The 135,746-nt window shown below is 64.1% G+C and overlaps 5 protein-coding genes and 1 long non-coding RNA gene across 10 annotated transcripts in view; 3 read left to right on the top strand and 3 right to left on the bottom strand.

Moving 5' to 3' along the window:
• Positions 1-55,258, top strand: part of GNG7 (G protein subunit gamma 7) — a 69,989-nt gene extending 14,731 nt beyond the window's left edge. Inside the window, exons 1-4 of one of the 2 annotated variants that reach the window (XM_081286297.1) lie at positions 3,439-3,536; positions 5,475-5,520; positions 50,523-50,636; positions 54,116-55,258. In XM_081286297.1, coding sequence (XP_081142423.1) covers positions 50,556-50,636; positions 54,116-54,241 — 207 coding nt within the window. In that variant the 5' untranslated portion in view covers positions 3,439-3,536; positions 5,475-5,520; positions 50,523-50,555 and the 3' untranslated portion in view covers positions 54,242-55,258. Of the gene's footprint in view, positions 1-3,438; positions 3,537-5,474; positions 5,521-50,522; positions 50,637-54,115 lie in introns of those variants that run through there. The other variant, XM_081286296.1, reaches the window with a different exon arrangement.
• Positions 55,259-79,175: 23,917 nt separating this feature from the next.
• GADD45B (growth arrest and DNA damage inducible beta) lies at positions 79,176-81,153 on the bottom strand. Its single transcript, XM_081287265.1, has 4 exons — positions 80,883-81,153; positions 80,689-80,790; positions 80,112-80,334; positions 79,176-79,860 (listed from the first exon to the last, which is right to left on the bottom strand). Exons 1-4 carry the CDS (start codon positions 80,924-80,926, stop codon positions 79,747-79,749), a joined length of 483 nt encoding a protein of 160 aa, XP_081143391.1. The 5' UTR covers positions 80,927-81,153; the 3' UTR covers positions 79,176-79,746.
• Positions 81,154-91,679: 10,526 nt separating this feature from the next.
• On the bottom strand, positions 91,680-93,885 carry LOC308643920. 2 transcript variants are annotated; one of them, XR_014020846.1, is made up of 4 exons: positions 93,636-93,885; positions 92,874-93,231; positions 92,659-92,778; positions 91,680-92,367 (listed from the first exon to the last, which is right to left on the bottom strand). It is a non-coding gene; the product is annotated as an uncharacterized lncRNA (long non-coding RNA). The 2 variants fall into 2 exon arrangements; XR_014020847.1 differs by lacking the exon at positions 92,874-93,231 and having other exon boundaries at positions 93,636-93,879.
• A 75-nt stretch (positions 93,886-93,960) lies between these two features.
• Positions 93,961-109,245, top strand: LMNB2 (lamin B2). Of its 3 annotated transcripts, XM_081284400.1 has the most exons (14): positions 94,156-94,280; positions 100,230-100,437; positions 100,725-100,861; positions 102,959-103,115; positions 103,189-103,314; positions 103,945-105,447; positions 106,512-106,682; positions 106,752-106,877; positions 107,081-107,301; positions 107,385-107,673; positions 107,751-107,858; positions 108,131-108,250; positions 108,432-108,542; positions 109,001-109,245. In XM_081284400.1, the coding sequence occupies exons 3-14, from the start codon at positions 100,821-100,823 to the stop codon at positions 109,040-109,042; spliced, it is 3,015 nt and encodes a 1,004-aa protein (XP_081140526.1). In that variant the 5' UTR covers positions 94,156-94,280; positions 100,230-100,437; positions 100,725-100,820; the 3' UTR covers positions 109,043-109,245. The 3 variants fall into 3 exon arrangements, with proteins under 3 accessions (XP_081140525.1, XP_081140527.1, XP_081140526.1); XM_081284399.1 differs by lacking the exon at positions 100,230-100,437 and having other exon boundaries at positions 93,961-94,280; XM_081284401.1 differs by lacking the exons at positions 100,230-100,437; positions 103,945-105,447 and having other exon boundaries at positions 93,968-94,280.
• Positions 109,246-110,986: 1,741 nt separating this feature from the next.
• On the top strand, positions 110,987-111,986 carry TIMM13 (translocase of inner mitochondrial membrane 13). The gene is made up of 3 exons (XM_081285903.1): positions 110,987-111,183; positions 111,259-111,327; positions 111,530-111,986. Exons 1-3 carry the CDS (start codon positions 111,064-111,066, stop codon positions 111,626-111,628), a joined length of 288 nt encoding a protein of 95 aa, XP_081142029.1. The 5' UTR covers positions 110,987-111,063; the 3' UTR covers positions 111,629-111,986.
• Positions 111,987-112,089: 103 nt separating this feature from the next.
• Positions 112,090-135,159, bottom strand: TMPRSS9 (transmembrane serine protease 9). The gene is made up of 18 exons (XM_081285902.1): positions 134,852-135,159; positions 132,867-132,994; positions 132,063-132,130; positions 131,820-131,992; positions 130,005-130,052; positions 128,627-128,740; positions 126,708-126,879; positions 123,990-124,264; positions 122,286-122,422; positions 121,427-121,745; positions 119,905-120,076; positions 118,439-118,710; positions 117,821-117,957; positions 116,083-116,464; positions 113,950-114,121; positions 113,116-113,381; positions 112,897-113,033; positions 112,090-112,578 (listed from the first exon to the last, which is right to left on the bottom strand). The coding sequence occupies exons 1-18, from the start codon at positions 134,988-134,990 to the stop codon at positions 112,417-112,419; spliced, it is 3,273 nt and encodes a 1,090-aa protein (XP_081142028.1). The 5' UTR covers positions 134,991-135,159; the 3' UTR covers positions 112,090-112,416.
• Positions 135,160-135,746: the final 587 nt, after the last annotated feature.

Below are 135,746 nucleotides of genomic sequence, written 5' to 3'. Positions count from 1 at the left end.
CCTCACCCCGCTGCACCAGCGTCTCAGGCTGGCCCTGTTTGGACTGGGCAGATTTGTTTTGTTTTTCTGTTTTTGCCCTGAAGACTGAACCCCGGGCACCGAGCCACACCCCAGCTCTTTTTCTTTTAAGACAGGGTCTCAGTAAGTTGCTGAGGCTGGACTTGAACTTGCCATCCTCCTGCCTCAGCCTCCCGAGCAGCTAGGATGACAGGCGTCCCCTCCGAGCCTGGCTGATGTGGAGGTGACCTGGAAGACTGGCAGCGCCCCACAGAGGTGCCGGGTCGGAGTGGACTCTTGTTGGGTCTCGCTGCCCCCCCCCCCCCCCGTGGGCCAAATCCAGGCCACCTGACTTTGTGAATGAAGTGTGGTTGGCACCAGCCGTGCCCCTTCTTGGTGCAGGGTCTGCGGCTGCCTCAGGGACAGTAGGGCACAGGTGGCAGCTGCCACAGGCCAGGAACCTGAGACTCATCCTCTGCCCCTTGATGGAGCCCTTTGTGAGCCCAGGACCAGCTCCTCGAGGGGGACCCAGACGCTAAGTGGCACAGAGCCCCTCCACCCCGCCTCGGGCACGGCTGGACGCCCGCCTGTTCCATCCTGGCGACTCAGGAGGCCGGCACTGGCACCGTGTCCCTGGAGACTCAGACATGAGGCCGCAGCCGGTGGGCGGAGGCTGGGGAGGGGCCGGCTCACCGCAGGCCGGGTGCCACTGGGAGGCGGGACTGTCCCCACCCCCTCCCCGCCTCAGCGTAGCGCTGTGGTTCTAAATGGAAAAGAAATGGGTTTGTACTCACCTTCTTTTCTTGTCCCAGGTTGGCCTCTTCCCAGACCTCGGTGTCTGCCTCTGTGCATCACGGTTCTGACGGGTGGGCGTGAGGTGACCGCAGAGCACAGGGGACGATTCTGCCCCCAGGGAAGGTCAGCCTTGTCCCCGGGGCCCAGGGGGCCTGTGTTCTTATTTAGGAAGAGCTCCTTAGCTTCCTGCCCACAGCAGGCACCAGAATGGCGTCTGCGGGCGGCATGTGGACCAGGGGACACTTGGTGTTGGGTGGAGGTGGGGTCAGGGGGTCTCAAGAACACCAGGAACGTGGACCAAGCCGCTGGCCTGCTGCCCTTTAACCCCGGGTCCTAACGGGGCTCCAGGTCGGGCCTGTGACCACCCTGGGCTCTGGTGCCACCCCCTTGCCCCCCCCCTACACCTGAGCCGGGGGAGTGTCACCTGTCACCCACCCCCCCTGCTCCCCCTCAGTCAGCGCTCCTGGGTGACATATTTAGATGGTTGCTGTGGTGATGGCGAAGGCTGCGGCTGGCAGCCCCCGGGAGGCGAGGTGCCTCTGCTTTGGGCTGGGTGCCAGTGGGGGCTGTGGGACCGAGGCTGCCCGGCCACCCACGTGATGCCCCGAGGAGCCGCAGTGGGCAGGGCTTGCCTGTGGCCAGTGCTGGGTCCCCCTGTCCCTGCCCTTGGGCACCCTCAGAGCAGGGTCTCGCCCTGAGCAGATTCTGCTTCAGGGGGCCTTGGCCACGTCTGGGGACATTGGTGGCTGTCACGACTGGGGTGTCCTGGCAGAGTGGGGGGAGTTTGGGACGCAGCTTGACATCCTGCGGGGCCCCAGTGGTCACAGAGAACCTTCCAGCCTCTGTGCTGGGCCGGGAGACCGTCCCTCCTCTTGGCCCAGCTGCTCTCGCGCTCCTCACCATGGACAGAGCCAGGTCTCAGTGGCTCGTCATCCAGGGGCGGAGGGAGGCGGGACCTTGCAGACCCCAGAGCTGCTGGCTCCACTGCTCAGGAAGGTGGCCGGGGAGCGGCCACCTGGGTGCCTGCGGGTCCCCAGCAGCCAGCGCGCACAGTGGGCCTTCCACATGGTGTCCCCAGGCGGGGACTTGGAGACAGCCTCATGGGCACTTGTCTGGGGCATCTCTCGGAGCCAGAGCCCAGGTGGGCTGGGGCTGCCGTGGCCAGGTCCTGCTGTCCCCTTGCCCTGGCTCAGCCCTTCATGGGGACCTTGGTGACGCCTGGGGATAGGTGGCTGTCATGACTGGGAGGGGGTGGAGCCCAGGGACGCTGCTCAGCCCCTGCAGGACCAGGACTGTCCCGTGTCCCTGGCTCAAGGGCTGCTGCTGTTTTCAAAGGCTGCTCTGGACAGAGGACGGCTCTGCCAGGAGGGGAGGAGGGTGTGCCAGAGATGGCCGTGCCCAGTCTTAGCGTCTCTCTGTCCCTCTCCTTGCTGTCTGCCCTGGGGCCACCAGCTCCATCCCTGTCCCCAGCCAGAGCCAGTCCCTTCCTGCTGGGGAGGGTCTGGGGCTCACAGTGCCAGCTCTGTCCTCTGAGCTGCCACTTTGCCCTTGAGGAGGGCTGCCAAGGTCAACCGAGGCAGAGGGCCTGGGGCATCGCTGGCCCTCCAGGGTCCCTCGCTCTTCAGGCTGTCCCTGTGCCACACAGTGGGCAAGGGTCCCCTTGGTATTGCCCTGGCATGTGGCCCCGTGTGTGAGCCGAAGGCCTCAAAGCTGGCCAGTCCCTGCCTCTGGTGGGGGGCTTGGCTTCAAAACAGGATGCCCGTGGGCACGGGGCACCAGATGCCCTGGCAGAGGGCCTGGTGGGTGCCGCCTGAGAACCGCCTGCTCTGAGCCTGGGATCCGGGACCTCTGCCGCGTGTGGGGGGAGCGCCTGGGAGGGAGGGCGGGCGCCGTCTTGCAGGGGCCTGCCCGTGGGCTCCGGCCCCCCCCCCCCCCCACACCGGCTGCGTATCGGGTCTCGCTCGCTGTGCTCCTGCCTGGCCATCCTCCCCCTCACGTCCTCAGCACCGCGTCCTCTGGTGAGGTCCTAATCTAAAAGGAAGAAAGAAAACGCAGCCCACAGACCAGACGGATTGTCAGCAGCACTTCCCGGGACACAGTGGGGGGCAGGGGAGCACTGGGGTGTCCCCTGACATCTGTTTCCTCAGAGTGACAGATTGTCCCCTCGGGTCACGGGGCTGGTTCTGCCTGGCCTTCCTGCCCCGTTGCACCCGGCCCTGCTCTGGGTCCAACCCGGTTCACACCCGCTGTCCAGCAGGGCCCCGCCATCCATCCTGCCCTGACTCTAGAGGTCCCCCCTCCGGGGCCTGGGGCTCCTCGTGGGAGACACGAGACGCAGACGCAGCGTTTCTGTCTGACTTGGGGGTGGGTGAGGGTCGACGGGACACCCTCCCTCCGCCCGTCCCTCCCTCCGCCCGTCCCTCTCTCCGCCCGTCCCTCCCTCCGCCTGTCCGTCTGCTCTGGGGCTGAGTGCAGACCCGGGGCCTGCAGCAGCTGCCTGGTGGCTCAGGGCAAGGACAGCCTTGAGCTGCTGCCAGGGCTCAGGGACAGGTCACTGGGCAGGAGGGGGGGACAGGCTGGTGAGGAGCGTCCTCTACGTGTTCATGAGACAGACGCTCCCAGCGGTCAGAGGCAGAGGCTACCCAGGTTCCTGTCAGGGGACACACAGCATGTTCTGTCCACTGGGAGAGTCCTCCAGGCAGGAGTGAGGTGACAGCTGAGTGTGGACACCTGAGGACCTCATGGTCAGTGAGAGCCAGACACAGACCAGCCACAGGGGGTCCAGAGAGGACCTGCGGGACAGGGCTGGGAGGGGCCGCTGGTGGGACAGGCTTCTTGGGGTGGCGGAATGTTCTGGGCCAGGCAGGTCTGACTGCGCCCAGCAGTGCACTGCCCTTCCAGCGTCCAGACTGACCCTCCCTCTCTGGCTGGCGCCTGTATCACCCTGTGTCCTGGTGTGCGTGGACAGTGTCCCTGGTGGGTGAGAGGTGCACGATCCCTCCCGCACTGTCCACCAGTCTGCCTGGGTGGGGCCCGCGAGCCAGAGGCCTGGCGTCCCGGCCCCTTCGCCACTGACCCTGCTGGCTGCAGCCCCTCCGCCCGCCCTGGTGTGGACGGGGTCCTGCAGGGCGCGGCCACCAGCTTCCCAGGGCGCCCGGCGTTCCTGTGGCACGGGCGCCACCTGCAGGCAGCGTGGGGGCTGCGCTCTCCTGGCCTTGGGTGCAGAGGAGCCCACATCCTCGGCTGTTACCTGGCCGTGGTGGCCACCTGTGATCCCAGAGGCTCCAGAGGCTGCGGCAGGAGGATCAGAAGTTCAAGGCCAGCCTCTGCAACATAGCGAGACCCTGTCTCCAAATAAAAATGAAAAGGGCCGGGGTCTGCTCAGGGGTGGAGCCCTGGCTCCCCTCCCTGGCACCAGTCGTAAATAAATAAGCAAATACACAAGAGTGACTTTTAATTTCAGAATATGGGGCTTCCGTCCCCCTCAGAACTCAGCAGTCCCTTCCCGCCGGCACCTTACCCAGCCTCAGAGGATCTGTGACAACCAGAGCCCCCTGGGGACACGTTCCCATTGCTGGACTCCACTGTCCTCGGATCTCGTTCTCCCCGTATCCCTTCCCCACCCAGCATGGCACCTGGACCGCGGCTCCTCGGCTGTGCACCCCGGGTCTCCCGACTTTTTGTGACCCGACAGTCTGCCCCCTCTGGCCTGAAAGACCAGGGCTCTGGGTTCTGGGAAAGTACCCAGGAACGGGTAGCCTTTCTCACGTGTCAGATCCCGTGGAGCTAGCACTAAGTGGGCCCCAGCTGTATACTGGGGTTCCTAGGCCACCCCCGGCCTGGCGCCTGCTGGGGTCCCCAGGTCTCAGCACGGGCTGTTCTCCCAGCTGCGGTTCTTACAGTGACAGGACCCAGAGCAGTCAGAGGTGGGAACTGCATGTGGGGGCACTTGGGGACCAGGCAGGGCCTCCAGAGTCTCCTCCCACTTGGTCCCCACAACACACCTGTGGAAAGTCACTGGGAGCTCACAGAGACCCAGCGCCTGGGGTCACTGGGGGACACGCGGCCCTCTGCCTGGCGCGTGCTGAGATTCCCAGATCCAGAGGCGCCCAGAGGCTGAGCGGAAGCCACACTGTTGGCCCCACGGCTCAGGCCCAGGAGTCCCTCCTGTCACCGGGGGTGGAGGCCCCAGGGCCAGGTCCCCAGAGGCCCGGCCAGCCTCATAGCCCCGCCTCAGGCTGCTCAGAGACCTGCTGGTCCCCACCTGCTCCTGGGGACCAAGGCTTGCTTCCCTGGACTCTGGACTTTCTTGGTGACTTGGGGAAGGGCAGGGCAGCCTGATGAGCCGGTCACCTGGGGACCACGAGGCTCCTGTGGTGGACAGCACATTTGGAAACAAGGAAGGCCGTGCAGTGGTCCACCCTGGCCCAGAGTCCTCTTCTCAGACGTGGAGACTTTGTCAACGACACCCTGGGGGAGGGGGACAACGCCCCTCGGCCCGGGGCCCTGGTGTTTATCCTGCCCACAGGCCGAAGCCTCCCACTGGTCCCGCAGAAGGGCCCTGAAGGCAGGAGTGGTGGGCCTCTGGTGTCCCCTGAGGGCATGCCCCTCCCTGCAACCCTGGGCCCACCTCCAGCACCTCCCACAAAGTGGTGCCGGCTCACGCTGTGTTTCTCTTACAGGAAGCGAGCGCTGGTGACGGACGCGGTGGAGGGCGCTCCCACACAGGTACGTGCTGCCACCTGCCCTGGGCTCTCGTGTTCCGTCGCTGCTCGAGAAGGGAGTTGGGCGGCTGTCCAGGTGGCGTCCGCTGTGACCGGCCCTGTGTCGGGGGCTTCTTACCACAAAGACTGTGCATGTTCAGTGGGGAACAGGGACTGTGCGGGGTTCCTCACAACATGTCCCTCTGTGTGTGGAGCCATGGCACTGGTGGGGCTGGTCCTCAAGAGCTCTGGACAGCGTCAGGACAGGGAGCACACAGCTGTGCCGCCTGCCTTTTGGTCATCTGAACTCCACCCCAGCGAGTTTTAAGAGGGAGCTTTTGTCCTGAGTGACCCAACAGTAGTCATGGCCAAGGCCAGAGCTGTCTTTGAATGGAAAGTGTAGTAGAAACTCGTCTCAGTCTGTTTTCTGTTGCTATGACAAAGCACCCAAGGCTGGGTACTTTAAAATGTAAGAAAGGTTCATTCCGGCTCACAGTTCTGGAGGCAGGATCCGGTGACTGTACCTTGTATTGTCTCCCAGCAGGACAGGTGATGTCATGTAGTGGGAGCTCGGGGGAGATGGGGAGTGTTGTGTGCAGAGGTCACGTGGCCAGAGCTGATGCAAGAGACCTGGGTAGGGCCAGGTCACTCTCTTATAGCAAACTGCCCTTTGGCGCTGGGCCAAACCGTCCATCTTGTGCAGCCCACCCTCCCCGCCTGGGACCGTCACCTCCTGGTCCCCTCCCACTCAGCCCACCCCTTAAAATCCCACTGCTTTCAACACTGACATCAAAGAGTCTCGCTGACCACTGTGACGGTCACAGCCTGGGTGACAAAGCTCCTTCAGACCTTGGCGCCCCTCTGTGCCCTGGCAGGAGGGCAGATGGGGAAGGTTCTTTGTGACAGTCACGGGTGAGGCTCGGCCCAGGTTCGGTGGTCACCAGGGTGGCTGCTGGCACAGGAGGGGCCCGGGCCGAGCGCTGTGGGTGTCCCTTGTGTGAAACTTATGGGAAGGTCAAGTCTGTGGGGACAGAAGGGTGGTGGGCAGTGGTGAGGCTGGGACTGTGGTCACTCCACATTCTGCCGCGGTGATGGAGGTGATGGAGGTGACAGACGGGACGGAGGTGACGGAGGCCATTCAGAGCCAGGTGGCACCTGTGGCCCCGGAGCCCCAGGAGGGCGTCCTGGGCCGTGAGCCTGTGTGACGCCACACGAGGCTGAGAATCTGTGCCTTAGCCCACGGACGTCTTCTGGAGGAGGTGACCACGGTGGCCCTGCTGGTCAGGGGAGGACATGGGCACGAGGGCGCGGCAGGGGTACAGCGTGGGGACCTCACGGCGCTGAACCCGCCCGGGAAAAGCCCCAAGAGACCCTCAGCCTCAGTCAGCAGGAGCAGGCGGAGGTGGGAAGGTGACATGGGACGGGGCGCGTGCCTGGTGGGGACAGACCCTCGCTGGGCGGCTGCCGGGGGGAGCATGCGGCGTGGCGGGTTGGCCCTGGCTCTGGGCCTGTGGAGGCCAGGGAGCCAGGAGCAGGTGGTGGTGGCCTCCACCTCCCGAGCGCCACAGGCTGCCCACCAGACCTGACCCGAGCCCTGTCCCCAGCAGGACTCCCACAGAGAGCAGGGGTGGGCGTGAGCTCCGGGGCTGCGGTGACGGCCACATGGCTCCATGGCCGACACAGCACAGAGCTCGGGCCTGACCCTGTGGCCAGGAGCACAGAACGGCCGGCCTCGCTGGGCCGACCCAGGCTCAGAGCCCGGTGCCGCAGGCTGGCCTCACTGAGGCCCAGGGACGGTCCTCATCCCCCTCCTCCGGCGTCAGGCCAGCAGCCCGCGTCCTCAGTCGCGCTGACCCTGGCCGTCCACAGCCCTGGGCTTGGGGTGCACCCTCCGAGCTGGGCAGTTGTCCCTCCTCTAACTTGTCACCTTGGGGCTCTGCGAGCCACGGCCTGGGGCCGCCTGGGGCCCGTGTCTGCAGCCTGTCCACTAAGAGTGTCTCTGCCTTGGCTTCCTGTGGTTATGGGCGGGGCGGCCCGCAGGCAGGTCCACGGGGCTCTGTGAGGCCGGCCTCCCGCCCGTGGCCTCCTCCGGGCACCCTCCCTCAGGCTGAGCCGTTTTCCCCTCCCACCACGGTTGGCAGGGGTCTGTGACCGTGGCCTTCTCCCCTGGTGGCTCCTTGGTCACCCGTGGTGCCGACCTTCCTCGGGGCTTGTGGAAACCTTGACCCCGAGGTGGCTCTGCCCAGGAGGGTCCGGCACACTTGGGCCCGCGTCCTCGGTCTCGGCCCCGCTCCTGCGTCTGCATCTGGCCGCGCGTCTCCTGCGTCTCGGGCCGTCTGAGATGCCGCTGTGCGGGCCTGGCCCGCGGGGTGATGGCAACCCAGCCCCACTCGGGGACACTCGCAGGTGGAGACGCTTGTGGTGGCCATGGCTGGAGGAGGGGGCCCTGGCCTGGGGGGCAGCAGGGTCGCTGTTCAGCACCTGCAGGGCCAGGATGTGGCCAGAGAGCCACGGCAGGTGGCAGCCGTGGGGGACGGTGGCCGAGGAGAGCCCACCCTGACTTCACCTCTGTCCCCAGCAGCACCAGGCCAGCTGCTGGACTCCTGAGGCTCGGAGGGCCGGGGTCCCCATGCTGAGTCAGTCTTTCTGGGGCAGCCTGCAGGTCACCCAGCTGTCACCAAGTGAGGGCCACGGCCACCCTCAGGGGACAGCGCTGCATCCTGCTGTTCTGTTGTGTTACTAAAATGGGGGGGGCTGGGGGCTGGGCTGGGGCAGAGCTGGCCTGGCACGGTGAGGCCCGGGTTCCACCCTCAGCTCCACATAAATAAATTCACAAAATAAAGGTAAAACTAAAAACTAAAAACGTGAACAAAACAGGGAGCTTCTGCCAGTCCCCAGGGAACCCGGCCATTGCCACCAGCAGCCACCGGGGGCAGAGGAGGCCGCGGGTCCTGCAGCCCCCCACGGCCCCGCAGCTCTGCCACCCGCCGCTGGCCCGGCCATGGTGCCCAGCAGAGAGACTCCGGGACACTAGGATGGCGTCCCCCGTGCTGCCGGCCCCTGTGTCACAGCTGGAGCGTTTCCTAGTGTCCACACCCACCAGGGCCCCGAGCCCACCCAGGCCCGGAATGAATGTGTGGCCACGGCAGAGGGGCAGCCGGGGCGTGGAGATGACCCTCGCCAGGCCGGGGTGACCGTCCCCACCCCCAGGTGCCCTGGCCTGGAAAGGGCTGACACCTCTCGGTTCAGGGCTGGGCCATCATCCCTGTCCCTGTGCGGGAGCAGAGGTCTGCCAGGTGGAGGTGTCTGGCTGCCGCTGGCCAGGGGAGCGGGCATGCAGGGTGGGAGGAGGCCACCCAGCCAGGGCTGCCCCCACGCCTGCCCCCCGCCTGTCCCCCGCCTGTCCCCCGCCTACCCCCCCGCCTGTCCCCCGCCTGTCCCCCGCCTACCCCCCCGCCTGTCCCCCGCCTGTCCCCCGCCTGCCCCCCGCCTGCCCCCCGCCTGCCCCCCGCCTGCCCCTGGTGACCTCTGGTGTCGGTGTGACCGGGGCAGCTCCGTTGTTTTCCTCAAAGTTCACGGGTTTCTCATCCGCTCTGTGTGGCCTACCCCCCCACAGGGACCCTGGGTGATGTCCCTGGGGAGCTCCTGGCCTGGAGGGGTGGGACAGGGATGCACCAGGAAGGACCCGGGCCCTGTGGCCGAGCCACTGGAGCTCCTCAGGCCAGGGCTCCTGAGCTGTGGCTTGCGGGCTGAGTGGCCTCTCTGAGCGTCCTCGTCCTCGGGAGGCTCTGGGGGGCCTGCGGGAGTCAGCTGGAGCCTGTCTGTGGCTTGGCCTGGGGAGGGCCACCTTCCGCCTGTCCCGGGGGACTGTGACACACACTACCCTGCTTCTGCCCATGGACAGGCTGTTCCCTGGAGGGACTGCCCAGGCGTACGGGGGTCCTGGACACGCTCTGCCCGGGCAGGCAGTGGTGGTGGCCGGTGCCCAGCCCACGGCGGGACCAGCCGCAGCCCCCTCCCCTGTCTGCTCCGCGGGCACGGGGACTTCCTGACGCACAGGGAGCTCAGGCGTGATCCTCTCCCGCAGGGCACCTGGGTGATCCTGCCCCAGGGACACTGGGCCCTGCCTGGGGACCCGTGAGGTCCTCACAGCGGGGAGTCCTGGCTCCCGCCCACCCTGGTCAGCACAGGGAAGTCCCAGGGGTCAGCCGCGTCTGCCTGGCCTGGCGCTGAGCAGCCGGCCTCCGGTCACTGCGCTGCCTCAGACATCGGGACTTCAGTCCCTTAGCCCTGGAGGGCGCTGTGCTGGGCAGACGTGCCCACCCTCTCCCCCACTCACCAGCTGATGGTGCCACAGCACCCAGTGGCCCTGCGGTCATCATTCAGGACGCACTGAGTCCCCTTCCTGCTCACAGCAACAGAGCACACCCAGGGCAGATGGTGGAGACCAGGGCCAGCTCCGGCCTCACCAGCCTGGGCATGCTGCTGGGCAGCGTCCCAGGCCTCAGAGGGCAGGTGAGCATGGGACAGGGCCTCGGGGGCCCGGGATCGAGGGGTCTCCCCTGGGGTGGCTCTGGCCCAGGGAGGTTTCTGAGTGTAGGGTGTGGACGATCTGGGGGAGGCCACCCACCAGGCCCCGGGTGGCCCCACAGGTGGGCTGACCTGGCCCCAGATGCCCACATGCGGGGGACAGAGGCTCTGGCCCACAAGACTCCCCTCGGGGACTGGCAGGCCGCTCTCTATCTTTTGTGTTGGGGCGTCTCCGTCCCCACCAAGCCCCAGGGACGCAAGCCCGCCCTCCGCCCCGCCCCGTAGAGCCAGCTGGTGTCCCCAGCAGCTGTTGTCACCTCCCAGCTCACCACCGCCAACCCTGAGACGCAGAGGGCGCCGTCTGCCGCCCTGAGCAGGGCGTCCCCCGAGGGGCGGTGCCGAGCCGCCCAGGAGCCCAGGCAGCCGGCCTGTGCTGTCGCTAAGCAACTGCCCCCAGCTGCCTCGCCAGCCGGCGATGCCCAGGACGGTCACGGCGCACTCACGGAGCCCCGGCCCACTCTGACTCAAGGCACACGTGGGGGTGACTGTCACGCTTCAACCAGGGGCTGTGGGGACACGGGGGAGCCCAGTGCAGGCTGGAGGGGACTCACCTGGGTGGACGTGGGGGTCCACGTCACAGATGGGTGGGCGCAGCCTGCAGAGGTGAGGTGCCATCTGCTCAGAAGCGGGGTGCAGTGGAGAGGGCCCTCGGGGCTGGAGAAGGCCAGCCGCGGGGACCCACGTGGCTGGGTGTGTCGGGACAGCTTACAAAAGTGTCCTGTGAGGGCGGGCGGTGGCCGCGCCTGCCATCCCGGAAACCCACCCGGGAGGCCGAGGCAGGAGGATGGGAGTTCAATCCAGCCTCAGCAACTGAGGAAACCCGGCCTCAAATAAAACATGCGGCTGGGCTGGGCTCCGGGCAGGGTACTCGCCTGGCACGTGGGAGGCGCGGGGTTGGGCCCCAGCACCACATAAATAAATAAGATCAAGGCATCTGTCCGTCGCAACCACAAAAAAGTCAGAATAATAAAAAGTAGAAAGGCTGGGGCGTGGCTCCAGGGTAGCTCTGTCCCCAGGACCGAGCGCAGCGGAAAGGCCAGTGGGTCACCTGTTATTGTTACTGGACGCGTCTCTGAGTGGCGCTGGTGAGCTCCGGACCAGGCTGTGGACCTACAGAGTCCAGCTCCGCCGCCCTCCCTGCTCCCCGTGGGGACGCTCCCCGTCAGCGGGACCCAGTTCACACCGTGTCCCCTCCCCATCTCGAGCTCTCTGGTCCAGGAGCCCCGTGGTGCTTGGCCATCAGGTCCTCAGGCTCCTCTGGGCTGTGACAGCTCGGGACGTCCCCGGTCGCCTGACCGTCTGTGGGGCCTGGCCCGCGTTCTGCAGAGGGTTCTCCACGGGGGCTCGTCTGGTTTCAGGGTTAGACCGAGGTCACAAGACCCGGGGACAAATGTGCCCAAGAGGTGCCCCCTCCTCGCCCTGCCAGGGTGCTGAGACCCACAGGACGTCACCGTGACACTGATCTGGACCTCCTGCTGGAGGAGGGGTCGCCAGGGCCAGCCTGTCCTGTCCTGCCCTTTGGGCGCCAGTCCCTCCCTGAGTTCCACTTGCACTTGGGAGAGGGGAACCAAGCCCCGCCTCGTGGGCAGACAACCGTGGTCCACGCGGAACTTCCCTCCGTGACGTCTCCAGTTCGTTGTTAGAACTTCTCTTTTCTTCGGTGCTGGGGATGGAACCTGGGCCTGTGCCCGGTGCGCCCTCCACCCTGACCACCCTCCACCCTGACCGCACCCGGTCACATGGTGCTCGGGGCTCTGACGAGGACAGACACAGGAGAGAACTGGGCAGAAGGGCGGCCCGCGGCCCTCCACCAGTGTCCCCAGCAGGGCCCGCGTGACCTGGGTGCCACGTCCCAGAGCTCTGTGACGTTCTCCACAGAGCTGGCTCCTCCCGGGTGGGCCACAGGGGTGGGCAGAGCCCTGGCACCAGGGCGGCTGGTTCCCACGCTGAGCCTGCACATGGTGTCCGGGCCACCGGCTTCTCCCGTCTCCCACAGACCAGGCCTCACCTGCCACCGCCTGGAGCCCCAGCCCTTGGGTGGCAGCGAAGGCCCAGGCCACGTCCACGTGGCCTGCTTCTCACCTGGGCATCCGGGAGACTCACCTGGCTGGCATCTCGCTGTCCCAGGGGGACCACCACGTCACTCACTTGGTTGTCACCTGAGCTGCCATGTGCCTCTCACAGCCTGTCACCATGCATCCCAGCGTTATCGAGAGCTCGGTCCTGTCCCCATGTCAGTCCAATAACAAGGACACAGTTTTGAGAACAAGTTTCTAGAGCAAAGGAGAGCCCAGGGCTCCCAACCCAGAGGCTGGATTCTGTCTCAAGAGGGGACTCGGCCACGTCACCTGGTCCGGGCCAGTGTTGCAGTCCACCTGTTGATCTGGAGTGGTCACTCCCAAGGTCTTGGGTGCCTGCGTCTGGACTCCTGGGCTGCCGTGGTGGGTGTGTGCTCGGGGCTGGTGGCTGCCCAGGGTGGGGAAGCCATCCCCGGGGGCCGCAGGTGCTGCGCCGGGGCCCAGGGCGGATGCCCCCTGGCAGGTGTGCCCAGCGACTTCCCAGGGCGGGAAGCTGCCCTCCTCCCCCGCCGCCCACCCCCCTCCAGAGGCCTCCTAAGGCGCCTGGTTGTGATGGAGCCTCCCTGAGCCCCCAGGGACCTTGGTGACCTCTCTGACCCCGGGCTTGAGCTGCTCTGGAGGAGGCCCCCGGTGGCCCTGAGTCGCCCTGCCAGTCTGGAGGGAAGCAGACAGGCAGGGTGCCCGCTGTCTTCAGGGTGCCCCATGGCAGAGTCCCAGAGGGACCCCTGGGGGCCAAGAGCCACCTCCACCCGGTGGCCAGCAAGAAGCCAGACCTCCTCCCACAGTGTCCAGGAAGCGGATCCGGCGACAGCCAGGAAGCTTGGCAGGGGATCCCAAGTTCCTGATGTCACCCAGCCCCTCAGGGCCTGTTCTGGCCCATGAGACTCGGAGCAGAGGACCCAGCTGAGCTGAGCAAGTGCCGACTCAGGACTCGGGGGAGCTGCGAGAGCCCACCTGGGCACCACGTGGCCTGCCCGGCGAGCGGCAGTTTGTTACGCGGCACGGCTGACGGAGGCACCGTCCCTGTGGAGACAAGATGCCGTCTGCCTTTCATGTCTCCACTCCCAGGGGGGAGAATCCTAGCAGCAGGAGCCTAGGCATGTCCCAGGGCCACGGGCAGCGGCTGGCCATGCCATTTGAATTAGCCTGTGCACCGTCCGGGCTGGACTGTAGCACCTTAAGGTCAGGGAGCTGGGCCCAGCCCAGCCGGTGGCTCAGGGCTGAGGGAGAGGAGGGAGAGAGAAGAGCCTGGGTAGGCCCCGCCTGACCCGCCCTGCAGGGAGCCACCTGGGACCAGGACCGGCGAGTCAGCCACCTGGGGGTGGGGGTGAGGAAGCCACCGGGCAGAGATCGCCCTTGATCTCCAGGGCAGTGGGGGCCACAGAGATTCCGATCCGCTGCGACACAACCCGAGTGGGAATCTCGCCTCCTCGTGTCAAGTTAGGGAGCCGAGGCGCAGGGAGACCCCAGGCCCCAGACGTGGGGGCAGGGGTCCCAGGGGCTCCGGGTGGGTGGCTCTGGAGCCAGACCTGGGAGCCAGCCTCAGGTGCACCCACCGTCACCGTCTCTCTTTGGTAAAGCCGGGTGATGACAGCCCCCACCACGCTGGGCCGAGGCGAAGAGTAAATCACAGAAAAGGGGGCTCAGTGGACACACCTCTAACTCCAGGGACTGAGGCTGAGGCAGGAGAATGCCAAGTTCAAGGTCGGCCTCAACAACTTGGCGAGGCCCTAAGCACCTCACTGAGAACCTGCCTCAGGTGAAAGTAAAAGAATAGAAAGGGCAGGTGCAGCTCAGGGCTGTCGCCCGGGCTCAATGCCCAGCGCCGAAACAAAGAACAGGTGCATGGGGGTCTGTCTGGAGCCCCAGCCCCGGCCTGGTCACAGGAGGCTCCGTGGAAATGGGGGGCCTGGCGCACCCCACCTCCCGAGGCAGCCTTGCCCGCAAGGACTCGCCCCCTGCACCCCCTCCCAAGGGCACTGCCCCTGGCTTCCTGGTAACCTGAGACATGGGGAGCCCGAGCCCTGTGGTGGGCACAGCCTGGTCCCCAATCCCCATCCAGCGTCCTGTCCTTGAGCGAGGAGAGAGAAGGGGGTGAACACACCCAGGCAGCCCAACAACAGGACCCCGGCTGGGGCCCCCACTTTTGCCCCCGGGGGGTGCCAGCCCTGAGCCGCCAGGGCCCTGGCTCTGTGACGCTGGGAGGGGGCAGCTGGAGGGCTGTGAACCTGACCACCGGGCCCCACCACAGGTCTGCTGGGGCCTGGAAGGAACCTGTGCTCTGCTGAGGCCACCAGGCAGGGCACAGTGTGGCAGCCGCAGCCAAGAGGTGGCCTCCTGGGGTGAGCCTGCAGTGCCTCCTCTGAGCCTGGTGCCTGTCGCTGAGCACTGTCCGCAGGCCCGTCCAGGGTGGCCTGTGAGTATCCCACATCCACTGATGGACACCTGGCCCCTTTGGGCCCAGGGGACAGCGTTTGCTGTGGACGCAGGAGCACGGACGTCTGTCTGAGCCCCTGCTCGGTGCTCTGGGGCTTGCGCCACCTTGTGGTCGGCTCCACACCTCTGCCCAGGCTCTGGGCCTCGGCTGGCCTCTCAGGACATGGGCATCCCTGGCCAGCAGAATCGAGGGCCTGGACTAAGCGTCCCCTCACTTGGGCCCACGTACTTCAGGAGGAGCCAGCTCCGGGCATTGCTGACCACCCAGCGTGCGGTCTCAAGGGACACAGGCCATGCAGGTCCCCCAGAACTATGGGCCTTCCTGGGTTCTGGTCCCCGTGTGTGGTGGCCTTCCCGGCCCGTGGAGCTGGTCTCTGTCCAGTGACAATAATCTTCCGTCAGCAAGAGACAAAAACCCCGGGAAGACGGGGGTCGCTGGGGGCAGCCTGGGCCCCGGGGACCCTCCGCAGTGTGAGGGCCTCAGGGGGTGTTCGGCCACCTTCCTCAGGGCCTGGGTGTGGCAGGAGGAGGAGCAGGCCTCTGAGGGTCCGTCACCCGGCCTCGTGTGCGGACTGGAATCGAACCGGAGCCCGCGGGTCCGAGATCCATGGCCGGACGCACCACCCCTGCAAGGCCCCTGGCCACAGCCTGTGGCCGGCCTCTGCTGGCCTGGTCACATGGACGTTCCCTGTCTCTTCCTCCCACTTTCCCTGGCCACCCTGCTCCAGCCGGACTTGTTTGTGGCCACCTTCTGGCTGTGTCCCTCAGTGGTAGAAGCCCCAGGTGTCCCCTGGGAGGACGTTCTGCCTGTCCCACGGGACTGGACCCACCTCGTGGCCTCTCGGAATCTTCCTGGCCTGTCCCGAGGCCCCACTCCGGATGGTCACTGGGTTCTGGGCTTCCACAGGGACTTGCAGGAAAGCAGGCCACAGCAGTCCTCTGAGGTCCTCAGAAGTGGTGGACAGTCTTCAGCCCCAGGCAGGGCAGGTGGGCTGGGCTCTGTCCTCAGTGAGCAAGTGGTGCAGGAGGGGAGGGGTCAGGACCCCCAGGAGGAGGGCATCAGCCAGGGAAAGAGCGAAGCTGACCACCGGGAGCTTCTCCCCTGGTAAGCCAGGGAAAGAGCTGGCCAGGAGGTGACCCAAGGCCACCACACAGCCCAGTAGGGCCAGCACCGCGGCCACAAGCACGTTCCCTGTGGGACGCCAGCGGCTCAGATGGGTGCCCTGGGCCGCCATGGCTGCCGGGGCCCTGCAAACCCCGCCAGCAGCTGGACTGTCCCTTGGAAGCCGCGCCTGCCCTCCCTGCTTGGGGTCAGCGTCCCTTCAGACCTTCCACCTGCTTCTGTAGGAGGCGGCTCCGACGTCGGCCTCCCTGTGACCTCCTGTTGCTGGCCTTGAGCGCCCGGGCGGCAGGTTCCCGGGACTCGGCCCTGCTGTGGGCCGAGGGCTGTGGGGTGGGTGTCAGCCCGGGGGCAGGCGGGCAGGGCTGGGGCTGGTCCTCGGCGCGGCGCCCGCCTCCTTCGCTCTGTGGAGCTGGTTGCTCTGCTCCCCCAATGAGAGCGCGAAGGACACGCGATAAAGTTCACCCTGTAAAAGCCGGTGACCCCGTGGTTTTTAGCACATTTGCAGATTTGTGCAGCCATCACCACTGATTCTAGAACATTCCACCCACCAAGGAAGCCCCTCCCCACAGGCAGTTCCTCCCACCCCGCCCTGTGCCCGTGAGTCCAGTCCCGACTCTGGACTCACCTGTCCTGGACTCCCCTGTCACTGTCACATGCTGTGGCCTTTGTGTCTGGCTCTCACTGAGCACCAGGTCCTCGGGTCCCTCCACGCTGCAGCTGTGTCACCTGGCTCCTGCTGGTGGCTGAGGGACGGTGACACTTGTTTTAAGAGGTGGTGCATGGTGGACCCTCCATGGTCATCTGATGGTTGAGGACACTGCTCCTTGGTCAGGGCTCATCACGATTGTCAAGAGCACTAGCCACAAACTGGCTGTCGTCTAGAACGTGGACAGCAGGCTGCCCTGAGGGGACAGACTGTAAGTACGCTAGACTCCGCAGGTGTGCGGACCCTCCTAGCCACCCACTCTGCCCGCAGGCTGGAAGCCACCACAGGCCACAGGTAAGCCATGGACCTCACTGCCCATTGCCCTTCCAAGTGGCATCTTCCTGGTGCAGGACATTTGCGCGGGCTGCCCCTCCGCGGACACCTTCCCTGCGTACGACTGACCGCCTGCTCCTTGGGTTGGGGCTCAGATGTGCCCTCTTGGCAAGGTTCCCCAGCCTCAGCTCTTTGCTTTGCACCCCACCCTGTCCCTTTGGGCCATCTCATTTCCTCCAGGGCGTACCCAGTCACAGAGTGCCTCCTACACGGTGACTGAGGGCCAGCTCCCGGGCATCGTCTAGACCAGGGACTGACAGATTCTGACCATAAGGGCCACATGATCAATAGCCCTGGGTTTGTGGGCCAGAAGGCCTCTGTCACCGTTGCCAGCCGCCTTGGAGCACATCGGGGCTGTCACAGTGCACGGGGGCGGGTGACGTGGGCCAGTGAGACCCACAGATCCAGACGGGCGGTGCGGGAACTGGTCTTCTGTCCCCTGATTCAGAGGGTCTCCTGAAGGACCCATCACGATCCCTGCGTGTGGGTGTCTCAACTGGGGTGATTCAGCCCCCAGGGAACATCAGCCACATCTGGGGACGTGTGTGGCTGTCACGCCTGGGGTGTCCTGGCCTGGAGCCGGTGGAGGCAGGGATGCAGTGGACAGGAGTGAGCTGGCCCTGGTCTCCAGGGCCAAGTGGCCATCCAATCATGAAAGCAGAAAGCTGTTCTGGTCATTTGCCATCAAATCATTAAACAGACGCAGGTGTGAGCCCCCCCACGGGCAGCGCCCCCAGCCAGGACCACCCGCTCCCATTGCCATGTGCTCAGGCCCTGCAGGGCCCTTGGGGCCGTGGCCACTGGGTGGCAGCACAGCCTGCCTGCAGCACCGTCCTGTTGGCTCCCAGAAAGCCGCGGTCTAGACGCTGGCGGGTGAATTCCTCTGCCCTGAAGTCAGTGCCCACCGGCGGCCCCCACCCTGCGTCTCGAGCTGTCTCGCCTTGATCCTCCACTGAGTGGCTTAGTAAGGGTCAGGGTGGGGAGCCCGGCTGCCCGGAAAGCAGATCGGGAGAGGGCACCACCTGGCAGGCTGCCCACGCCTGTGGGACATGCTGCGGGGCGGGCAGTCTGAGTGGGCCTGGCTGGGTGGTCATCCTGAGAATGTTCCCGACGCTGCTCCCAGGAGCCGCCGACCCTCCAGGAGCCCAGTGTCTGCTTCAGTGCCGAGGCCGGTGTCTGCACCCCAGCTGGGCTGTCACCAGAACAGCCTGAGGCCCCTGGCCCGGACCCCTCGCTGTCCCCAGGTCACCCCCGACCCCGCCTGTGCTGCCCGAGGCCTCACCCCTCACCCTCCCGCCTCTGCCCTCAAGCTGCCCGAGCTAGCCCACGATGACCATGCTGACCTGCTCTTCCTGGACCCTTCCTTCCCGTCCCCTGAGGGCTACCCAGCGGCCAGGGGCACCTTCTGGGTCCCCTGAACTGTCCTGGTGGCCAGTTGGTGGCCGCTGGCTCTGCGGGGCGAGGCCCAGGTGCTCTGCCAGGACTCCAGCCCTGGCACACTCTTCACCTGGCTCGAGGGGGACGGGGCAGAGCTGGCTGGGGCCAGGCGAGGCCCAGGTGGGGCGCAGAGGGGCACCGTGGTGCCATCTGCTCAGCGGGCAGCTTAGGAGAGACCTTCAGTGCTGCGGAGCCTCCTAGAGCTAAGGAGGACGCCCGAGAGGCCTCCAGCAAGGCTGCCCACGCGGGGACAGGCCTCCAGCAAGGCTGCCCCCGCTGTCCAGGACCTTCAGACCGTCCAGGGGGACACTGCGCTCCGCGGTGCTGTGCTCCTGTCTGAGGAAGCTGAGGCACTGACCCGAGGGGACGGGACCCAGCACAGGGGCTTAGGACAAGGACATAGCTGCTGTGCAGCTGCCAGTTACAGTCATGACGGTCACCAGAGCCAGGCACAGAGGTGCCCCAGGAGGTGTGGCCTGGCCACCGGTGACAGGAAAAGGGGGATCGGATGACTCAGCAGTTCTGCTCGAAAGTGCGTGGGACAGGTCAGAGCACACACACACACATGCACACACACATGCACACATGCATGCACACACACGCACACACACACACATGCACACACACACGCACACACACACACATGCACTTGCACGAGCACACATGCATGCACACACGCACACACATGCACACACACGCACACACACACACATGCACACACACATGCACTTGCACGAGCACACATGCATGCACACATGCACACACACACGCACACACACATGCACACACACATACACACACTCACGCGCGCGCACACGCACGCACACACACACATGCACACACACGTGCACACATGCATGCACACACACGCACATGCACACACACACGCACACACACACATGCACTTGCACGAGCACACATGCATGCACACACGCACACACACGCACACGCATGCACACACGCACACACACGCACACGCATGCACACACACACGCACACACACATGCACACACACGTACACACACTCACACGCACGCACACACACGCACACACACACACACACACACACGCACACACACACATGCACACACACGTGCACACACATGCACCAGCACACATGCACACACACACACGCCGCTCTGCTCATAGCAGCCCTGAAGTGAAAACAACCCAAACGTCCATTGGCGGATGAGTGAATAAACGTGTCGTAATCCATCCACCGGAGTGTCCCTTGGCCACCAGCAGGAGGAGGTGACGGTTGCAGTGAGGACAGAGATAAGGGCCTGGTGCTCAGTGAGAGCCCGACACACAGGACATAGCATGTGGTGGTGACAGGAGACTGCAGAGATGGACGTGGACCCGTGGGTGCAGGACTGGGCTGAGGGGGTGCTGCCGATGAGGATGGGCTTCTTTGGGGTGAAGGAACGTTCTGGAACTAGATAAAGGTGGCACCGTGCTGTGAATGTGCTGAATGCCACTGACTTGGGTTCCGGAGTGGCCGGCCCTGGGCGTGGACGAGGGCTCTCCCCAGAGCTGTGCCGGCCCTGAACCACGCCCCCCGTCTCGCAGGTCTCACTTGGATTTTGTAAGAAGTGTTGGAAGCAGGGAGGCCTCGGAGCAGGCGGGAGGTGACCTGTGGCCACGGTACAGGGCTGGTCTGTGCTGCAGAGGGCGACGGGGCTGGGGGGACGGGGGGCAGCCAGGTGTCTGGCCCCGAGGGGCCCCGTCCTACCATTGAAGGCCTGGGTGGCCCTGGTCCCCGGGCGGACGTGGGGACGTGGCTGCTTAGCGGCTGCTTGGCGGCAGGAGCTGGCCCGGGGTCAGGCAGGGAGAGCAGGTGTCCCAGACCTGCACAGGTGCCTGATGGGGACACGGTGCTGGCTCCGAGGCTGGATCACAAACAGGGTCACTGGGGGGAGCCCCCAGGCTTCCCTGTGGCTACCAGACTGCTGGCCGGCCAGTGACCTGCTCAGAGCGTCCTCCTGGCCCCGTGGCCCACAGCCGGCTCTGGTCCCTTCATGCTGCAGGCCTTAGCTCTGTGGCCTGCGGAGGAAGAGGGGGCAGTGGGGTGGACCTCCCCTGGGGTCCTCCTGCCGTGGAACCAGGGGCGGGCCTGCCCTCCCCGCTCTCCTGGCCTCACCTTTATCAAATGCCATCTGTCACCTGACGGCCCCTGCCTCTGGGTGCGCTAAGCCAGGAGCAGGGCCTGGCCTCAGCCTTCTGGCCCCCGCCAGGGGGGAGCCGGCTTCTCAGCCGCCCCAGTCACTGTGACTGAGTGTCACGGCACCAGGCGAGGACGCCCCCAGAAAGCCCCTCTGTTCCTTGGGGGCTGCCCACCAGGCCCAGTCCTCAAGCCCTTGGTGGCTGGTGGCTGGTGGGAGGGGTCTGGGGAGGGCCAGCCAAGCCAGAGCCTCCTGGGGGTCACACGAGGGACCAGCAGCTCTGCCCTGGCCCGAGGCCTTGCCTTCTCTTGTTGTCACTCTGATCTTTCCCAAGTCTCTGCCTCGGTGGCATCAGGTGCAGGTGACCGTGGCATGGTGGGGAGAGGCTCAGGACCTCCCGCGGGACCCAGATCTGGGAATGCTTCCTGGCCTGCGGCGCCTGGTGCTTGGGAGGCACCTGGAGCCTGGTCCTGCGCACCCTGGACGATGTCCAGCGCCGGAGCCACGTGAGGCGGTGGACAGCCCAAACCCCGCGCAACTGGGTTTCAGGGTTTTGTTTTTTGTGTTTTTTTTTTTTTTGAGAGAGAGAGAGAGAGAGAATTTTTCAATATTTATTTTTTAGTTTTTGATGGACACAACATCTTTATTTTATTTGTATGTGCTGCCGAGGATCGAACCCAGCGCCCCGCGCATGCCAGGGGAGTGCGCTACCACTGGAGCCACCTCCCCAGCCCTCTGAGTATTTTTGTACCAGCGTTGGCTGATCTGTGGACGGGGACCCTGAGTGTCCTGAGGCCACCTGCGCACCCACCCCTCCCTGCAACCCACCCCTCCCTGCTCACCCACCCACCTGCACACCCCCTCTCCTTGCACACCCACCCCTCCCTGTGCAGTCGGCAGTGTGTCTGTTTTGGGAACACTTTTGTCATCCTTAATGGGAATTTCCCTTTGTTTTGCAATGTCCACAGAGCAGCCTCAGTGCGGCCTGCCCTGGGTCTGTCCCTCAGTTGCTTCTCCTCCCGACTCTGAGGGCACACATGCAATCTTGGGGGTGTGGGGCGGGCGTGCCTGGGGGTGCAGCGTGGGTGTATCTGGGGGTGCAGCATGGGCGTGCCTGGGGGTGTAGGGCAGGCATGCCTGGGGGTGCAGTGTGAGCGTGCCTGGGGGGTAGGGCAGGCATGCCTGGGGGTGCAGCACGGTGGTGCCTGGGGGTGCAGCGCAGGCGTGCCTGGGGTGCAGCGGGGTGGCGTTTCCCACAAGCACCTGGGAAGAGGGGTGCAGTGGGCTGAGAGCAGCCCAGAGGTGTCCCCGCTCCGGACCTGCGAATGCCGTGAGCAGAGGGGCTAAGGGTCTGGGGGCGGGAGACTGATCTGGATCATCCAGGGTCCCTAAACGTGGCCACAGGGTCCAGTGAGAGGGAGGCAAAGGAGATGGACACACACAAGGACAAGCCTGTGGAGATGGAAGTAGAGACTGGAGGGATGTGGCCACGATCCAGGGACTCCGGGCCCCGGGAGCTGGGGAGGCAGGAGGGACCCCGCCGGAGCCTGTGGAGGAGCGAGGACCTCTAGGCTCCCGGATTGCAGAGAAGGTCTGCCTCTGCAGCAGCGCAGCCACTGCCCCGGGAGGAGCCCTGCTGGCCAGCCTCTGGGCCCTGTCCCGAGCCCTCCGCCCCGATCTGCATTTCCAGCCTGGGACCTCGCTTTCCTGGGCTTCTCTGCCAGGAGGCCCCGCCGTCCACGCTGCCCCTCCGTCTCCTCGCCAGCCTGGGCAAAGCAAGGCCAGCTGGAGGGGCCGTAGTCCTCTCCCAGTCCTGGCTCTGCCCCTGGGGCTGGACGTCCAGTGAGGCGTCTGACCTCTCTGTAAGTGTAGACGGGGGTGGGCAACGCCCTGCCCTTGCCCCCCGCCAGGCCCTGGGACCTCCGACCTGCTGTGCCGTCCTGTGAGGCCTGACTGTGCCCCAGCCTGACCCGACTGCTCCCCCCGCACCCGTGGCTCTGGCAGCCGTGGGACGCTGCAGCCGTGGCTCTGGCAGCCGTGGGACGCTGCAGCCTGGCTATAAAAGGCGATTCGGCTCCGGGCGGGGGAGGGGCGGCAGGTGGCCGCTGCCCGGCTGCTCGCTCCTGCCGCTGTTTGCAGTCTGGCTGCGGGTCATCCCGGTGCCCAGCACCCACCGGCACAGCGTCAGGAGCCAAGCCCAGGAGCCCCGCCTGCTGTCCAGTGGCAGATCCGCTGCCTTTGCTCTGCGGCTTGGGAGGGCCGCGGCCAGGGCTCCTGCACAGCGTCCCTCCCTGGCTCTCGGCTGGCAGCCCTCCTGCCGGCCAGGAAGAAGGTGACTTGCTGAGAAGCCTCGGGAGCCAGGCAGCCAGGCCAGGGCTGGCCCAAGGGCTTCTCCTCAGAGCCACGGGCCGCGCTGGGACTTCTGCCAAGGGCTGCTCGCAGCCTCTGCGGGGCCTGAGGCAGCTCCGGGATTCTGCGGCCTCTTGCTTTGCTCAGAGTCCTGCATGGGAGAGGTGACACGTGGCCCCAAGTCACCCTTTCTGCAAGTGACTCTCCTCCCCCTTCACTAAAGCCGAGGGGACACAGAGTGAGAGAAGCACCGGGTCCTCACCCCCAGAGAGCTCACCGCAGGGCAGCGCCCAGGTCACACGCACACATGTGTCCAGGACTGCGGCCTCGTCACCACGGAAACAGGAACCCTGGCACCTGGCAGCCAGTGGGTGAATGGAACCAAGGGCCTGGGGGTCTCAGCCGGCGTGTCCGGGCCACCCTGGGGCGGCGTGGGGAGGGCATGTGGCCTCTGGCCTGTTTCTGGTTCTTGGTGGACCCTCGCAGGCCGCTCGCCCGGGCCTCGCTTGCTCTGCGTGAAATGGAGAGACAGGGAGGACGCTCTGTGGGCCCAGGGACCCCGGGGCCTTAGCCAGCCTCTTCCCGCTGCGGCCGAAAGGCTGGCCACCACTGAGGGGGGAAGGGGACGCCCGGCTCGGGACTTCACAGGTCTCAGTCCACAGACAGGCGCTGTCCCTGGGTGGGCGGGAGGCGGGGAGGGCGGGGAGTGTGGGAGGGACGCGGCTCGGTGCTGACCAGGAGGCCTGAGAGTCCACTCTCCAGATAGACATGCACTCCGAGGTGCACCCAGGACCCACCCAGGTCATCCCGGGCCCCCTCCTCGGCCTCACCTCTGCCTCCAGGTCACCCAGGGACCCCCTCCTCAGCCTCACCTCTGCCTCCCCTGCCAGTGACTGGGGCTCCTGGCCAGGGCCTGTGCTGCACTGCTCAGACTGTCAGCCTCCACACTGTGAGCTCAGTTAACTTTCTGTCTTTGTAAGGGTTCTTGCCTCAGTGATTTCATGACAGTGCCACAAAACTGACGCAGGCCTGACCATCCCTGACTGTCCCAGACCACAGCTGCTGTGTTGCTGGGGGGCCACGGGTCTTCCTGCTTTCCTCACTGTCAGCTGCCCCACCCAGGCGTCCCCTCCAGTTGGGCAGGGTGGGCACCTGCTGGGCAGGGACCCCGTGTTGGTGGCCCTCTGATTCTGTAATTGGATGCCCGAGGACAGGCAACTCTACCGAGAAGAGAGAGTTGTGTGGCTCATGGTTCAGCAGGTTCAGGGTCATGGAGCCATCGTGGCCAGGACCTCATGGCGACGCCCTCCTGCTGCCGGTGCCTGGACTTGGGGAAGGCACTTGAGGCTGGGCTTGGGGAAGGCAGGTCCCAGCCACGGCCAGCAAGGACAGGGCCCAGTGCCACAGCCTCAGGAGGCTCCAGGTCCCAGCTGCCTGCGGCCCTGGCCTGCGGGTCCCCCCAGGAGGTGAGGTACAGCCTGGACGGTGGCCTTGACCTCCAAGGCCCCACTCAGCTGCTGCTAGACAGCTGCCCAGAGAGGGGCCAGGGGAGTGGGTGCTGACCTCTGACTGTCCCCTGCTGACAGAGGTGAGACCCAACGGAGCCTGGAGGCGGAGGCCTGGTGGCCAGGTGGGCTGCAGGAACTGGCCCTGCCTTCCGTCCTGGCTGTCCCCAGACGTGTAAGGACGGCAGCGGCTGTGGCCCTGCCCCTCCGTGTGCCACCCCATGGGCTCCCAGGGCTTCTGCCGGGGTCCCTGGCTGTTTTGTCACCGCCCAGGCTGCAGGCCACCTCAGGCTCAGAGTCCCAGCCCGGGACCCCTGCTGCGGGAGCTCTTCCGTGTGCCCGCGTGTCCGTGTGCCCACGAGTCCATGTACCTGTGTCGCGAGGTGGTGGCCCTTCTGCTCTCTCATCCCAGCCCTCCCACATGGGTCCCCACGGTGCCAGAGGCCTGTCCCCCGAGACACCCAGGAGCTGGGGCCCACCCACGGCTGTGCACGGCCCTGGGCAGCCCTGCACACCAGGGGGACCGCGAGCTCACGTCCTCCTGGGGGAGGGGGCTGCAGAAGCCAGACCCTGGCGCCTGGCTGGGAAGGGTGATGCGGCAGGCCGAGTGACCAGATGACCCAGCCTGTCCACTCCGAGGAACGTGACACCGGCACCGCCTGGTTCACGGCAGCAAAAGTCGCGGGTGCCCCGTGGAGGTGCCCAGGTCCCCAACTGGCACCAGGGTCCAGGCAGCGTGGCCACAGGACGGGGCATGGCCATCGGAGTGGCACCCGACACCGGCTGCACGTGCCTGGACCTGGGGCGCGTGCTCAGTGACAGCAGCGGCACCGCAGGACCCTGCAGGGCACCGGGCTGCACGCTGGGCCCAGCCCTTCCCGCCAGGCCCTCCTCACGCCCCCTGCCCTCCCTGACCCCCTGCAGCCTCCTTGGGCTCCCGTCTGTGGACTGCAGTGGCCCCATCTCTGTACCACTACGTCATGTGTGTGAGTGTGTGTGAGTGCACGAGTGTGCAAGTGGGAATGAGTGTGTGAGTGCGTGTGAGTGCATGTGTGTGAGTGCACGAGTGTGTGGGCACGTGTGTATGAGTGTGTGTGTGTGTGAGTCTGCATGTGTGAGTGTGCGTGTGTGCACACATGCATGTGAGTGCGTGAGTGCGTGTGTATGAGTGTGTGTGTGAGTGTGAGTGTGTGTGCCACAGCTTTAAACTTGTTATTTTGAATAATCAATGAGAAGAGAGGAGAGGCTAAGTTGCAGCCTCCACCCAGCCTCCAGCTCAGCCTCAGCACTGGGCTCTGTCGGCTCTCATGTGCACTGGTGGCCACGTTGGGGGCCTGGCACATGGTGGCCGGGACATGTGCAGCCAAGACCCAAAGAGACGAGGACCCTGCAGAGGGGAGGGCAGAGTGGGCAGCCTCCTGGAGAGCCAGCCTAGAGAGCAAGAGGACCCACAGCAGGGGCCGCTGTCCCCCAGTACCCAGGCGGTCACACCCTGCAGGGCTCGTCCCGGCCCCTCCAGACCCTCTGCTCTCGCATGAGACCACCAGGCCCACAGAGGTCAGCGGCCCACACAGGTCCACCAGGCCCACAGACGTCCACTAGCCCACAGACGTCCACTAGTCCGCACAGGTCCACTAGCCCACACAGGTTCACTAGCCCGCACAGGTCCACTAGCCCACACAGGTCCACTAGCCCACAGACATCCACTAGCCCGCACAGGTCCACTAGCCCGCACAGGTCCACTAGCCCGCACAGGTCCACTAGCCCGCACAGGTCCACTAGCCCACACAGGTCCACCAGGCCCACACAGGTCCACTAGCCCACACAGGTCCACTAGCCCACAGACGTCCACTAGCCCACACAGGTCCACTAGCCCACACAGGTCCACCAAGCCCACACAGGTCCACCAGGTCCACACAGGTTCACTAGCCCACACAGGTCCACTAGCCCACACAGGTCCACTAACCCACACAGGTCCACTAGCCCACACAGGTTCACTAGCCCACACAGGTCCACTAGCCCACAGACATCCACTAGCCCACACAGGTCCACTAGCCCACAGACGTCCACTAGCCCACATAGGTCCACTAGCCCACACAGGTCCACCAAGCCCACACAGGTCCACTAGGCCCACACAGGTCCACTAGCCCACACAGGTCCACCAGGCCACACAGGTCCACTAGCCCACACAGGTCCACCAGGCCACACAGGTCCACCAGGCCCACACAGGTCCACTAGCCCACACAGGTCCACCAGGCCACACAGGTCCACTAGCCCACACAGGTCCACTAGCCCACACAGGTCCACTAGCCCACACAGGTCCACCAGGCCCACACAGGTCCACTAGCCCACACAGGTCCACTAGCCCACACAGGTCCACTAACCCACACAGGTCCACTAACCCACACAGGTCCACCAGGCCCACACAGGTCCACCAGGCCCACACAGGTCCACCAGCCCACACAGGTCCACCAGCCCGCACAGGTCCACCAGGCCACACAGGTCCACCAGCCCACACAGGTCCACTAGCCCACACAGGTCCACTAGCCCACACAGGTCCACTAGCCCACAGACATCCACTAGCCCGCACAGGTCCACTAGCCCGCACAGGTCCACTAGCCCGCACAGGTCCACTAGCCCGCACAGGTCCACCAGGTCCACACAGGTCCACCAGGCCCACACAGGTCCACTAGCCCACACAGGTCCACCAGGCCCACACAGGTCCACTAGCCCACACAGACGTCCACTAGCCCACACAGGTCCATTAACCCACACAGGTCCACTAGCCCACACAGGTCCCCTAGCCCACACAGGTCCACTAGCCCACACAGGTCCACCAGCCCACACAGGTCCACCAGCCCACACAGGTCCACTAGCCCACACAGGTCCACTAACCCACACAGGTCCACTAGCCCACACAGGTCCACTAGCCCACACAGGTCCACTAACCCACACAGGTCCACTAGCCCACACGGGTCCACCAGGCCCACACGGGTCCACTAGCCCACACGGGTCCACCAGGCCCACACGGGTCCACTAGCCCACACAGGTCCACCAGGCCCACACGGGTCGTTCACAGGGAAGGCAGAAGGGGCTCTTGCTGGGATGCGCAGCCATGACAGAAGGCAAGCCTGGGCCTGCCCACCACCCCCTGCCCTGCCCCAGGTCCCCGAGAGTGGGCCCTGACAGAGGCAGGGGTTCAGCGCCTGGTGGATGGGGGAGCCCCTTCCTCCTGAGCAGCGTGACCCCTGCCTGCAACTCCACACATTAGCACAGAGAACACCCGTCCATTTTCACAGCTGCGTGATATTCCACTGGTGGCTGCAGGCAGAGGCCAATGCTCCTGGCCCCGCAGATGCTATCAGTGCAGCGGGGACCGTCTAGGTACGACTGCCCTCACCATACTGGTGCTGGCCAGGCTCCAGCAGGAGCTCAGAGAACAGGGAGGCCTACAGGGACAGGAAGCAGGTTATCGGCTGCCAGGGCTGGGGAGGGGACAGGCGCCTGCTGCAGGTGACGGGGTTCTGGTCGCGGGCACTGTAAGGGTGGGTGTGCCGCTCCCTCCTGACCCTGGAGGGCAGCGTCTCCACCCCTGACTGTCCCTCCTGCCACTACCCTGCTCCCGGGGAAGGCCCCGCTTTCCAGGGGGCTCCTCCGCCCTGCGGGTGCCCACCTCCCCCTGGGCCTGCGCCCGCCCAGCTCCGCCTCCCCTTGGCTCCGCTGCTGCGGCCTCTGCCGCATCTCTGCTGGTCGTCCCCCGGTGTAGGAGCCTCCACCCTTTTGGGGTTCGGGAAGGGGGCAGGTGGGCATGCAGCCTGCCGGACACTGACCACTGTGCCCGAGGGGCTCTGGACGTCACCTCAGTAACCCTCATGCTCGGGTCAAGAAGGCAGGCCAGGGGCACTGCCCAGGGGACCCTGGCCATGTCTGGGGACTTGTGTGGTGTCACAACTGGGGGGCTCCTGGCCTGGAGTGGCGGGCACCTGAGGCTAGGGCACTGGTCAGTGCGGGCAGCACCCAGGCTGGAAGCCTGGCTGTGCAGCTGGATCCGAGGGCAGGTTTCAGGTGACCAGAAATCGTGCTCACGGTCATCTTAAAACAGGAAGAGGCCGCTGCAGGTGTGTGTCCCCATGGGGCTGGACAGGGCTGGTCACTCCGACGTCCAGCCGGGACCTGGGAGTCTGAACCCCGGGGTGGAGGGTGTGCTGGCTCCCACAGGAGGCCCAGCGCTGCCCGAGGGAGGCCTGGAGGGGACGCCCAGCTGCCCGGCGACTTGAGGGCCCTCAGCTCCTCGTGGGGGTCCTGAGGTGGAAAGAGAAAGGGGGAGGGTCTGACTGTAGGTCCCCAGGAGAGGCCCTGGGGGCATGTCACAGCTGACGGGTGACACCTGCAGCTGTAAAGGACCCAGAGACGGAGAGGCCGAGGCCAGGAGGGCAGCTCTGCACGTGACCCTTGGTGAAGCTGACCCAACAGGGTTCCCTGCTCGCTGTGGACATGGGGCTGGATGGCTCCCTGCAGGACACCAGTGTCCCCCCGTACTGCAGTGTCCCTGGGGGACAGGATCACCCTGGTGCACCTAGTGACCTGGTGACCTAGAGATGCAGGTGCTGCCTGACCTCCTGCCTGTGCGTGCACACCCCCAAGTGAGCACCTGCCCCAGTCCCGCATGGAGGACTCCTTCCAAGTGAGAAGCACAAGGTCAGCGCCCGGGGGCTCTGCGGTCACCCCCTCCCCAGGGCCAGGACCAGGGGCTCTGCGGTCACCCCCTCCCCAGGGCCAGGACCAGGGGCTCTGCGGTCACCCCCTCCCCAGGGCCAGGACCAGGGACTCTGTGGTCACCCCCTCCCCACAGAGCCAGGACCAGGGACTCTGCGGTCACCCCCTCCCCAGGGCCAGGACCAGGGGCTCTGCGGTCACCCCCTCCCCAGGGCCAGGACCAGGGGCTCTGCGGTCACCCCCTCCCCAGGGCCAGGACCAGGGACTCTGCGGTCACCCCCTCCCCAGGGCCAGGACCAGGGTCTCTGCGGTCACCCCCTCCCCAGGGCCAGGACCAGGGACTCTGCGGTCACCCCCTCCCCAGGGCCAGGACCAGGGGCTCTGCGGTCACCCCCTCCCCAGGGCCAGGACCAGGGACTCTGCGGTCACCCCCTCCCCAGGGCCAGGACCAGGGGCTCTGCGGTCACCCCCTCCCCAGGGCCAGGACCAGGGACTCTGCGGTCACCCCCTCCCCACAGAGCCAGGACCAGGGGCTCTGCGGTCACCCCCTCCCCAGGGCCAGGACCAGGGACTCTGCGGTCACCCCCTCCCCACAGAGCCAGGACCAGGGGCTCTGCGGTCACCCCCTCCCCAGGGCCAGGACCAGGGGCTCTGTGGTCACCCCCTCCCCAGGGCCAGGACCAGGGGCTCTGCGGTCACCCCCTCCCCAGGGCCAGGACCAGGGACTCTATGGTCACCCCCTCCCCACAGAGCCAGGACCAGGGACTCTGCGGTCACCCCCTCCCCAGGGCCAGGACCAGGGACTCTGCGGTCACCCACTCCCCAGGGCCAGGACCAGGGGCTCTGCGGTCACCCCCTCCCCAGGGCCAGGACCAGGGGCTCTGCGGTCACCTCCTGCCCATCCAGCATGAGCAAGGAGGCGGCTGTGCCTGTGAAGAATAGAGGCCCTGCCAGGCCAGGTCAGCAAATGGCCTCACCTCACCCACCAGTGTCCTGAGAGAAGAGGACCAGCTGCAAACACTGTGTCTTGGACCCGGCCAGGTGTGACTTCCACACAGCCCCCACAGGTGACATCTGAGTGACCAGGACAGGGGCCGGGGTGTAGCCCAGAGGGGAATCAGAGCAGGACACTGACACTGGAACTGCCCAGCTGTCAGCCAGGTCAGCCCCAGAAGCACTGCAGAGCTCCTGGCCCCTGGCCAGCCACTGTCTCTGGACCCCGAGGACCACAGCACCTAGTCCCCACACGGGGGCAGGAGCCCCAGGAACCTCGAATCAGAGCCCCCAGACGGTGCAGGTGGCAGAGCTAGGACTAGAGCGCCTGTGGACACTGGTGCTTGCAAGACTCAGCCTCCCAACCCCTCTGAGCAGATGCTGGCCCTTCTAGAACCTTCTAGAATTGTCTGGGAAGTTCTTCCCTCCATCTGACTAACATCTCATACTGCAGCCATCCTCTGGAGTCTGCAGCACCCTTTACGCTTGGTTTCCTCTTCCACATCTTTGGTCACCTTTGGTCAACTGTGTCTGAAAAGATCAAATGGACAATTCCAGAAAGAAGTACTGAAGGGTTTTAGCTTGTGCTCTGTGCTGAGTAGCATGATGAAGATCTCACGCTATCCTCTGTTCTGCCCCAGTGTGAGCGATCCTGTTGTCCACTGTATCCGTGCTGTGTGGGATACCCTCCCACTAGTCATCTCGGTTATCAGGTCAGCGGTAGCTACAGCTCAGGGTTTGTGTGCCAGTGATCCTTTTTATACTTCATACTGGTCCCAAAGCTCCAGACAGGGATGCTGGCGTTTTATTAGAATCATAAATCACATTTTATAATTTTGTATTTTCATAATTATTTTACTTTTGGTGTTATTTCCCGTCTGTGCAACACCTGACTTACGTGCTGAACTTCGTCACAGGCGTGTAAGTGTGGGAAACCCCCGGTCCACCCATGGTGTGGTACTCTCCAGCCATCCAGGGGGGTCTTGGAACCATCCCGGAGGATGAAAGGGACGGCAGCATCCGAACCGGGAGGCCAGAGGGGAGGGGTGCAGGGTGCTGGGGCTGGGGGAGCCGCCGTGCAGGAGTCACAGCGGTGCCCCCACAGCATGCCTGGAGCTTCAGAGTGACCCATCCACTAGAGCTGTGCTTTTCTCAGGTGTTGGCCCCAGGACCCGCAGTGTGACACCCAGGGCTGGAGGCCCGCCCAGCTGGGCACACTGCTCGAGGCAGCCCTTGGGAAGGCCACGGTGGGGGGTGGACAAGACCCAGGACTCGTTCTCTTCCCTTTTTCTTTCTGTTCTGTCTGGTGCCGGGAGTCGAGCCAGGGCCTGGCCTGCTGCTGACCTGCATCCCGCCCGCTGCCCCTGTGCTTTTGCCCCAAATTCAACTTGGGAATTGATGTGGGGGAGAAGGGGACAGAGGCGGACCCAGGAACGGGGGTGCGGTGTCCGCGGCGCCGTGATCTCCAGGAGGGGAGTGGGGGAAGCAGCCTGGATGGCCATGATGGACCGTTGGTTGATCTGAACTGACGGACAGCGTGCAGGACAGAGGCCGGCACAGTGGCCACGCTGGCTCGGTGACGGGTGGGTCCTGGGACTGGAGCCCCGGCGAACCCTGCACCGCACAGGCGCAGTCGGGCTGGACGCCTTCCGCGGCGTCGGCTCCCCCAGCCGCAGGGGCCTCTGTGCGCCAGACTCGCGTCCGGGTTTCCCCAGGCCTTTCAGGAAGGGGGTCACCCAGGGTGACTGTCCCCCAGGGCACCGGGGCCTGGTCTGGGACCTTGGTGGCTGTCAGGACTGGGGTGTCCTGTCATGGAGTGGGTGGAGGACAGGGACACCTCCCAGAGCCCTGCCGTGTCCAGGATGTCTGGTCACTCTGCCGAGGGAGCCCCAGGCGGAGAGAGAGCCGCCCAGCCACCCACTGGTGCCCGAGCCCCTGAGGCCGCAGCCCCCGAGTCTCAGCCTGGGGCCTCTCTGGGCCTCGCCTGAGCCCTGGGCCCAGGGAAGCTGAGGGAGGCCGTGGGAGGCCCTGGCTCCAGCCCGGGAGCAGGCCGCGGGCCGCCTGTGTACAGCTGGAAACCCACCGGTTGTGGGAACGGTGAGTGTGCACAGGAAGAGGGGCCGGCCCACCCGGAGGCCACAGGGGACCTCAGGGCGAGGGAAACACCTGGACCTTGGGAGCGGGGCGGGCCTGCAGTGGGTCAGGAAGCCAGGCCTGGTGGACCTCTGGGGCAGCTGCGGCACAGTGATCCCCTGGACAGGGCCATGCAGGGCATGGCAGGGCGGCCAGCACCCGGCCTTTCAGGATGAGCGGCGTCGGGTGGGGTGCCGGCCTGGCTCTGGTCACCGGCCCCAGGCCTCTCTCGGTCCAATCGCAGGAGGCTGGTGCAGGCTGCAGGGCAGGGCTTGCCTGGTCCCGCCGTGCCGGGGGTTGGGCACCTTGGCGGGGGCCACCTGGGCCTCACTCACAGAGACCTCAGTGCACCCCCCGTCCGGCCCATCTCTGGAAAGCAGCAGTGCCCCAGCACCCCCCTGGGCTGGACACGGCGGCCTTCCCTGCCCACTGCCCTCCTGCCCTCTGGCCGTCTCCCGGTCAGCCTCCCTCAGAGGTCACTGGTTGGCCCCTAGCTTCGTGGCTCCTTGCTCTCTTTCCCCGACTCCAGAAGCCACCAGCCTGTGCATGGGACTCGGGTCCTGGGCTTCTGCTGCCCCTGCCCCTGTGGACTTTGGCACAGCTGGGGCCCGTGTCCTCAGGGGGACAGCACAGGCTGTGGACCACAGCTGACCCCCTTCCCCGCGGCCATCCAGAGCATGGAAAGCACCACCCAGGCCCTGAGTGGGCAGAGGCCAAGCCCCGCGGTGGGGGACCCCCTGCCCTGCGCAGGGAGAGCAGGTGAGGGAGCCCACCTCCCTGGGCCGGACGCTCCTGCTTTTCAGGGAGAGACAAGCCAGGGCAGGTGCTGACCCTGGGCACACCCCAGCTCCTGGTCACCAGCCCTGAGGCCTCTGTTGACCCGGGACACGGGGAGACACCCTGGGGGCAGCCTTGGATTCAGGGCCAGAGGCCGTGCACCTGCTCTGCGCTGTGGGCGGTCCTGCCTGCTCCCCGGGAGCCGAGGCCTGAGGAGGCATGTCCTTGTCCTCCTGTGGGGCTGCGGCTGGCCTGGGGGGGGGTGTCCCTGTGAGCCGAGTGGTGTGATTCCAGGACCGTGTCCCTTGCGCTTCAGGCGCACAGTTTGGGGCACGGACCTGGCAGGTCCCTCCCTCCTGCTTGTCACCTGACTTGAGCGTCCGCCTCCGTCCCTGGCTCTCCCTCCTCAGCCTGGCTGAAGCTCGGCTGGTTCCGTCACCTGTTCTGTCCCGCACTCCCTGACGGAGCCTGTTCGCTGCCCCTGCGTGAGCGAGTGTCTGGTGGCACTCTCCTGGCTCCCTGCTGGCTGCGGTGGCCTCAGGTGCTGGTATCTCACGGGCCACGGGGGAGGGAAGGAAGCCCGGGCGGTTCCGTGTGCTCCGGGGCTGGGGGCTTCACCTCCTCCAATGCCATCTGAGGGCTGCGGGCACCGGGCCGACGGGCCACGGCTGCAGCTTCTGGCTGGGGCTGCAGCCTGGGGCCCTCGTTAGCTTCCTGGGGCCACCACCCAGGAACCACCTTTTGGGGGACATGGTTTAGGTCAGAACACCCCAAGCCCTGGCTCGGGGCCCACCGCAGGTAGAAAGTGCCACTTCCCATCCTGCTGCTCATGGGGACGGGCCCGGCCATCTGGGCCCAAGAGTAGCCCATGGGTGAGAAGGCTGGGCCCACACCTGCCCTGCTCTGTGCTCTCGAGCATGGCCGGGCTGTCCACCCCGGCCGGGCTCCCCGTGAGCCTTCCTGTCCAGGCCCTTGTGTCTCCTGGATCCTGGAAACGCCCCCAAGAGGCACCCTGTGATGTCCCCGCTGGGGGTGAGGCTGGGCCCAGCTACTGCCCCCAAGACCTGGCTACTGTGTCTGGGTGGGACAAGGCCAGCTGTGGTCCCATCCACGGCTCCCGTCCTGCTGTCCAGCGGAGCCCGCCCACTCCCTAACGAGCGTCCCCCAGAGGCCCTCAAGCAGCCGCCGCACGTTGTCGTCTGGGCAACAGTGGGTCAGAAGCTCACTGGCCACTGGCTCCAGCCTGCGCTTGGGCCTCCTGGGCCCCTGAGGTGCGGGGTCTCTGCTTGGTGCAGCTCTTCAGTGGGACCAGTGGGTCGGATGAGGCCTGGGAGTGGCTCCGCGGCAGGGCATTTGTGTGGCACGCGCAAGGCCCCTGCTCAGTCCCAGCAGCGGAGGGCTAAAGGAAATCCCGCAGGTCCCGCCGTAGTGGGCGCGTGTGTGCATGTGCGCGTGCCGGACTGGAGTCAGGGCCTGGAGCACGCTGGGCCACTGCTCTGCACGGAGCCTCACCCCAGCCCATGGCACAGTATCGCTTAAAACTCCAAACCAGCGCCCCTGGGGCTGCGGCTGGGGCTCAGGTAGAGCGTCCCCTGGCCTGCGGGAGGCCTGAGGTGGACCTCAGCACCACCTAGAAATGAACCCTGTACTGTGTCCACCACAGCTGAAATCCACACAGAGGTCTTTAAAGAATCAGTGCCCCCTAAGTCACAGTGAGACTGGGGTTCCACATGGGCGTGGGGAGCTGGAAGGGCGCCGCCCCACGCTGCCCAGCCTGCGCTGCCCACCCCGCGCTGCCCGCCCCGCGCTGCCCGCACCGCCCGGTGCCCTCGGATCCCGGCTGGCGCTTCCTCCCAGGTGTTATTCTGCCTTAATCTTGGGGTTTTGTGACACTGCGTGACAGCAGGCCTCCTCAAGGTCCGAGCTTTCTGCTGTCCCTTAGATTTGCTCCCGAGCCAAGTGCCTGACGCAGCACCGTGTCCTAGCCCAGCCCCCACGCCTGACGGTGACAGTGACAGTGACGACAAGCGGCTTAAGTGAGGCCGAGGGCGGGGGGCCACGTGCTGGACATCTGTGTGGCTCCTTTTACCTTCAGGCGAAGACTGGCCCCCCCATTCTCCTGCTGGGAAGGCCAGAGCTCAGCTGCCCGAGGGTGGATGGTAGGGGCCTGGGCTGCGGCCAGGGTCGGGTGTCATCCACGTGCTGCCCGAGCCGCAGGCCACGTGGCCACGTGCAGGGGGATTAGGCGGCTACCTCGCAGCCCTTGCCAGAGGGTGAGATTGAGGTCCCTGGCAGCGACATCGGGCATTCCCGCTGGACACGGCGACGCCCCCGGCCAGCTCCCACATGCGCACTGGGCCAGCTGCCCCGCCCTTCCCCCAGCACAGCCCCTTGGGTGCACAGGTCACTGCAGGCCCCTCCTGTCCCCGCTCAGCACCTTGGCCTGGAGCCCACCCACCTGGCCCTCTTCTGGGCAGGAGTCCGTTCTCCGAGGAGCCCGGAGCAGCCTGCTGGGCCTGGTTATAGCTGAAACGGTCAGTGGAGGAGACCTGCCCTGCTGCTAGAGCGCCTGGTCTGACACCCCCGGGTTGCCCAGCCACCTGCCCTGGCCCCTGGAGCCCTCAGCACCACTCTCCTGGGGGGCCGAGGGGCGCGGCTTGAAAGGGAAGAGCTAGTTGTAGGTGGTCCCTGCACAGTGCAGCTCTGGCACCCACAGGCACAAGCCTGGTGGCCACCTGCAGCCCAGCTGCCAGAGACCAGGTGGGGGGCCACAAGTTCAAGGCCGGCCTCGGGCGGCTTAGTGAGACCCTGTCTCAAAATGAAAACCACGGGCCGGGGCTGGGGCTCCGAGGCAGAGCGCTTGCCTGGCCAGTGGGGCCCTGGGTTCAACCCCAGCACCACCTAAAAACGAACAAGTGAAACACAGGCCTGCGTCCATCTTCAGCTACCCAAAAGGAAAAAACATTAAAAAAAATGAAAAGGGCTGGGGTGTGGCTCAGTGGAGAACACTGGCCCCTGCCAAAAACAAAAACCAGACAGGAGCAGCCCTGGTGTCCGTCAACAGTGGACAGACACACAGACGTGGCACGTCCAGGGCCTGGAATACTATGCAGCCTCAAAGAGGAGGGACACCACCGTGCTCCCCATGGACAAGCCCAGAGGACAGCGTTCTCCGTGGAATAAACCAAAGCGGGTGCGTGAGTGCTGCTGAGCCCCGACAGGTGCCGCGACAGCATCACCCTGGCCCCTCCTGGTTAGGAAAGAGGCTGGGACCAGTGTGGCCTTAGTGACACCCGGCCCCATCCCGCAAAGGGCTGCAGGCGGTTGCAGACACCGGGTGGCCTCACGTCCAGCCTCGTCGGGGGTGAGCAGGAGCTCTACTGTGCAAAAGCCACCTGCTGCGATGCTGCATGGGCTGGGGCCACAGTGCTGGCCACCCCGGCCTCCTCCACAGGCCACTTACTCCAGCGAGCAGCAAGAGGGGGGAAGGCTGGGCCGCATGGCCTCGCTCGGCCACCAACCTCAGGACGCCCAGCCTCCCTGCAGAGGCCCCGGGAGGACCCCACAGTGTCCACCAGGGGCTGCCCAGCCTCCCTGCAGAGGCCCAGCCCCCAGGGAGACCCACGGGCAGCCCGTCCCCTCCCTAGGAGCCTCGGGGCGTCCAGCTGGGTTGCATCTGCACTCAGGAGAGGCCGCATCCTCGGATCGGGGCAGCAAGAGAGGACGTGCAACCTGCCCTGGTCACACCCAGAAGTCCATGGGTCATCAAAACCTCATCCTCACCCAGTCTGCACAGGTCACTGTGGGCCCCGCGTGTCCCTGCCCTGGCTGCTGGCTGACCCTGGCCAGTGGCCTGAGTCCCCCCACACTGGTCAGCCGGGCAGGGTGCGGTGGACGGGGCTCCTCAGGAGGTTCCACAGGCACGGCCGATTTCCAGCATCGCAGTGCCACTGTGCCCTCCCGCCCCGGCTCCAGGAGGGAGGCCCTGCCCGCATCCTGCCCGCTGTCCGCCGCCCGGTTGGCAGTTGCACCCTGGCTGGACGCTGGTCCTCTGGCCTTCCCTGTGTCAGGGTCCAGCTTCAGCCAGACAAGGCCAGTCTGCCCAGGTGCCCTGACACCCTGGTCTCAGCGCCTGGTGGGACCCGGCGTCCCTCGGGTCTTGGCCTTGACACTGAAGGTGGCAGCCGCAGCAGGAGCAGGTGGCTGGCAGCCACTTTGGTACCAGCTTCTGGAATGTTCTTGGGGTCAGCAGAGAACAGCCCCCGGGCACCTAGATCCTCGTCCCTGTGGCGTGGCACCTCCCGGGGCAGAGGGCTCTGAGGTGGGATCAGGGGAGGCCCTGAGCAGGGGTCACCCAGGGTCACCTCAGGGTCCTCCTGAGAGGAGGCAGCAGGGTCAGGATCAGGGGGCTGGACGACGCTGCGCTGCTGGCCCTGGAGCTGGAGGAGGGGGACGGGACTGTCCCTGGGCCTCGGGAGTCCAGCTGCCACACTGGGTCTGGCCCCCCAGAACTGCGAGAGGGTAGATGGTCGGGGTCCTGTCACCCACTTGGGTGACCTGCCGCAGTGCTGCAGTGTCAGGAGGACCCCGAGCCGCGAGGGGCCACAGGAAGGGCCTTAGCGAGCCTCTCCTGGGTGCTTGTGATGGGGAGCTCCCCGAGGGCACGGCCTGCAGGAGTCCGACCTGCCCTGGCCGAGGCGGGAGGCCTGGCACAGCCCCGAGTGGGCGCTGACGAGGCCGCGTTGGCCCTGGCCCTGGCACAGGGCCCAGGTGACAGCCCTTGCTCAGTGCTGGGAGGCTCCCAACAGGAGTGACACGCGCCGTGGGGCTCCGCATCCTGGCCCGACCCCGGGCCCGGGCTGACACACTCTCACATGACACGGTCATCCTTCAACGCCACCGAGCCAACGGGGAGCAAAGGCCACCCTGCTGGCCGCCGTGGCAGACAGACGGCAGCCTGTTCTCCAGCTCCGGTCACGCGCACCAGCTGCCCCGTCACCCTGTCACCCTGTCATCGCAGGCCGCAGTGACCGTCAGGCCACTCACTCCTGGGCGGGGGGCTGCCTCTCACCCTGGCGGGCCCCTCACCCCCCTCCTCTGGCCACAGGGACAGATTCAGCTGACTCAGGGACCTCGCTGGCGGGAGTCACAGGACTGTTCTCCAGTTTCCCCTTGAATCCAAACCCACTGCCACCGGCCCCCACCAGGCCACCGTCCCCACACCCTGCCCCTGGACTGCGACCCTGGAGACGCTGCGGGGGATCCCCAGGCTCTGGGTGTGGGCGGGGCCGGGGGTGCTGAGCACCCGCCTGTGGGCTGAGGAGGTTTCTAGGTCCCGAGTCTTGTCCCTGCCCCCACAGCCCCGGGCACTGACTTCAGATGCCCGCCTGGTGCCCGGGCTCTGCACCAGCCCCTCCGTGACCTCGAGCTGGTGGCCCTGCTGGCTGGGAACAGAGGGTGTGGCAGCTCCAGGTGACCCACCAGGACAGGTGCCTTCCGGGGCTCTCTCGGATCACCGTTGCGCCTACTCCTGGTGCTAGGGGCACCGTCGCAGAGTCTAGGCCACGGTCTCCCCCTGGACGCTGTGGACGCTGGGGCCAGGCCATTGTCCAGTGGGTCCTGGCACGCAGGGTGCTGAGCAGGTCCCTGGCTGCCACCCCAGGCGTGACACACATGTCCAGTCCCTGGGGTAGGCCTGGGGCTGCTCAGGAAGAGCCGGGAAAGTGCATGACCAGGTCAGAAACCGCTGGCCAGACGACCCACCCGGGGCCCCAGGAGAAGGTGGCCCTCCGCGCCCCAGGCTGCCCCGAAGCTGCCCGAGGGGCCGACTGCTCCTGGCCACCCCTGGCGCCGCCGCCCCTCCCTGCGCCCGTCTTGGTGGACCTCGTCCTGGGTAAACAGCTGGCCCCTGTTCCCGAACCCTGGGGCCGCAGCAGGGTCCTCCATGGCCGGGGCTCCGCGTCCCTGCCTGGCCGTCCCCTGGCTGCCGGGCTCTTGTTTTCCTAACTTTCTGATGACCGGCAGGGGCAGGCGGGGCAGGCCACAGGGCCTGGGGGGCGGGCAGGAGCAACCTTCTGGAAGCTTCCAAGTGAGGTGAAGGCAGCCCCGCTCCCTGAGGACGGGGAGTCGCTGCTGCCCGTCCCCTCCCCAGCGCCCGGGAGGTGGCAGAGCAGGCCTCGGGCAGCTGCAGAAAACCACCCGCAGGGAGCCCGGCCATGTGAGGCGACTTCCTGGGCCACACGTCACCCTGGGAGGCACGCGTCACCCTGGGAGCCTGTTTCAGGAAGCACCAAACCCGCGGCCACAGGTGGAGAAGTCACCCGCAGCTGCCCTGGTGTCAGTGCCACAGCTGCTCCTGGGCCTGTGCGGGGGCAGGGGCCACACAGGCTGGGGGCTGGCGCGGCGTCCAGCCGCGGGCTGTCCCGCTACGTGAGCCAGACGAGCCCAGGGAGGGCGCCAGCAAAATGCCAACCCCCGCCGGGCGCCGTGACCACGCCTGCCATTCCAGTGGCCCGGGAGCCTGAGCAGAGGACCGCAAGGTCCAGGCCAGCCCTTCAGGGCTGGGTGCAGCCCAGTGGTCAGTGCTTCCCTAGCATGTGCGAGGCCTGGGCTCCATCCTCAGTGTTGAGAAAAGCAAGTCGCCTCCCCAGTGGGGACACCCCGTGACGTCACCCCAATCTGTGCCAGCCGCGGCGCCAACCGTCCACACTGCAGAGCAGAGCCCACACACCAGGGCTGGTGGCCCTCGGCTCCGGAGGCCTGGCATCGGGCGTGAGGCCGGGTCCTGTGCCCAGGGTCTCCCCAGGCCCGTGGAGAGGTGGTCTGTGCCGCCCACTCACTGGGTGCGTGAGGTCATCCTCTAAGTCCATTCAGACTGTTCCAGAATTTCCTGGTTCTGGGCCCAGGACCGGCTTCCTCTGCTGGCTACCCATTCCTGGAGGCTCCCCCATTCCTGAGCATGGGGTCCCCTACCCTCAGGGGCAGCAGCCAGGCGTCCTGACCAGCCCCTCCCGCCTCCTCTCTGCAGGGAGGACTGGCCCTGCAGCGTGGCCTCCGTCCTGAGAGCTGGCCTGCCTGGGGGCCTGCCCCAGGGCCACACTCAGGGGAGGGTCACTGTGTGCGTCTGCCTGGGGGCATCTGCCAGGGGCCCTCGCCGATGCCCTTGCCGAGGGTCCTGACAACCTGTGAGCTGCCAGGCCACCCACCCCTCAGGAGGTGCGAGTTTCCTGTGCTGCTGGCTCAGGCCCCTCCCGAGCTGGGGACACCACTGGGGCTGAGAGCAGCGGAGCCCAGGCCCCGTCCCCGGTCCCTGACTGTCCTTTAACAGGAAGCGCAGGGAGATGCGTGGAAGGGGCGCGTCCCTGCTGGAGAAGTGGCTCAAGCCCCAGCGACTGCCCCCAGGGGACCCTGGTGTCAGTTCTGGACTGCCCTGGCCTGGAGTGCTGCTGGCTGGGGACACTGCTCGGCACCTGCAGGGCCCAGGACCCACCCTGAGAATGACCCAGCTCCAGTTCCAGTGCCTAGGGAGCCCCTGCCGTCACCCACCTGGGACCCTTGTGATGGGGCTGGCCCCCACCCCCAGGCCTGGCCTGTCTCAGCAGGAGGCTCTGGTCCTCTGGACCTTGCTTTGGGCTGGGCCAGGCTGCAACCTGCCCAGGGCCAGCTGCCCCCACGCTGCGCTGGGCCCAGGGAGCGCTGGGCCAGAGCTGAACACCCGCAGCCCCAGGGCCCGTCCCTGGCAGGAAGCGCCCGGGAGAGCCTGGTGCAGCCTGCAGCCTGCGGTGGGCTGTCCGCCAGCTGGGACCTGCCCGGCTGCCTCCTCTGCTGCCAGCTGGGACCCTGCCCTCCGCCCCTCCCGCCGGCCGCTGGGCTGCCCGCAGGACATTCTTCACATTCCTGTCCTGGCCGCCCTGCCAACTCTGGTCTCTCGTTCCCTCTCCTGTGAGAAGGCAGCCGGGCAGCGGCTGGCGGGTGTCCTGCCGCGGAGGGGAGGCGCTTTCCCGCTCCAGGAGCTATGCCTGGAATCCAGGGACGGCATCTCTGTGTCTGGCTGTCGCGGCTTCCTGTGCCGCTGGGAACCCCCGCGGGTGGAGGTGGCATCACGGGCCTGTGTTCCTCAGGTCTGGTGGACCAGGGGCCGCCTGCCTCTGGCCAGCGCCCTGAGCCGTGGGCCCTGCAGGGCTGAGCCACACCAGCTGGCCGGAGCCTCTCTGGGCGCCTGGTCCAGAGCCTCAGGTCTCGGCAAAGCCAGAACTGTCCAGGCCTGCCGCCTGCCTCCTGGCTTCATCCCCAGTGCCAGGCAGCCCACCCCAGCAGGTCTTGGCACCTGGCGGCCAGGCGCCCACCCTCTGGGCCATGTGGGCACCCAGCAGTCTTAAGAATCTTGGCTGGGGCTGGGGCGTGGCTCTCGGTGGAGGGATCTTGACCCTTGACAAGACCCAGAATCAAACTGCCCTTGGCCCCGTCTCTCCCCACCCCCACCCCGGGCACCGCCAGGACAGAAGCAGGACGTGACTTTCCCTGCTTCGCCCGGGAAAGCAGGGAACCGGAGGTGCCCTGGTGGGCCGTGGCACCTGTCCAGGAGCCAGGGCTCACGGAGCTCAGTGGGCAGCCCGGTCAGAGGGTGGCAGGAAGAGCTCTCTGACGTGGGGAAAACCCAGGTCTCCGAGAGCCCCGGCCACGCGCAGCCAAGGGCCAGGGCGGGGTGTGTCCCCAGGCCTCCCTGGGGTCCCCGCGACCTTGGCCTGTTCCCCAGGCCCAGCACCTGGGCTCTTGGCTCTCCAGACACTGGTAGGCTCTACTGAGAGCCATGCTGTGACTCTTCCTGAGGACGTCCCGGGTCCCCTGTGCTCGGGTGCAGAACACCTGTGGGTGCTGCGGCCTGTCTCCCCAACCTGCGGTGCAGAGTGGAGCCCGGGGCCTCACAGGTGCGAGGCAAGCGTCCACCGCTCAGCCCAGCCCAGCCCAGCCCGCTAACAATTTATAAGAAAAAGAGCACACCAAGCCTGGGTGGCCTGAGAGGTGGCCTGAGAGGTGGCCTGAAGGGTGGCCTCCTCGGGACAGGTCTCCTGGAGAGCTCGTCCAGGGAAGAGCAGTGCTTCACCTCGGCAGCTGCGTCTGGGTGCAGCCAGCGTCCGGGAGATGCCCAGGCACAGGTGGCCCATGCTGACCGGTGGGGCTCCTCTGGTCTGTCCCCCGAAAGGCCTGGTGCAGCAGGGCTGGCCCAGTTCCTCAGGTGTTCCACGTCCTCTGGAGGGGGCCCAAGTCCACAGAGGTGCTGGGTGCCGCCCACCTGGGGACATGAGTGTTGTGACAGTATCGCTGGGACGCTGGGCCCCTTGGTAAGACCTGGTCCTGCGTGAGGCTCTCGGGGGCCGTGAACCTGGGGCGCCAGGCTGTCGGTCACCAGTCACCACAGTTCACTGCTTCCGACTCTGTGCCCCTTGCCCTGCGCCGGGGCCGTCGCCCTGTCCTGTCACCCCACCTGCGGCTGCTCCCCACCCCCCACGTGCCCTCTGGACCCCCAGGGGTCTCCCCTTCACCCACTTCCTCTTCTTTCCTCAAGTTCTCCTACTTCAGTGCCATCTGTCAGGCGGTGGCACTCTGTGGGTGGCCGGGGTGCTGACCCCGCCCAGTCGGACGTTGGATTTGCAGATTTAGAGAGAGGTCATTTGAGGCCCCGGAGGACATCCTCTAGAGTGGGGCTCAAGGCTACTGGGAGCCCATCCCGGGCCCCAAGGGCTGCCCGCCTCCCGCCAGCCCTGGCTGCAGCAGCTCCCGCCATGGGCCGCCTGTCACCTGGTGGGGTTGGTGGCCATGCCACAGGGCCTCAGACAAGCCCTCCCGTGGGGAAGCAGCCTGGGCATCCTCCTTCCCCGAGCACGCTCCCGACCTCCTGCAGGGGCCTCACGTTCTGTCAGGATCCCCCCCTTGCCCTCAGCGACTGTGGCATTAGCTGACCACTGGTGGGCAAGGCAGCCTGGGAGAGGTTTGTCAAGGCAAAGGCGGGCCTGTCCCTGCGTCCCTCTGCTTTCTCACGGGAGAAGCCAGACTGTGGGCGGAGCCGGGAGTCCTGTGGCCTCCGAGTTCTAGACCAGCCTCTACTTCAGGTAGCAGTGGCGCCCTCAGCCCTGAGGGGGGCGCTGGGCAGACTGGCGCCTGGGACGTGTCCTGCAGGTCCTGGGGCCAGGCTGGGCCGAGTCTGCTGCTCCTGGCCCAGTCACAGGACCCGCAGCCCCTGGGAGGACGGCGAGTGGAGGGGGACCTCGGGCGAGGGAGGGACCAGAGCACTGGGTGCGTGGTCCCAGGCGCAGTCTCTGGCTCTGGTGTGGCTTCTTGCTCTCTGGTGTTCGAGGACCTGCGCTGGGCCCAGGTCCCCAGGCCAGGTGGGCCGTGGCGCCCTGCCCGCCCCCGCCTCCAGGCAGCTCAGGGAGTGGCCCTGGGGCCAGCCAGCAAGGTCTCCCAGCAGCTTCCCACCAACCTGCCTGTCCACATTCATTGGGTGCAGATGGCCTGGTCACCTCGCTTTCACTCCGGGCAGCAGCGGTGCCTGTGCCTGGTGGTCGTCACGGGTGGACCCAGGCAGGGTTCAGGCCCACGCTGCCCGGGGCAGCACCAGCCCCAGGGTCCCCGCCTCTGGAGCCGCTGGTGGGCTGGGCCCTGGGCAGCAGTGTCTCCCAGTTACTAAGGGTGGCGATGCCCGCCCGCTGCCCCGAGAGCTTGGAGCGAGGCTGGAGGAGTTGGAGGCCAGCCTGGGCAACTTCTGCAAGACCCTGTCTCAAAACAAGTGGTTAAAGAGGCTGGGGAGGACCGCTGACCGTGCTGGAGCAGGGATGGTCAGGCCACGCGGTGCCCCTGAGCGGACCTGGAGCAGCTGGCGTGGAGCAGTGTGCCCGTGGGTGGCGGCACGTGATGGGGCGTCGGTGTGGGGACTTGGGAAGAGCATCGTGGACGGGACCCAAGCTGACAGCGGCGGCCACCATGCCGGGGTGTCGTAGTGGACACACCACGGGATAACGTGCGGCGGCCCCATCCCCCTGCTGGGTGGGGTCCTCGCCCCTTTTCGGGGACGTCAGGTCAGCCACGTGCTGGCCAGGGCCACGCAGACCACACTGAGACCCTGGGCCCCCACTGCCCGGGACAGACCTCTGCTCCAGGGCTGCCTCTTGCTTCTGTTTCACAGCTGACCGAGATGTGGCCAGTCTGCGTCCCTGTGGGACAGCTCAGGGGCCCCGTGGCAGCAGAGGCAGGGGAGGGTGAGATGGCTCCAGGTGGCTGGGGACGGCCTTTGCCCCTAGGCCCACAGGGCCTCCCTGAGCACCAGGTGGTGGAGCGGCTGGACCGTCCCACACTCCAGCCCAGCGGGGGCTGGTCAGGTCCTGGTGGGCTTCATGCAGCCTGAGTCTCCCAAGTCCCCTGGAAGCGGCTCCTTCCCTAGCTGTCTCCCAGGCCCAGAGGGGCCCTGCAGGGGCCAGCAGCCACCTGCGCGTGGCCTGGAGGCAGGGTCTGGCAGGCCTTGTGACCGTCCCCCCCCTGGTCCTGCACCTCGGCCCTGGGGACCAGCCCTGCCCTGAGGGCCCACCAGCGGTTGTCAGGCTCCTGGAGGGGAAGAGGCTGTGGCCAGTCAGGGGACACCTTGTGGCCGCCTTCTTGTCCAGGCTGGCCAGCGCAGCTGTTCTGCCTGGGGCCGTCCCTGTCCCACCCTGAACATCTCGTGGTGAGGGACACAGCCCAGGGGCACTGGACAGCCAGCCACACTGTTGCTGACCTAGGAACCTTGCCCCAGCCCCGCCGTGGGTCTCTGCACACCAGAGTGTGGAACTGGGCAGCCACCTGGCCTCCCTCACGCCCTGGGCTGGACCCCGGGACCCTGCCCACGTCCAGCCAGGGAGATGGGAGCCCATGGGCCGCCTGAACCTGAGTGTCTGTCCCCGCCTTGCTCACAGTCACAAACCTGGAAGCCACCCTGTCCCCATGGGTGACTGGACTCCCATGGTGCTCTGTTCCTACAGCAGATGCCACTCAGCCAGGAGAAGGGCCCAGGCAGCCCCAGGGGGCACACGGGACCTGGGTGGCCAGAGGTGCCCAGGCCACTCCCTGTGTGGACTTCCTGCAGAGGCCACAGAGGACAGAGGGGAGTCTCCGGCCAGCTGAAAAGAGGCCAGGTGGGGTGAGCTGGGGACCAGGGGACAGTGTCGGTCACCGCCATCTGTGCCGGCGAAACCTGTGGCTGTGTGGCTGCAGGTGACCCTCGAGGCCCTGCCGCTGCAGGGAGCTGGTGACAACCCCGCTCAGCCTGGGGCCTCCGCCCGCCGCCCTCTCCTCCCAGTCAGCCACCCACAGGGTCTGGTCGCCCTACCTGGCCCTGCGGGTGCCTGACCCCAGCGCGGCTCCTGGGCCAGGCGTGGAGATGAGCCGGCTGACCACTGCGCAGGACAGAGGCCCGGCCAGCGGGGACGGAGCTGTGGATGGCTCGCTCTGGGGGTTCCTGGAGTGGTTCTGGCCACAGTTGGCTGTGGGCAGCTGAGACTGGAAACCCAAGCCGTGGGCCAGGAGGGGCAGTGGCTCCTGCAGGGCCTCCATCCCCAAGGTGACCGCACGCTGTGCTCCGTCCTGCCCACCGTGCTGGCACCTGCTGGGTGCCTGGCCCTGCACCTTCCAGGAAGCCTCTGGTTTTGCCCCCGGGGTCCACCCCGGAATGGACAGCAGAGACGAGGTCACTGTGCGAGACCAGGGAGGCCAGCGCGGCCTGGCTGCAGCGGGATGGGGGATGGCCCAGCTGGTGAGCTTGGGCGCGGGGGGCCAGCGGGACGGGCCCCTGGCCTGCTGTACCCATCTTCCTCATCCTCTGGTCAGCAGTGCAGAGGGCCCCTGCAGTGCGCTGGCCACGCCGTGTCCCGGCCGCTGCCTTGGTGCTCTGTAGTGCTGACGCATGTCCACCCAGGACCGCTGCTGGTCTGGATCACAGTGGCTCCAGCGTAGCTTCTCGGTGACAGAATCGTGGGGGCCCCGCATTTTCTTTCTTTTTTTTTTTTTCAGAGAGAGGAGAGGGGGGATAGAGAGAGAGAGAGAGAGAATTTATTTATTTATTTTAGTTTTTTTCGGTGGACACAACATCTCTGTACGTGGTGCTGAGGATCGAACCCGGGCCGCACGCCTGCCAGGCGAGTGCGCAACTGCTTGAGCCACATCCCCAGCCCCCCGCATTTTCTTTCTGCAGCTCCATGTGAAACTTCAATGGGGACGGGGTCCTGGCTGTGGGTGGAGGCCAGGGACACTGCTCAGCCCCAAAGCAACCGGCCGCCCCTGGACCATGACCCGCCGGGCCCACAGGCCCCTCTACCCCCCAGGGCCCGCGGGGCTGTGTGCTGTTGGCCCTGACCCCCGCCCCGTGAGCTTGGGCCTGGAGTCCGGTCCGGGACTGCTGCTCTAGGTGGTCAGGGCCCTGGGCGGCCACCTGGCCTTTCCGTGGAGGCCTGAGGGGTGCAGCTAGCTCCCTGCCCTTTGCCCCGAGGCCAGCCTCGGGCAGCAGCGCTGGTCAGAGCTTTACTTTTAGAGAGTGGCCCTGGGTCGAGGGAGCCTGAGCGCGTCTGTCGGGCAGGCGGAGGCCACAGTCAGGAGCCTGCGCCCCTGCTGACCCCTGGCCTGGCCCCGTGGGCCCTGCTCCACCCTTCCCACCGGCCCTGAGGCCCTGCCCACTGCTGGGGCCTTCAGAGGCTCCACCAGGCCCGGGCAGGCCTGGCCAGGTGGCTGCCCGGCCATCACGTGCCTGGGCCGGGCAGCTGGTGAGGAACGCGCTGCTGACTCAGGCTGCACGTGCCCATCCCTGGGGGCATGGCTGTCCTGAGTCAGAGGTGGCCGGTGACACCAGCCGCAGCGGGCAGTCAGGAGGGGCGGCGTGCATGGCCCTGATGCAGGCGTCTGAGTCACACCTCAGGTGCGTGGTGCAGGGACACAGACGTCCATGTGTGTGCACACGAGCACGTGACCCGCTCTGACCACGTACAGACATGCCACGCACACACACACAGGCTGTGCACACGGCTCTCGTGCCACGTGCCCACGTCACGCCCATAAGCGCACACACACGTGCACACTCGCCCTCGCACACACAGGGTGCAGCCTGCTGGAGTGCTGGCCAGTCCAGAGGGGGCCTCGGGAGCCACAGCCGCAGGCCCGGCTCAGGGAGGGCGGCGCTAAGGCCTGCAGCTGGGGACCTGTGGGCTGACCCAAGGCGTCATGCAGCAGCAGGCCCCGCACCAGAGCCCCAGACCAGGGAGGCCGCACTGCCCCAGGGTCACATGTCCCCCTGACAGCAGAGCCTTGGAGGGAGGCCTGTCGCCCCTGGGCAGCCGCTGGGCAGAGCCACCAGGGGCGTCCAGCAGAGCCAGGGGCGGCCTGTGCCTCCTGGGAGTGTGTGGTGTGTGGTTGTGTCACCAGGTGTGGCCGTGCATGTCCTGGGCACCGCAAGCGCACGTCCCCCTTCCGAGCTCCCCCAGGGCCCTTCTCCCTCCTTCAGCAGGGGCCTGGCCGTGCCCTGGCCCTGGCCGCCTGCCGAGGTACTGCAGGTGCAGGGGCACAGACGTCCGTGTGTGTGTGTGTGTGCGCGCGCTCACAGGAGTGGCCACTATGCGCACACACTCATGCACGAGCGCGCACACACACACACGAAGTGCGGGGGCCGGGCTCTCCCTCCCCCACCCCCCACCCCGGAGTCTCTGTGGGTGGGAATTTCTGGGAACCTGGAGGTGCCTTCACTTGGGAACAGCCTCCTGGCCTCGCTCAGCCCCCTGGCCAGTGTCTGCCCAGGGGAACTGGGCGGGATGGAGCTGGCCTCGATGCCCAGCACCCAGGGGCGCCCACCCCAGGCCCTGTGGTGCCCGCCCCCACCGACAGCAGGGACATCTGGGGTGGGTCCTGAGCAGCATCCCAGCCCCACTGACTGCAGGCAGGACACTGCAGTGTGACACCACGCTGTCCCCAGGTGTGGCCCCGTGGTCCTGGGACAGTGTCACCCTGCTGAGATCCCTGGGTCAGCGCTTACCAAACAACAATTGGATGGAAAAGTGGGATTTTTGCTGCCTAAATAAACAGGTGACAGGCGTTCCCAGATCAGAGATTGAGCCTGTGTCCCCGCAGCTGGGGGACCACCAAAGGGCACCACCAGCCACCCCGGAAGACACTTGGGCAGTTTCTTAAAAAAAAACACCCACACATTCACCGCGTGGCCCAGAGATTCCACTCATCGGCATCTGTCCCAGAGGCGCAGAGATGTTTGTGGGCACCACACAGATGTCACACAGCTTTACTCAGGACGGGCAAGAGGCAGACCCAGGGCTGGGGGTGGTCTCAGCACCCAGGGGTCTCATCCCAGCACAGAGGTCCTCTGCAGGGGGTGCTGGCCCCTGGTCTGCTGTGCAGTGGAGTACTACTCAGCACTGTAAATGAGCAGCCTGGGGGCGCCAGTCCCAAAAGGCCACACTCCAGATGTTCCTTCTCCTCACACAGTGTCCTGAGATGGTGGAAGTGTGGGAAAGGAGAAAGTAGCGGGCTGGGAATGTGGCTCAGGCAGTAGCACGCTCGTCTGGCATGCGTGTGGCCCCGGGTTCGATCCTCAGCACCACATACCAACAAAGATGTTGTGTCCGCTGAGAACTAAAAAATAAATATTAAAAATTCTCTCTCTCTCTCTCTCTCTCTCTCCTCTCTCCTCTCTCCTCTCTCACTCTCTCAAAAAAAAAAAAAAAAAAGGAGAAAGTAGCGTTTTCCAGATGTTGGGGATGCAGCTGGGCTGGGAGGGAGGGTGAGGGTAAAGGCCAGCCGGGGAAGACCGTCCTATAGGGCAAAGGATCTGCGCTGTGTCCAGGCCACCCTCAGGGAATGTGGGTGGGGACCCACTGGTCTCTGCAAGGGGACAGAGACCGGCTCTGGCATCACTTAAAATTGCACGTAAAACCCAACGAGCGCAAAATTACCAATGTGATTTTAAAATGAGGTCTTGGGCACAGTGGCCACACCTGAAATCCCAGCGGCTGGGGAGGCTGAGGCAGGAGGATGGCAAGTTCAAGGCCAGCCTCAGCAGCTTAGCAAGCCCCTGTCTCAGAATGGAAGAGAACCGGGTAAGGTTGGGGTGCTCAGTGGTGGGGCTGGCCTAGCCTCCCTGAGCACCTGGGTTTGATTCCCAGCACCAGGAAGATAAAGATCCAGGCTGGTGTGCGGCTCGGTTGTTAGGCAGCCCTGGGCTCCATCCCTGGTACCAAAAGCATAAAAGATAGTAAAGATAAATAAATAAGCAAATAAATAAAATGGATCCATCCAGGGCAGCCTGGGCACAGCTAGACTCACAAATGACATGGAAGGCTGGGTGCAGCTCGGGGCAGAGCTTGCCTGGCTGCTTGAGGACCGGTACCATCCCCAGCGCCTCTGAGTAAGGAAGAGGAGAGAGAACAGAAGTGTGTGGGGGGGGGAACTGACCGCCCAGGGCCTCACCAGCAGAACCCTGTGACAGCAAAGGACTGACCTCAGCAGGCAGAGAAGCCCCTGGGCCCAGAGCCACCTCCCCCTCCCTCCGCTTCCCCTCTCCCTCTTTCCCTCTCTCCCTCTTCCTCTCCCTGTATCTCCCTCCCCCTCCCTCCCCTCCCCCTCCCTCCCCCTCCCTCCTGTCCCTTCTATATTACACCCCTATCACTCCTAGGGATGCCAGGGCTGCTGCCAGGTAGACAGGTGTGGTTTGGTGCAGTGGGGACAGCCTGGTGTCCCCCTGAGCTGGTTGGCTGAGGTCCCCCGGGGAGGCTGAGGTGGCTTCACTGGGGTCTTCTGTTCAGGCAAAAGGCCTCTCCCTCAAGGGGGCCATCCTGGGGTGACCAGTGTCCCCCAACGTGTCCCCCAATGGGACCTCATTTGGAATCAGGCGTTTGCCAATGTCATCAGAAGGAGGCACAGGAGAGTGGCCTGTGCAGTGGCAGGCGTCCCTGGGGAGGAGCCCCTGGAGATGGCCCCATGAAGAGCGGCAGAGACTGCGGCCACAGGCCCGGGGCGGGGTGCTGCGCTCCAGGCTCCTGGGCCAGCGAGGGCAGCCCCTGGGGCCACCTGGGGCTGCAGACCCAGGACACTAGCAGGACCTCTCGCACAGGCCCTGTGCCAAGCCCGGCCGTCCCTGCAGAGCTGAGTGGACCCTCTAGCCGGGGACCTCAGCTGGTGCCTGGAGCTGCTGGTGGAGCCCCGCACCGAGGCCACCTTCCGGGAAGAGCCAGCCCTCCCTTCCCCATCGGGCCTTCCCCATCGGGCTCCAGGACAGGCGGTGGTCAGCCGTCCAGTGCTGCGTCCTGGGGAAGCTCAGTTCCCTGTGGGGTGCGCTGAGGGAAGGGGGGAGGGTGAGCAGGCCCGGGGACCTCCTGCCCCAGGGGCCACTCTGCTGACTAGGGACGCCTGGTCACAGCTGGGAAGCCGTGCCCAGAGGGTAGAGGCAGCCCCTGCTGGGCCAGGAGGCCCCCGAGGAGGACCCGCCATGTCCACAGTGCCCAGGGGTCCCCGGAGCAGGGCAGAGGTCAGAGCAAAGTCTGACCCTGTCCCCACGGTGTCCCTCCTCCAGGACAGCTCTTCTGCAGGGAGCAGCGGGCAGCCTTCTGGGAGGGGCTCCCGCCTCTCCTCCCTGGGCGTGGCCAGCTGGCTCACTCCCTTGTCCCCACAGCTCCTGGACGTTGGCCCAGGCTGATGGCAGACGATGTCAGCCACCAACAACACAGCGCAGGCCCGCAAGCTGGTGGAGCAGCTCCGCATCGAAGCCGGGATCGAGCGCATCAAGGTGAGCCAGGGACAAGGGACACCCCAGCTGGTGGTGTGGCCCCCAGGCCCGGCAGGGGGTGGAGGTCTGCTCTGCCCCCGCGTCTGGCTGTGTGACCTGGGGCCACACACTCCAGGTCTCTGAGCTTCCAGTTCACAGCAGAAAGAGCAGCAGACGTGACTGTGAAGACCTGGCTGCAGAAGGCCATGGGACCCCACAGGCGGCAGGAGGCCCCACCCACAGGCGGGCCCCCCGCTGGGTCAGCTCTGCCTCTGGGGAAGCTTTGCCTTTCCTCTAAGGGAAGAGCAGGACCTTGCAGCCGGTCCCAGGCTCAGCCCCCAAAGGCCAGAGCAGAGCGGGGCGTCCAGGCCTGTCCACGGGGCAGAGTCTGCTCCGTCCCCGGGGCACAACTCAGTGGCCATTGGTGGGGCCACAGGACAGGCCACAGCTGCCACTGTCCAGTTCCAGGACATCTGAAGCCTGTCCCCACATGCAGCCCCTGTCCCCTCCCAGTCCTGCGCCCACAGGTCCACGTCCTGCCGCTGGCCTCTGCTGTCACTGGTCACGCCGTGGCCTGTGCTCTCACTGAGCCCTGGGTCTCGGCCACCAGCCCTGTGCTGTCACCCGGCTCCTGCCTGGTGGGGACGCTCAGGGGTGGGGAGCGCGTCAGGTGGATTTCACGCCCACGCCTCCCGGTGCCCACCGTGGCCCTGCTGGCCAACAGGTGGACAGTGGCAGTTCTCAGGGGCGCCTGCTCCCCAACCTGCATCCCCCTTGCAGAGAGCACTGTGGGGCACTTCCCAAAGGCCTGACGGGACACAGGCCCTGTGGCCAGCATGGCCCCGGAGGGTCAGCTGTAGCCTCCTGCTGCACTAGCCAGAGCAGGGCCAGCGGCCAGGCTGCCAGGGGGCAGCCAGACCCCGCCTGCCTCTGCCTGGGGTCTCGCGAGGACTCGGATCCTGCAGGATGACGCTGTAAGGACACGGGTGTCAGCGGCGTCCTGCAGTCAGCAGTGCCCCGCTGCCTGTGTGGCGCCTCAGAGGGCTGCGAGGAGCCGGCCCGTGGGCGGGCGGCCAGGCCGGAGCTCAGGGCTGGCGCTCCGGGAGGGAGGTCTGTGGCAGGACCCTTCCCGGGGCTCCAGCTGGGCTCCAGGCTTCGGCTGATTGGCCCAGGCCCACCCTCACCACGGAGGGTCCCCTGCTTCCCTCAGTGTCCCACCCTCACCACGGAGGGTCCCCTGGTTCCCTCAGCGTCAGCGACTAGAAGGATCATCAGAGCCGGCGCAGTGGCTTCACCTGCCAACCAGGCCGCTCGGGAGGCTGAGGCAGGGGGATCACAAGTTCCAGGCCAGCCCTGGCCACTTAGAAGATTGTCTCAAAATTAAATAAAAGGGACGGGGTGCGGCTCAGAGGTCAGTGGCCTGGCCGGGTGGCCCCGGGCTCCGTCCCCAGCCCCAGACCGACAAGAGCTCCTCACGTGTAGGAACCTCGTAGCAACATCTAGTGCTGACCAGCCGCGGGCCCAGGGCTGGCCAGGCGGACAGCTGCTCTGACCACCATGGAGTCCTCCAGGCCTCTGTTCTCAGGCCTGGGAATTCATGGGGAAGGTGACTGGCCTAGGGCTCCCTGGGGGACACACAGACTACCTGCTGGCCAGGCGGGAGGGGCAGTTGGAGAGTGCCCCCGGGTCCTTGCGCCAGCCCGGATCCAGCCAGGAGGTCAGGGGCACCTCCCACGGGCGTCCGAGTCCCAGAGCCCCCCACAAGGACGGACCTGAGCATCAGAGCCTGCCCCGGGGCCAAGAGAAGAGCCCCCAGCTGGCCGAGGTACTGACTCACCCTGCCCTCTGATGCCGGGGAGTCCAGTGCCCTTTGAAAGCCGTGGCCGGGGCACCTGTTCCCCGTCCTGCCTGGGGCTGCCCATCCCCCAGAGCTGCGACAGAACCGCAGAGTCCTGGCCGCAGACCCGGGGCCCAGCCGGCCCGGCACCCCCGGGGCCGAGGGCGCCCTCCTGCTGGGGCCACGCACCAGCTCTGCAGGGTCTGGAGTCCATTTTGGGTGCTGAGGTTGGCTCTCTGACCGGACTTCTGGGCGGTGGACCCACAGCCACGGTGCTCCCAGAATGGCGATCAACACGGTCTGTGGGCAGGAGCTTCCCGCTGGGCAGCTTGGCGGAGCCCAGCAGGCTCCGGGGACGGGGCTCAAGCGTTCTCCGGGTCCCAGGATAGGCGAGGACTGAGAATAGGCGGAAGGCCTCCCGGACAGAAACCAGAGGCTGCGCGCTGGGTGCAGGGGTGCAGAACTGTCACCCAGTGACTCTGGAGGCTGAGGCAGGAGGAGGGCAAGTTCCAGGCCAGCCTCAGCAACTTAGCAAGAGCCCATCTCAGAAACTAGAAAGGGCTGAGGGCGGCTCAGTGGTCCAGCTCCCCCGAGTTCAATCCTCAGGACCAGACACACAGCAATTGTTTAAAAAAAAAGAAGAAAAGGAGCCTGGGGAGGTCCCTGGGTCCCCTGAAGTCACAGCACCACCAGGCTGAGATCCAGGACAGGCGGACGTGATCCTGGGGACCTGGTCAGGCCACCTGCAGCCCAGCCCTGCAGCCCTGCTGGAGTGAGCACAGTGAAGCAGACAGAGAAACAGGGAGTGTGGCCTCGAGGCACGTCCCCCCAGTGACCAGAAGGGCCAGCCCCATCAGGGCCACCAAGGCCCTGGGGGCTTCAGGCTGCAACAGAAAGATACGATTCAGAAAGGACCCACAGGACCCACTGGGTCGTGCCCACACCACGAGGTCCCTCCCTGGGTGGCTAAGTGTCGCCTGAATCCAGAGGCCCATCTCCCCTGGTCCCTCTGCTCACCGCCCAGTCCTGCCTGTGGATGCTCAGCTCTTCATCTGTGAGGCTTATTTTTAATCTTTTTTAAAAATGTGGTAAAAACCCGGATGAGGGGCTCAGGAGGCTGAGGCAGGAGGATCTCAGTTCAAAGCCAGCCTCAGCCACCGTGAGGCGCTAAGCAGCTCAGTGAGACTCTGTCTCTGAATACAATTCAAAGCAGGGCTGACCTCAGTGGTCAGGGCCCTGAGGTCGATCCCTGGTACCCAACAAAGTAAACCGGGCCAAGTCGCCCCGCGTAGACTTCGCCCTGGGATCTCCTCTCTGTTGCGGTGCGGGGTGGGACCAGGCCGACGCCGGCTGGGCGTGCTCCTCTGCTGAGTGCACCCAGCCCTTTGATGACACTGGATTCATTCACAGTGTCATGCAGCTGTCACCTGTCCAGTTCCAGAACTCTGACCCCAAAAGCAGCCTCCGTCCCTCCCAGCCCACGTCCCGTCTCGGGACCCTCCTGTCACTGGGGCACACCTGTGGCCTGTGTGTCTGGCTCTCACTGAGCGCCAGGTCCTCGGGTCCCTCACCGCAGCTGCCGCCTGGCCCCTGCGGGTGGCTCCCCGGTGTTGTGGCCAGGCCGTGTGCCGGCCCTGACCGGCCCTCTCTGCTGCCCACCCAGGTCTCCAAAGCCTCCTCGGAGCTCATGAGCTACTGTGAGCAGCACGCCAGGTCCGACCCCCTGCTGGTGGGCGTGCCGGCCTCTGAGAACCCCTTCAAGGACAAGAAGCCCTGCACCATCCTGTAGCGCCCGCACCAGCCACCGAGCTCAGCCCAGACCCGAGCCCTGAGAAGCGCTGGGCTGGCGGCCCCTCCAGGCCACGCTGGACGCACAGCCCTGCCTGTCGCCAACACACACAGGCCCGGGTCCGTGGCCAGCGGTGGTCCAGGACCCTCAGTGTCACGGGCTCAGTGAGGAGGCCGAGAGGGTAGCAGTTCCCTCTAAGTGGGGCATCTACAAAGAGTCCACGCTGGGCTGCCGGGACGCGCCTCGTGTGACGAGCGGAGGTCAAGTTGGGGTGGGACCAGGCTGACATCATGAGATTTGGGGGCGATATTCCTCCCTTCCATTTAAAACAGTGTCACTCCCCACGCTGAAACCCGCTTCTCCTGGCTGACCCAAGCTGAGCTGTGGGAGGATGCACAGGTGGACTTCCGGGGTGGGGAGGGGCTCGTCTGTGAAACGCACCCTGTGATGCCAAATGTCACTCCCTGTGTGGCATTTGCTACTCGGCCCCACCCTGTCCCTGGGGGCCCACCCGGCACAGACAGGCTTTGGGGATCTGAGGTGGGGGGTGGTCGTGGGGTGCTGTGCTGCTCGGTGGCGCTCCCTGGACCGTCCTCATTTATTTACCCAGTCCACGTGGCCATTTTCAGACAGAAGTGCAGGCTGGGGGTCTGGGCCTGGTGGGTGCAGCCCCTCGCACGGAGCCCAGGAAGCACCGTCCAGTGACCTCAGAGGCCAGGCCTGTGGCCCCGGGGAGACCCAGGTAGGGCCCATGCGCCTGCCTCCCCGCAGCCTGGGGAGCTTGGGGTGTCAGGGGCGGGGCTTTCTAAGGACGGTCACAGGCGCAGGCCCGAGAGGAGCCCTGGGCACCCTCCTGCCACCCTGCAGCCACTCCGGAGCTGTGTGATAAGCAGCAGGGACCTTGGTGGCCCCGGGCCCAGGAGCCTCCAGTGGCCGCCTCCCACCACAGCACCGGCCCAGAAGCAGGGCCAAGAAAACCCACCAGGCTGCCCCTGTGACCCGACAGACATTGGGGCGCATGCCCCTTCAAGCCAGTGGGGCAGGGCCCGCGGCCTCCCGAGGCAGCCCCCTCCTGGGCCGGGGGCCGAGGCCTCCTGTTGCGGGGGCCGAGGGAGAGGTCACTGGGTGGGACACAGGTCAGGAGACGTGGCGGGGGCCTGGGCGGCCCTCCAGGTACCTCCCCGCGGCTCCCAGAGGGCACAGGCGCAGGGCAGGCCTGTCCAGCTCCCGGCTCTCTATGGCTGGTCCAGGAGGCCGGGGCTTAGGGTCTGCCGCCCACTCCTGTGGTGGGCCAGAAGAGGACGGCCGGCCTCTGCCCCACCCGGCAGGTGGCGGGAAAGGCCAGGGCCAGGGCCGGGGTGGGCGGCAGAGGCCCCAGAGCGACCTCTCGAGGGCAGCAGGGCAGGGCTGTGTCCTGGGGGAGACTGGCCCCCGCTTGACCGCCTTGGTCACCGGGAACAATTCACCCATTTCTCTCAAAAAGAAGCCTTAACCCTGGAGCTGGTGTCTGTCCCTGCATGGCTGGCCTCTTCCTTTGTCCCCACTGTCCAGGTCCCCAGCCACCAGTCTCCCAGGAGGACAGGAGACCCCGGCCCCAGCATTGGCAGCCCCCCGTGGCCAAACCCCTGTTCCCCCCACCCGCCCCGCCAGGGCAGAGGATGGGCACGGGGAATCCGAGCCTCGGCCCACGCGACGTCCCCACAGCCGTGACCCCAGGGAAAGGCTGGGCAGCGGGACACCCTGGGCAGAGGGTCAGGGTTGACCGGGCCTCCGGGCTCGGCCACACCGAGGCTTCTCCGGCCAGCGGGTCCCAGCGCCCAGCCCTGCAGGGCCTCACAGGGTTGGGACATGCTCTGGCCTGGAGGGAAGGACAGGCTGCCTGACTCAGGCTCCTCATCTGCCCGCCTCCTCCTCCAGGTGCCCCTGCCCTGTCCCCAAGCAGGGTCACCAGGTGCCCACGGGTTGGGCCTCAGGGAGGTGGCGACTGGCAGGACCCCAGCTTCCTTCTGAGCTGGGGCCTCTCCTGACCCTGCAGGTGACTCCCAGAGCTTCCAGGACAGCCTCCCTCGCAGCCAGGCTGCCGCTGGCGCCCTGTAGGACACGTCCCCCGCACTGCTCTGGGCACCTCAGGTCCCTCGAGTGCGTCAGGGGAAGAGCTCTCAGGAGGCTCCGCGGCCCACCCACCCAGAGGGCAGGCGCCTGGGAGCAGCGGGCACTGTCTCCCGGCCTGCTCCAGGGTGCCCGGCCAGCGAGGGCGCCCGCCAGAGGGGTCGCCGGCCTCAGGATCCGCATCCAGTCCCTACCTGGGGAATCTGAGCGGTCCTGGCCATCTCAGTCCCCAAAGGTGACCCCAGAACAAAGTGGCCTCCAGGGATGGCGGATGGCAGATGGCAGAAGGTGCTTGTCTGTCTTTCTGCCCTGTCCCTTTGATGGTCCAGCAGCGGCCTCCTCCAGGCAGACACTGGGCCCCCAGGCAGCTCATCCCAGCTCCTCTGGCTGGTCTTTAACTGACCCAGTCCTGCCACCCCAGCTGGGGGACGGGACAGGACAGGACCTCAGACCCGGCTGGAGCCGGGGACAGGACGGTTACAGGCCAGCCAAAGCTCTGCCCCCGGCTTGCGGAGCCGCCCAGGCCCAGTCCCAAAGCCTGGGGACTCGGGTGGTCCCAGCCCCTCCCGTCTGGACTCTGTTGCCAAATGCCCCAAAGACCCTCGTCCCCAGCAGCTCCACTCGCCCAGTCCCTGGACGTTGGTGGTTTCTTTCTGTTTTCTAAGACCCAGGCTGTGCCACACCCACTTTCCGCCTGTTTTGATACCGTGTGGAACCCTGGTCCAGAGTGACTCTCACTCAATAAAGGCCCAGTGCTTCTCCCCTGGCTCGGCTCCTCCCTGCTCCCTCCCTGGTCAAGCTGGTGAGGGCCCGCGCCACCCCCTCCTGTCACCGCTGGGTGCACACAGGTGGCCTTGGGCCCCAGGGGCTTTCAGGTCTGTGGCAGGGGCTATTTAAGGATCTGCACACCTGCACACGGGGGCTCCGGTTTGGGTGGGGGGCAGCGCTCTCCTCGGGGCACAGGAGGTGGGAAGGTCCTCAGCCTGCCCTTGGCTTCCTGACCCGTGGACCCCACTCTCAACACCAAAGTCTGACTCCTGGGCAAGATGCCAGGTGGGAGCCACCGTCACCAGTGAGGCTGAACAGTACAATCTAAACAGGTCACTCTGGCCACTGAGCAGGGAGCAGCTTCTCTGTGTCACACGCTTGCGCACTGCACTACCTGAAGACGATTCCCAAAGGCGGACGGCAGCTCAGAGTGGAGACCGTGGCCAGGGCAGCTGCCCTCGCGGGTGTGGGGAGCAGGGCCCGGAACACACGGCACCTGCCTTGACAACAGACCGCCACCACAGGACCGGGAGCGAGCCCATGTCCATCCATAGCTGAGTGGGCACACGTGTCCCCTCCCAAGGAGGGAGCCCCCGCTCAGCCTGGGAGGGAGGGACAGCCTGACATCTGCCCCAGCAAGGACAGACCTGGGGACAGGGCACCCCGTGCAGAGAGCCAGTTGTAAGGGGACACAGGCTGCAGCATCCACCCAAGAGGTCCCTGGGGTCTCAGATCCACAGACAGGAAGCAGCAGGCAGGAGTCAGGCTGGGAGGGGCAGTGGTCAGTGCTGAAGCGGCAGAGCTCATGTGGGGAGGTGGAAAGTTCTGGAGGTGGTGGTGGGGTTGGCTGCACAGCCCTGTGACTGTGCTCCCTGACTCTGAGCTCTGCATATAAATCTTGCATCATGCATATTTTACCATAATAAAAAACCAGTTCCTACAAATTAGAAGGAAAATGCTAAGAATTCAATAGACAGACCCAGAATATGTGCAGCGAACACATGCAAAAGCATTTACCAGTCAGGCATGGTGGCTAGCCCTGTGATCACTGCAACTCAGGAGGCTGAGGCAGGAGGATCAAAAGTTTTCAAGGCCAGCCTCAGCAATTTAGTGAGACCCTGTCTCAAAATAAAAAATAAAACTGGAGGGGTAGCTCCCAGGTAGAGCACCTCTGGGTTCAACCTTCAGCACCAAAAATAAATGTAAAAATCAGTATTGACTCATAATTGACTGAAATGATATCCTTTTGCTTCAAAATTCATCCAGATTAACAAAAGCTGTTGGGTTCCCTGCCTGCTAGGCGGGATATGGGCTGTCCCCTGCTGCCAGGGACCTCCAGAGGTGAGGGCTTCCTAGGAAGTGCGTGAGAACCCAGGAACATCTGCTTCCGAGAGTGGGCGATTCATGACACTGACCTGCAGCACAGTCAAGAGCAGCCATGATTTATTTCACTGTGACTTACAGTCATAGACTTGGGTATGTGCAGCCTTCAAAACGTTCATGATTTTAAATCTGAAAATCACAGAACGTAAAGTCACCCTTTCAACTCAGGAGGCTGAGGCAGGAGGACCCCAAGTTCAAGGCCAGCCTCAGTAATTTAGCAAGGCCCTGTCTCAAAACAACAAAAAGGGCTGGGGATGTGGCTCAGTGGTTAAGTGCCCCTGGGTGCAATCCCTGATACCAAAACACATTTAAAAATAAAAATTGAGTCGTCATGAAATCATGACCGTCTAGTTCTAGAACAATCCATCATCCTCAAAGGAGTCCCCTCTGTGGGGGGCCGTCATGCTGAATGACTAGCATTTCCTTCCCATGATTGAAGGAGGCTCTGTCGGTCACTTTCGTAGTGGCCCAAGACGATGCCCAGATCCTCCAAGTAGCAGCATGTGTCTTCGTGTGCAGGCATGGCCTCCCGCAGCCCGGGGGTCGTGACTCGCGGCCCTTGTGACCTGCCCCTCTTGGCCAGGAGCCCCATTTAAGGTAAGCCGGGTCTGTTTCTTGGTGTCCAGGAGATTCCCTCAAGTGACCTTTAGTTCAGCTGCCCGCGCTGGTCGAGGGCGGCACCCCTCCTCAGCCCTGTACCCACAAACATGTCCTGCCCTGGACTTGCCTGCCCTGATGTGTCCTGTCGCTGGGTCACACCTGTGGCCTGTGTGTCTGGCTCTGGCTGAGCACAGGTCCTCAGGTCCCTCCACGCTGCAGCTGTCACCTCCAGCAGCGCAGCGTCTTGCTGGCTCTGACTCGGACCCTCCTGCCTCCTCTCAGGAGGACCCTGTGGTGACCCTGGGCCCTGATGATCAGGGCGGACTCATCTTGGCGTCCCTGACTTAATTCCACCCGGAGAGTCCCCTCTGTCCCATGAGGTGACATCGCAGGTAGTGAGGGCCGCCTGAGGGCGTCGGGGTGCTTTCCGTCAGCTGCATCCTGGGCTCCCTAGGGGCAGGGCCAGCGGGAGGGTGTGTGCTTTGTCCCTGGGTAAGTCTGGCTGGTCCACGTCTGGGGGTCTACCTGGACAGCAGAGTCGGGGGAAGGGCAGGTGTGGGAGGGCATGGGGGAGTCAGCCTGGCTTGGTGAGCCGCTGGCCTCACCTGGGGACTCATTCCCACAGACTCCCCAAGATGGCATCCTGGGGCCAGGTGGGTGGGGACGAGGGGAGGACAGACCCCTGGCTCCCCAGCAGCAGGGGTCACCCTGCACTGCCCGGCATGTCTGCCGAGTGCAGGGCCAATGCCCAAGGGCAGGAGGTTGTGCCTGTGACCTGGTCCAGTCCACGCTGGTGCCCCATGTCCTCCATGCACAGCTGGACAGAAGCTCTGCAGGAGGCAACGGGCCTCATCTAGTGGTGGCCGCTGGTCCACAGGCTCCACAGGAAATGAAATGCAGGGCCCTTCCCAAACACCAGGAGCATCTCAGGACGATGACGGCACAGCCTTGGACGGCCGAGTGACTCACAGGTCACACGCCCACCAAAACCTCCTTCGGGCTTTCGGAACGGCTTTGTGTAATCTCTCCCAGGACAACGGGGACATGTCACAGTGGACTGAAGCAGTTAACACGCAGCGTCTCAGATAAGGCACCTCAGCCTGGTCAGGGCTGGGCAGGAGGCCCAGGGCGGTGCCAGAGGCTGGTGTCTGGGGACAGAGCCGGGGAGAGGAGAGTTCTGGACCAGGTGGGGAGGGCCGAGCGGCCTGTGGATAGAAGGGCACCTCGATGTTGGGTACAGTTCACCAGAAGGAGGCAGAGGCCTCTGCCAAGGTCCATGAGGGACCAACGCTCGAGCAGGGGAGCCTGGGACTGGGGTGCTCGGGGCCCGGGGAGGCTGCAGCGTCCTGGTACACCTCTCGCGCTGGCCAACCCCAGGGAGCTTTTCCGGGAGCCACCCAGGTGTCAGCGCCAGGGACAGCAAGGAAAGGAGCGAGGAGGAGCCCCGCGCAGCCAGCGCCTGAAGAGAGGCGGCGGCGGACCCAGGCTGCCCGCAGCGCCATGCCCCGCGCACTGTGAACGCCAGGGCAGACCAGCGCGGGCAGCGTGGGAGGGGAGACTGCCCAGAGACTGCGCATCCCAGTCCCGCACTGTGGCTTGGGGTGACAGGACCTCAGCAGGTGGCATGAAGCACCTGAGGGAATCGTCCTGTGTCATGCTGGTGCCCCAAGTCCTCGCAGGGCCCATGCAGGGGGAAGCAAGCACTCGGGGTCAGAGGAGGGGCCTGGAGCGAGGCGGGAGGGAGGCCACCGGCAAGGAGGGCAGAGGGGCCTGACAGCTGGACAGACAGAAGAGGCAGACCCCACGGGAAGGCCTCCCGCGGCGGTTCAACCTCAAGACTTCCCGGAAAAGGCAGGATGGTGGCCAAGGGGTCTGTGGTTGCCAGGGTTGGGGAGGAGAAGGGAGAGGGTGAACAGGAGGAGTGCAGAGGGCTCCTGAGCGTCGCCGTCCTGGTGGACACAGTCTGGTATCCACGGGGACAAGGAGCAGCACGAGTGGGCCCTGACGGGAGCGTGGACGGGGCTTGTGCGCCGCAGAATGGACAGCTACCCCCGCAGGGCAAAGAAGGCCCGGCCTGACGAGGCCTGGGGGGGTCCAGTGGCCTCCCTGACTGGGTCAGTCTGCACTCCGTGGGACCCGCCGCCAGCTTCCATCCCTCGGGGGAGCCTCCCTGTCCTCAGACCCTCCTGCGGCCAGTTCCCGTCCCTCCTGGCCAGGGCAGGTGTGGCGTCTGGGCAGCCAAGGGGGCAGGCTGGGATTCAGCCTCCCCCAGGGATCCAGAGGGATGCAAGAGAGATCCCTGGAGGGGCCCCAGGCAGCAGCGACACCCCAGCCATAGCGGGCCAGCGCCCTGTCACAGGGAGTCTCAGTGGAGAGGGTGACGCGAGGCCTCCGGAGCCAGTCTCGGTCGAGCCCTCCTTCTCCTCGGGATTTATCACTCTGGGAAGAGCTCCAAACCCAGATTGAGAAAGGCCCCCTCTCTGCCAAGAGGCTGTCCCGCCTGCACGGAGGCCGGCCAGGGCGAGGCGGAGGCCGGGCCACCCACAGGTGTCCAGGGTCCTGATCCGCTCACTTCTCCCTTCCAGTCCTAGGCAACAGCCCTGCAGGCCACCCCAACGCCGAGGTCCAGTTCCACCCAGCCTCAGAGATGAGGAACCCGACTGGGCAGCTGGGGGTTCTGCAGCCAGTGGGGGTGTCCTCTCCGAGGACAGGGAAGCAATGGACTTCAGGGAGGAGAAAGATGAGTGTCTACCCCAGGCACCTGCACAGAAAGCTCTGCCTGCCCTTCCAGGTGGTCCCCGGCCCACCCCAAGAATCAGAGGAATGTGCGACCCCCACAACCCTTCCCCACCCGGAGCCACAGGAGCCACCTCTGGAAAACAGGTGTTCTAGGCCAGGTCCTAACGTTTCAGGGGTCAGAGTGGCGGCTGCCCATCAGAAAGACGCGCAGCAGGTTGGCTGGGGGGGGCGGGGAGCCAAAGCCCTATCCCTCGGGTCAAGGGAATTTGCTGGTCAGTAACAGCCCCAACTCAGGACACAGTGGAAGCTGCCCTCTTCCCAACACGCTGCGGTCATGTCTCTCTGCCAGCCGCGTCCTGGCCACCTCTGGAGCCGCGGCTGGGAGCAGAGTGAGGGGGAGATGTCCCTCTTGCGGGTCTCCTTCCTGGCCACCCTGGGGGAACAGCTCTGGGAAGCTCCCTACTCCAGAAGACACCTCAGCCTGGGAGAGCTGCCTGGGCTGGTCCCAGACCAGGGCCCACCGTCTGCCCACAGTCGAGGAGGGCGGAGGAGGAGGCGGGAGCAGGGCTGAGCGCCCCTGAAGTTCTGCACCCAAGAGGCAGCAAAATCAAACAGGAACAGGCAAGGCCGCCGTGCCACCAACCTAGCCCTGGGACGGCCAGCCGCGTGGCTCCGTCCCGGTCTCCTGGTCTGTAAAAGGGAGATGATTGACGCTGCAAGGCTGCTGAGAGGCAGTTAATGAGGACAAAGTCAATCACCAGCATCAGGGAAACTGGCCGAGGTCTTCAGATTGCAGTGTCCTCAACGTCCACCGGGCGGCCAGCACCAAGGAATGCCGACCCTCACTCTCCTCTGCACGCCAGGAGCCGGGAATCCCATCTGCTCCCAGACCCTTCCCCACGCACAGAAGAGCAGCTGCCCAGGCAACCCGCACCCCGAAAACAGGTCTTAAAAGACAAAGATCCGCTGCCAGCCTCAAAGGTGGCTGCCCCCCCGCGGGGAAGGGTCAGCCCAGGAGCCCTGCAGGCGCACAAGCCCACCCTCCTGCAGGCGGCCGCCGGCCAGCGCTTCCTCGGCTTCCGGCTGTTTTCTCCGAAGAGCCCGCGCTGGCCAGAGGGCGTCCTGCTTCCTTTCTGCGAAACCGGGGCCTGGCCGCCAGAGGACCCGGCCCCTTTCTCCGAAGGGGCCTGGCTGGGTCTTGGCACCTCTGCCTGCCTCCCGGGCTGGCCTCAGACCCTGCCCAGGGACGCCTGAGAGGCCAGGGATGTGGCCTGGGGACGCCCGAGAGGCCAACGGTCGTGACCTGGGACACTTGAGGGATGGGGAGCCCGGTGGCCTAAGGGCCACTCGAGCGGTCAGGGGCTGGGGAGCCCGGTGGCCTAAGGCCACTGGAGGGGCGAGGGGGCGGAGTCTGGGAACCTAAGCAATGCCCCACCCCTCGCGAGGCTCCGCCCCGTGCTGCTGCGCAGAGGCTCCGGGAGAGGGGGGGCCAGTGGGACCTCAGAACCTGGCCCCAAGACTCGGCTGCTGATTGGTCCATGGCCCGCGATGCTAAGGCGGAGGCACAGGCAAGAGGGGCGGAGCCTTACGTATTCTGGGGGCTGTAGAATGGAACCAGAAGGGTGCCTGTGTACCTGCGCCCACTTTCCTTTCTTCAGGGGCACTCCACTGACCACTGAGCCACATCCCAGCCCTATTTTGAATTTTATTTAGAGACAGGATCTCACTGAGTTGCTGAGCGCCTCACCATTGCTAAGCTCCTGCCTCAGCCTCCCCAGCCGCTGGGATTGCAGGCGTGCACCCCGGCACCAGGCCCTGCACCCACTTTCATCCAGTCCATGAGCTTGTTCATTGCTTACAATTAGATCCCTTCCATGATGAATTATAACGTGGTCTACGCACACTGGAGTAATATTCTGCTATTTTTAGTGAGGTTCAAATATTACATGGGCATATTAAACTTTTTTTGGTATGTTATTTTCTAAATATTACATGGCACACCAAAAATTACTTGTTTCTCAAGATTCAAATATATTTTACTCAGGAGCCTACTTGTAAGCATTTGTCCCTTATGTGACCACACGTCCATGCTGACCTCAGTCCTGCAAAGGTAAGCTCCAGGACGGCAGGCACCCCTGGGGCTTTGTTCCTCTTGGCAGTGCCCAACAGGGTGCTGAAAGAAGGTGGCTGAGGCAGACTCAGGTCACTCAGAGACACCCATTTCTAATCCCTAGAACCTGTGAAAAACGTTAGAGTTTGCAGATGGGATTAAGTTAAGGACACTGAGATGGAGATCGTCTTGAATTCTCCGGGGGCCAATTTCATCATGGCAATGGGGACAGTCGGACGATAATTCTATGAAATAGGCCCATTGTGCTGACACCTGCCCACTTCCTTTTCCAAGAAGCAATTGACCTGCAGCCCTGCCTGGCTTAAGTGGACAGGCCATGTCACATCCCTCGGCAAACGACCTGTTATCTGCAGGAGAAATGCAGGCCCAAGTAGTGTTGAAAAGAGGAGCCCAGGTTACCCTGAAGGGGCAGACCTCTGTGACTCTTTTCACAGACCAGATCCCAAAACTCAGGGAGATAAGGATAATGCCTTCTAACCATAAAATCTCTAAGAACCTGTGGTTAAGAATCCAATTAGAACTGGTCAGCCTGGGCCAAAAGAACCCCAAACACCCTACAGTTGTCACGGCAGCGGGGACCTGAAAGTCTGATGTCATCTTGCTATCGGTCAGAAGTCAAGAGGTGGACCTGGATGCCCTGGAAACTTCTCTGGGATCCCAATAAAGTGAAGTGCAGGAGAAGCACACTGTGTGTCTCCTCTCTGAGGGGACTGCTCTCTCCCTTGAGAGTGTCCCCTTTTCCTATTTCTTTAATAAACTCAGGCCTAGTACTCTGACATGTCTGAAATCTTTCTGACTTGATCACAAGAATCAGGTGTTTCTGGGGTGGGGGGGAGTCTTCACACTGCCTCAGTTTCCTGGAAATCCCAAGCCCTTCACAGTGGGGTCTTCATAGAGGGAGGCCAGAGGGTCCGTCTGGGAGGGGCTGGGAGACACTGAAATACCCACTCTGAAGCTGGAGGCCGCGAGCCGAGGGTGGCCCTGCCTCCAGACTGAAACAGACAGCGCCTCCCAGACCATCGTGCAGAATCTGCTGCAATTTTGGACCCTAAAGGCTGGGTCCTTTCCCTCTCAGATTGTGGAACCAGGAATGAGGCCCAGCATGACTGGGCAGAGCAGGAGAATTTTATTCTTGGCCAAGAAAAGGAGAAGTGGGAGATAAACTTGCAAATCAGCTTCCCGCCCTGTAAGGGTCGGGGGTTTCAGACGCAGGCAAAAAAAAAAAAAAAAAAAGAAGGGGAGAGAAAGGCTCATAAAGTCATAAAGGGGAGGAAGCTTATGGATTCCCTGGACCTTAGGTGCCACTTCTTTGCACTCCTACTGTGGACCTCACCAGTCACCATCATGGTACTTGTCCACTATCAGGGCAGGGGCCCTCTAGCATGCACATGAGATCATGGTGACGGTGATGTCAGACCTCGTCTGGTGGCCTCGCTGTTCCTATCCAGCCAGCTTCAGCCAGCCCACATGAAGAGGGACAGAACCCTGTCAAGGATGAGTACAATCAGGGCCAGGCAGAAATTCAGCAGGCCACCTAGACGTACACACAGTGAGGACATCAAGGCAGGGTAAGAGCAGGAGGATGGGAATCAGAGCCTGAAGGAGCCAGGAGCTCAGCGATATGTTCACCTCTAGGGGCTGGAAAAAGGGACAAGGACAAGGACTCTCCCTTGGAGCTTCCAGGAGGGACAAGCCCTGCCCACCTCTTGGTTTTTAGTCTGGAGAGATCGGTTATGGGCTCTGACCTCCAGATTGTAAGAGAATCGATTCATGTTATCTGAAGCCACTGAGTCGGTGGGGCTTTGTTACTGCAGCCATAGGACACTCATACAGTGCCCAGAAAACATCTGTGAGTGCCAGAAGGCCCGGGAAGAACACAAAGGCAGCTCTGGAAACGTGGGTCAGAGCCAAAAAAGTCAGGAGCCTGGCCTCCCATGTGTCATTTGTCATGAGACCCCGGGCCTCTGAAATCAGTCCAGGCCTTTGGTTTCCTGATCCGTAACCTGGGGTGGCTCTGCCGGCCTCGCAGAAGATGAGGAGGAAGGAGGCCCCTCAGCTGCGGCCAGACCTCGCTCAGCGACCTCCCTGGGACCAGCCCCTCCACTGCCAGGGCTTGTGCATTCGCAGACTCACTGGGTTGTGACTGTCACCCTGTTTCCTGAAAGGAGGCCCAGGGAGGTGAAGTAGCTGCCCCAAGGTTACCCAGCTGTTAAGGGGGGGAGTGTGCAGAGGAATGAAACCCTCAGGGAGAGCCCCCCTGGCGCCCCCAGCACCCTCTCTGCCCTCAGTTTACCCTCACGGTGCAGCTCTTCCCACTGGGGCCATCCGAACCCCCAATCAAGGGATGCCTGCCAAGATTAAGATGTTTTCTCAGCAGGCAGACACGTGACAACCCAGAAAGGAGGTGAAAGGTCAGGCTCTGAGAGCCCCACCCCGGCCCGGGCAGAAGTCAGGTGTGAGGCAGTCAGGGATTCCTGGAGACCCAACTTCTCACTCACCTGGAACAAGGACTCGCCCTTTAAATCTTCCCTTACCTCTACCGAGAGATCTGGGGGTCTCCCCACCCTGGGGCTGCCCCCAGGCTGGTTGTCCCGGCCAGCCCGGTTCTGTGGGAGGCCAGCCACCGGTCAGCCGGAGGAGCACGAGGACCGGGAGGAGGCGGAGAGGCGGGGCGGGCAGCCAGGGTGGAGGAATCCCCAAACTGGCTAAAAATAGCCAGGGAAATTATTCCAGCACCTTCCCAAAATAGAAGGCAGCCTCCAACAAAAGGCCAGCGCGGGCTGGCAGCAGGAGAGGGGCGGCTGAGGAGAGGTGGCGGCGAGCCACCCCTCCCCAAGACAACACCCAGGCCCCTCTTTGACCTTCCCCACCACCCTCCTCCCAGCCGTTGGGGTGCGGAGGTTGCGCAGAAAGCCTGGCTGGGCTACCCAGCTCCAGAGGAGGTGGGGACCCCGGAAAGTGGAGCCGCCCCTTCTTCCTAACGCCAGGTCCAGGCCCTGGGCTGCCGACCTGGGAAACCAACCGGAGGGCCCAGGCTACCCAGGCTAAAAATAGGTCTAGCCTCCTCCCAGGCTATATTTAGTCTGTTAGCCTTGGCGTCCGCACTAAGGCAGCCGGTGGGCACACCCCGCCGGGCAGCTCGGGTGCGGGCACCGCCTCTGGCCACCACAGAGGCCAGAGATGGGGCGAGACCCACAGTGTGGACAGAACTGGCTTCAGCTCCCGGCTGGCTGGGTGGCACAGGACACCCACAGGCTCTCTCTGTGCCTGGCTGTGCAGAAGAGAGGGTGACCAGCGGGTAGTGGGGGGTCTGGATTCCAGAGAGCTCTAGAAGAAGGATGCAGCACCTCTGGTCACCACACCCTGCGGAGATGAGACCTGAGCCCGACTCTGTGCCAGGCATGCGCTGGGGGGTGGTGGTGGCAGTGCCTGGGCCACAGTTTCCCCGTGAATGAGGAATCACATCGCTCAGCCCACGGCAGACCCCCTCCTAAGCGCTCTTCACGTGTTGTCACTACAAATAAGTTAGTGTCACTTTCATTTTCCCAGTTCCCTCCCGCGCAGGCCGGCTCCAGTAACGCAAGGGGCTGACGTCACCGCAGCCCGGGTCCAGCCCCCCGCGCGCCCGACGCAGGCCGGCGCCGCCGTCACGGGCGTTCCTGCGCCAGGGAACCCCGGCCCCCGCGCTGGGGGCCGTGGAAACCCGTGACGCCAGCGCGCGCCGCCGCAGGTCTTCCGGCCCGCGCCGGGGCAGGCGGAGGGCGGGGCGTCCTCGCTCCAGCCGCGTGCGCGTGCGCGTGCGCGTGCGCCGCGCTCTCCCACCCCACGCGTGCACTCCCGCGCGCCACGCCTGCACCGACGCAGGAGCGTGCCTGGCGTGTGTCGGCCTGCACGAGCTCGCGGGCTTGCGTGTGCAAGGCCCGGGACCCCCGGGGCACGAGCCCACGGGGACGCACAGCGCAGGGCTGGGAGGAGGAGGGCAAGGGGACCGCCCGGCCCACACCCTGCTCTCCCGGCCCCACACTGTCTCCCTGCAGGTGCCCGTGGCCTGTGGGCGTGGGGCCGTCGCGATGACGGGGAGGCTGTTCATGTCTCCCCGCCAGTCTGGGAGCTAATTACCGTCAGGACGAGACGGGTTGGCTGGAAAGATGAACAAATCGCAGTGTCTGCAGCGCGTCTGGGTCTCCAGGCCCCTGCGGCGACGGTTGTCGGTGCCCGGGCGGTGGGGAGGGACGCCGCGCTGGGTGGGGTCCAGGACGACCTTGGTGCTGCCTGTGGGAAGGGGACCTTGGGCTCCCGCGCGGGTCCTAGAGGGACTAGGTGAGGGATGGTGGCCCAGTCTGGTGTGTGTGAGCGAGAAACGGACAAGTGGCAGGCTAGTCTCCTGATAAATAAAATGGGTCTAATAATAGTACTTACCCCATCAAGTCCTCGAGGACCTGGCAGCCCACGCCCTGAATTATCCACGAGTAATCAGAATTTCGGTCCACACCAAGACCTGGCGTGGATGCCCATAGCACTTCTATTCCTCCTCACGGAAAACCGAGAACTTTCCAAACCTCTGTGCTCAGGTGAGCCCGTAAACCGAGGTCCAGGTTGATGAACGGAATGGAATTCTCTTTAAAAAGTACTGTGACGGGGAACAGAGCGACCTTGAAGACGGACCAGATCCCAAAGGCCACAGCGTGTGACTCTATTGATAGGAAACGTCCAGCCCAGAAAGTGGACTGGTGGATGCAGGGCTGGGGGAGAGGACCACGTGACCACTACCCTTGGGAATGGGGTTTCCTTTTGGGGTAATGGAATGTTCTGGTGTTAGACAGTGGTGAGGCTGCACAACCCTGTGACTGTGTTAAAAACTACTGCACTTGTGCATTTTAAAAGGTGAATTATGTTATGTGAAGTTTACCCTTCTTTTAAAGGATAAAAAAAGAACTTGATACTTGCAATATCGAGAGTCCCCGATGCATTATGCTGAGTGGAAGGACAGACTCAGAGGCTGCATACAGACTGGGGATGTGACAGGTTGGTAGCATGCCTGCCAGCAGGGTTCCTTCCCCAGCTCAGCAGGAAGAGGGAGGGGGAGGAAGGGAGAAAAGCAAGACTACTCACTTTGTGATTCTGCTTATCTTTCTGGAAAAGGCTGAACTGCAGGTCAGTGGTGGCCAGAGGCTGGGTGCCAGAAGGGACACACTACCAAGGGAAGGGAGGGGACTGCAGGACATAGAAAGCCCTCACATCTTGACTGTGATGGGTCTCCCTGTGGACGTTGGTCAGGACTCATCAAGTTGTACACTTGATGAGTAACTTGATGAGTACACTTGTGTAAGCTTGCAATTTATGAGTTATGCCTTAATAAACCTATCTTTAAAACAAACAAGTGTACGGTGGTGTTTTTAAAAATGCCTGATACTTAGCAAAAGAGCAAAAACACAAGGGATCTCCTTATTGTTGCCATTGTTGTGGATGTGCGTGTGTGATGTGTGTGTCCAAGCCCCATGAAACTAGGTCCCCAAATTGGGAGCATAAATACCTGGGACGCCCAGAGTCCTGGAGCATCCCTCTCCCGGACACCAATACACATTCAGTAAACCACACACCTTCAAACCCACAAACACAGGAACACACAAGCCCATAAAAGGTGCACACACACAATGCACATGTATATAAACACAAATTCACATATATGCATGCCCACAGGCACCTATCAATATGTAAGTACAGACACACAGTAACACACCCCAAACGCAAATATACCCATGTTCATGCAAAAACACACACGTGTACCTGCATGTACACATGCAACACACAGTTGCACAACACACAAACACCCATGCCAGCAGGGCAGGGTTTCCGTCTGAAGGAAGGGAACAGCATCTACTGCAGGAAGACCAAATGTGACTGTATCCCAGCCTGGGTCTTTGCTGGCGGCTGCCAGAGCATGTCTCTTGGTCTGTCTGTCCAGGTAGGTGTCTCTAGGTTGCCTGCCTCTGTGTCTGTCTCCAGGGCCCAGCAACACCCCTCCTCCCACCCTGCTGGCCCCACCCCCTCCTCCTAGCAGGGTCCCCCACCTTCCTGTCCCCACCCTTGTGGCCGTGGGAACCTGCCGCTGCTGGCTGCAGGGAATGTGGACAAAGCTGGGGCATCTGTTTCTCATGATCTGCCTCCTCCCTCCCCAGCTGCACAGGAAGACCCTCCCCTCTCTGGGCCTTAGTTTCTCTCACTGTGAAATGGAAGGTTTCTGGGGGTGTCTGGCACCTCTTTCCAAGGGTCCCCACCCTGCACAGCTGGCCAGCCCTGACTCTATGTTGTCTGGAGCTTTCTACAGGCCACAGTCTAAATCCTAGGAGAATCTGAAATAATGGAAAATATTTACAGAGAGGGGTGTGGGGCTCACCATGCCTGGGAAGCCCTCCAAACACAGTTCTGGACACCCTGTGGCCTCAGGAGGGGAGACCAGGAGAGGGAGAGAAGAGGAGAGATGGTGTGTGCTGACCCTGGAGGAGGCGTGCAGACACCTGGCTCTCGTTTCTGCAGGTGAGTGAATTCATGTGAAGCCAGCTGCTTCCCGACCAAGGCACCAGGGAACCCACAGGTGTGTGCAGATGGGATTCATCCTGCCCCTCCCTGCCTGTCCAGGGCATCAGTTCCAAGGATCTTTTGGTTTTCCACGGATGTACGAGTGCCTGGTGCAAAACAGACATTCCGTAGACACTTGCAAATTGACATGTCCATGTTTTCACACACTTGTCCACTAGACAAACAGTGACCAACCATGGACTGTTGGGCACTCGAGACTCAGTGAGCAAAGCAGAAAAGTATCTGTTCTGTGGAATGTGTGGATGGACATGCCCACCCCCATTGTCTGTGTTTAATATTCAACATACAAGTGTGAGCCTGCATGTATGAGCACACACGCTGGTGTGCAGGGGGCATCGTTGACACCAGCATGGCTCGTGGGACTGCACATGCACACACACACACAAATGTGTGTGCACAGTTCCATTGTGGCTCTGGTGCAACGGGCATGTGCAGGCCGGGCCTGGCTGTTCCTTGGATACCAGCCCACCAGCCCAGCCCATCTTCGAGAGTGCCCAGGGCCAGGTGGGGTTGGGCGGGCCGGAAACCTCTCCCAGCTGCTGTGCCCAGTTTCAGGGAAGCCAAGGACTGGCACCCTGCCGATGGAGACTGCCTGCCCTTGCACCTGCCCCCTGGGCTTCCTGGAAGGCCCCAGAAGCCCAGCCCCCAGCCCTGCTTGCCTGAGTCTACCTCCCACACCCACAAGGAGGAGTGGTCTTCAGTCCCCCAGTTCCTACACCTCAAAGCCCCTTAAAGTCAGAGCCAGGAGAGATTCTGAATGTGTGTCCCAGGTATTTTTGCCCCAAATCTAGGGGCCAAGTTTCACAGGACTTGGACACACACATTGCACACATGGGGTAAACTGAGGCACACAGAAAGGCACCTTGGAGGGGGTAATGCCCTGCATCCTTTTCCCCTCCCAAATTGGCACACGCACACTTCCACAGGGTGAGTGGATCTCTGGGCACAGCGGGAGTGTGCAAGCTTGGGGGTCCGAAGTAAAGTGCCCCCTCCCCCGCTGTGCATTGAACTTGGCCTCCCATGCATGCAAAGCACACACCCTATTGCTGAACTGTGCCCCAGCCTCACAATAAGCATTGAACTTAGAAATGTGTGCTGTTGGACTAGGTCAGAATGCAGGTGCGCGTGCATCAAGGGCTTTACCCACGTGAGCCTGCAGAGAGGGGGGAGGCTGTTTGAAAGTACAGGGCGTCTCCCTCAGAGTCATTTGAGAGTCTAATGTCAGGGTCTGGGCACACTAGGTGTTTGCATGCCTGAGAGCATCTGCTCTTTGCAGGAGTTTGTTTACAAGTGGATGCTAGCACACAGTAGGTGTTGCATGAATTATGCGGGCGTCTGCATCACATAGGCCTTGCATGCTAGAAAGGGACTGTGCAGAGTGGGTCCTGCACGCCTTCAGGGGTCTGCACACAGCGGGCGTTAGTACGCAGGAGAGGCATTGCACACAGTAGGTTCTAGGTGGCGGCCGCAGCACCGTGCAGCTGAGCACGAACCCGGGCTCCGCGCCGCGGGGCCGCGGTCTCCCCCCCCCCCCCCGCGCGCCTGGCCGGGCAGGTCAGGCGGCTACGCCGGGGCGTTGGGCGGGCGTCGGGGCAGGGAGGCTATTCCGGGCGCTGGCGCCGTGCCCGGGCCCTGCGCGCCAGGCCGCCCGGGGAAGGCGCCGCTCACAAAAGGAGGGTCTGTGCAGACGCCCCGCCTTCGGCCAGGCCGCCCGCCGCCAGGGGCTGGGGGAGGGAGACGCCGCCGGGACCGCCGCCGGCGCGGACCCCCCCCACCCCGCCCCACGGCGGGGCGGCCGCAGACACCGCGCCTGGCGGGCACCAGAGGGAGGCTGGCACAGCCCAGCACGGGAGGGGGTCAGCAGCTGGCGCTGGGGGCTCGGAGCGCACAGGCTGTGCGCCCAGGGCGCGCCAGAGGAAGCGCTGGTGAGAGTGGGGGGGGGGCTCCTAAGGTGGGGAACCTAGGAGACAAGACCCTGCATTTCGCCGACTGGGGATCTCTCTCTCCCAACCGCCTCTGTCTCCAATTATCCAGTTTAAGGAACGGGGAAGCCGGGGTCCTGCTGGGGAGGGCCTGGGTCACTGCCCGCTCCTCCCCCGGAGTGCCCGGCGAGAGGGTGCGGTGGAGGAAGGTGCAGCGAGGTTCCCGCGGGTTTCACCTCGCCACGTGGGAGGACCATTCGGCTTTTCCTTTATGGATGGGGAAACGGAGTCACGCCTGCTGAGTTGCCAAGGCCAGTCAGTGGGAGAGAGGAGAGTCAAACCCGAAGCTCCACCGCGGGCCCTCCCTGTAAGACCTGAACTCTGCCCTTCCACGCCGTGGAGCCATCCAATGGGCATTCATGGCGCCAGCTGTGTGCGAGGTGGCACAAACACCGCCCCACGTACCGCTCGCCTGTGATCACAGGCTTGCTCCCACGTGTGCACTCACGTCTGGAGTTGGCACACCCAAGTGCACGGGGCTCTTTGCTTAGCGTCCTGCGGCGCCCCTCACCCCCAGAGCCTGGGAACAGCCGCCCCAGGAGGCGGGGGTGGGGTGGGGTGGGGTGGGGTGGAACAATGCAGGGAAAGAATAGGGAGGAGGCGAGAGGAAGCCCCCTGCGGCTCCTCCCACAGCTCCGGTGTGGCTGGGACTGCAGCCTCCCAGCATCCCTGGGCAGAGGAGGCAGCCCTTGGCCTCTGTGCCCCTGGGGGTCATTCAGGGTCTCTGGAGGCAATCCTGGTGGGAATGGGTCCCTGGACAATTGCACAGTTGTTTGTCACAGGTGCAATGTCCCGTCCTGTGGACCTCACCACACTGTGGGTTGGGGTCCCACACTGGTCTATGAGGTCCCTCCTTGCAGATTTCCAAGGCCCCCTTCCTTCAGATACACCCAACCACACCCTAACTTGCCTCCCTCCCCAGGGTCAAGCATTGGGGTCAGGACATCTAGCAGAGTGGGCACCCATGGGGGAGAGAGGTTTGGAGGGGATCCCGTGGACAGTAGCTAGGAGCTGAGAAACTGGGGGAGCTCTGGGGCCTCGGGGCCTCGAGGACTCTTGGTGCAAGGTCGTGGAGGGAGGGACCTTGGAGAAGGACAGAGGACAGTGTGGGGATCCCCAAAGGCTCTCCCAGGTCCTCTGGATCCCCTGCACCCTAGAAAGGGGGAGCTGCGTCCAGCACAGAGGTGGATCCCTGGGACACCAACAACCAGCCAGATTGCAGTGTGCCCAAGGACCTGAGAACCACTGCCCGGGCCCAGGACGGCTGGCTGGAGCCGGCTCAGTGGTCAATGCCTGCCTGATGCCCCAGGCCCTGGGTTCCACCCCAGAACCTCAGAAACACACACAAACAGGGCTGGTACTCAGCAGTGGCAGAGCGCATGCCTCCGTGTGTGAGGCACCGGATCCCATCCTCAGCACCACATGTAAAAATAAATAAAATATATATTTTTAAAAGATAGTTAGGGGGCTGAGGTTGTGGCTCAGTGGTGGAGCACCTGCCTAGGCACTGGGTTTGATTCTCAGCACCACATATAAATAAAGAAAATAAAGGCCCATTCACAACTGAAAAAATATTATTTAAAAAAAGAGTTAAAAAAAACAAACAAAAAATAATAATAAAAAAAGTTGCAGAGGACGCAGGAGTCTGAGGATGGACCTGGGGGTACAGAGAGATGCCATGTCCCCTTGGCCACCCTGGACAAAGCCTGGGTGATTCCCTGCCCTCCCCCCCCCCCCCCCCCCCCGCAGCTCCACTATCCCTCCACCTAGGTAGGGCTTTCTCACAGGCAAGATCTCGGGACTCCTCCATGTGAGTCCCAAGTGGGAGGACCAGGCACCCCAGCAACAGCTCTCAAACATGGGGGCTAGAGCTGGTGGGTGAAGAGTCCCTGGATCCACCCTCCCCGGAACAACAAGCCCTCGCACCCTGGTTGGCCAGTGGCGGCCCAACAGCCACTCTGTTCCCTGCCTCCCTTGGGCGGGGCCTGGGGGGCCTGCAGGGCCGGCCCCTTGGAGGTGTTTGAGCAGGGCGCAGAGGACACCTCTGATCCCTTCAGTGTGCATTGAGCCCCTGCTGTGTGCCAAGGCCTGTGCCATGGCAGGAAGACAGGAAAGAGCACCACAGTGGGGTTCCGTGTCTGCTGAAGGTGAGGCCTCAGGCATGTGCCAGGGCACTGCGGGTGGACTACATCCCGCCAGAGGAGTCAGGGCTCTGACACCATGTGACTTCACACAAACTGCGTTTCTGCCACCTTAAGGAAGGTGAGATCATTAGGTGGACCCGAACCCCAGTATGGCTGGTGTTCTCATAAGAGGGGGAAGTTGGGCTGGGGTGTGGCTCAATGGGTAGTGCTTGCCTGGCAGGTGGGAGACCCTGGGGTCCACCCCAGCACTGCCCCCAAATGGAGGGATGTGGACAGTGGACCCTGAGACCATCACATGCAGAGGCAGGTGGGCGTGATGCGCAGGGAGAAGACGGCCACCCACAAGCCAGGTGGCACCTGAGGCCACCAGACACTGGGGGAGGGCTGGGACAGAGTCTCCCCACAGCCCTGCCTGCCCCTTGACCTTGGACTTCTGGCTCTGGAACTGAGAGCCACAGGATGCTCACGCAGGGGTGTGGTGGTGTGTGTGTCCGTGTTCATCTGCAGGCCTGAGTTCTGGTGTGTGCTGTGCCTGTGTGTGAGGAGTGTGTAAGGAGGCCCCCATGCCGAGAGCCCAGACCACACAGACGGCCTTCAGGCCTGTGCCTGGGGCCACTTACTCTCTACACAACACAACGGGCACCTCTGCCCCTCCTGTGGGTGTCCCCCAGACACCGGCTGGTCAGGAGTGCCCACGCCAGGGCTCACTCCTAGAGGCCGGTGTGCCCCGTGCAACTGCAAGGTCCCCTCCCCAGGGACAGAGACAGGCAGGCAGGCAGACATGCAGGCCTGTGCTCAGCTAGGAAGTCCCGGGCGCCGCCACACTGTGCCTCCCTAGAAGAGCCAACGTGGAAACTCCACCACCCTGAGTGCAGGACGTATTTTAATTAATGCTCAGGACCCCCAGGAGCGGGCCCAAGGATCCACATCCCCATGGCATAGGTAGGACACTAAGCCCAAGGAGGAGGAGCAGCTTGCCAAGGTCACACGACTGTCACCTCCACAGGGTCACATTTTCCGAGCTGGGTGGTGTTATGGAGATGGTCAGCATCCAGCACTCGAAGGCCAACATGTGTCCCTTAGGGACAGAACAGTCCGTCCCTGCCAGGACACAGAGGTCATGGGTGTGTTGAGCTCCCCTTGCAAGTGGCTGGAGTCTGTGTCACACATTGTGCAGTGCCATCGAGTGCCAGGCCCCAGCTAGGTGCTAGGGCCTGGGCGTGAGAGGAAGGACCATCTCCCAGACAGGACGGGGACCCCAGGTGCAGGCGGGCGGCTCCTGGGGAGGAGCTTCCTTCTGGGATGACGCTGAGGATGATCTGGAGTGGGACGGTGGCTGTGGCTCACCGAGGGTGCGCCAGATGCCACCACGCGGTGCGCCCTAAGAGTAATGCAGACTGCACCTCAGCACCGTGGGCAGTGTCTAGCACACCCGAGTCTGTGTTGTGTGTTGGTGTGCGCCACAAGGAGTCGCTTACCCCCCTGCACACACACAGAGACACACACACAGAGAGACACACACAGAGACACACACACAGAGACACACACAGAGACACAGAGACACACACAGAGACACAGAGACACACACACAGAGACACACACATGGACACAGAGAAACACACACACGGACACACACAGACACAGACACACAGACACAAACACACAGAGACACACGGACACACACACACACACACACACACACACACACGGCAGTTCTAACTTGGCGTCACAAGGCCCTGGTTCGTTACTCATCCAGCTGCCGTCCAGCCGTGGTGCCTCTCGGAACGCTGTGCTGCTTACACCCTGCAGGTCACTAAGGCCTAACAGGCGACAGGGGCACAGCAGGCCCGCGAGGCCATCCACTGCAAGGTGTCCCCCGGTGTCTCCACCTGGCTCTGTCTCACGCCCCCCGCCTGGCCCAGGGATGTGGGTACGATGTGTGCCTCATGATGCGTCCACAAGGCCACCCCCGCTGCCCTGGAGGGGGTCAGGGAAACACCAAGAAGCACACAGACGGCTCAGGCACGGCTGGGGAGTCCCCCTGTGCTGATGCATTTGTCCACTACATGTGATTGTGTGTCCATGCACGCGGCCTGGTGTGTGGACATCTCATCTGTAGGACCCTGTGCTAAGGGAGGCCGTGTCCCTGACACACCTGCAGCGTGAGCTCAGAGAGGCGAGTTAGTCACCTGCCCAAGGCCGTGGGTGAAGCTGGAGTTGGAACTCTCTGCCTGGAGTGTGTGGGTGGGCGTGTGGGGGCCGATGTGCGTTCACCTGCGGCGGGATGAGCAGGCATGTGTGCGTGTGTCTCGCTCCTGTTTGCCAAAGAACACGCACAGTCTCCCAGCATCCCGTCCTGAGGGCAGGAGCCCGGCCAGGGCTAACCTGCAGCCGGAGCCGGGTGGGAGCCCGAGGTCCTGGCCAGCCTGTGGCCCTCCACTCCAGCCTCAGCGTCTTGTAGGAAATGGGACAACATCTTCCTCCTGGGACCACAGTCAAGTTTAAAGGGGCTTCTGGGGTCACCTGGGGAGGAGTTAAGAAACGGGCACCATCATTAGTCATTAACTCGAGGAACAGGCCACACGTGGGGTTGGCAGGAGGACCCTGGGACAGTGTATGGATGACAGTAACTGTAAGGTAGCAATGAGGAGAGAATTCAGCCCTAAAGCTGAGCTGTGCTTCTGCTTCTGCATTTGGGGCGGTGGAGACAGCTGGGGGCTTCCGGGGGTCCGCCTTGGAGCCTCACAGTCTCTGCAAAGTGGTGGAACAAAACGCCAAAACTTGAAAACAAGACAGATCCGAGCAGTGTGGGGGCCGGATCCCAGGCATGAGGACCGACCAGGAATCCTCACCCTGTCCTGGTTTTTAATTTTGAAATTTTGCTTGCCACGGATTTCCCCCTTCATTTGAATTTTTAAAATATTGTCTGGAGACGCTCATCTCGCCCCGAAGGCTGCCCTCTCCTGCTCATTCAGGCTCTGCCAACTCCCAGCGGCCACAGGGATAGAGGATGATTCTGGGTGGCCTGGGCTGGTATCGCTCTGCCTGCTGAGGGCAGGGATCACAGAAGGAATGAAATATTGAAGCCGGTCAAAGAACCAGGGTTTCACTTCCTCAATAGTCAAGTGGGAGATTATTGTCCCCATTTTTCAGAGGGGAGACCAAGACCCTGAGAGGTTGCCCCTGGTTGAGGGCCCCACCACTGGGGCCCTGCTGTGGTGCTCACACCCGACAGGAGGCCCAGGGTGAGAGGGTCAGAGGTCACAGGGCCCTTGTGCAAGGCCAGGGTCAGGGAGGACAGGGCAGGTTCCACGCCACAGGTGGAGCCAGCAACACCAGCCACCGGGGCCTGAAGGGAAGCCTGGAACTTGGGACCCCCGACCCTCCACCCCAGTCCTCCCAGGCCCCCAGGAGCCTCTCAGTCTCCTGCTCCCTCTCCCCAGGTCCCCTTCGCTCACTGGCTGCTTCTGGGGGTCCCCCAACCCCCCTGTCTCTCGGGTCCCCAGCTCCGCTGTCCCCAGGCTCTGGAAGGCTCACCTCCATTCTCCCCGCCTGCACCTCCGACCGGGACCCCTCCCCTGACCCCCACCCCGCCCCTCGGCCGGACCCCGCCGCCCTCCCCCGGCTCCGTCCACCCCTGCGCTCCTCCGCCAGGACTTCCCCCTCCTCCTCGCGGGGCCGCCCCGCCCCGTGACTCCCGGGGACCGCCGGGGCTTTCCTCGGCGCCCACGCCGGGCTGGGGAAAGGTCGCGGCCAGCGGCCGGGCCTCCCCGCTCCTCCCGCGCCCACCTTGCAGACGCGGGGCGCGAGGACCGAGGCCGGCGCGGGTGGCGCGCCCCGGGGCGGGGGAGGCGCCCGGGAGGACCGGCGACGGCTTGCAGTTTCGGTTGGGAGGCAAAGCGCACCCGGTGCCAGGCCCAGCGGGCCGGAGGCCGACTTCCTGGGGTACCTTTTCTCCTTGTTGATTTTACTTTGGATAAATTTTTTTTTCCTTTGGTGCAAGTTAAGAGGCCGCCCGGCGAGGAAGACGACCCTGGGGGGTGGCTGGGGACAAGTCGGTAGCTCGGGCCGCCTCGCTGTGTGGCCCCAGGTGCCCCCGTGACCCCTCCGGACCTTGGGTTGTGGGGGCTGCAGCCAGCTCCCCCCCCCCGCCGCCCCGGGGTGCGTCAGTGCGCCCAGGGCTCGGCCAGGCTCCAGGACGGCCGGTACCAGCGGTGGCACGGCGGCCAGGTTTCGTAATAAACCGGTCTCTTAATTGCTACAGGGTAGAAGGGGAAAAAAAGGCCAAGATTTGCTGGAGTTGGGTGGTGGCGCCTGCTGCAGAGAGAAGAGGCACTGTTCCTGCAAAGCCGGGAGCTCTAAGGGGGACTAAGTCACACTTCCTGGTGCGCGGGGGGGGGGGGGGGGGGGGCGCCGGGCTCGCAGCGCGGGGGGCGGGGCCGTCTTCCTTCGCAGAAGCGGAAAATACACACCAGGACCCAGAGGCTTGAGACATTTATTACAAGGCCATCAAAGAAGTAAAAATCTGTCTGAGCATCAGTCTCTCAGTGGTTGAGTAACGAGTGCACGTAACACATGGTCTCTGTCGCTCGCAACCTGGGAGCTCAAGGGCACAGCGCGGCATCAGCCCTAGCTCCCACGAGGGTGTGGGCCCTCAGTCCTGCCAGCCACGTTCTGCAGATGTCAGCCACAGTCTCAAGGAGGGTGGGGGACAATAAGTCTCACCCAACCCTGCAGTGTAGAGTCCAGGTCCTCCACGATGGGGGAGGCAGCAGTTCCCCCTCCAGCTTCTGCTCAGGAGACCTGGTCCAGGGTCCCCTCTCCTGCTCGCCTGGGTCCCCTCTTCTCCTCTCGAGGCCGCCTCTGGCGCTGTTCCTGGATAGCCGCCGGGTGGCCGCACACTCCCCCTCCTGGTCCTCAGTCTCAGTGACTCTGCCCCCGATGGTCAGATGGGGTGGGTGGTTCTGGGGGATTTGTTCTGGGGGGGAGGGTCAAATGTGTTTTATTTTTTTGGCAGCAACTCAACAGGTCCTGATGCTGGGAAGGGCCTCAGCGCTCCTGGAGAGAGATATAGGGGACCCACTGGTTATTGCCCCGGCTCTCTTCGCAGTAACTGGCTACCTCCACCAAGCCGTGGCTCTTCCAGGCGTCTGAGTGAGGGTTCTGTGGGAGGAAAAAGGAATGGTTTAGTGGGAGCCCCAGGAGGAGATGGGGAGACTCCCTCTCCTGGGGCCCCTTTGGGGAAAACAGGCCAGCTCAAAATAGCTGCCTGGGTGATGAGGCCAGGGGCAGGGCTGCCCACGGGACATGCCAAGCATGGCTGAGCCCTGAGCTGGTACAGGACTGGTCAGCCCCACTTTGTTGACAAACATGGGCCCAGGTGCCCTGCAGGGCGGGGAAGAGACCCAGCTCACCGTGACCAGGAGGCAGTGCAGGTCCCGGGTTTCAGTGGTGTCCTGCACCTCAGTGGGCTCTCCTAGAAGCTGTGCTAGCCGCTGCATGCCGGACACCCTCATAATGTCAATGTCGTTGTCACAGCAAAAGGACTGGATGAGGGTGAAGTGAATTTGCAGGGCGATGTCATCCTCTTCCTCCTCATCAATAGCCAAGAGACACAGGACCACGCTGTCAGGGTCCCTGAGGGAGTTGAAGAGAGAGAGAGTCAAGTGAGGATCATGGAAAGGCCACCAAGCACGAGGAGTTTGCAAGAGCAAAGAGAAACTACAGGATGTGGAGACTGGCATCCGCATGCTGACTGGAGAGGGGGGCACGAATCAAAATATGGAGAATAGGACGTTCAAAAGGGGGGTTGCAAGCCATGCACTGTCATGTCAGGACGCTGCAACTCCTATCCCCCAAAAAGCAGAGGAACCCCGAATGCATAGTGGGGGGGGGCACTCGCTAAGTCTCAGCCCTGAGACAGGGCATAGGGAACTGCAAAGCAGAGGGGCGCCCCCACTGCACCCAGCCCAGGAAGGGGGTCTGACTCACACATTCATCAGCTTGGCTGACTCGTACACCCCCACCGTCAGGCGGTCCTGGCGCTGCGCGGCCACCAACAGCTCCTCCACCGCTGCGGTCACCGTCTGCATCCTGAAGCCAGGGAGAGGAGAGTCAGCGCCGGGTGGGCCACCTAGCGCCGCCGCACAGTCCACCCCTCAGGCGGCGGGGCCCCAGCTACTTACTTCTGAGCTGCGTTGTCACACGCCACGAGCTCTTCCAGCGTCATGTTGCAGTTATAATCCACAGTGGACGCAACCCCACGACAAATCCCAAGGAGAAATTGCAAAACCGGAGCCAGAGAGCCCAAACCTTCCCACGGAGCAGGAACTGTCCAAGAACTTCGGGAAGTAAAAGAATTCCTTCAGTAAAAATGGGTGAAGAAAAGACAGCAAAAGTCCTCAGCGAGAAATAATCCACGAGGTTGAAGATCCACGCTCTGTACCCTAGCTCGGCGATTTGAGCCCGCGGCCACCGGCGCCGCTTTTTATAGACTTGTAAGGCGGGGGCGTGGCCACGACGAGACTACTCTTCCCTTCTATTGGCGGAAAAACAAAGGCCAGAGCAGCAAGCGCTTCGGTTGGCCGCCGCCGTGGAAGGGGCGGAGCGCTGCGCTAGGATGCCCCACGTGGGGGCGAGAGCTGGGAGGAGAGAGCGGGGTGGGAGCCCGCGAGTGCCAGAAAAGAAAAAAAAAAAAAAAACAGAAGTTTTCTCCAGATTTCCCGGCAGCCGCGCCGCGGTTCGGGGCGCGCGCGGGATTTCCAGCGCGCGAGGCTGCCTGGACTTTCGCGGGGCGGGGCGCGGGGGGGGGGGACCTGGAATCCCCTCCTTATCCCCGGAGAGTCCCGGCCTGAGCCTTTCCAAGCTGTGCTGGGGGATCGCATGGGGAAGGCGCTCAGTTTGCGCACTGATCCCTCCCAGGAGGTCATTAGGTGGGTCTCTCCGGGCCGTGGGTACCCCACACCCAGGGTGACTTGACTTCTCTGGGGAAAGCGGCACCGACCTCATGGATGCATTGTGTAAAATTACGGGCATACAATAAGCACCCCGTAAGCTTGGTAGTTCTCAGGAGGCCTCTACAAAAGCGGGGGCTGCAAAGGCAACCTCTGATCCCCACCTGTCCCCTCAGAATCAATGCACACCGGCCTCATGGGGCTGGAGGGAGCCTTAAGTGTACACGGCGCTCAATAAATGTCATCTGGAGGTCGCGATAGCACCTGGAAGTCCCCAGATGCAGGGGCTGCAAAGCCCTGGGCACCCAGGGGAAGAGACCGGGCGCCCCCTCCGCACCCGGGGCAAGTTTCAGGGTGGGGTGCGCGTGGGAGGCGCAGGTGGCGCGGCGGGGAGGCGCTGTGCTGGCGGATCCCGCCCCCTGCCGGCCGCCTCTCGGTCCACCCTCTGACCGCGTCTCGCCACCCGCCTGCGAGGAGAAACTGGGCCCGGGAGAAGGCCTGGCGAGCGCGGTTCTGGTTTGCGCTGCACGCCAGTGACTGGGACTTGGTCGCAGTGATGATGGTCACTTTCGTTTCCTCGCCCCCAGGTGGCCCTTATCGAGACGTGGTGTGTAACCGACCCCTTCCCTGTGTCGCAGAGTCTTTATTTGATCCAGGAGCGGGGAAGCCGAGGCTATGCTGCTTATGCAAAAGGGGAAGCCGAGGCCTGGAGAGGCTGTCGCAGCCCAGTCGGAGCCACCGTGGGGGCCAGGCACTGCACGAGCTAGGCGGGCAGACCCGCGTGGGACTGTCTCCCACGGCCCCTCGGGGGCTCCCAGTGACTCACATCTGCGTCCCCTCCCCCGCCATCCTCCGGCCTGGCCTCGGCCCGGCGGCTCGGTTCCCTCGGTTCCGCGGCCCGCGGGTCCAGCTGACGCATCGCGCCGCCTCCGCGCCGCCCACCGCGGGGGTGCGAAATGTCCCTGGCGCGGCGAGGCGCGACGGCGCCACCTGGTGGCCGCCGAGGTCCCTGCGCCCGCAGAGCCGGAAGGGCGGGGCGGGGTGAGGGAGGTGAGGAGGGTCCCTGCACTATGGCCTGAGGCGCCTATTTTCTATTTTGTAGATGCAGTGTTTTATCTTATTATTTTATTTTTGTAATAGAGAATTTTTAAATATTTATTTTTCAGTTTTCGGTGGACACAACATCTTTCTTTGTATGCGGTGCTGACATTCGAACCCAGCGCCCCGCGCATGCCAGGCGAGCGCGCTACCGCTGGAGCCACATCCCCAGCCCCTGCAGTGCTTTATTTTATTTTTAAAAATTTTTAATTTTTTGTACCAGGGATTGAACTCAGCGGCATCGACCACCGAGCTCCATCCCAGCCCTATTCTGTATTTTATTTATTTAGAGACAGAGGCTCACTGAGTTGTTAGCGCGTCCTGTTGCTAGTCTGGCTTTGAACTTGAAATCCTCCTGCCTCGGCCTCCCGAGCCGCTGGAATCACTGGCGGGCTCCACTGCGCCCAGCTGATGCAGTAATTTAAAAAATCAAATATGCAAACTATTGCCTGGGAATGTTTATCATTACTTTTACTATTACGGTAAAATATACATAAGAACATTCCTGATTTCAACCGTTTCTAAGTGCAAATCAGCATACCAAAAATACGGTCACAATGTTGTGTGACCATCGTCACCAGCTCTACCCACTTGTGCCTGCTAGGCAAGTGCCCTCCCTCTGAGCAACACCTGTGCAGGTAGGTGCGTTCCCATCATGCCTTGCAGACTCAAGGCTCATGCCCTGTCCTCAGTCCCTGGACCCTGGACGGCCTTTCCATCCACATGGAGTTTCCTATTCCACCGGTGGAGAGGAGGCACAGTGCTGTCTTTTTTTTTTTCCTTGAAAGAGAGAGAGAGAGAGAGAGAGAGAGAGAGAGAGAGAGAGAGAGAATTTTTAATATTTATTTTTTAGTTCTCGGCGGACACAACATCTTTGTTGGTATGTGGTGCTGAGGATCGAACCCGGGCCGCACGCATGCCAGGCGAACGCGCCACCGCTTGAGCCACACCCCCAGCCCCACAGTGCTGTCTTCTGTGACTGGCGTGGGTCATCCGCAGGACACCTGGAAGCTCATCCATGTGGCCCGTCGGCCAGGACATCCTTCTGCTCCAGGGTGAATGACAGCGTTCCATCCTTTGGAAGGACCACCTTGTCCCTCCGTGGCACTGGCTGGCTTTGGACTACTGTGGATGCCTGCTTTTGTGAATAAAGTTTTGTTAGACCCAGGGCCGGTGTGGGGGCAAAGCAAGCCAGGCACTTGTCTTGGGCACACAAGTTTGGTCCTCACGGTGAATTTTTCTTTCTTTTTTTTAATATTTGTTTTCTAGTCATAGGTGGACATAACACCTTTATTTTATTTATTTTTATGTGGTGCTGAGACTCGAACCCGGGTCCCACCTGTGCTAGGCGAGTGCTCTACCGCCGAGTCCAGCCCTGAGTGTTCTCCCCAGTGGGTGCTGAGGAGCGAACCTGGGACCTCACACAGCACCAGCCCTACCCTGAGCCACCCCCAGCCCTGATGGTGATTTTTGAAAATTCTGCATCACAGCATGATCCTGGGGTTGAGTTGTCACCCCCCCCCCCATGTTTCACCATAGTCTCTGCCCTGAAATGCCTCTGGGAGCCCGACGAGAGGCCACCCTGTCACCTCTGGGACCCGAAGCCCACCCTCCACCTGAATGGGAGTCTTGCAATTGAAATCTCTTGCTGCTAAAATGGAGCAGCTCAGCCCCGTTTAAAACCCGATGGTGGGGCTGGGGATGTGGCTCCAGCGGTAGCGCGCTCGCCTGGCATGCGTGCGGCCCGGGTTCGATCCTCAGCACCACATACCAACAAAGATATGGTGTCCGCCGAAAACTAAAAATAAATATTAAAAATTAAAAAAAAAACCCGATGGTGTGTGAGCGTGGGCACAGGAGTGAGGGCCCTTCCCTGCGGCAGTGCTGGTGTAATCCTGGGGCTGGCACAGCGGGTGGAGGCTGGTTCGGGGCACTCTGAACACGCCAGAGCCCAGGCAGGGCTGGGGAGAGGGAGGCTCTGTCAGGGGCTGGACAGGGATCGGGCTGTGGGCACCATAGGTCAGGGCGGCCAGCAAGGCCAGCTGCCGAGGACGCTCAGGGCTTGGCTGGCGCAGGCCGGATATGGCATGGGGTGCGGGAGCCGCTGGGACAGAGGCCAGGCCTGGGGAAGGCTGTTGGGGCTGCTGTGGGCGCCCCTGAGAAGGATCAGGGACATTCCCCTTTGAGGCCCTGCTCCACCCTCTGTGTCAGGCTGCCCAAGGGCAAGGGCCTCGGGGGAGTCCCGTGGGATGAGAAGAGCTCAGAAGGGGTCCTGGGCCAGGTGGGGCTGGGGGCAGAGCGCTGGCCGAGCCCACCGGGCCTGGGCGCCCACCCGGCATGTGCCAGGCACTGGCTTCGGTTCTCAGCGTATAAATAAATAAAATAAAGGTCCCTCAACAACTAAAAAGAATATCTCCAAAGTGCTCTCAGCTGTCGCTGGACACGATATTTTACTTACTGGTTTCTACGTGGTGCTGAGGATCGAACCCAGGCCCTGGCACGTGCCAGGTGAGGGCTCTCCCCCTGGGCCCCAGCCCCGCTCCCTGAAAATACTTTTTTAAAAAAAGAATATTCGCCGTCATGGCTGAGTTTTGTAGGGCCACCTTGACACGGTGCCCCCGCAGAAGTACTTTGTCCCCTGACCTGGTTCGTAAGACCCTGCCTGTGCCACCCAGCCCAGCTGAGGGTGCCCCTGCCAGACAGATGGCACCTGCTGGGGGAGGCAGGGTGCCTGCAGCTGGGCGGCTGGGACTGGAGGACAGGAGCCCCTTGGGGTGGGGCTGGAGAGGGGCTGCAGAGGTGGAGGCCCGCCACCTCACAGAAGGAAACCGTCCTCCTCTGTCCCCCAGGTCCACACCGGGGTGCCCAGAGAGGGACGTGGGTGTCCACGAGGCCCCGAGGCTGAGTCCTCAGGATCGGACCTGTGTCCTTCTAAGAAGAGGGATGGAGACCAGAGCTTGCTGGCCCTCCATGCTGCGAGGACACACCAGCAGGCCATCAACCAGGAAGAGCCCTTGGTGGGACCCGGGTGGGAGGCCCTTGACCTTGGGCTTGGCTGCAGAGCCGCGAGAAGTCATTCCGGGTCTGGAGGCTGCGGAGGGGGGAGGGCCGCCTCCCAGCAGCCAGCGCTGACCGGGACAGGAGGGATGCCCTGGGGTGACAGCGTCAGGACGTGGCAGGGCAGGGCCTGCCCAGGCTTGAGTCCCAGCTCCTGCCGACCAGCTGTGTGGGCTTGGGCACCTGGCTGGCCCTCACTGTGCCTCCGATGGCCCCTCTGCAAAACGGACGTGGGCACCGTCTCTGGAAGGTCCTGACGTTCAGGGCGTCCAGTGGGCTCCTCCCTCCTTGCTGGGGGCCGTCCACGTGAGGCGCCACCTGGCCTCAGACCCTGGTGGGCGCTGACGAGCAGGGCAGGAAGGGGGTTGTCAGACAGGTCCAGCACCCCAGGAGCTGGCAGCGCGTGGCCGCTCGTGACCCATGCGCTGTTGGAGCCAGAGCTGAGATGAAGCGGCCCCAGCAGCCCCCGACCGGACAGGGGACAGGACACAGGGGTCCTGCTGCGACTGGACTCAGAGACCCCCTTCTTTGAAGCCTCCAGTCTGCGGTCAGGCCACCTCGGTCCCCTCCAGTCTGACCATGTACACTTCTAGATGGCAGGTGCCGCGGCCACCCTGGCCACCCTGGCCACCTCCTTAGGACCCCTCCCTGAGGAGCGCGGCTGCCCTCTCTGGTGGATCCTCTTGCTTCCCTGCCCCTTCCTGCCCTGGATCTCCTTCTTGGAATTTGCGAGACAAAGAACTTAGGAACCCTTGTGTCTCCAATGTGGTACTCATGGGGGGGCATGGGGCTCCTTCCGAGGGGGTCAGGGTGGCTCCTCTGGGAAGGTGACATTTGAGCTCCACCTGGTGGCTGGGGAAATCCAGGCTTGAGGCTCTGAGGGAGGCACACTCTCGGCAGTGGGCACAGCTGCACAAACCCTGGGGCAGGAGGGACGGGGCTGTGTTGGAGACCCAGTGAGGAGGGAGGGAGGAGAGGGAGGGCCAGCCTGGGGGGCTGCAGGGGAGGCCTGGGTGGGCCTCCGGGTGTGGCCAGGAAGCCACTGGCCAGTCTGAAGTAGGGAAGGGTGGGCTGTGACATCATGTTTTCTTGTACAGATGAACAAGACGGGATTCCTGACCCCAAGGAGAAGTTTCCGGGTGGGGGTGACTCATCCTGTGAAGGTCCAGACGTTTGTAAGGCAGGAGGGGCTGGGAGGAGGTGGGAGCGGCATGCCAGGTGGTGGGGCGGTTGGCGGGGCCTGGGCGCTGCAAGGCTGAGGCTCCCTTACAGGGTAGAGTGGGGAGACTCGGGCTGGAGGTTGGGCCAGTGTCCGCCAGGGGGTTGCCTGGGGATGGGGAGAGGCTGTGCGCTGCGAGACATCTGAGGACACCCTCCTACCTCCGCCTACCACGGGCTGTGTGTCCTCGAGTTGGTGACTTAACCTCTCTAAACTCCTTCTTTTCATGGGAAAGTCAGGTCGTGGGAAGGATCACTCAAAATGGTGGTTTTGTTTTGTTTTGTTTTTGTTTTTGTTTTTTTTTAAAGAGAGAGAGAGAGAGAGAGAGAGAGAGAGAATTTTTTTAATATTTATTTTTTAGTTCTCGGCGGACACAACATCTTTGTTGGTATGTGGTACTGAGGATCAAACCCGGGCCGCACGCATGCCAGGCGAGCGCGCTACCGCTTGAGCCACATCCCCAGCCCCTCAAAATGGTGTTTTGAGAATGGCTTTGGCATAGGTGTTCCTATGCCTTCCCCTCTGTGGCCACCTGAAGTCACCCATCCCTCCCTGGACACCCTTAAGCTAACCCCCACCCCCTGGTTCTCCCTGCCACAGCCACTTCCAAAAGCTGAGTTGTGCCTTGTCCCTCCTCCACGCACCCTCCAGAAATACAGCACACTGCAGACCTTCAGATGCGTCCTCCGCGTCCTGGCCGGTGTCCTCTCATCGCCCCCCCACCGTGGCCTTCCCCTGGCCACTGCAGCGGGTGGCCCTGGCCGGCCCTCACACCTGGCCCTCATACCCGGCTCCTCTGTGGTCCTCTGGTGCTGGGCGGTGAGCGGGCCTCCTGCTGCCGAGCGGCTGCGCTTCTCTTCCTCTGGTTTTTCTTCTCAGCACTGAAACCACCAGAGTGACCGCTGAGCCCCTGTGGGCAGGCAGCCCCGCCCAACCTCCCTCTGCTCTGTGCCCTGTGCCTGGGGCCCGAGGCTGAGTCCCGACACACTCCAGGTCCCAGCAGGCATTACAGGGTCCCTTGGAGACCTAGAGGAAGGAGAGGCAGGACCTCCCAGAGACACACCAGGGGACAGCGTTGGAGAGGGACCCAGCCACCCATCAGCGAGGAGAGCAGGACAATGTCACAGCTGGTCAGAGTCCAGAGGACGCTGCGTTATAGGTGTCAGGATGCCAGGATGGACTCCACTCCGCAGAGGCACAGTCCTCCGGGCTGCCCCTCTCTCTCTCTCTCTCTCTCTCTCTCTCTCTCTCTCTCTCTCTCTCTCTCGGTGCTGGGGATTGAACCCAGGGGCCCTCGGCCACTGGCCACACCCCAGCCCTATTCTGTATTTTATTTAGAGACAGGGTCTCACTGAGCTGCTTAGGGCCTCACTTTTGCTGAGGCTGACTTTGAACTCAAGATCCTCCTGCCTCAGCCTCCTGAGCCACTGGGATGGCGGGAGCGCGCCACGGGGCCGGCTTCTCTTTTTGAGACAGGGTCTTGGCTAAGTTGCTGAGGCTGGATATGAACTTGAGATCCTCCTGCCTCAGCCTGTCCAGGAGCTGGGATGACAGGCATGTGCCACTGTGCCTGGCTTCTTTCTTTCTTTCTTTTTAATATTTCTTTAGTTGTCAACGGACTTTATTTATTTAGATGCGGTGCTGAGAATCGAACCCAGGGCCCACACATGCTCGGCGAGCGCTCTTCCCCTGAGCCCCAGCCCAGCCCTCTCTTTTAAATATATTTTTTAGTTGTAGTTGGACACCACACCTTTGTTCAGTTAGTTAACTTTTATGGGGTGCTGAGGATGGAACCCAGCTCCTCTCACGGGCTGGGCGAGCGCTCTACCTGAGCCAACCCCAGCCGGCTTCTGCCTTTATTTCCTCTTTCCTTTGTTTCTCTCCTGGATGGGGGATGAAACCCAGAACGCCGGAAGCCCTGCACCCCTCAGCTACATCCCCAGCCATCTTTATTTTGGGACAGGGTCTCCCCAGATTGCTGAGGCTGGCCTCCTACGTGCCGTCCTCCTGCCCCAGCCTCCTGAGCGTCTGGAATGACGTGTGGCTGCCATGCTCAGCGGACAGTTTGGATTTCTGTGGATGTGAAGAGTTTGACCGACTGCCTGGTTGGAGGGTCTCTCTCTGCAGACAGGGTTCAGGGCTTCCCTGGGCCCTCCATTCAGCGCAGCTGACCGAGTTCACAGGCCCCACGACCACTCCTCAGGTCCTCTCAGCACCCAGAAAAATGGTCCATCTATGTTCACGGTTTTATTGTGGCTACAGGATACAAATTCCAATTGACCGAGGAAGGCCAGGCACCAAGCCAAGTCCGGGAGGGTCCCCCGGGGGAGCGTCGGGTCACTGTCCCCAGGAGTCCTCCCCAGCAGGGAAGCCCAGCCTGGCCTCCACCCGGCTGAGCTCTTGCCTGGAGGCTGGTCCCCAGAGAGCCTGGCCCCAACCCTCGTTCCTCCTATTGTCAGATGGGACTGTCCCAGGCCACAGACTCCAGGCCAACGGAGACATACCCCTCAGAAGGGACATTCCTGGGGCCTAGAAGTCACCTCCCAGCAGCTGGGGACAAAGGCCAGCCTTGGGGAGGCTGGGCGGGAACCTCCTGTATTGTCCTTGGTGTTTTGCAACGTCCACACTTGTAAAATCCCTCCAAGACGACGAGGCAGGCGGGACTCCAGGACGGGGACGCGGTGTGCTCCTGTGGCCGGCAGGGTCCAGCGATCCTCCCTGAGTCGACACAGCGGGGCCACGGGTGCCCAGAAGTTGGGTCCAACATGGTTCCAGACGTGTCGGCGAGGGGTTCAGGTGACGCGGTGACTGGGGAGGGCCTCCCTGGAGTGGCGGGCCTCGTCCACCCAGGTAAAGGCCAGATGGAAGGAAGGGGCTGGTTCTCCCTGGAGCCAGAGAGCCCCCCTGCCCTGGCACTGGAGAGGGGACATCCGCTCTGCCCTGCCCTCAGACTCCGTGGGTCTGAGCAGGGTTCATCCTCTGAAACACAGCGGGAGTCCAGTCCGCTGTGGTCAGGAGGGAGGAGCTTCAACCTGACCACTGTGTTCAGAGGTGGCCCCGGGGCGATGAGGGTTGGACAAGGTCACTGAGGTGATTGGTGTGGAGCCCCCCCATCGGATCCTGGTGGCTTTATAAAAAGAGAAAGGGGAGCCCGGTGTAGTGGCCACACCTGTCGCCCCAGCTGTTCTGGAGGCTGAGGCAGGAGGGTCCAGTTCAAGGCCAGCCTGGGCAACTGCATCCAAAAAGGGCTGCCGTGGAGCTCGGCGGTGGCTGTTACCTAGCACGCACGAGTCCCTGTGTTCACACCCAGTCCTCACACACGCGCACACACACGTGTGCCCCCACATGCACCTCCACACACGCACACACGTGAATGCACTCAGACACACGCATGCACAGGCCCTCACCCCGCCGTGGCCGGAGGTGTGAGACTCAAAACACCTGTTTCTATCTCTGTCCCGAGGGGGACAGAGCCCAGGCACCCGACCCCGAGCCACGTCCCAGCACCTCCTAGCATTTTGTTTTGAGAGGTGTCTCAGGAGCCACGGTCCTCCTGCGTCCAGTCTCTGGGGCTGCCCGTGGCCCTGCTGCTGGCCTGGTGTCACAGGGGAACTCTGGGTGGTTTTGGTGGGTTTCCCTGCGATGACAAAGGCCAGGGCTTCCCCAGACCCTCTCTTCAGGTGGCGAGGCCCCCGAGGGCTGCAGCTCTCAGCCCAGCGCCTGGCCAGGAGCACGTCCAACAGCAGTGTGGACAGTGGGGGCGGCCCTGAGCCACCAGGCCCAGCAAAGCTGCTCCTCCTGCTGACCCGTGTGCCGGCGACATAAGAGTGTGCTGCCTCGACCACTCAGGCCGGCCCCTTACCCAGGGCCTGAGCTCAGCTGGGACCCGCCCTACCCACGCTCTCATTTTCCTACACACACAGGGGAGCGTGGGAATGAGGCCCAGAGACCAGCAACAGTGATAAACAGGACAGTTTCCTCCAAGTAGAAATGCGTTTTCTCCTCTGAAAATTTTATCGCACTGAACTCACCTCTTCCTGTTGACCCTGTTGACCAGGACCACCGCGGGCGTGCGGGCGTGTGTATCGGGGGCTGCTGGTTATGCAGCACCAGCTGATGGATACACAGGTGTGGCGACACGCTGTTTCCTCCTTTAATGTCCTCCCCGTGGCAGTCCTCACTGTTTAGGGCTCTCCCCTCTCCTGCTAAAAGTCCTGCTCCCATCGCACACTCCCAAGGCGGTCCCTGCCTTTCTTCCTCACGCGAACTGCCTTGGCTCGCCACGGGCTTGGCTACTGATCATGTGTGTCCCGCTCTTCCGCCTCTCTGACCCCACACAGGGGGCACTTCCCTCCAGGCTCACCAGCCCAGCATCGACCACCTCCGATGGCACCTGGGATTACAGGTTCCCACCCAGGTTCCTGCATTCTGACACTCAGGCTCCGGAATCTGGACCCCCCAAATGCAGACCCCAGAATTCAGGTTCCATCAGCCATGCGACCAGCACGCTAGCTTCATAATAGAGGTTCGAAACATAGAAATGAACTAGTGATTTCAAATTAAAGAGACATGACTCTCGTTACCTTATTTGCCCAGTTCAGAGACTGCTCCTCCCAGCTCCTCCCTCCAGCCACAAGAGGCCGGCGAGAGAGGGGGAACACGCCAGGGAGTGAGCTTTTATTAGGGAACAAAAAATTCAGAGGAAAATTCCATCCAATGAAGGTCGAGGGGGGCAACATTCCCAGGTCAGGGTCAGTGATGGGTCTTGAGGTCAGTGGTCAGGCACACCCCCACACAGACAAGCCCTGGCACCTGCCGCAGGGTGGGGAAGGCTCTGACACAGTGTGTCTAAGCGCCTCACACCCAGCCAGGGAGGTAACTATCATGGGCGAGAACGGCTTCCCACAGTTCTAGGCTCCAAAATCAGGGTCCCCAAGACCCAGACTCCAGATTCTGGAACCCCAAGACCTAGGACTTCCGCATGAAGGCCTGGGTCTACACCAGATCCAGGATCCACTCCTCCAAGATCCAGATGCCAGAATCCAGGCCTCCCAGAGCTCCGGGCTCCGGAATTCAGATCCTGGAAGGCGATCTGGGCCGGGAACCAGCAGCAGCCGTTGGCCTGGGATTTTGAAGATCTGGCACCAAAACTCAGCCCTGCGTGGAGCAGAAGCACTGGGCCGGGCCGGCACCTGCCAGTGTGGGCACCTGCCTTGGGGACAGCTGTGCTCCCTGGCAGGTGCTGGAGCTGCACCATCTGCCCAACACCAAGGCCGCAGCCCTCCGTGGTGCCTCCTGGGACTTGGAGTCCGCCTGGGCGCAGCCCGCATCCAAGGCCTGGCCCTGTGGGGAGGGGACGAGGGGTCACTCAGACCATTGGACAGGGGCACCAAGCGCAGCCTGCCAGTGTCCTTGGAGGGCTGGGTGGGCAGGGTCCGGTTCCCAATGTGTCATCTGCAGGGTCCACACCAGGGACAGCTGCACTGTGACAGACATTTTGCTTGTCATGGCAGGAGGGAGGTGGCTCTGCCATCAAACAGGTGGAGCCCGCTCACACCCCACTGTGGGCAGGTCCCCTTCACCCACCCCCTGCCAGCAGCGCACAACTGGAGAAAGCCCACTGTGGAGACTGACCTCTCAAGTCGAACCTGCAGAGGCCACAGCGGTGGACTGAGCTCCCGCCTTGGGTCCCTGAGATCCGGCCACACAACCAAACTGCACGTCCCATCAGCCAGTTTCCCCCAAACCCAGGAGCTTCAAAGCAACCAACCCACAGGGCCCAGTCAACCTGAACAGGCTGCTGAGCAAGCCCCTGCTCGGACCCCGCAAGGGAGTCATTTTGCACCCACCAGGGCCTCCTTTCTGCAGACAGGACTTGACTCCCAGGCGCCTCTCTATTCAGATGGCTGCTGGCAGAAGCCAATGACATCATCCCACTGGATTCTGTGACGTCCTGCTCTTGGCCCTCCTTGCTGGGCCCTTCTATCTATGGCACTCTGTGACCTGTGGCTTTTCACGTCCGGCCTCTTCCCCTGAGCATGTTTGTGGGGTTCCTTCACCACCTCAATTTTCAGGAGTCCAATGAGGTAGTAAGGCTAGACCGGTGGGGAACCAGGCAGGAGTCAGCAGCCCAATGTCCCACAGTTGCTGAGGTGGGTTTGGTGGCTGGATGTGGCTCCCCTGTTGCTTTGAGTTGCCACCTAAGAACTGTAGATATTGGCGGGCTGCGACGTGGTAGTTGGATGCCTGCACACCCCACATCCCATCAAGTCGGGATTCAGAGCGTTTCATCTTTCCCCCTGGTACCGGGGATGGGACCCAAGGCTCTCCACCACCCTGCCACACCCCCAGCCCTTTTCTTCCGGAGACAGAGTCCTGCTGAGCTGCCCAGCAAGAAGGCCCCCTCCTGCCTCCCCGGGGAGCCGGGTGCCGCTGCCTGGCCTCCCGGCCTCCTGACCCTCCGCGTTGGGCGTCCGGGTCCCTCTCTCCAAGTCCTCCATAAAATGCACCATGTAAACGGTGCAACTGCCCCTGTTTTTGTGCTGGCCATCCACCCTCCCTCTGCCCCTCGCCACCCTGCCCTGGCCCTCAGTGACCCCTCTCCCCAGTACCGGCTGGGCCTCGGCACCGGCCAGGAGCGACACTGGCCCAGCTATTTTCGCTTCCGCACGTGAGAACATGCAGTATTTCTTGGCCTTCCTAGCGCACCTCCATGAACTGCTCCAGTCCACCTGTTTTGCGGGAGTGGCTCTTTAAGGAAGGCCTCAAGCAAGCGGTCTTTCCAGCGAAACCCCCGAGGGAGCAGGCGGGAGACTCCCAGCGCTTCCCCCGGGTTCCCGGCGCCCGGAGACTTCAACTCCCGGCGTGCCCCGCGCGGGGCGGTCGGACCACAACTCCCGGCGTGCCCCGCGCGGGGCGGTCGGACCACAACTCCCGGCGTGCCCCGCGCGGCGGCGGGCGGCGGCGGCGCCATCTTGCGCGGCGCGGATTGAATGAGCGCGCCGAGCCGGGGCCGCCGTCGGGAGCCGCGCAGGCCGCGAGCCGCCGCCGCCATGGCCTCGCCGCTGCCCGGCCGCGCGGGCGGGCCCGCCACGCCGCTGTCGCCCACGCGCCTGTCGCGGCTGCAGGAGAAGGAGGAGCTGCGGGAGCTCAACGACCGCCTGGCGCACTACATCGACCGCGTCCGCGCGCTCGAGCTGGAGAACGACCGGCTGCTGCTCAAGATCTCCGAGAAGGAGGAGGTGACCACGCGCGAGGTACGCGGCTCCCGGGGCGGGGGGCCTCGCGGCGGTGCTGGCCGGGGCTGTTCCGGGACCTGCGGGAGCTCGAGGGGCGGGCCCCGGCCGGCGGGCCGCGGGGTCTCGGGGGACCGGCCGGGAGCGACTGCGGCCCGCGGTGGTCGGGGGTGCCCCTGGTGAGAGGGGCGTTTGGAGGGGTCCCTGAGGGACAGGGGCAGAGAGCAGACCGCGCACCGGGGAGGAGGCCGTCGGGGGACTCCCAGCAACAGGTGCCGCGGGGCAGGGGTGCAGCCCGGGCCGCCCTCCAGGGAGGGGTCCTGGGGGCTTGGGCGCGCCACCTCGGTGGCCCGGTAGACCCAGGTGTGCAGGAGGAATCTGGGCGCTGCACTCTCCTGGGGAAACGGGGCGGCCGGCCTCTGGGACCTGGAGGGAGGCTCCACAGTGGTCCCGGAGCTCAGGGACTTTGGAGGGACCCTGGGGTGGGAGCTGGGAGGCTGGAGTGGGTGGGCCTGCAGAGGGGTGGGGATCTGAGGAATGGGCTCTGATGGGGACTCCCCGGGTCCCATGGGGAATCTGGGTGGCGCGGAGCTTGGCCTGGAGGACAGCACTGGAGGGGTAGGCACTGGGTGTCCATCCAACCCAGAAGGAGGCTTTGGGCTCTGGAAGTTCTACCCTGGGGGTGGTGAGGGCTGTCTCTCCAGGGTCCTGGGTGGGGTCTGTCCTGGGGTGGGGATGCTGTCCCCTGCCATCCCCTGGAAGCTCTTTTCTCCCTCCCATCCACCATTCGCAGTCCAAGGGCAAGTCAACACAGAGGGCAGGAGCAGCACCCACTACTTAGTTTCTGTTCTGAGGTTTGGGTCCCTGAGTCCCAGGGTCTCATCCTGAGAGCTGCCACTGAAACCTAGATTTACCAGGGGCCCTGCCTTCCCCCTCTGGAGTGGGGGTGAAGTGGGGGGCTTCTGGGGAAGCTGGGTTAGGGCAAGGTGGGTTTCTGGGAGCTACCTCCCCTGGGGTGGTGGTTAGTGGGGCCACAACAGAATAGGTGTTTTACAAAATGAAGTAATAACACAGGACAGTGCCCAGAGGCATGTATATCCATGTTCTGCTGGATGGAGCTGGGTGCAGGGATGCTAAAACACAAAAAGCTGCTTGGTGGAGGGGAAGGAGCTGGAAGGGTGGTGGTGCCACCCTTGGGTTGCCCATCCAGGTTCCCTTTTGTTTCCCCGTCCTGTGCTGGGGATGGAACCCAGGGCCTTCACGTGTTGGTCAGGTGCTGACCACAGACTGCTGAGCTGCATCCCTAGCTCGCTCTCTCCTTTTTTTTTCCTAATTTTTTTTAGTTGTAGATGGACACACATGCTTTTATTATGTGGTGCTGAGGTTGGAATCCAGTGCCTTAGACATGCCAGGCGAGTGCTCTCCCACTGAGCCCCAGCCCCCAGCTCTTTTGGAGACAGCATCTCCCTAAGTTGCTCAGACAGGCAGTCCTTCTGCCTCAGCCTGCCCAGTTGCTTGGGATTACATGTCCGGCACCTGCTTTTTAATCTGCATGACTGGACAGGCTTCAGCCTCTTTGAGCCTTGGTTTTGCCATCTGTCCAGTGGGGGCAGAGTTGTCCCAACTTGGCAGGGCCACCCCCTGGGCAGCACATGCTATCCTCAGGACAGGAGCCTGGTTCCTGCCTGGCAGAGTGGCTTGGCATTCAGGGTTGCAGCTGTCTCTTGTCTTTGGACCTCTGTTGTCCCACGAACCTCTGGGTCTGGCAAGCATACAGGAAGTGCTGTGCTGGCCCCCACTGGAGGTCTACCCGAGGGAACCTGATCCAGCCATCAGTGTCCAGGTGTGGCTTTGGTGTTTGTTTCTCAGTCCTGTAAAGGGGAGCAAGAGGCGCTGTGCAGGGGGGGTGGGTGACGTGCTGCCTCATCCTTAGCACTAGCTGCAGTGTTGGGGAGAGCTTGGGGCTGATAGTGCCCCTGTCACACTATAGCTGGTAGTGCCCCTGCAGGGATGCTGGGGGCGGTCCTGTGGGGTCCAAAGGCTGTGGACCCACTAAGGAGTACTGGGGTGCCATGCAGTGTGCCCGCTTCGCCTCTGCAGCTCCTGGCACTTGGTGGAGGCTGCCTCCAGGGCCAGCTTGGCAGACTCTGGGGACCAGAGGTTGTCACAGCGGGGGGCCATGCTGCTCAGACCAGGATTGCCTTCCACAGTGTCAGACTCAGACCTGGATGAGATGGGATTAGGCGTCCCCTGAGGGTGCCTGCAGAGCTGTAGGAGCTGGCAGGCAGGGCTGTGAGGTGTCTGAGCCCTCCTGCCCACACACCTTGTGCACACCTTCCGCTGTCCTTACAGAAACCAGTGCTGGGCTTGGTGTGGATTCTGGACCTGCCCCGGGCTGCCTTGGTTGGTGTTGTTTTGGTGGAGTGGCCAGTGCCACTATGGGTGGCCACATGCGCCTGGCCCTGCAGGCTCCAGATCAGAGTTTGTTGGAGAAGGATCTCGGGGTGGGGGGGTATGGGAACCCGTGCCTGTGCAGGTGTGGGGTTCCCAGATGTGGGGGCGGTGCTGCAGGAGCTGGGAGGAACTTGGCCTGGGCTTTCTCCCCCACCTGGCCTGCCCCGTGTTCTGCTGGGGGACTGGGGCTGGTCTCCAGTGACTCTCCAGCAGAGGCGCGCCACCCTGTGTCCATGCTGTCCAGGGAAAGAAAGCCCACTGGGTTGTCTGGACCCCACCTTCGGGCCAGTGCATGCTCCCACAGTTGCTGGGATTCCTCAAGCATGGCAGGATCCCGTGAAAGACAAGTCAAATGGCCAGTGTCCTGGTGTCCAGGGCAGGGGGCGGGTGGCCCTGCCAGGAGCGCACCTGTTTCCACCCTCCTGGCTCTGCAGGTCGGGCCAACCATAGGGCCTCCATCTCCTCCACTCAGCTGTGGCTGAGGGTGGAGCCACTGCAGGCGATGCAGAGTGGACAGCCGGCAGAGCCCTGTGCCCATGGGGCTCCCTGTGCACCTGGAGAGGTGCCGGTCTCCTGTGGCTGTCCAAGCAGGTGGGGCGGAGATGGCCTCATCAAGGCAGCGTGGCTTGTGCAGACCTCTGATGGCCTCCCCATGCCCGTTTCCGCCCCAGGGCCCTGTCTAGGACCTGACATGCCCCGGGGCATCCCATCTCCTTGGATTCTTCTGTTTCCCAGACTCGTTTTGGGTGCCCTGGACAGCCCTAAACAGGATGGGTCAGGGTTTGTAGGTTGCCCTCGCTCGTTGGGGGAGGTAGATAACATTTTGGTGGAATGTTTTTTAAAATAAGCAAAATTTGAAAACCCATGATGAATAAAGTTATCAAAAGTCTAAACACACGCATGTCCGAGTTGCTGGTGTGCCCAGCGCTGAGCTTGTCTTTGCTGGTAACTGGTGGCCCACGTCCTGGAGTGGTGAGGGAGTGCAGGACTGGGGCGGTCCAGTGGGCAGTGTGGGCACGGAGGTGATGTGCGCTGATGCCGTGTGCCAGCTCCGCCATGTAACAAGGCCTGAGGACAGGATGGGTCCCTAGTGACCTCAGACCTCCTACTAGGCCACCCTTTAAGGTTCCATCCTCTCCCAGTAGCTCCAGTCTGGGACCAGGCCTTTAACACATGGGCCTTTGGGGACATTGGGGACCTAACCTAGCACCCTTCTCTGGGTGCTCTGTCACACCACCCCTGGGCTGGGAGGTGGGGTTGGGGGCAGAGAGCAGGGTTGTGCATGTGCATGTGCCTGGTTGGGGCCGGAGTGGCACTTTTGTCAACCCAGAGCTCATTCTCCAAGTTAGCTCCCGGGAAGGAGCTGAGGGTGGCCCCAGATGGCCTCTGGGCAGAGGCAGGGAGAGGGTGGCCAGAGCCTCGGAGGCCGGGCGTGCTCTGTCACCCACACCATGTCCCGCAGACTTGACATGCCCTGAGCCCAGGGGTCCGGAGGAGGCCCTTCCTGTGTCTGGGCAGTGGGCCTGGCCACCCTGGCATGGGGCGGGGGGGGCTGGAGCTGCTGCCGTCAGTCCTCTCCGGGTGCCCTGGGTGCCCTAGCTTGGCCTTCAGAGTCCACTCAGTCCCAAGCAGCCTGGCTCCATCTGACCCCACAGCTGTCAGCACAGGCCCCGAGGTCGCCACGTGGGCTGAAGCCAAGCACGGTCCTGCTGTGACGCAGCCCTGCGTGTGCGCTCGCCCAGGTGAGCAGGGCTGCATCCCAGCGCCCAGGGACAGCCCTCCTCAGTGACCAGGTCTCTTACTTTTTGTCCTGGGTGTCGAATCCAGGAGCCCTTAGCCCCTGGGCCGCACCCCAGCACTCTTCATCTGGAGTCAGGCTCTCACTGAGGGGCCCAGGGAGTCCTGAGCTGCTGGGGCTGCGGGAACGCTCAGCCTCCGAGCCGAGCCGCTGGGAGCACAGGGTGTGCGACCGCACCCGGCCTCCAGTGCCGGCTTCTAGGACCTGCTCCTCACCCCAAGGAGAAGCCAGCCTTCCCAGCCCTGTACCCAAAGGCCACATCCTGCCTCTGGACTCTCCTGTCCTGGTGTCTCCTGTCACTGGGTCACAACCATGGCCTTGTGTATCTGGCTGTCCTCAGGTCCAGCCATGCTGCAGCTTTGTCACTTTGCTCCTGCCTGTGGCCGAGGGACGCTCCAGGTATACGGGCCATCTGCCCGTCTGTCAGTGGACGCCTGGGCCTCAGGCTCTGGTGGTTGTGAGAGCTGCCCAGCGAGCACTTGGGGGGTCTCCTGGCGGGTGCTCTCCCTTGGGAGGTGCACCCTCGGGGGGGCAGGGGGCTGCTGGGTCAGGGGCTCCCTGGCTTCCCAGGGAGCTGCCCCGTCCCACACCTGTGGCTGTCAGTCTTCGTGACCGACGGCCAGCGGGTGTGAGGTGGAGCTCGCTGCGGTCGGGCTCACATACTTCGGAACACATTAGCGCGTAGCTTCGCGTGTACAGCAGGGGACAGGGCACGAGGGCCCGCAGGCAGCCAGTTCTGCTCCCCTGGCACACAGGGCTGGGACGGGACTGAGGTGGCTGCCTGCAAAAGCCTGTGTACCCAGTACCCCCACAGGCCCCCTCTAGGGACGGCGTGGGTGGCCTGGCTCCAGCCACCGGCTGGTGTCCCCAGCGGCTGGCTCAGGTAGCCTGGAGGAACCCTGCTCCTCCCTGGCCTGCTGGTGGCTCGTGCTTGTCTGTGGAGAGGTCTCTGGTCCCAGGGCCCAGTGAAGGCAGGGCCAGTGCCGAGCCAGGACCCCAGCCTGAGGACACCAGCGCAGCCGCGGGAGGGAGGCGGCCCGCTGCCTCCAGAGGGTCCTGTCTTGTCAGCTTTTGTGCTGCTGCAGCCGAAAGGCTGGCACACTGAGGGGGAAAGGGGACGCCCGGCTCGGGACTTCACAGGTCTCAGTCCACAGACAGGCGCTGTCCCTGGGTGGGCGGGAGGCGGGGAGGGACGCGGCTCGGTGCTGACTAGGAGGCCTGAGAGTCCACTCTCCAGATAGACATGCACCCCGAGGTGCACCCAGGACCCACCCAGGTCACCCGGGGCCCCCTCCTCAGCCTCACCCCGCCTCCAGGTCACCCAGGTCACCCAGTTGGGGTGAGAACACTGATGGGGGAAGGGACTCATGACCCATCGTGTCCCCTCTGAACCTTCTAGCACGGTCTCACGTGAGCTTTCGGGGACCCCTCACCTCCAGACCTTAACAGGGCCCATGTCCCCCCGTGTGGAGGGACACAGGCCCCGCAAAGCAGCAGAGTGGCTTTGTGGCCAGGTACTTCTGGAGAAGAGGCAGTGTGGTGTCAGACCAGTGGTGCCGAGCTCAGGCAGTGGGACCCAGGACCAGGTTTGGGGACGCTGGTGGCTTTCATGATTGGGGAGTTACTGGCACGGAGTGGACGAAGGCCAGGGACACTGCTCAGCACCCTGCAGTGCCCAGGACGGCACCTCAGAGAATGACCTGGGCCCTTGTCCACAGTGCCCAGGGGTGACCCTTGGTCATGTGTTCCCCCAATTCTTGGATTTTGGAAGCTGAGAATGTGAAAAATGTATGTGACGTGGCCGTGACTGCTGCCCAGGGGCTCGAGTATCCAGAGGCGGTTGGTCCTCGCTGTCCCAGGAGGCCGGCTGAGGCCTGTTTTCCTGTGGGTCAGGTTCCCTCTGGGCATGTGGTGCTCCGGGCATAGGTGAGTCCAGGGCCTCTGGGCGCCACCTGTCCCCTGAGCTGGGGTGTGGGAAGGGAGACAGATCATTCCAGAAGGGGTCACAGTGGGGGGGCTCCTGGGCCCTGGCTGTTCAGCTTTCCTGCTGGAGAGTCTGCCCCTTGCTGCCCGACAGGGCACTGGGCCCCGCGTGAGCCGGGTGACGTGGGGCAGCACCCTGGCCGCCGCTGTCTTGCCGGGTGTGCTGTGCCTGGGGCAGCTGAGGGCCTGGGCGCTGCGTTGCGCTCCCCCCACCGTGCGCTGTCTCACAGGTGAGCGGCATTAAGGCGCTGTATGAGTCGGAGCTGGCGGACGCCCGCAGGGCCCTGGACGAGACTGCCCGGGAGCGCGCCCGGCTGCAGATCGAGATGGGCAAGCTGAGCGCGGAGCTGGAAGAGGTGCACAAGAGGTAGGAGGGCCGGGGGCTGGCCTGTGGCCTGGACACTAGCGGGTGACTGGGCGGCTGAAGCTGGAGAGGGGGGCCGAGGCGACCTGGTCTCACGCTGTGCACAGCCTCACTTAAACCAGGGACACGCAAGGACAGTAGCTCCTTGGACAGGCCCTGTGTCACAAGGTCCTGTTGGCCTCCGGCGTGTGACCCTGGGCTTTTGGGTGGGGGGGCTTGACTTCCCTCAGTTGACAGCTCTTACTGGAGTTGGGCTCTGCAGGCATTTCTGTGTCACCACCCACAGGTCCCAAGTGCTCTGAGCAGGAGCCCGTGGGGTGTCTCCACCCCAGAGTGCTCCCCCCAGAGCTGCTCCTCCCCAGAGCTGCTCCCCCCAGAGTGCTCCCCCCAGAGTGCTCCCCCCCGAGTGCTCCCTCCAGAGCTGCTCCCCCCCAGAGCTGCTCCTCCTCAGAGCTGCTCCCCCCCAGAGCTGCCCCCCCCCAGAGTGCTCCCCCCCAGAGCTGCCGTCCTGTCCTCCTGCTTTGCCCCAGGCCTGGGTCAGCTTCAGAGGCACTTGTGGGCTTTTGCCGCTCCTTGCTGGTAGGAGGGTCATGTGGCCTCCTGGAGGGAGTTGCTCATCTGGGTGTCCCCAGAATTGGTGGTAACTCATCCACCTGGTTTGGGGATAGGCAGCTGGTGGCCTGAAGAAGAAAAGTGCTGCTAGTGGCCTGAGAGCCCGTGTTATGTCCAGGTTGAACTGTAGCCCAAGTAGTCACCGGGGGCCTCGTGGCCAGTGGTGCCTGGGCCCCGTAAGTGGTATGTGGGGGTTCCTATTCTTCATGGTGTCCCTTTGCCAGGAGAGGTTACCTTCCAGGTTGGCCCAGGCACCCCTCACCCTCCTGCCCAGGAACCAGGGCTCCAAGGGACCTTCTGAGTCCTCCCAGTGACCACGAGCCAGAGTTCAGGCATGAGCAAGGACAGATCACCTGGACCTTGCACGTTCCATTTGGTATCCCACCCGTCCCTCAGCTGGCAGCTGACTCCAGGTGGACACTGGGTGGCCATCAAGCTGCCCACCTCCGGGGAGCCTGCTTTGTGGTTAATAAGCAGGTTTGAGCCAGGTGCAGTGGCCACGCCTGTCATCCCAGCCACCCAGGAGGCTGAGGCTGGGGGGTCACAAGGTCTAGGCCAGCCCCTAAGATAGAAGGACTGGGTGTGGCAGAGGGAGACCCCTTCCCAGCCTGCAAGGGCTGGTTCTGCCCTGCGCACTCGCTGTGTGGTGTACACTGGAGGGGTCTGCACCACCTGGGAGCCACCCCATGGCCCCCGGACTGTCCACTTCAGCCTCTAATCTTGGCCCAGGGTGCTGCCCAGTGACAGAGCCCTTGCCTGGTGTGCGTGAGGCCCTGGGTTCTGTCCCTAGCACTGCAGCAGCAGCACTGAGTTTTATAGTATGTGAAGTTCACCTTAATTTGGAGGAAAAAATTGCTTTCAAATAGTAAATACCCTGGGCCTGACTTCTGACCTCTGACCTGGGTGTCCGTCCCCTGACCGCAGTTTCCTCAAGCTTTATGCCCAGCTTCCCTCAGTGATCACGACTCATCTGGTCACTGTCCCCAAACTCAGTCACCTTCCTAACAGGTTTGGTCTGGTGTTTTTCTTCTGCTAACAAATCAGTTGCCAGAGATCCATGGTGACAAAGGCAGATGGCCTCACGGAGGACGCCACCAGTGGGCCCGGCTCCTGGTGGCCCCAGGGAGCTCTTGCACCTGGTTGGAGCTGCGTCAGCCCCTTGGTGCTCAGAGGAGGGGCTGCCGCCATGGCCAGAACCCTGCTCTCTGCAGCGGGCTGCGGGACCTGCCCTTCCAGACCTGACTCCTCTGCTCCTGGCCGCCTGGCCCGGCTCCATCCTGCAGCCCAACCTCTAGTGCCACTGCTTCCAGTGGTGGGGGCCGCTCTGCGTGGCCTGCCCGCCACCAGCCCTGAGAGGCACGGCGTGTCCCGTGGGGGTTAGGCCAGGGCCAGGTCCCCTGCGTGGCCTCTCTGGCCCCTTCAGCCGAGGGCCTCCTCATGGCAGATGGCCACGCTGTCCCCTGGCTCACCTGGCCTCTTGACCTGCAGTGCCAGCAAGAGGGAAGGCGAGCTCTCGGTGGCCCAGGGCCGCATGAAGGACCTGGAGTCCCTGTTCCACCGGAGTGAGATGGAGCTGGCCGCCGCCCTCAGTGACAAGCGCAGCCTGGAGAGCGACGCGGCCGAGCTCCGGGCCCAGCTGGCCAAGGTAGACCCAGCTCCCAGGGCCGGGGCTCGCGGGAGGCGCAATCAGCACGTCCTCAGCCGCCACTCTGTCCCAGGCCGAGGACAGTCACGCCGTGGCTAAGAAGCAGCTGGAGAAGGAGACGCTGATGCGCGTGGACCTGGAGAACCGCTGCCAGAGCCTGCAGGAGGAGCTGGACTTCCAGAGGAGCGTGTTCGAGGAGGTGAGTCCGCCCGCGCCCCGGCCGCCGCCTCACTCTGTAAGGACACTGTTGTTGGACTGAGGCCCCGAGTGGTCCAGAACCCACCTGCTACCTGGGTCCTGCACAGAGACCTCTTGCCACCCAAGGCACGGCACAGGCTCTGGGGGTTGGGCCACCATTCACCCACCCCAGGGCCCCTCTCCCCGCCCAGCCACCTGCTCCCTCCCCACCACCTCCTAACGTGGTTCCTGGCTTCGTAGGACACTGGGGACAGGGGGCCTCAGGCAGATCAGCCAGGCTCCTGTGTCCTCTGGGGTGGGGCTGGGGTGCAGGGTCTGGCCCCCCTGGATTCTGCAGACGCCACCATCACAGAGCCCACTGTGTTGTCACAGCCCGTGGAATCCTTGGGCTGGGCCGGGCCGGGCGGGGCCACTTAGTGGTCACTGCCGGGAAGACCTGCCAGAGGAAGGGATGCCCGTGCAGCTGAGGGACCGTGCCCGGCTCCGGCCAGGCCCAGCGAGGGTACCAGTCACCACGCAGGCCTGCGTGAGAGGCAGCCCCGTGTGGGGACCTGTGAAGAGAGCCACGAGGGAGCCTGGACTCCTCAAGACGCCCAGGAGGGGACCTGAGGGAGGACCCACATCCCCGCAGGAACCCTTCAAGGCACCTGTGAGGGGACCCGCGAAGGAATCCATGAGGGACCCTGAGCCTGTGAGGGGACCTGCAAAGGAATCCGTGAGCGACCCTGAGCCTGAGAGGGGACCCGTGGAGGAATCTGTGAGGGACCCTGAGCCTGTGAGGGGACTCATGGAAGAATCTGTGAAGGACCCTGAGCATTTGAGGGGACCCATGAAGGAATCTGTGAGCGCCCCTGAGCATGTTGGGGGACCCATGGAGGAATCCATCAGGGACCCTGAGTGTGTGAAGGGACCCATGGAGGAATCCATCTGGGACCCTGATCCTGTAAGGGGACCCATGGAGGAATCCATCTGGGACCCTGATCCCGTAAGGGGACCCATGGAGGAATCCATCTGGGACCCTGATCCCGTAAGGGGACCCATGGAGGAATCCATCTGGGACCCTGAGCCCGTAAAGGGACCCATGGAGGAATCCATCAGGGACCCTGAGGCTGTGAGGGGACCCGTGATGGAATCCATGAGGGACCCTGAGCCAGTGAGGGGATCCATGGAGGAATCTGTGAGGGTCCCTGAGCCAGTGAGAGATCCTGCAAGGGAACCCCTTAAGGAACCTGAACCCGTGAGGGGACGTGTGAAGAAAGCCATGAGGGACCCCGAGCTCTTGAGGGGACCCGTGAAGAAAGCCATGAGGGACCCCGAGCTCTTAAGGGGACCCGTGAAGAAAGCCATGAGGGACCCCGAGCTCTTGAGGGGACCCGTGAAGAAAGCCATGAGGGACCTCGAAGTCTTTAGGGGACCCGTGAAGAAAGCCATGAGGGACCCCGAGCTCTTGAGGGGACCCGTGAAGAAAGCCATGAGGGACCCCGAGCTCTTGAGGGGACCCGTGAAGAAAGCCATGAGGGACCCCGAGCTCTTGAGGGGACCCGTGAAGAAAGCCATGAGGGACCCCGAGCTCTTGAGGGGACCCGTGAAGAAAGCCATGAGGGACTCCGAAGTCTTTAGGGGACCCGTGAAGAAAGCCATGAGGGACCTCGAAGTCTTTAGGGGACCCGTGAAGAAAGCCATGAGGGACCCCGAGCCCTTGAGGGGACCCGTGAAGAAAGCCATGAGGGACCCCGAGCCCTTGAGGGGACCCGTGAAGAAAGCCATGAGGGACCCCGAGCCCTTGAGGGGACCCGTGAAGAAAGCCATGAGGGACCCTGAGCCCTTGAGGGGACCCGTGAAGAAAGCCATGAGGGACCCCGAAGTCTTTAGGGGACCCGTGAAGAAAGCCATGAGGGACCCCGAGCCCTTGAGGGGACCCGTGAAGAGACCCCTGAGGGGACCCGTGAAGAGACCTTTGAGGGGCCTTGGGAAGACCCCCTTGAGGGAGCCGCTGAGGGGACCTGTGGGAGGACCCCCTAGGGGAGCCGCGAAGAGACCTGGGGTGACTCCGACTCCGCACAGCGGAGCCGCGCAGGCGCCCAGGAAGGGCCCCCGCAGGAGGGGCGCCGAGGAGCGGGCACACCGGGTGCAGGTGGGTGTCTGCCCGGGCGCCCTCAGACGGTCCCTCTAGGCCGGCAGCCCCCAGGGCTCTGACTCTGCCCAGGCAGGTCTCCTGGTGTGGCCAGCGAAGATGCCTGGCTGGGCCCACTGCCATCGTCCCATCCCGGCCTCTGTCGAGGCCCAGGCCTCTGGCTCGAGCCATTCGTGGTCTTTTGTGTGCTGGGTGTCCTGGGGACTGGACCCGGGCACTCACCCACCATCCCCCAGTCGCAGCCGTGTCCTTATCCCGCAGCCATCGATGGCCGTGTCCTTTGAGCCTTTCTGCGGGGCTAAGGTCCTCTGGCCTCCCGTGCTAGGCAAGCTCCTTACTGCTGAGCCCCAGCCGACAACCTGTTTTACTGTCAAAGACCGACTTTAAAGAGAAGTGATCCCCAGGTGATATAAAGTTCAGCTTTTTTAAAAATGCAGAATTAAGTGTTTTTAGAATCAATTCTTCCCATTAATTCCAGAACATTCCATCAGTCCAAAAGGAAGCCCAGACCATGAGCATCCCCCATCCCTCGTAGCCCAGCGCCTACGAGTCCACATCCGTCTCTGGCTCTGTCACTTGTCTGTCGGGCTCTCAGCACCAGGTCCTCAGCCCGTGTGCAGTGCAGCCGTGTCACCTGGCTCCTGCTTGTGGCTGAGTGACACTCCGGGTGGATGGCCACACTGTGGTCCTTCGTCCACCCATGCCCATTTGGACTGTGTCCACTCTTTGCTGGTCAGCAGGGCTGCTCCTGTGAACATTTGTGAACAAATAGCAGGGAGACGCCTGGAGCTTCTGAGGTTTGGTGTGAGAGAGAGACGGGGCCACTGCGGAGTCCATCAGCGAGCCGCACCCCAGCTGTTTTTATTTACTTTGAGCCAGGGTCTGGCCTTGGACTTGAGAGAGGCACTTTTAAGCACTCGGGCTTTGCGCTTGGGGTGTGGGACGGGGGCGTGGGCACAGCAGGGCTGTGGGCTGCTCCCCTGGGCCCCTGCCTTCCTCCTGGGCTCTCAGTGGCCACCTCAGAGCCACAGTGCTGCAGGACCGCGGGCTTTGTCGCCACGTAGGAGGTGCGGGAGACGCGGCGGCGGCACGAGCGGCGCCTGGTGGAGGTGGACAGTGGCCGGCAGCAGGAGTACGATGAGCGCCTGGCGCGGGCCCTGGAGGAGCTGCGCAGCCAGCAGGAGGAGCACGTGCAGCTCTACCGCCTGGAGCTGGAGCAGACCTACCAGGCCAAGGTGCGGCCCTGCCCCCGGCCTCACTTCCCCATCTCCCCATCCCCGGCCTCACCTCCCCGTCTCTCCTAGCTGGACCACGCCAAGCTGAGCTCTGACCAGAATGACAAGGCAGCCAGTGCTGCCCGTGAGGAGCTGAAGGAGGCCCGCATGCGGGTCGAGTCCCTCAGCTACCAGCTCTCCAGCCTCCAGAAGCAGGTGAGGCCCGTGTCCTGTGTCCTGCCTTGGGACCGGGCTGGGCGGGGGCAGCCTTGAGGGCTGAGCGCTGACCGGGCCAGCTCCGGAGCCTGTTCTACAGCCCAGCCTCTGTCCCTACTGTGCTGGGGGGCCTGCTCGCCTGCTGTCCCAGCAGGGGCAGCCCCGGAAGAGGCTGGGCTGACCTGGCCACCTGCCCCTCCCAGGCCAGTGCTGCTGAGGACCGCATCCGAGAGCTGGAAGGGGCCATGACTGGGGAGCGGGAGAAGTTCCGGAAGATGCTGGACGCCAAGGAGCAGGAGATGATGGAGATGCGTGATGTGATGCAGCAACAGCTGGCCGAGTACCAGGAGCTGCTGGACGTCAAGTTGACCTTGGACATGGAGATCAGCGCCTACCGCAAGCTCCTAGAGGGCGAGGAGGAGAGGTGGGCGGCAGGAGCAGGGGGTCGTGGATCCTGGGCCTGGCGTTTTCGGGGCCACCAGTCATACCTCTCCACACTGCCCTTAGGCTGAAGCTGTCTCCCAGCCCCTCCTCACGGGTCACCATCTCACGGGCCACCTCGAGCAGCAGCAGCAGCATGTCCACAGCTGGGCGTTCAAGCCGAAGCAAGCGCCGGCGTCTGGAGGCGGAGGAGCCCCCAGGCAGCGGCTCAAGTGGCATTGGCTCGGGCAGCATGGGCTCGGGCAGCAGCAGCAGCTTCCGCCTGGCCCAGCAGGCCTCGGCCACCGGCAGCGTCAGCATCGAGGAGATTGACCTGGAGGGCAGGTTCGTGCAGCTCAAGAACAACTCGGACAAGGTGAGCTGCTGGGCAGGGCACAGCCCTGTGCCGCGTACTGGTGGCCTGCGGGTCACCTGTGTGTGTGTCCCTTCCAGGATCAGTCCCTGGGGAACTGGAGGATCAAGAGGCAGGTCCTCGAGGGCGATGAGATCGCCTATAAGTTCACACCCAAGTACGTCCTGCGGGCCGGCCAGACAGTCACGGTAGGTGCATCAGGGAGGGGCAGGTGGGAGGCTGGCAGCGGCCTCAGCTGGGTGCTGCAAGGCCCAACTCTGCCCCAGGGTCAGCTATGGGTCGTGGAGAGGTGCCAGGGCTGAGTCCTGGCTGTTTGGGCTGGTGGGCACGGGGGACCCCCATCCATGAGCAAGCCCAAGTGAGGCTGCAGTGCTCGGGCACTGAAGGGCCTCAGGCTGGGCACCAGGTGCTGTCCACATCCAGATCCAGAAGACTGAGCAGGGCGTTCTTGGGTTGACAGGTGTGGGCAGCTGGTGCCGGGGTGGCCCACAGCCCCCCCGCCACCCTGGTGTGGAAGAGCCAGAGCAGCTGGGGCTCGGGCGAGAGTTTCCGCACTGTGCTGGTCAACGCTGATGGAGAGGTGGGTGTGAGCCTTTGGTGGGGTGCACCACGTGTCCCCACACCTGCCCTCCACGGGCCACAGTCCTGGGGTGGAGCCCGGGGCCATACCCGCAGCACGGAGGCTGCAGACCAGCAGTGACCCTGTCACACGGGACACTCCGGCCTCAGTGTTGAGTGTCGGTGGTCCTCATCTGGTGCAGGAAGTGGCCACAAGAGCAGTGAAGCAGTCTTCTGTGGTGCGGGAGAATGAAAATGGGGAGGAAGAGGAAGAGGAAGCCGAGTTTGGCGAGGAGGATCTTTTCCACCAGCAGGTAGTGACCCTGTGCCCACTTGCTGCCTGGGCAGAGCACCTGGGTACACACATGCGTGCACTCACATGCTTGTTGGGCTGCAGGGCCCGGATCCCGCCATCCCCTGGTGTACAGCCACCCAGGCAGGGCTGGGGTGGTATTCTTGCCTCCTTCCCGCTGTGCCAATTCTGTGACATCAGGGCAGCTGGCTGTGGGGTCCCCAAGACATGGGTGTCTCACGTCCCCTGGCTCAGGTGCCAGTTGCCTGCAGAATGCCTGGCACCAGAGTCGCAGCCAAGTTAGTGCTCGTTTAAAATACCTCTGGTTTGGGACATGGACGTGTGTAGCTCAGGGTAGTGGAGGGATGGAAGGTTCTAGAAATAGGGACCGGTAGCACACCCCCCCTCCTTGGGTAGCCCAGCCAGGCCTGCCTCCCGGGATGGGCCTCATGACTGCCATCCTTGCTTCCTTCCTCCCAGGGGGACCCACGGACCACCTCGAGGGGCTGCTGCCTGATGTAACCGAGCACTCGGCATCTACACACTGTTCCTCACCCAGAGCCACTGAAAACTATTTTTCTATCATTGGCTTTCCTTAGTCTTTGGTCTGTTTCTAGCTGGTTTTTAAGCAAACTGCCAACTCACGAGGGTCAGCATAGCCTTGACCTCACCTGGGCACACCTTGCCACTTCAGACTCCCACCCTCGCCATTCCACTGCCTTCCACCCCCGGGGGACCCTGGAGGCTGAGGGGCTGGGCCTGGGTGCTGTGGAGGGACAGAAACCACCCTGGGGGCTCAGGTGGACAGAATGTGAAAGTGTAGGATTCTATAGGATTCTTAGGACGCTTTTTAAAAACCAGATTCAGAATCCAGGTGGTGACCTGGGGGGGGCACTGTCACTGTCACATCAAGATTTGGTGGCTCCACTTCAGCCACCTGGAAGCCATCCTTGCGTTGAGTGCGTTGAAGTAGGGGCTGGCTGGGGCTGGGGGCGCACTCTGGCATAGCCAGGGCCTGCAGGGCTGGTCTGGCCTCCGTCCTATTGTGGGCAGCAGGCTGGGACTCTCTGACCTGGCTTTCTGGGCCTCAATTCTGAAGCTTTTCAGTTGCCACCCTGATCCTGCAGGGCTAGCAGGGCAGGAAAGGAGGACGCTCCCAAGACTGGTCAACACTGCTCAGAAGGGGACACTGCTGACCTCGGGATAAAGGTCATGAGTGTTAGAAAGCCGAGTGCATGACAGCTGATTCCCAGCCCTCCCAGAGGAGCATGGGTCTCCATCCTGGCCAGAGTCTGGGGGGAGGCCCCTGCTGCCTCCCATGTGCACGCGTCCATGCCGGAGCTTGTGAACTGCGAAGAAATGTTTCTCAGACATGCAGATGAAAATGGACTCCTGTCTCCCTGGCCCGAGTCCCACGCCTGGCTTTGCCCACCCAGCAGCCCCTTCTACAGTCACACTCACCTACTCCCTCATAGGCACATGTTATTTTTTTAGTGGATATTTATTTTTTTACATTTGTGAGTACGCAGGTTGCCAGGGCCACCAGGACAGGCAGATAGGTCATCCTCCCGGGGATGGCATGGGGTGGGGGACCTGTCCCCATGAGCATCCAGTCCTTCACATGGCTGACCTCCCTCGGAAAGTGCAGCTGGAGTTCAGACACTGATGCTGAGCCACGTTCGTGCGCTGTCCCCAGAAAGTAGCAGTCGGACACAAAACAGCCCTGCCCTACAGTCTGGACAGGTGTGGTGCTTCTCTGGTCATTGGCTGTGGCTGCCACCACCCTTGCTCCGGAGCCGTCCAGCTTTACTGTTTTCAGAAGTCCCTGGCCACACATGTGGTGACCACTGACAGTTCCTCGCAAGGTCCAGGCAGGGCAGGCTGCTGTCCGTGCTCAGCACCACTGCCTGTCCTGCTGTGGCCCGCGCTGCCGGCCGCCTGCTGGAGCCAGCCGCCCGAGGGGGTGGGCGCCAGGCAGAGTCCTGGGCTCCTGGAGCCCAGGTGCGTGACCGGCCCAATGCCCATCCCGGGCCAGCAGGAGGTGGTCTGTAGCTGAGCCCTCGGCGGACCTGGCCACCACTCTTGGGAGACGCGGGCCCTTTGGCGTGCGTGGCTGGGTTTTGAGCTGCGTGTCGAATGTGCGGCTTTGCTGTCCCCTTCCACTAGTTTGCGACGCACATTTTGTGACCAGTGACTTTTGTACGATTCTCCAATAAACACTGGTTTTAACCAGCGCAGAGTCGGGCCCACGAGGCGAGCGTCCGTCGTAACTCCGCCCGCCGCGCAGACCTCCTCTTGGCTGTTTGTAGACAGGTTCCCGCTCCGCCCCCGGGGCTCGGGTTACGCCCCCCGCGCGACGGGCCGGGGCGGGGCCTGGACGCGGAGCGACGCCGGGACTTAGGCCCCCGCGCGTGCGCGTAGGAATCCGCGCGGCCTTGTGGGAGTTACGGTGCGGGCTCCGTTTCCCGTGGTGCCCTGGGCGGCCCGGCTTCCGGCGGCTGTGGGTCGGCGCGCGCGGCCGCGGCCGGGTGGACTGCGAAGCCATGGAGAGCGGCTTCGGCTCGGATTTCGGGGGCTCCGGCGGCGGGAAGCTGGACCCGGGGCTCATCATGGAGCAGGTGAAGGTGCAGATTGCCGTGGCCAACGCGCAGGAGCTGCTTCAGGTACGGGGCCCGCGGGGCCGGGGTTGGGGGTGCCCCGGAGTGGCGTCGCGACTGAGGCCTCCGGTGTGTCCACAGAGGATGACCGACAAGTGTTTCCGGAAGTGCATTGGGAAGCCGGGGGGCTCCTTGGACAATTCGGAGCAGGTGAGACCCCATGCGGGGGTCTGGATCAGGGATCTCCGGGTCCCGCCGCGGGTGGCGAGGCGTCTGCGCGTGCGCGGGGTGGGGGTGGGGCCCCCGGAGCTGTTGCGCGTGCGCCGTTGCAGCCCTATGGCCTAGAGTTGGGGCGGGTGAACCGCTGCACACACGGCCAGAACCGAGCCTTGCGTCCTCTCCCCGCCCCCAGAAGTGCATCGCCATGTGCATGGACCGCTATATGGACGCCTGGAACACCGTGTCCCGCGCCTACAACTCGCGGCTGCAGCGGGAGCGAGCCAATATGTAATCAGGAGGCACGCCACCATCCGGGGAGTCCACCCACGGGAGTCGCCCACCCGGGCTCATATCCATCAACGTGCTTTCCGAGGCGGGAGCCAACGAGTGCATACTGCCCATGGTCTATGAGGGCGGCGCAGTGCAGGGACAGTTGAGGTGTGCCTCTGCCAGCGAGTGCAACTTGGGTCTGTGCCCTTCCCAAGGCCTGGGAATCCACGGCCTCTCTCTCGGAGTACCTAGGTTAGCCGCCTTTCCTGGGCCGAGAATCCTTTGTTTGGACCTCTTGTGCGGTGGGAGGTGGTCAGGCCCCACTCAAGTTGTGGTCTCTTGAGGATGGGCCAATAAATTGCTGACTGAGGGACAGAAAATCCCATGAATTTACTTCCTGAGGGTTATGTGGGAGGAGAAGCCGGATGCCTCTGAGCGCCCTGCTCAGAGTGGACCTCAGCTTCCGTGGGGGCATCCGCTTCCCCTTGTTGCTTCTGGGCTGCTGCCTCATCGGTGGCGTTGCCAAACACCACCGGTGAGGCCCACAGCCAGGTAAGGGAGTTGCCCCTCTCTCTAGGGCTTATTTCCCTCCCTTGCACCTTTGGGAAAGGACGGGATGAGGTTTTTCCTGTGCCATGGAGGTGCGGAGCCAGGGGCAAGAGGCTGTGTTTATTGGAACAAAGTACACAGTCCAGCTGCCCCCCATACCCTTCCCTGCCTGCCCACCACCCAGCATCCTCTCTGCAGACTGGGTGGACAGTGTTTCCTCCTCCCTGTCTAACGTCCTGGGCCTGGACAGCCACATGGTGGTCACTCCTCGATGTTTTGTCCTATCCAGCCTCTCACAGCAGCCACCCGAGTGTAGACACCTGGGAAATGAGGTCGACCGCAGCCGTAGCCCCAGCTGGTGACCCCAGTTAGCACCCATCGGCCAGAGGGCTCCCTGCAGGCCAGGGGTCCCCCAGCATCACCCTGTGGAGAGAAGAGAGGGTTACTCGGGCCCATCTCTCCCCTCTCTGCCCTTAGGCCATGGGAGGGCCCATCTGACTTGGGCACCCCTGAACAACTGACCACTACAGGAATGACTCCAAGCGAGTGGCTTCCTCAGAGCTTCACTCATCTGGGAAATGGGTTCCGCACTAGGGTGGTCCACTGGTACTGTGGGCGGGTGTTCGTGGACGGGCCCTTTCACAGCTGCCTCCGCCCTGCCTGCCCGTCCTTGTGGTCCAGACCCTGTTCCCCGGAGCCCCGAGTGGGGTGGCAGTGGGACCGCCCTCCGGGGGCGCTCACCGAGCAGCTGTCCACTCCGCCCTGGGGGAAGCCAGCGCACAGCATGCGGCTGCTGATCTGCACCGGGTAGAAGCGGCGGCAAGTCTGCTCGCTGAGGAGGCGCACCGCCGCCTTCTGCAGCTGCCGCGCCATAGAGCCTGCCAGGGGAGTGGGGGAGGGTCGGTGCAGACCGCGCCTGGCCGGCCGCCCCGGCCCCCGCACCCTGCTCCCCGTGCCTACCTCCCTCGCGCATGGAGCCCCAGCCGGTGATGACGCAGTGCGTGCCCTCGGAGGGCCGCGGGACGGGCTCTGGCAGGCAGATAGGCCGCACCAGGGGGCTGCGGCGCACTGGCCCTGCCAGCTCGAGCAGCGCCACGTCGTAGTCGAGCGTGTAGCGGTTGTAGAAGGGGTGCTTGTAGATGCGCGCCACGCGCTCCAGCTGCCCCTCGGCGCCGCTCAGGAATGGCGTGCCCAAGAAGGCCGCCCACTGCTTGGGGTCCCCGTAGCTGTGGGATGCGCCAGCATAGGCATCGGCCCAGATCTTGGTGCACAGCCCTGCCTCTGCGGTGTCCCCGTGCCCCCACACCTGCCCAAGGGCAGTTCCTCTGGAAATGGGGCCAGAGTGCTCCCTCCCTTTTAGATGAAGGGGAACCCACACCCGGAATGTGGTCAGCCACTGTTTGCTACCACGGGGTGGACCTATTTTCAAAATGGTGCTCTGAAGGGGGTTTGTGGGGGCCATGAGGTCCCCTGCCACAGCCTGCTTGTCCCCTCTGACGCCAAGGCCCTTGGGGGGGGCGTGTCCTGAGCTGGGCGTCCCCTCTGGAGCACTATACACCTCCATTGAGCACCCTGCCAGGGAGAGGTCCTCTTGGGGAGGGGCACTAAGGTGGAAGGGGAGGGAAAGAAGTGAGTGCCACATTCCCCCACGGGCTCTGCCGGCCAGGCGTGGGCCAGCGGATGCCCTGGGGAGTGGTGACCTGGCCAGCAGAGGCCCATGGCAGGGCAGGCATCCCGGCCCAGAAGGGGAGGCGGTGGTGTGGACAGTGCCAGCGTGCGGGGCCATGGACTCACACGTCAAAGCAGTGTGCAGCTGACAGCAGCCACCTCTCTGCCACCAGCACGGCTCCACAGCGGTGCTCCCTGCGCCGCAGCCACAGGCTCACCTGCCACGGCCACTCACCTCGACCTGCGGCACTGCCACCCACAATCCTGGCCAGTGCTCTGGCAGGCGACAGGCCGCAACCTGCAGGGAGGCAAAGTGAGCAGTGAGGGGGACCTCTGGGGCAGAGGGGTGGGCAGTGGGTGGCTGCCCCAAGAGGCTAGGCCTGGCTCTTGGTCCTGCAGGGAGCCCTCTGGCCTGTCTGCTGAGGTTTGAAGTCGTGTTCCTGGTTAGCTCAGCCGTAGGGCAGCACCTCCTGGGCCCATCCTAGAGCCACCTGCGTGTGTCTCAAGCCCATGGTAACTGAGTCCCCTCTTGCCCTGGGGGACAGCCCTGTGGTTCCTGGTGCCCTGTGCACCCTTCTTTGCCAGGATCCTTCCCCCAGGCTGTGATCGTCCCCATCCCCAAGGGGATGACATCCCTGATGAAGTGCACACTCGGGACAGGGTGGTTCTGGGGGTTGCAGGGAACCACCCCTAGGCCAGTAGCCACTTCCTGCAGGGCACTTTGTCTTGGCAAGACCCCCTTCCCTGGCCCTCTCCCACCACCCTGGTGGCCACCCTGCCCTGGAGGCTTAGGGAGAGTCCTGTCCCTGCCTCAGCAAACACAAAGGTGGCCAGGAAAGGAAGGGCTGGCTGCGGTGCTCCCTGCCGGCCTCGGACACCCACGGAAGCACTGCCCCTCTTCTTAGGAATGCAGGTGGCCTGCACTGTGAGGGCCGGGTCTCCATTTAGGGTAGCTCCTTGCCCCTTTGGGGACCCCAGTTAGGACCTCCCAGGCTGTGGCTAGCGAGAGGGCCCCAGGAGGCCAGTGTGTGGGGGTGAGAGATGCTCCTTCCCCAAGCCGTCTCTGCCTTCTTACTCGCCAGGATGGCACTGTCCAAAGCCTCATCCACCCAGCCCCGGGGCCTCTCTCCACCCAGGCGCAAACTTCCGATAAGGGCTCTGCTGTGACCACCCACACTGCCCTGTCCTTTGTCTTCACAGAGGTAGGACCAGGGCAGACTGCTGTGGCCAGGGCCACCCACACTGATGTGCGCTGAGCGGGTGAGCTCTGACCAACAGCACCCCATGTCCTCCATGCCTGCAGGAGGCTCTCTCCCTCTGGCAAGCCACCCCGGGTAGAGACTCCCTCGCTGGGCCCACCCTAATGTCCCTGGCTGTGTTGCTGGCCTTGTGGGCCCCATTAGACTTGTCCAGGGTACTGTATAAATGCGTGTGGGGGGAAGGGCCACCTGACCCCAGGCCTGTCATGACAGCCCTGACAGGCAGTGACCTGGGAGTGACCTCCCCAGCCTCCCGTGAGCTGGGGGGAGGGCAGTGCTGGGGGAGGGCTGGAGGCCTGGTCTGGGGGTGGGGAGACCCCCGGTTGCCCGTGGTGACAGCGGGACCGGGGAGCTCAGGTGCAGTGGGGCTTCTGGGCAAACTGAGGCAGGAGATGAGGAGGGCACAGTGTCCCCCAGCTGGCTCCCAGACAGGACCGCAGCCCCACGTGGATGGTCACCCCACCGTCCCCCAGACCACGTGGGGCTCACTAGCTGAGCAGGGCCACCCAGTGCAGTTGCCCCCAGGACAGCGCTGCAGGGGGGGTGCACGGGGTGGGGGGCTTTACTCCCGACCCTCACACTGCAGCTTCTTGTGGTTCTGGTGACAGTCAGCTCCCGCCACGGAGCAGAGGGCAAAGGTATGGTCTCTCCTGGCCACGCGTGGCCAAGGCTTGCTGCGCCTGGCAGCCTGGGTCCAGTGGAAGTGTCCCCTTCAGCCCACACCTCCACCAGCAGCTGCCCCACGCCCCCACATCTTCACTTTGCTTGTCTTCCCCTCACACCTAGCCTGATGTCAAGTGCTGTGTCCTGGGGTCCCCACTGCCTCCCCGTGTGGAAGTCCCTCCCCATTACAGCCTGGCGCACAGCGTGGCCCAGTGCCTGGGCAGTCAGGACTGCGGGAGAAACAGGAGAAGGCTGGGGGGGGGGGGCTCGGAAGGAAGCCGCTGTGCTGCAGGCTCCAGCTGTCCCCTTCTGGCAGCTCCCACCGACTTCCCTGTACCTGGCAGTTGGGAGCGCGTGGTGGACTCAGGGGTGTCTGGAGGCAGTGTCTTTCCCCTGGCAGTTGAGCTTGTGACGGACACCGTCATGTCGGCAGGCTGGACAGTTGCCCTGATGCTGGCCCCAGGGGTGGTGGGTCTGCTGGTGGTGACCCCTGGGACTGGGAGGCAGCTGGAAGTAACCGGCGTCCTCGAGGTGGTGGGGGGAGGCGTGGGGGGGGAGCCTGAGGACATGGTGTCCAGGATCCAGCCCTTCAGCCTGGTGATGCGCGTGTACACGCCAGGCTTCTGAGCCTGAGCACAGCCAACGCCCCAGCTCACGATCCCTGCCAGGTAAAACACACCTGGGGCCTCCTCGCAGGCCAGGGGTCCCCCGGAGTCGCCCTAAAGGAGAGCACCAACCAGCATCCGCCAAATGAGGGGTGGGCATTGCCTGGGCACCAGGAGACCTGGCTGCAGAGCCGGGCCTAGTGAGTGCCCTCAAGCTGGCCCTGGCTGCTGCCCTCTCCAGGCCGCATCAATCTTGCTTTTGTTGCAGCGGAAATAAAAACTGCAGAAATCTCCAGGAAAAAACAAGAACAGCCATGCCCCCCCCCCATGAGCCCCTGCTCCTGGCTGCGGCCCCTCCCTCTGCCTCACCAAGGACTGTGCCACCAAGAGCCTGAGGCTGGCAGCACTGTGGCTGCCAGAGGTGGCCTCCTGCCTCCTGCCCCACGTGAGCTGACCATTTATATGTAGACTAGGTAGATGCAGTATTGTGTGGCATTCATTCTGTAGTTGTTACAGACCTAAAGATAAGTGGGAGATGACTGTGCAGGCCTGTCCTCACAGCGATTCTCAGAGAGGAGCTTTGCTATGATCAGATGAGAATCTGAGGTCCAGAGAGGTCGAGTAACTTGTCCAGGGTGACCACTGATAAAAGGTTGGGCCAGATGCCCGTGCAGTGGCACAGGCCTGTCATCCCAGCTCTTCAGGGGGCTGAAGCTGGAAGATCTCAAGTTGGAGGCCACCTGGGCAACTTAGTGAGACCCTGACCCCAAATAAAAATGGAAGAGAAGAGCCGGGTGTGTAGCTCAGCAGTAGAGCCCTTGCCTGGCGTCAGTCAGTCCCCCCAGTTTGCCAGGCACGACAGAGACAGTGAGCCGGACTTGGACCCAGGTTCAGGGCTGGTTGGGTTCCCCTTTCAGGTAGTGCCCACCCAGCTGCCGTTTTTGTTTTTTCTTCTTCAATACCAGGGACTGAACCCAGAGTGCTTAACCAAACAGAGCCACGTCCCCAGCCCTTTTATTTTTTATTTTAAGACGGGGTCTTGCTAAGTTGCTGAGGCTGGCCTTGAATTCACGATCTTCCTGCCTCAGCCTCTGTCTGAGCCTCTGGGATCACAGGTGGGCACCACTGCCCTGCCCTTTCTTTCATTCTTTGCTTTGTTGACTCATCTTTGTCCAGCCCCAGGGATGGGCCCCAGGGCCTGGTACATGCTGTGAAAGTGCTTCCCACTGAGCCACACCCCACAGCCCAACCAGTCTCCTAGGAGGGGCACCCGGAATGCCTCCAGGCTTCCTGCAGGGAAAACCCCTTCGCCTGAGTGCTTCACAAGCCCCGCACCAGGAGGCTGGCACCTAGTCCAGACCCCACAGGGAATTTCTGGATGGCCAGGGAGAGGCAGACGGGCTGTCCGCCAAGTGGGGAAGGCGCAGAGCCTCCTCCTGTCCCCCAGGCCCGAGACCTCCCCTGACTCACCTGGCAGGAGTCGACTTTGCCCTCCAGAAAGCCTGCACAGAGCATGCGGTCGGTGAGGGAGAAGTTGTACAGCACGCTGCAGGCCTTCTGGTCGATGATGCCCACGGAGGCCTTCTGCAGGGTGTCGGGCTTGGTGGCTGCCGAGAAGGAGAGTCCAAACGCCACTCAGTCAGTGGCCACCAACTGCCTGGCCTAGTGCTGACGGCCTGAGATGGAGGTGCTGTCCCCAAGCTGCAGTTGAACAGATGGGGCCTACAGCGTCACAGTTGGTTTAAAGGCATGTGGGAGGCAGCGGCAGATCCAGTCCCCCAGCTCAGAGCCCAGGCCTGTCTTCTGACTGCCCCAATGGGAAGGCCATCCTGGGGTTCTGAAGGACACGCCGACTCGGGGCAGGAGCTCTGAATGGGGCGGCAGTGGCCAGCACAGCTCCTCCATAGAGGGCTAGAGACTAGGTGTTTTCTGCTCTATAGCCCAGGCGGCCTCTGTGGCCACCGCTCAGCTTGGCCACGGTGGCACCCACATGAATGCTGTGGACTGTGAGCCTGTCAGTCTCCATAAACAGCATGTGGACGTGTAGGGAGACAAGCAGCCAGCAGGGGTGGGCCGGGGGGCACTCACCGTTTCCTTCCTGCGTGTTACCCCAGCCTGAGATCACGCACTTGCGGCCCACAGGGAATTTCTGGATGGCCAGGGGGAGGCAGACAGGCTGGATGTACTTGTTGAAGACCAGGGGGCTGGCCAGCTCCAGCACCGCCACGTCGAAGTCCAGGATGCCAGGGTTGTACCGGGGATGCAGTGCCACCCTGCGCAGCCCAAGCTTCACGGGGCTCCCGCCCACGCCCAGGAGTGATGCGGTGCCCAGGTGGGCCTGCACGCGCTCGGCCTTGGTGCTGTGAGACAGGGGCCCCGATGCGCCCAACTGGAGGACAGCGGACCATGGGGATGGCCCGGCATAGGGTTGGGTGTGAGGTTGCAGGGTAGGGAGGGCAGGGGAGGAGCTATGGGTGGGGAGGGGAGGGATTGAGGTGGAGGGGAGGGACTGGCTAGAAATTGTGAGGGAGGCCGGGTGGGTGGAGGGGGAGGAGCTATGGGTGAGGAGGGGCGGGGCTGTGGGTAGAGTGGGCAGGGGAGGAGCTATGGGTGGGGAGGGGAGGGATTGAGGTGGAGGGGAGGGACTGGCTAGAAATTGTGAGGGAGGCCGGGTGGGTGGAGGGGGAGGAGCTATGGGTGAGGAGGGGCGGGGCTGTGGGTAGAGTGGGCAGGGGAGGAGCTATGGGTGGGGAGGGGAGGGATTGAGGTGGAGGGGAGGGACTGGCTAGAAATTGTGAGGGAGGCCGGTGGGTGGAGGGGGAGGAGCTATGGGTGAGGAGGGGCGGGGCTGTGGGTAGAGTGGGCAGGGGAGGAGCTATGGGTGGGGAGGGGAGGGATTGAGGTGGAGGGGAGGGACTGGCTAGAAATTGTGAGGGAGGCCGGGTGGGTGGAGGGGGAGGAGCTATGGGTGGGGAGGGGCGGGGTTGAGGTGGAGGGAGGAACTGGGTAGGAACAGTTGGGGGGCAGGGTAGGGGCGGGGCTATGGGTAGGGAGGGCAGGTGGAAGGGATCTATGGGTAAGAGCAGTGCAGGAGGAAGGGTAGGTGAGGGAGTGGGGCTACGGGTAGGGAGAATGGAGGGGAGGAGCCATGGGTAGAGGGGAGGGGCTAAGGGGAGGGAGGACAGGGGAGGTGGGGGAGGGCTGTGGGTAGGGAGGGCAGGGCGGAGGGGTGGGCTAAGGATGGGCTCGTGCAGCGGGCGGGTTACAAGGATGCTGGACAAACAGCCCCCACCAGGGCGCTTGGGCCAGGAGTGAGGCGCTGGGGCTTGCTCTCTACATCACGAAGAGCCCTGTGGCTTTATGAGGGTCACAGATGGACGGCTGTCTGGCTGACCGCCAAGTGGGGAAGGCGCCCTCCTCCCGTCCCCACAGGCCCCGAGTCCTCCGGCCCAGGTGCCCCCGAGCATTCAGACGCGGCTGGCGTGGTGCGCACTCGGTGGTAGGCACTGAATGCTGAGGGTCAGATCGGTGGATGGGTGATCCCGGGGCCTTACTGGTTGAAGCAGTGGGCAGCTGACAGCAGCCAGCGGTCACCCACCACGGTGGCTCCGCAGAAGTGCCTTGGACCTTCCTTGAGGCTGACCTGCCAGGGCACCTCCCCAGACGCAGCCCCAAGCCCACCCACAATTCGGGTGGGCTTCTCCATCGCAGGCCGGGCCCCGCACTCTGCCAGGAGACAAGAGAGAGGGGTCCGAGTGCCCTTGTCCACTGCGGACACAGCATCCTAGGCCTGGAGGGCCCGGGGATGCCTGAGTGCAGCCGTCTGGCCGAGTCACCCTCTTCTGCAGAGTAAGCTATGGCGGCCCCAGGTGTCCGGCCTGAGGTTGGGCAGCAGGTGGTGACGGCTCTGTGGGCTTCCCAGGCACCAGGCGCATGGCCACAGAGCAGGCTACACATTGAGGGCCCAGGGCGCTCAGAGATAGTGGAGATGGTTCTCTGGGATCTGGGGACAAGGTGCAGGTGACAGTGAGGTGCAGCATGGGTGTCATGGGCTCAGAGGCCTAGCAGGTCAGCACATGGTCAGCTAAGGCTGGACCCAGTCCTGGGCAGTGTCGGTCAGGGGGCCTCTGTGGGCCTCTGCACCCAGGCTTCTGGCCCTCCAGGCACGATGTGTCCTCCCAGGGGCCCAACACGGTTGCCAGCAAAGAACGAGGTCTCAGTGAGGAGAAGCCTCACTGAGGGGTCCTCACGTCTTACATAGGAGTCACCAGGCAACAGAGCAATCCCACTCCTACACATACACCCCCAGGAGCCAAGGCACGCCCCCACCCCGTCCCTGGGGAGCAGTCCAGGTGTCTCTGAATGATACAGGGATGCACGTCTGAAGCAACCCTCAGCCACGGGCAGGAGCAAGGTGACACAGCTGCAGTGTGGAGGGACCTGAGGACCTTGTGCTTGGTGACAGTCAGATACACAAGGCCACAGCGTGTGACCAGTGACAGGAGAGTCCAGACAGGATGTGGAACTGTGGGTGCAGAGCTGGGGGGTGGGGGCCTGCTCATGGGGTGGGCTTCCTTTTGAGTTGGAATATTCTGGAACTAGTGGTTATGGCTGCACAACTCTGTGAATCTACCAATAGCCACTGAACTACACACTTTGAAAGAGTGAACTGCATAGTTTACATCAGAAAACTGGTTACAAAGTCAACAGGAGCCGGGTGCACTGCACACGCCCCTCATCCCAGCAGCTCAGGAGGCTGAGACAGAAGTTCAGAGCCTCAGCAACAGCCAGGTCCTGAGCAACTCAGTGAGACCCTTAATAAAATACAAAATAGGGCTGGGGATGTGACTCAGTGACCAAGTGCCCCGAGTTCAATCCCTGGTACCAAAAACAATAAAGAAATAAAAAGTTTAAATGTAGAATTGGAGGATGACCCACCTGCCGTATTTCCTATGCACATGGCAGACATCAGTGATCAGTCCCCACCTCCTTCCCACTGGGCTTCAGAAAGCCAGTCCAGCCAGCCCAGCCCGGCACAGCAGCCGACTTTGGCCTGCGGCTCTGCCTGGGAGTTACCTTGTGGTTTAGGAGCCAGGAAGGAGTCCAGGGGTGCAGGGCTGGTGGCCTGCATGGGCTTGGCGGGAGTGTCAACCGTAGGGCTCTCAGGGCTGGTCAGCCAGGCGGTGCTGGGGGCGGTGGGGACAGAAGCCACAACCGGGGCTGGTGGCTTGCTGGCAGTGGAGGTCGCCTGCAGGATCCAGTCCCGCAGCCGTGTGACCCGGGCGTAGACCCCGGGACGTCCTGCTTCTGCACAGCCGATGCCCCAGCTCACGATGCCGGCCAGAAAGAACCTGCCGGAGGGCTCCTCACAGACCAGGGGCCCTCCTGAGTCGCCCTAGGAGACGGAGGCGCACCTCAGCACGGACTGGGCTCCCGGAGGCAGTCAGGCCACAAGTCCAGCTGCAGGGTCCAGGGAGCCCAGACACAGGGCTCCTGGATCTTGCTCAGCCTTCCTTGGAGGCCTGGCCTGGACCTGGCCTTCCTCCTGCCCGGGCCTCTGAGCAGCTCCGGTTGCTCCTTCTTAGCGCAGCCACCGCGGGGACCTGAGGCCACAGCTGCCTTCCCTCTCCACCCCCTCAGGGATGGGAGCAGACGCGGGGACAGGCTCCAAGCTGTGCTGAGCGTCCACTCGAGGGCCCTGGGCCACACAGCTCAGGAGAGCTGGAGGCGGGGCAGAGGCTCCCAGGGAACAGGTGTCCATGGGGGCGGAGGGCTTGGGCAGCAGGAGGGCGTGGGTCACGGCCGTGTGTTGCCTGGTGACAGCCAGCACCAGGGACGCTCGCCCCACCAGGTGGACAGTGACTCCCCACAGGACCGTCCATCAGGGGCCTCCAGACAAGCTCCTGTCCCCTCACACTTTTCCCTGGGAGCTCACCTGACAGGAGTCCACCTTCCCATCCAGGTAGCCGGCACACACCATCCTGTCGGTGAGCGAGGGGCCGTACAGGCCAGCACACAGGGCCTGGTCCAGCAGCTCCACGGTGGCTTTCTGCAGCACCTCTGGCTTGACCACTGCCCCGATGGGGAGAGAAAAGCAGGCTGAGAGCTCTGGTGCCCCAGCAGCCACCCCAGCCAGGAGGCTGAAGACCGTCTCCTCTCCAAGCCTGTTTCCGGGCTGTCAGTGGGCGTCCAGGAGCACCCGGCTAAAACCAGCCACAGGTGGCTGCGCCGAGAGGCCCCTCTCCCCCTGGACAGGTCGGGTGCTCCTCCCTCCCCACCGGCTTTGCCCCCAGCCTCCTCCTGGGGATCTCGGCTCCCCCTTTCAGGCTGCTGTTGTTCCCGTCTGCGCGACCCCTTGCTCGGCCCAGCACCCGCCCCCTCAGATGCTGGTGGCCCGGGTCCTGCCTGGCACCTCACTGTCATGTCTTCCCCGCTCCCTGGGTCTCTGTTCCCATCCTGCCGAGACCCGCCCCGCCGTGCAGTGGCCATCCTCCACGGCTCTGGCCTGGGCTGCTGGGCCAGGGTGCTGGTCCTCGGGTCCGCCGGCCTGCTCTCCAGCTTCTCACCCAGGGACCCTCCCGGGACCCCTGCACGGCCCCCACCCGTCCGGCTTTTCTGGGTTGTGGGAGGCCCTGGTCTTGTGTCCCTGGACCTGTCCCCAAGGCAGCAGCCACAGGCCACCTGCAGTTTTTAAATGGAGGTTTAAATGCATTAAAGTGAAATGACAGGCAGCCTCAGCTCCGGGCTCCTGGCCACTGCCCTGGCCAGTGGCTCGCGGGAGGCGCCCCAGGCCTCGGACTTGCCCTTTTGTTCTGCCGTCCACTCGGCCTGGAGGCCTGGCTCCTAAGGCAGCACAGAGCGGCTCCAATCAGGCCCACCGAGCCCTCGCCACCAGCAGCCACCCGGGCCTGCTGGGTCTTCAGGGCACCTGCTGCCCACGGTGGCCCACCAGGAGGCCCTGCCTGGCAGCACGTCCCGGCACCTGTCGTAGTCCCCGACCCAGTGCCGGGCTCCTCTGAGGCACATGGAGGCTGCTCTCCAGACCCTGGACTCCCCCCAGCACCATGGGGCACTCCCCATCATGAATCACCAGGACCCAGAGCCAGAAGGCACCAGGTGGCCTCGGCAGGTGGCCTAGCCGGAAGGCCTGCCCCTGGGGCAGGGGCCACCAGGAGGGCTCAGCTCACTGGGGATGAGCCCCAGGAGGGCCGGCAGGCCGTGCACCACAGGACGGGCAGGTGTTCCCAGCAAGCCCCGCGCACCAGCACCCTGCTTGGCTCTGCCGGAACCTGAGCATCCGGCAATTGAGTCCATCACTGAGCCGCGGCCACGCCCGTCTCCCAGCCCTCGGGAGGCTGAGGCAGGAGGCTTGACGGCTAAGGCCGGCCTAGCAAATCAGAGAGGCCCTCAGCAACCCACAGACTCTGCCGGCCTTAAAGTCAAATGTGCGAGGCTGGGGTGCCCCCTGGGGGAGGCGGGCGGAGTCTGTGGCTGACCCCGGAAGTCCCACTCGTCACTCGGAGTCTGCAAAGGCAGAACCTCGGGAGGCGAGGACAGCAGTGCCCGGCTTGCTGGCCCAGGCCGAGGCTGGCGGCCGCCCACCCGCCCTCCCGCCCGCAGGACCCGCGCGGGTGCTTACGGAAGTCCTCCTTGAGGTAGCCCCAGCCCGAGATGAGACACTTCCTGCCTGGCGGGAAGACGTGGGTGGGGGCCGGGAGGCACGCGGGCTGGATGTACCTGCCCAGGGGCAGGGCCCGGGCCAGCTCCAGCACGGCGACGTCAAAGTCGGCCGTGTCCGGGTTGTAGGAGGGGTGCTTGGCGATCCGGACCACCCGGGAGCGCACGGCGCTGGCCTCCGAGCCACTGAGGTGGGTGGTGCCCGTGAAGGCCACCCACTGGGACGGGTCCTGGAATCTGCAGGGACAAAGCCTGATCAGCACACCAAGGACAGGACCCACAGGGCGAGGGAGGGAAGGCCTCCACACAGGCTCAGTGGGAGCTGTCCCTATGGCTGGGCACGGTGGCCAGCCTGTCGTCCAGCCCCTGGGAGGCTGAGGCAGGAGGCTCTCGAGTTCATGGCCAGCCTCAGCAACTTATGGAGGCCCAGCACCATGAGCACACACAAGCACACACACGGGCACACACACATACACACACAGGCACACACACGGGCACACACACAGGCACACACACGCACACACGGGCACACACACAGGCACACACATGCACACACGGGCACACACACAGGCACACACATGCACACACGGGCACACACACAGGCACACACATGCACACACGGGCACACACACAGGCACACACAGGCACACACACGGGCACACACACGGGCACACACATGCACACACAGGCACACACACGGGCACACACACAGGCACACACATGCACACACAGGCACACACAGGCACACACACAGGCACACACATGCACACACAGGCACACACAGGCACACACACAGGCACACACAGGCACACACAGGCACACACACAGGCACACACATGCACACACAGGCACACACAGGCACACACACAGGCACACACAGGCACACACAGGCACACACACAGGCACACACATGCACACACAGGCACACACAGGCACACACACAGGCACACACAGGCACACACAGGCACACACACAGGCACACACATGCACACACAGGCACACACACAGGCACACACATGCACACACAGGCACACACAGGCACACACACAGGCACACACAGGCACACACAGGCACACACACATGCACACACATGCACACACAGGCACACACAGGCACACACACAGGCACACACAGGCACACACAGGCACACACACAGGCACACACAGGCACACACACAGGCACACACATGCACACACAGGCACACACAGGCACACACACAGGCACACACAGGCACACACACAGGCACACACAGGCACACACAGGCACACACAGGCACACACACAGGCACACACATGCACACACAGGCACACACAGGCACACACAGGCACACACACAGGCACACACAGGCACACACAGGCACACACACAGGCACACACACAGGCACACACAGGCACACACAGGCACACACACAGGCACACACAGGCACACACAGGCACACACAGGCACACACACAGGCACACACAGGCACACACAGGCACACACAGGCACACACACAGGCACACACAGGCACACACAGGCACACACAGGCACACACACAGGCACACACATGCACACACAGGCACACACAGGCACACACACAGGCACACACAGGCACACACAGGCACACACACAGGCACACACACAGGCACACACAGGCACACACAGGCACACACACAGGCACACACAGGCACACACAGGCACACACACAGGCACACACAGGCACACACACAGGCACACACAGGCACACACAGGCACACACACAGGCACACACAGGCACACACAGGCACACACAGGCACACACACAGGCACACAAACCAAAGTGGACGCAGCCAAGTCCACGGGGATCAGACATCACCATTGACTCATCATGAGGGGGACCTGCGAGCCACCAGGAGGCCGCTGCCCATGGCTTGGAGACTGAGGGCACCGGTGGCACGCGGGCAGTCGGGCCTTCCTGGGGCTGCAAGAGCCAGTGGCCACGCGGCCCAGCAGTCCTGCGTCCGGGGAGCACCCAGGGGACCAGGGGACCTGGCAGCACCTGGCCTCGGGCTGACCTGGTTCACAGCAGCCACCACGGAGCGCCACCTCCCACAGAGCCTCCCGGGCAGGGCAGGACCGGGCAGCGCCTCAGGAGGACAGGACAGAGCTGAGGACACACAGGCCCCGTCCCCACACGGGGACGTCCCGCCCGCCACACACACACACACACACACACACACGGACACACGGGACCCTCCCACCTGCCACACACACACACACACGCACACACACATGGGACCATCCCCACACACACACACACGCACACACACACGGACACACAGGACCCTCCCACCTGCCACACACACACGCACACGCACACACACACATGGGACCGTCCCCACACACACACGCGCACACACACACACACACATGGGACCGTACACACACACACACACGGACACACGGGACCCTCCCACCCGCCACACACACACACACGCACACACACGGGACCATACATACACACACACACACACACGCACACACACATGGGACCATACACACACACACACACACACACGCACGGGGACCGCCCACACGCCCTCAGGACGCCCAGGGCCTCCCAGCCGCAGAGCCAGCTGAGCCGGGCGCAGGGGCAGGACTGGTTGCAGGGCACAGAGCCTCAGCCCGGGGACATGGCAACTCTGGAGGGGGCAGGGCTCACTCGTTGAAGCAGTGGGCGGCAGACACCAGCCACCTGGCCCCGATGACGGTGGCTCCGCAGAAATGCTCCTTGTCCTCGCGCAGGCTGGCTTGCCAGGGGAACTCCCCAGGGGCGGCCTCTACGCCGCCCACGATCCTGCCCGCTGACCTCCAGCCCGGCTGCAGCCCGCAGTCTGCAAGACACAGGCGGCCACGCGGGCCACCGCCCGTCACTCCTGTGGCCCGAGCTCAGGATGCGGTGTCCCCCCTGCACAGGGCACAGGCCCTTGGAGCGGAAGTGTCAGGTGGGTCCCCACGGCCGGCACTGCTCAGTGCCTTCTGTCGGTGCCAGGAGTGGGGACGGGCGGGACCCTCCGCCACCTCCCCGCCCAGCGCTGCGTGTGACTGGCACCGCCCTGTGGCCCCCAGGTCCTCCCTGGGTCTGCTCCTGGCAGGGCCAGTGAGACTCCGGTGGGCCCTGGTGGGACCCTGAGCCCAGCGCCTGCGAGTGGGGCCGCATTGGCAAATGGGGTCAGTGCAGCTGGGGCCAGAGAGGCCGCCCGGTCCTCACAGAAAGGGCACGGGGGGGGACAGGGGCAGGGGAGGGGCCTCGGAGCCAGGCCTGCCCCTGGACCTCCCCTGGATGGCCGCCTGCAGACTGCGGCCCACGCCCCCCCACGCCATGACCTGCCAGGCAGGCCTGGCCTCTATGAGTGGCCAGCAGAAGCCCTGGACTCCAGGGCCAGACGACGGCCCTCGCTGCAGCTTTGGTGTGTGTGGACACTCGTCACAGGCTCCAGAGGTGCCGCTGGCCGGCTGGGGCCCTCCCGCTGCCGCCTCGGCCCCCGCCTTCCCGTCGCTGTGGGGAGGGCCAGGGAGCCCGGCGGCTTCCTGGGTCCCCTGTGGCTGCAGGACCTTCTGGGGCTCTCGGAACCTGAGGGGGCCTCGGGGCCCCCCCACTGTGGCCAGCGGGACCCAGCGCAGGGTCCGCAGGTGCCACGGCTGAGGGCCGTTCCCATGACCGCCCCACGGCCGGGCAGCCTCGGGCCCCTCCTCTCAGGAGCTCCGCGAGGACCCAGTGTTTGTTTTGTTTTGGTCCCAGGAACTGATCTCAGGGCCACTCAGCCACCGGGCCACCCCAGCCCTAGGTGGCACTTTGTTAGAGACAGGGTCTCTCTGGCTGCTTGGCGCCTCGCTGTGGCTGAGGCTGGCTCTGAACTGCCATCCTCCTGCCTCAGCCTCCCCAGCCGCCGGGGTGACAGGAGTGGCCACTGGGTCCAGCTCACAGGGTCCAGGGTTTTAAAAAAATTCATAGAGGGGTCAGGAAGGAGCCCAGGGCCTGGCACACGCTGGCAGGTGCCCCGCTCCGAGCTGGCCCAGGGCCACCTGTCACTGTCCTCACCAAACGCCTAAAGTCCCTCCAGGCTGCCGCTTCCTGGGCCCCACATCAGGCACCCGGGAAAGTCCCACCCCCGCATGGTGTCAAAATCAGGGACCACGCTGCTCCGCCCGTGCGTCGTGAAACAGGGCAGGGCTCTGTGTCGCGACCCCTGTCCCTTCCCCAAGCCACGTCTCGTCATCTGTAGGCAGATGCCCACGCAGCCACCTGCAGCAGGAGCTCGGTTGGGCCTCGGGCCCCGGTGACGGTGACGGTGACAAGCGAGGCCTGTTGCACCTCCCTGGGCAACCCTGGCCCTGCGACCCCGGGGCAGCCCCGTGCAGTGTCCCTGTCCCCTTTCTTACCTTTCTCCATGGGCTACATTTGCTAGAAAATGTCGGGAAACGCGGGAGTCCAGCTGCTGGCCTTCAGGCCCCGACAGTTTGTCCAGGACCCCCCCAGGCCTGGGCCCCCTCCCTCCCTTGCTGGGTGCCCCTGTGCCATGTGCGCTGTGGACGCCGAGTTGGCCGTGGGGACGTGCCCTGGAGCCCGGCCGGACTGACCACAGTGCGCCTCGTCGGACCCATCCGCGCAGTCCACCCTGTCGTCACACTCGGGGTTCACCGTGTCCACACACTGCTGGTTCCGGCAGGAGAAGGAGCTCCCGGGGCAGTGGCCTGAGGGCAGAGAAGGACCCAGTTCCCAGCCTCGCCCAGAGCTGGCCAGCTGGGGCCGCCACCGAGGAGACACCTCTTAGCTCTCGGCCTCCCTGGACAGCCAGTGACCCTCTTGGAATGAGAACAGGGAAGTGACCGGCGGTGTCAGTCCCCGCCCCCCAGACGCTATTTCTTGTTGGTAATTTTTGTGGTCTCCGTGACAGGCGTCCTGAGTGCCGGCCACGGGGCCGGGGGCAGTACCAACGGCCAGCTGCCTCCTCATGGGCAGGAAGGCCCTGGGCAGGCGGCCCTGGCCTCAGCAAGGGCGTGGCCAGGAGGTGACCTGGCTGAGGTGGCTGCTGGCCACGGTGACATGGTGAATGCCAGGCCAGCCAGCCTCGGCCTGTGGGGCTGAGACCACGGGTCAACAACAAATCTCCCCAGGGCCGAGGGGGAGAGCAGAGCTGAGCCGGCTCCGGAGCCCGGGTCCCCCATGGGGGGTCAGGACAGCCAGGCGCCGGGCACAGCCCACACCTCTGTGGGGCCAGGCCAGGGGGGCGCAGGCGCACCCCAGAAACCAAAGCCTCCACCCGAGCTTGCTGGGCTGTCACGTCCTCCCGTGGACCAGGCCCACGGCGGGACTCGCCTCAGGGGCTGCTCCCGGACATCCAGGGCCACCACCCTGGGCTCTGGCCGTGGTCCTGCCCCGCCACACCCGGCCAGGACACCCCAGACGTGAGGCCATGGTGTCCCCAGGTATGGCACAGCCTCCCTGGGGGCAGAGCCACCTGGTGAGACCCCTGGGTCAGGGGTCCCTGGACCCCCAGAAGCCCTGTGCCCGGCGATCACCGGCCCCCGGAGGCCCCGAGCTGGATGGGCAGGGCCCGGGTGCACCTGGCCTGGGGCCAGCGGGCGGGTGTCCTCGGCGCAGGGTTTCCACGCCTGGGCGCTGCGACCCAGAGCGGGCCCTCCTCGGGGGTGTCCTGGGCCCTGCGGGGAGCTGGGCAGTGTCCCTGGTCTCCACCTCTCTGGCCAGGAGCTCCCCGGTGCTGACGGTCCCCAGGGTCCGCCCGGCCCCGAGGGAGGACGCTCCTGGGCAGGGGCGGAGGCTGGGAGGCCACGTGGGGAGCTTCCTGACACGGCCCCTCTTTAAACTGGTTCCCACGTGTGGACACCTGTGCACGGCCAGCACAGCACGCCCGGTCCTCGGGGCCTCTGGAGCCTCCCGCCGGAGCCGCCAGGACCGGCGCCGCGTGGGCTCGGAGGGGCTGACCGTGGCGCCTACCTGACTTTAAGTCTCTTTCGGTGGCGGTCCTAGGTCCCCCGCGGCTGCCTAGGAAGAACAGAGGACAGGCGCTGGCTGGGCCGCAGGCTCCCTTAGTGGCCCTGCGCGGTGGCCAAGGGCCAGGGAGCTGCCCCTCCAGCCTGCCTCTGAGGCCCGCGCCCTCCGTCCTGCAGCGAGAGGCCCCGAGGCCCTGACCACGGCTCCTGGTCCGGGAGCTGAGGGCGTGTCCTCCGATGTTGGAGTCACCGCGGGTTGGGTCACACTCAGTGTCCCTTGTAACCCTGCCCTGTGGCCTCTTTCGGATGGAACTTTCCAAGAAGGAGGGTCCCCCATGACCGCGCTCTCCGGCCCCTCGGAGCCTGAGGCCAGGGCGGAGGAGCCGCCTGCGGCTGGGTCAGGCCGTCTGCGTTTTCTTTGCTGTCCCTGCGAACTCACACGAGTGACCTGAAGGTCAGCTGCCCACTCGGGTCAGGGGCAGCAGCCGTGCCCAGCCCCCCCCGGGACCTCTCGTCAACAGCCACCAGCACTGGCAGCCGCCTTATGGACGGGGCAGAGGGAACATTTCTGCCACCGAGGAGAATCCTGATGGATGGTGCTGCAGTGCGGTCACTCCAGCCTGGGCAGCGCGTGAGGATGGCCGGAGGGGACCGCGAAGGTCCTGGGCAGCAACTGACAAATCGGACCTTCAGCAGCCGGATTGGCTCCCAGTCCACTCTCCAGAGACCGTCCCCACCCTGTGGCTTTCGAGCGCTGCGTCTGCCCCGATTTCTGTGGCAAGGGTGGGACGCTATGACCGCCACCAAAGGCCCCGCCCCCACTTGTGATGGTCAATAAAGTTTTATTGACACACGGCCACGCCCACCCTTGTTTTGTGCAGTAGCATCCTTCTCCCTGGGAGGCACGGTCCCAAAGCCCAGTGGACACCTGGAGCCAGATGACCGGTATGTAGGAGGCCTTCCCCACGCGCTCACCCGCGACATGCAGCTGGGAAATGGACAGGAACTAGCCAGAGTGGCTCAGCCTAGAGCTCAGCCTGCACCTGCCAGGCCCTGGGGTCACCCAGCTCCACAAAAGGCAGATCACAAAACGGAACAAGGACACCAAGCGTGGTGACGCACACCTACGGCATCCTGGTGGGAGTCCCAGCGGCTCAGGAGGCTGAGGCAGGAGGCTGGCAAGTTCGAGGCCAGCCTCAGCAACTCAGTGAGGTGCTAAGCAGCTTAGCCCGACCCTGTCTCTAAATAAAGAAAACGGGGCAGGGGTGTGCCCAGCGGTCCATCCTGGGCCCTTCCTGGGCCACACACACCAGAAGGAGCGCTGCAGTCGCACCCTGCGGGGGACAGGCCGGCACCTTGGCTCGAGTGAAGTGAGTCAGCACAAGTACTTCCCTTATGTAGGAAGAGACAGGTCTCGTGCTGCCCGGAGGGCCAGACTCCTGGGCCCAAACAACCCTCTGGCCTCGGCCTCCCAGGTAGCGGGTGACAGGTGTGCACAGCCGTGCCCCACGTGATGGCAGGCACCACGACCCCTCGGCGGTCAGCCTGCAGACCACGGTGGCTCCTCCAGGGCGGCCCGGTGGGCAGCACAGAAGTGTGGACCCTCTGGACGCAGGGGGGACTGACCGGGTGGGTCAGAGTCCCTCGGTGCTCGCAGGGCAAACCTGAGGCCTGCCGCTGCAGCGTCTGGAGTGTCCGTTCAACCTGGGGGTGACCCAGGGCAGCAGGGGCGTGGGAAGGGGAGCCGTGGCTCTGACCCGAGCACAGCTGGCCGGTGGCCCTGCTGGCCGGAGAGCGGCTGGTCCCCAGCTCCACTCACCCGTGAGCTCCGCCGACAGGATGGTGCCGTAGGCGGCCAGGGGGACCCCGCGTCCCCACAGGCTGGCCCGCAGGCCGCGGCGGAGCAGCTCCTCCTCCAGGTCCAGGCCGGGTGGCCAGAGCGCGCGCAGGAAGTGCAGCCGGAAGCGCACCAGGACGCTGGCGTTCCCGTCCCTGGCGGGGGACAGGCCCTGAGGGGTCTCCGGCTGTCCACCCAGGCCCTTCCCCTCAGAGGAGGACTCACCGGTAGCTGAGCACCGTGCAGCCCGTGCAGACAGCCTCCAGCTCCGTCTCCCGGAAGCTGCTCACAAACTGCAGAGAGGGAGGCCACAGGTGAGGCCCAGCCAGGAGGACAGGGTGGGCCCAGCCCAGGCCCCGAGCCCAGGGCCGGCCCCTCCCCGCAGGGACGGCCAGGCAGCCAGCCTCGCCCCGAAGCTCAGGGGGCCGCCAGGCCAGGGAGCCGCGACCAGGACAGCGCAGGGAGGACACAGCCAGTCAGTCTCGCTCGTCAGCAGAGGCCAGAGAGCCCTGGGCAGCCGCACTCCAGGCTGTCACCCGGCCACGACCCAGAGGGTCACCAGCAGGGACCCAAACAGCTGGTTCTCCCAGGCCCCAGTGTCGCGAGCCACCGAGTGGAGGTGCACAAAATGAAGGGCGCACAGCGCCCTCCGTCCTCCTGCGGTGTCCTCAGCCAGAGCAGGCGGGAGGTGACGCGGTGGCGTGGAGGGACCTGCCGGCCTGGCACTCGGTGACCCTGAATCCCGCCCTGGACATTCCTGTGCGGATTCTGCCTGGTGCGCCGGGTGGGGGCAGAGCCCGAGTGGGCAGTGAGTCCCCGACCCCCGAGCTGCCCCCGGGCGGCCGAGTCCAGGGACCTTCCTGGGGGTTAGACGTGGAGGACCTGCAGCCTCTCCCGCTGCCCCTGCCAGGCTCAGTGGCTCAGACTCCTCCACCTCGGGATCCACCTCGCCCACCCAGGGCACAGCACCTGGCCTCCATCCCGCCCAGCCCAGAGGCTGGGGCCTCCCTGCCTCCCTCCTGCCCTCACCAGGGCCTGCAGCGCGGGCGTGAGTGTGCGGTAGTAGTCGGAGTCCTCCTGCAGCAGGGAGCTGGCGTAGCGGATGCCCCGCAGCTCGGCGCTGTGCTCCACCTGGACGCCCTGCGTGGAGAGGAGGGCTGCGGCAGACCAGAGCCCGTGAGAGCCGCCCACGGCCAGGCCCTCAGGTCCCCGGAGGCCCTGGGCACAGGGCAAGGCCCTGGGTCCTGCTGGTGGCCCAACCCACGGACACGGCCCCGGGAAAGTTCCCAGGAGACTGCACGAGTCCCCACCGCCTCCTGAGGACCTGAGCCAGCCACTGTCCCCAGGGGCCTCCAGGGACACCTGGGCCCTACCCGTGGGGGTCACCGGGCCCAAAGAGCAGGACGGGGACAAGAACGGACGACACTTGAAGACAAGGCACAGCCACCAGAGGCCAGGAGGCACGTCCCATGGGGACTGGGGGCCTCTGCAGGAGCCTGGCCGGTCACAGCCGCAAACACGGGACAGCGTGGCGTCCCCTCTGCCCGCCCCCTCGTCTCAGGGGCTCCTGGGGCGTCTGGCCCTGGCAGCCACAGGGAGGGGGCTCGCCCCGCGGGCAGCGAAGACAGGCCAACCCGCTGAGCCGCGACCCCCGTGACCCAGGCTCAGGAAGGTGCAGAAGTGACACCCAGGGTCCCGGTCCTCGGCCGGGCTCTTCCCGCCCCGCCAGGGCTCCTGGGGCGTCTGGGGGGGCCAAAGAGATCACGTCAAGTGTCCAGTGTCCCCCGTGAGCATCCAGGAAGGGCCGGGAGCGACCCAGGGACTGCGGCCCAAAGCGCGGCTGCCTCTTGGGCGCAGGCGAGGAAGTCGGTCCCTGAATGCACACCCGCAGTCCACACTTGCACACGTGTGCACACCCACACACACCTGCACACACGCACCACACAGGGTCCAGAGTGTGCTGCACTTGGCACCGTGGCCAGCAGGGGGCCTCTGTGGGACGCCGGGGAGGGGGCGTCCCACGCTGGGGCTGGAGCCAGGCGCTGACCATTGAGCCACGTCCCAGCCCTCTGAAGCTTATTTGGAGACAGGGTCTCGCTGAGTTGTCCGGGGCCTTCCTAAGTCACTGAGCCTCGAACTTGGGATCCTCCTGCCTCAGCCTCCAAAACCACAGGGATGGCAGGTGTAGCTGCCGCCCCCAGTTCAGACAGACATTTTTTAAAATATTGGCAGTGGAGGGACAGGCCCAGGGTCACGGTGGCAGGTCACCATCCTGCTATGCCAGAGAAGTTCCCCAAACTGCTGTTTGTCTTCATCGACGTACGGAAGAAACACGACGGTCTCACCTCCACGCCACCCAGACCTCATCCCGCGCGGGCCACACACTGCCGCCTTCCGACAGAATGTCCCAGATCTCCCTGTCCAGTGGTGGCCCCCTGAGCCACAGGCGGCCCCTGGGCAGCAGGACGTGGCTGGAGGGACTGGGGAACTGCATCTGGGGTACACTGTCACTCCCACCAGGCAGCCCGTGCCGCTGGGGCCTCCCCCGGGGACAGCAAGCTCCGCCGCACACAGGCCTGGCACACGTGGGGACGTTCCCCCCGAGCTCTCGGCTCCGGCTCCAAGTACTGCCCCTCAGGGACCCCAGGACAGGCAGGGTGAGAGCCACCAGCAGGGGAAGGCGTGGCCCATGTCACGCCCGCCCAGGTCCCTCCAGCTTTGAGCCTGGTGTCTGGTGGACCACTCTGTTGGGACCTGTTGGTGCCCCCCCACCTCACCCCCCTGGGAGACCCCGCCCCAGCTGGGGAAGCAGATCTCAGGCCCCCCATCGGCCCGGAGAGGAGCCCTGTGCTGCCCTGAGCGGTCCTCAGAGCTCCCCTGACTGGCCCAACAAGGGTCGGCCTCCACCCACGCTGGGCGGCTCAGCCTCGATCCTGGGGTGGTCTCCCCGGAGCCGGCGCGGGGCTCCCTGAGGGTCCCTGGCTCTGTGAGCCAGGCCAGCCCCCGCCACTCACCCAGAAGGGCTCCCAGGGCGACAGCAAGCAGGCTGGTGGCTGCCACCGCGGCGATCGCGGCTCGGCAGCCCGCGGAGTCCCGAGCCCGCGCGTCCTCCGCTGCCCCAGGCACCAGCTGCAAGTCAGCCGCAGGCTCCATGGCAAAGACAGATAGACGGACGCGACCTGGATGCCGCAGGAAGAGACCCCGTCAGAGCTCAGTCACTTCCCTCTCGGAGCAAGGGCTGGCTCCCCGGGCAGAGCCACCCCCCCGCCGCTGCCCGGCTGCCCGCTGGTGGCCCCCGCCCAGGGCAGCCAGGGTCCCCGTGGGGAAGGGCCTGTGTGTTTCCTGCAGGATCTCAGTGGCTCTGAGGGACACAGATTGGCCATCTCACAGTCACAGACACGAGGCGTCTGAAACAGTCTGCACCCCCCGAGGCCCAGGGTCGTCCCGTCCCTTCCTCAGCTCCAGGGCCAGCCGCCCAGCATCCCCCGACTCCCTGACTCTCTCCCTGCAGCCTCCTCTCAGGAGGACCCTGAGGAGACCCTGGGGGACCCCAGCTCTGGGCCTCCCCTGATCCCACCTCAGAGCCCTCTGCCCCGGGGGGTGCCACGCCACAGGCCCTGGGACAAGCAGGGGGACTTCAGCCGATGCAAGGAGAGCGGCCTCCTCGGCCCTGGGCACATGGGGTCCCTGTGCCCTGAACTCTCCCTTGATGGGACCCCGGGCTGTGTGAGGACCCTCGCTGTGCCTGGTCCTCTGAGGGGTCACAGCAGAGAGCCTGGGGGCCACAGCACCCATGGTGACCTAGTCACTCCTGCCGCACAAGTCCAGCCCGGGATCCTGGCAGGGGGCTCCAGCCGTGTCTTTGGAAGGGAGGCTCAGAGGGGAGGCTCAGGGAAGAGAGGCTCAGGG

The sequence above is a fragment of the Spermophilus citellus genome (genome assembly GCF_964194105.1).
Source record: "Spermophilus citellus genome assembly, chromosome: 3".
Taxonomy (NCBI): Eukaryota; Metazoa; Chordata; class Mammalia; order Rodentia; family Sciuridae; genus Spermophilus; species Spermophilus citellus.
Note: the sequence above shows the minus strand (reverse complement) of the source record. Positions and strands in the feature narration are given on the sequence as shown.

What these genes read in the sequence shown, in the direction of transcription:
- LMNB2 (XM_081284399.1), top strand. Translation starts at nt 94,017, where the DNA reads ATGAGCGCGCCGAGCCGGGGCCGCCGTCGGGAGCCGCGCAGGCCGCGA. An exon ending in TCCGGGCCCAGCTGGCCAAG is followed by an intron (nt 103,116 to 103,188) that starts GTAGACCCAGCT and finishes ACTCTGTCCCAG; the next exon opens with GCCGAGGACAGTCACGCCGT. An exon ending in GGGCCGGCCAGACAGTCACG is followed by an intron (nt 107,859 to 108,130) that starts GTAGGTGCATCA and finishes TTGGGTTGACAG; the next exon opens with GTGTGGGCAGCTGGTGCCGG.
- TMPRSS9 (XM_081285902.1), bottom strand. Translation starts at nt 134,990, where the DNA reads ATGGAGCCTGCGGCTGACTTGCAGCTGGTGCCTGGGGCAGCGGAGGAC. An exon ending in GGAAGGTGGACTCCTGTCAG is followed by an intron (nt 121,746 to 122,285) that starts GTGAGCTCCCAG and finishes TCCGTCTCCTAG; the next exon opens with GGCGACTCAGGAGGGCCCCT. An exon ending in CACGCGCTCCCAACTGCCAG is followed by an intron (nt 114,122 to 116,082) that starts GTACAGGGAAGT and finishes GCCTCCCTGCAG; the next exon opens with GTTGCGGCCTGTCGCCTGCC.
- GADD45B (XM_081287265.1), bottom strand. Translation starts at nt 80,926, where the DNA reads ATGACGCTGGAAGAGCTCGTGGCGTGTGACAACGCAGCTCAGAA. An exon ending in TCAGCCAAGCTGATGAATGT is followed by an intron (nt 80,335 to 80,688) that starts GTGAGTCAGACC and finishes CAACTCCCTCAG; the next exon opens with GGACCCTGACAGCGTGGTCC. An exon ending in TGCACTGCCTCCTGGTCACG is followed by an intron (nt 79,861 to 80,111) that starts GTGAGCTGGGTC and finishes TTCCTCCCACAG; the next exon opens with AACCCTCACTCAGACGCCTG.
- TIMM13 (XM_081285903.1), top strand. Translation starts at nt 111,064, where the DNA reads ATGGAGAGCGGCTTCGGCTCGGATTTCGGGGGCTCCGGCGGCGGGAAG. An exon ending in ACGCGCAGGAGCTGCTTCAG is followed by an intron (nt 111,184 to 111,258) that starts GTACGGGGCCCG and finishes GTGTGTCCACAG; the next exon opens with AGGATGACCGACAAGTGTTT. An exon ending in CCTTGGACAATTCGGAGCAG is followed by an intron (nt 111,328 to 111,529) that starts GTGAGACCCCAT and finishes CCCCGCCCCCAG; the next exon opens with AAGTGCATCGCCATGTGCAT.